The sequence below is a fragment of the Artemia sp. Qi Xiang Cuo genome, chromosome 19 (genome assembly GCF_049724085.1).
Source record: "Artemia sp. Qi Xiang Cuo chromosome 19, ASM4972408v1, whole genome shotgun sequence".
Taxonomy (NCBI): Eukaryota; Metazoa; Arthropoda; class Branchiopoda; order Anostraca; family Artemiidae; genus Artemia; species Artemia sp. Qi Xiang Cuo.
Window position 1 is genome coordinate 28,285,824 of NC_142812.1, and position 144,179 is coordinate 28,430,002.

Consider the following 144,179-nt stretch of genomic DNA (forward strand, 5'->3'; position numbering starts at 1 on the left):
ACACTATATCTGATACACCCAGATTAGAAACGAATGCTCAATTCAATCAGTTTCCTGTTGTCAATACAAGACAAGCTCCCAACAATCTTTCAGCTATGTAATGTTCAAACTGTCATAACTTGGTTATTTTTTTGCAAAAAAAAATTTGGGATCAGCACCAATGCATCAAGATAATCTGATCTTCTCTAAAACATAGCCAAATTATTAAATTAAAATTTCAGCAAATAATTATATTGACAAAATTATGTTCCAAGTGTTGAGAACTCTTGTCTGATGTATGGGAATACCAGGCTGACTAAAAGTGTTCCTTCAGCCAAATTCAAACATAGATATTGGCATCTATTAAGAGATTCATTTCTTTTGAGAATGTTTTGTAATAACCTTGTCAGAATTTTTGACAGACAGCAACAGTCCCCACTGAAATATAGGTGACTCTGTTGAAACTTCACTGAACATGTAAAACAGATGAGAAACAATTGGTTTCAAAATTCAATTGTTCTTGGACAAAAATATAGTTGTCAAATTTATGGGTACTTTCTCAACAGCAAGAGATTTTGATGATTATTATTTCTAATAATATTTCACATGGAACAACATTAAAAAAAGTTTTTTTTTAATTGTAATTTTATTAATTTAATGCTAGAATTTTCCATCATCTGAGAAACTGCTGCTTAGGCTCATACCATGTTCATAATTTTAAGCATTTGACTTGGTTGATCACAACACCCTAATTCATTTATCACTAAATGACTTTGAATTAGACCCTCTCTTAATAAATTTTGTATATGTTCAAAAATATTCTCTCTGAGTCCTTCCCTACTTAGCTTGGAATTCCGCAAGGAACCTTGTTAGGACCACTCTTATATCTAGTATTGATTAATGAAATTAGTAAGAGATTCCCTCAATCTTGTGGTATGCTGTGTCTTCTGTGTTAACCAGTTTTCTTGCATTCTTGACCTAGTGAAAAGCTTCCTGCCAAGAGATTTCAGTACAATTATCAGATATAAATATTAGATACTTGTTAATTAAACAAAACACACTTAAGAATTACGCTTAGGTTAGATTTCAGAAAACTGGTTTCATAGCCACAAAGACAAGTGATGGGTGATAGAATGCATTGGACTTGTATAATTTGGGCTATGTATTTGTACATTAGGGGAGGGGGTGGCTATGTTAGGTTTGGTTAGGGGCGCTGTCCAAATACCTCACCTCCACCCCTAATGGGCAAATATATAGCCCAAATTATATTATTACATAAAGTAAAGGTTATATGAAGGTTATGTTTCATTAGGCTAAACCTGATTTCACTTCTTGGGTGTGTTTTGTTTAATTAACAAGTACAAAATATTATTTGAAATGAATTAAAAATGTGGATAACGATGGGAAGCAACATGATAATCTGATTAATCAAAACATGCTATTTTTATAAAGAATAGTTCATGTTCTATTATTTTATTATTCACATATGCATGTATAAACTTCATTGTTTTAGTGCTTTGTTTGTTATATATCCCAGTGCTTTACATGGGAAGACCAGGGAGGAGGTAGGTTGCAGTGTTAGAAAAATAACCATAATATTAGGAAAGGTCATAAAATAAAGAATCTAATGATACTACTTATTTTTTATTGTCATGTTTTCTTTAGATGTTGTCAACCACAGCAAATGTACTGAAAAGTTCACTGTGTTAGTGTTAGCATATTACATTCAAATAGACAGTGGTTTCTTTTTTTGTATTGTAGCATCTCCAATACGGGAATAAGGGTGTGATGCAAGTAGTGGTAGGGATTTAATAAGAGGAAGCCTACAGCTTAGGTTGCTTGAACCTGTATAGATTCAATGTTAGATTTTAGAGTGAAATTTAATGGTGGGGATATCTTTTGTGCATTGTTTGCCACAAGGGCCTCTGATAATCTCCATTGAAAGAAATCTTATAGGGGAATTGGTCTGCTACTTGGCTTGTCAGTATTTAAGAAATATATACTGGAGATATTTCTTTGTACCCTTTTTTAAATATTAGATGATGAATAGTATCTATTTCTTCCTTATATTGTTAGGCGAAATCAAGGAACTCATGACTTAACATTGAATCCGAATAAGTTATAATATTTTTCAAAGTAGGACTAGGTAGAAAATTACTTAGAATATTTACCAGTGCCATATTTATGGCACTTGTTACAGCTGACATAATATATAAATCATCAAAAAGCTATTCTCTGGTTGTAATATTAAGGGAGGGAAAATATGGTGTACATTACACCTTTTTACTGGATTTTGACCCATCAACAAAAATAGGGAAATGCTCTTTATACACAATCTTATTGAAGCTCAGCAAATTTTCAGGTTATAATGGAGGATATATCAAAACAAGAAATTGGTATTTATTATTGGGGGTATCCAGTTCCCAGGGGGGGGGGGGGGCAGGTCTTGGAGTGTGGGGTAATGGACCCAGCAGGAGCTGGGAATTTTATTTGAACCTCTGCAAAGTCATTATCTAGGCCTTCAAACATCTGTTGTAGATGTCAGACATCTGAATTGTAGCTGTTAGTCAGTGATCCAAGGCTTGCTATTGTTCAAAAAAAGGGAAGGTTTGGTTCACATCAGCTGCAGTTGGTTTGAGGGCGGATTCTAGGATAATCAGGGGCGCTTACAACGAATATTGGGGGTGCACAAGTTAGCACGCATGTAGAACATGGTCATTTTAGCCTATAAAGTCAAATTTGGCCTATAACGATGTCATACCGCTCTTGATTTTTTTTTACATGGTAAAATAAACTGAAAACTTCATAAACTTGACATATTCTGAATCCTAAGAAAAAGTACTTTCACCTGGTATTTTTAGTTTTTCCCCAAAACTTTTATTTCTTTAGTTAACCCCTATTTAATTTTGAAAACAAGGGTTTTTTATATACTTTTTCTTAGTTTTTTTTGGTTTTTCTGAAATTTTTGCCTACATAAGTATATCAAACTGCACATCATTCGAACCATCAGAATGTCCTTTACATGTTGTTAATAAAAACAAAGTCGAGACTTGAATCTGAAAGAATATACAAGCGTTTGAACACGAAAATCTCCCCCCCCCCCAAAAAAAAAAAAAAATTTCTGAATAGTGGCGTTTTAATCTAAATATTTTCAACAAAACCAATAATTTTTATTTCACCAAACGATAGATAGCTCTTTTTTGAATCAAATAATTTATTTACATTCTATACAACTAATATTTTTAACCAGGAAAAAAAAAACAAGAGATGCCTTGTTCTGCGAAAACTATGACATAAAAGGAAAGGATTTGGGATATTTATCTGATCTAGCTAAAGATAAGGATTCCAGCAACAAGGATTTTAGGGTGTTTCAGTTGTCTTGCGTGAGACACACCATGTTGGTACAACTATTTCTGAAACATGTAAACAGATAGGAGATGCGTTGGACAGCATTGCTCTGCTTTTCTCAAAGCACAACGAGTCCAGATCTACCATAAGGAATCATAGCCTCTGGATCAACTATTTAGATCCTATCTGTACCAGAAACGACTATCTTTATGCTGAAAGAGCAGCAGACTAGGGATCACACTTAAACACCACAAATTAGATGATTCCGATTTTCTTCGCACCCAGAAACCATAAATACGCCATAGTTGTGCTTAACTACCTAAAAGAAATGCTACACCTGCCTGAAAAAGTACTAAAAGTTCACAGAGAGTTTGTAAGTGGCAATTTTGTTGTTGGAAAAACAACCATACCGTTTTGCAACATTGCATGCAATCTGGTTTCAGAGTCGACTGTGAATCTTGACATCAAAGGTCATCAAAGAGTTTCTGGTATCTTTGGTGTGACAACAAAAGAAAATGCCAGGGATTGATATCTGGCTAATCTCCCCTTTCTCACAACAGCCACCAAAACGCTGAAAGCAAACCTGAATATGGATGACGAGGCAATGAAGCATCACGAAAATACCACTGCGTTTACAAATCTGACAGTAAAAGGTAAAAATCGGGTTATGGACTTGGTAGAGTTGCTCGAAAACCCAATCAAGACGACGAGAACAGAGGTGTACAACTTTATGACAGGGGATAGAGCTCCAGAAGCTGTAGCAAATAGTCTGCTGAACTTCCGAGACATTGGCTTCGAAGCCATGAGCTCATATGTCGACAGGACATCCACGAAAGTAAAAGTTGGCATAGTAAAAACTTTTGCCTCTGTTGCCAAAAAAGAAAAAAAGAAAGAGCCACAAAAAAATATTTTGGGGAAAGTGAGCTGCTTAAACGAGCTCTACGTCTTGCAAATTCAACACAAACTTCGTCCCTCTGTGAGCTGCTGAATTACGAGCTACAGCCATATCCAGCCTCACTTGCAGTATTATCATCAAGTCGTAGTGAGCCTCAGCTACGTACTGCTACAAAGTCAAACAGCCTTGAACTACATTCTGCAACAGTCTGACTTGCAGTCATTGCGAAAAATTATTCCACATACGCTTTTTGAAGACTCTCCTTGATCTGACTATATAGTTGATTCATGAGTGTTATAAGGTGTTATCGACCAGAACACAATGAGACCCTAGAAGATTTTGGAATAAGAGTTTACGATGGGATTCTTTGGAACATACCCAAAGCTTGTCAGTCTATCCATTTGGTTGGTGACAGTTATGACGGTCTTGGTGACGATAGAACCCATGATGACTACTCGTTCAACCTCAAAGAAGCATCTGGCTGTCAAGAAAGCAAAGGAGATCCCAAAGGAAATATTTCCAGCGCGTTCACTTCCTCCAGCAAAGTTGCAACACTCTGGGACGGGATTCTCAGTAGTCGCTCAGCCAAAGGTTGATTCTTGAAAGTTCTTTTCGAGGTCTTGGAGTACAATTTTTCGACCCGTCTGATGGTTCATCTCGCTGGAGGTTTCGAGAGTCGACATAGAGCTGTTACCGTTACGTCCTATGGAATCTCTGTTGATGACGATATCTCGTCTTGCCATGAGGAGGCAGACGCCCGGGTATTATACCACACAGCAGTTGCCGCAAGACGAAAGAGCACACTTGTGATAATACAAGCCAACGATTCTGATATCTTCTTACTACCTGCACACTACTTTCAGTATCTTGCTATTCTCAACCTCACGCAACTTTTGATTAAGTTTCCTTCGTGCTACATTCCTATGCATACGACAGCACAAAAACTAGGAGTAACATTTTGCAATGCCTTGCAGCTTGTCCACAGATTGGGTGGATGTGACACCACAAGCTTTCTTTATGGAATTGGGAAGGTTCGCTTTTTTCGAGCTGTGAAGTCTTCGGAACTTTGTTGGGGTCTTTGGGTGATGAAGTTCGAGCCGTTGCAGAGAAGCCATCATCTGCACAAAGTGATGGTTTAGTCAATGTCTGTAAGCAGCTTGTGGTTACAGTGTATGGCAGAAGTGCGACTAACTTCAATAGTCTGAATGATCTTTGAGCACTTTGTACTCAAGATTGGAGGATTTGCAGCGTTTACCACCAACTGATATCTCGTTCCTGCTTCATTGGTAAAGGTGCATTTTCCAGTCACTGATTTGGATCCAAAGCCACAAGCCCTGTATTGATTTACCTCAGGCTACCGATATGGCCCGGAGAATTGAAGATCATGAACTAAAGTCAGATCTAGTTTCTGCAATGACGCATGGGCTAGCATCGCTTTCTTTTTGCAACTGTGACAAGACGAAGTGCGGCTCGTACTGCAAATATTCCAAAATAGGTTTCAGTGACAGCGCATGTAAGCGTGGAGCTGACCCCCAAAAATGCCTACTTTCCGATGTGAATCAGAACAGGTCCCAAGACAAAGATGAAGAAGAAAAAGAGATTTGAGCCACCGTTTCATGTTCAGTTTTAAATATTTGATTTTTTATTTGTTTTGATATTAAACTGCTAATGTAGTCGTCTAAACCTTACTTTCAGCTACTCATGACATTTACCGTCTACTACATCAGTGGCCATTGACACAATCTAACCGATTGGATCATTGGCCCCTGCTATGCTGGGAATTAAAGAAAATGGTATTTTAAATCAGCCTTAGTCATCTCTGCACCACACGTTCACACGGCTTCGCCACCTTGAGGCTCGTATATGAGCCTACGTAAGCCAGATTGTATCTACTACTACAGAAAAAATAAATAGTTGCTCAAGAATGAAGATTTTTTGGAAAAGAGGCACATGGTTTGACTCGTAATGACGAGCAGAATTCAAATTAAGCATAAAGAATGTGCCAAATTCGCGCATGCGATCGCAGAACGAGGCATCTATTTTTTTTTCCCTGGTTAAAACTATTACTTGTTAGAATGTAAATAAATGATTTGATTCAAAAAAGAGCGGTCTATCGTTTGATCAGATAAAAATTACGGGTTTTCTTGAAAATATTTCGAGTAAAACGCCACTATTCAGAAAATTTTCTTTTTTTGAGGGGGGGATTTTCTTGTTCAAACGCTTGTATATTCTTGCAGATTCAAGTCTCGACTTTGTTTTTATTAACAACATGTAAAGGACATTCGAATGATGTGCAGTTTTATTCGTTTTCATTTTTTTTAACAGTTAAAAAAATAAAAAAAAACTTTATCATTGTAGGCCAATTTCTGAAATCTATGACGTTATTTAAAAAAAAAAAATAGTTGCTCAGGAATTAAGATTTAAAAAAAAGAGGTACATAGTTTGACTCGTAATAACGAGCAGAATTCAAATAAAGCATAAACAAATATACTTATGCAAGCAAAAAATTCAGAAAAATCAAAAAAACTAAGAAAAAGTATATTTAAAAACCTTGTTTTCAAAATTAAATATGGGTTAACAAAAAAAATAAAGGTTGTGTGGAAAAACTAAAAATACCAGGTGAAAGTGCTTGTTCTTAGGATTCAGAATATGTCAAGTTTATAAAGTTTTCAGTTTATTTTATTGTGTAAATAAAATCAAGAGCGGTATGACGTCGTTATTGGCCAAATTTGACTTTATAGGTTTGCACCCCGATATTCGTTATCAGCGCCCTCGATTACCCTATAATCCACCCTCAAATCAACTGCAGCAAATGTGAGCTACCCTTTGAAATATAACGGTCCCTGGATCACTGACTATGTGTTAGGTGAAAAATGCTTTCAGGAATGGACCCATTGGATACAATTTTAGATGAGAGGCTTTTTGCACTAAATTGTGGTCCACTCTATGGATTTGCTAGCTAAAAGATGAACTCAATGTTTATTTTAACACTGATTACAAATATGCTAATTGCCACCCTAACAAATGCACTCTAGCTGACCTAACGAGGCCATTTTTTGGCCTAGCTTTAGAGTATAAACAGAACTTTGCTGATTTTGTTGGTTTGCATTGTTTTCTTTTGTGGTTATTTCTTTCCAACACCTGGTTTATAAAGCCTATAAAGCCAGTCTAAATAAAACACAATTGTAAAAGTTTTCAACAAAGCCAGGGCATATTGGGAAGTGTAGCAATTAGTCTTAACGAATTTGGAGTCAGCATTAAAAGGCACACCTGGTGGTATGTTTTTCCTTTAGCTAGCTTTTAAAACCCAAAATTTACTGTTCCTGCTATCTCGGTAAGTAGCTGAGTTAGGTAAATAAAATTTTCAGAAGCAGATTCAGAGTATTGATGGTGGGCCAGGAAGGTCTTTTGAAATATCTGCCACCATCACTTCCCTCTCCAAAGGGTACTAACTTTTTATAACCTTATACAATGGGCCACTTGTATTGTTAAAGTGAAAACTTTCAGAAATAGATCTAGAGCACAAACTAGGCACAAGGGAAGCATTGTAAGGTAAAATATAAATTACTACTACTACTACTACTATTGCTAACAACTCACCGCAGCACCAAGCCGCCTGAGACCAGATTTGTAAAATTTTATAGATGTGCAAACCTATTTCTTGAATTTGGAAAAAAAAATATGGATTTGATCTAAAATTCTTCTATGATCATAGTAATAGTGTTTTCAGAACATAGAGCCGAAGAAAAAGAGAACAAAAACCCGAAATTAAGGAAAAACATTTTTTTTTGTTGAAGTTTAGATGGGTCATCTAAACTTCACTACCTGTCTTCTATGCAATTTTCTAAACCAGAGAAATAATGAAAAGATAGAGATAGTACCTTCACAAAAGCTTCCCAGGGTATATTTTTTGTCCTAGATTCATTCCTGAAAGTTTCATTTTACCAACTAAACTACTTTCCAAGACAGCAAAAAGTTCCTCATCCAGAATTTTATCTAATAATTCGACTTGAAATCCTCGTTAGATCAATTGCTATGGTCTAAGCAGGATTGTGAATAAGTAGTGGTTTGTGTCAACTGACTTTAATTGCAAGTTAAAATTCATTTCATTGATTGACTAAAACATTATTTCGTATTGATAACCTTCCATATAACATATAACTTCTGAATTAATGTTTCACATGACACTTCTGAAAGTATGTCATAACACACGTCCATATTTTGGAAATTGGAGGGTGGGACTCCCTGACACTCATTGTTTGCAAGGGTTTGTGCACCTTTATCCCTAACTCAGCTTGTCTGTCACAATGAAAAAAGAGACAAGTGATCTTCCTAACTTTTCAGGTGAGTCAGAAAACGAAAAGTACACTGCCACCTGATATTGCATGACAAAGTATACTGTATCTCAGTAACAGTAGGAGATGGACAAATCCTAATTATACTAATAAGTTGCTCGTTCTGATTTTATTAAGGCTGAATGTGCAACTTTCTTTTTTTTTTACTAAAATGGTACTATGTCTATTTTAATTACTGCAGTCATGCTGCATCCATGCTTGTTTTCCAGTGTGTACCCTCAATAAAATGTGGAAGTAAGAAGTTTGAAGGTACCAGTTTTGGCGCTATCCCTTGATCCGACTTGAACAATTTGTAGATAAAAAAAACATTCTGCTGAGTAATTTGCTCCAACCACAAATTTCGGGTTAAACAATTTTGAGAAACTAAACTGTATCCTTCAAAGCTTGGAGTATATTTTTGTTCCACCAGACATTCAGACAGAGAGGGCGGACTAGATTCATTCTCTCTTTCAAGATCTCAAGGGTTTTATAATTTCCTGTAATTTCTTTTATTTTCTATGTAGCTTGCTTTGTTTTAGTCTATTTTTTGTATTCTTGTCTTTTCAAAATTATACCCCCTCCCCAAAAAATAAGTCGTTAAATAAATGCCTTCTCTTTGCAGGGCCATCGCGTATGGGGGGACGCCCCTCCTTAGTGTTTTTGAGCACTCGGTAAAAAAATGAGTTGTTCCACCACTCCACCCAAAAAAAATTTCATTAAATAAAAACTGCGAAAATAGTGACATGTCATCTACAGAAATCTCGAACTTGGTCGGACAACGCAGCAGTTTTCCCGACTCCTGCTGTGATTTTACAGATGGTGCGACAGCTTTCCATTTGGTTAAATAAAGAGCATCGAAAGATTAAATACAGAGTAAATAAAGAACATTTGGTTAAATAAAGAGCATAGTGGCATGAGATTTACCGAAATCTCAATCTCAGTCGGTAAATGCTGTGGTTTGCCACCTTGTGCAGTGATTTTACATATCGTATTCAAACGAATATTATGCTAATAATTGATGAAAACAGTCGGTAGAAATGGCAAGCCAGTCGGTAAAATTCTCCCCCTCCCCTCTAAATATTTTGGCTAGTGACGACTCTGTCTCCTTGTTCTGCTTTTTGAATAACCTCATACTATTAGTACCATGAAAAATTGTTACAAAGAGACACAGATCATGGAGAAACATGAGGATATAGATGTCTCAAGCCTATGCTTGTTTTTGTGATAAAAACATGGGCAAAAATAGTGTAACAATATCACTACCTCTCTGGGTTTGGGTGTCTTCAGGGCGTGAGAAGCCTGGAAAAAAAAAATTAGGTTGCTTGAGAGAGCCACTGAAAACAGCAACTGGCTGTGGCAGTATCAAGTTTCTTAGGAACGATCTTATATAAGTTTTGTCTGAAAGATAACATCTTATCAGTTTTGGATTAAAAGAGCTTGTTGCCATTATTTTTATTTACAGATCTTATCATTTAACTTCATGTATCTTTTTTCCAGGTCTTACTCTGTCAATGATTTCTACTTTGGAATATATTTTGGACCCCTCAAAATTATCCTGTGATCTTGTTTCTTTATCTCCAGGTAATGCTTTTGCATCATTTGCTCTCAAAACCTAATAATTCAGTTACTTTTTATTATGTATTATTATACCAACTAAGCATGCTCATTTAACTTATGATGTCATTTTTTTTACTACAGATAGCCTAATGGAAATATTTGCATTTTTCTTAAAAACATGTCGCTCGTATTTTTCTTTTTCTGGAGTAAACCATTTTTTCTGGAGTTAACCATAGATCTGTTATTTAAATACCCACTAGATAATTAAGGAAAATCATCTTTGACAGGGAAAAACTGGCAGTTTTCCCAGGAAACAAACTAGTAGGAAAGTCTCTGGAAAGAAACCAGGAAACTTCACCCTGCACAAGCTTGATCCTGTGAAAATTCTCCTTAAGTTGTTTAACATATTCTGTATTTATTTTTTACAATATAGTCATTGATTGAAAAAAAGCTTAGCCGGTGGAATAGAAGAAAAGCACGTAGATCCTGTTGTTGCTTTTCAAGTTGTTGCTTTTCACTTGGAAGTTACTAAGTCTATGATAAGACCTGATATATTTAATACTATAATGTTAATCTGCTCATAGGACAAAATATGATTGACAAATATAGACGAAATATGATTGACTGTCGGAATCTTAATGCAATTCCGTCAAATTTAATTGTGAACATTTTATTGTAAAATCGTCTAATCAGTTTTGCACCTTTTTCAGATGATGCTTGTGAATTCATACTTTTATTCCTTCAGAGTGCTCAAACCTATAGAGACATGAATGATCCTACAAGTCTGATAACCATCAGAGATCGACTACTTCCCAAGAAAAGTGCTTCACTCCGTTTGCTTGCTCTGAAAGTAGCAGCTTTCTTCAAGTGGAATATACTTTCGGAAAATTTTCGAGAACGGTAATTTTTGTTCTTCTTGTGCACTTAGTTTTAGGTAAATCGTATCCAAAAATGATCTTGCTTTATTTCGCATACACCGTGCATAGAAATAAACTATTTTTATCTGTATTAAGGATCGCTCAATGCCTCCTGCCTCTGGGAAATGCTCTGAAAACCCGTTACTTTATAATTATCAGCATTTGGATTTATAAATTTCCCTTATCCTAAGTAGTGGCCATCCCTCAATACAAAGAGCTTGTTGATTATTTTAAGGGTGCTGCTCTCTACGCAAGTAGAATGTGTGTATGTTTTTTTCTGAGCAATTGAACTTTTACTTATTATGTTTTCCCCAGAAAACATCCAAAAAAGCATGGGGTTTCCTGAGACAGCATCATGGGAGGTCACATATCAGTGCAAAGATACAGGGTACAAGCTCATGAATGCTCTGCATCATTTAGCTGTCAATAAAGCAATCTATTCAGTTGCCCGGAAAGATGAAGGCCCATTCCAAGTATCACTTTTCCAACAAGCTTATATTTTTAAAGACAAAGTCACTAAAATAGAAATAATATCAGTCACTCAATAGAAGGTTCTGGGTCAACATCCTGAATTCATTTTCAAAGAAAAAGCTATTACTAGAATTAATGGAATATCTTGCTCTGAGAATTCATTTTTAAACTTATTGCTTAGTACTTGTTCCAGCAAGGTTTCTATATACAACTATGATTGTTTGTAGTGAGAATTTGATGAAATAAAAGAATTTATAAAAATATTTCCAAAGTAGATGTACTTGCTTGCCTCTCAAAGGACATGAATTGAGTTGAAATATTTGTTTCTTTGAAACATACGCACAAAATTAAAATAGTCAATTCAGCAATGGTTTTATCTTTAGCCAGAATAGGCTGTGATAACATGGCTATTGAAATAAAATGATTTGGTTTATAGATATACCTGAACTTTATTTTGCCTTTTTCGCTAATAGGTAATCTCAAGCTGAAAGTAACTTCATGGATTCGCTCTTTTTACCAAGCTGAAAATAAAAATGAAGCAATCTCTTTTCCGTAAACCATCTCTTTGTCGTTGTTCATGGGCGCCCATAAGCTGAATTCCGGGGGGGGGGGCAAACCTGGTCTAATTGGCACTTTTAAGTTCTATAATAGAAATCTCAGAACAAAAATATAAAGCTAAGGTAGCATCATGCAGCCAGGGGGGCGGGCGCCCCCTGCCCCACTTATGGGCGCCCGTGTCGTTGTTATTTGTCTGGTTTCAAATGTAATATACTAGGTTATGCCTTTGTAGCTGCTAGACTTTATGTTTTGTATTGAGTAAGCATGGGTAGTCTATTATACTGTCCTAACGCTTTTTGGAATATTTTTCATCATGGATCTAACACTTCCAAACAAAGCGAGTACGCAATATTTTAGAAATGAAGAAAGAAGGATTTCACGAGCTTAAAGATGGCCAGATTAGTTTGAGGAAAGGCAGAAGCAAGACGAAAACTGATTAGAGGAAGATGTCGATCTCAGAAGCATAGTATGATTAGAAAGCAGTGGTCACCTAGACCTCTTACAAAAAAAGGACCAAGAGCTTTTGATGCCTTTTATCCAAAATGTGGTATAAAAATTCCTCAAAAGAATGAGGGGGTGGTCACATGGGCGCCCATATGGGGGGCTGGGGGGGGCTCTTGCCCCCCCTGGCTGAATGAGGCTGCCTTATTTTTATATTTTTTGCCGTGAGATTTATATTATATAGCATTAAAAGTAGCAATTAGACGAAGTTTGCCCCCCCCCCCCCTCCCTGGAATTCAGCTTTTGGGCGCCCATGGGTGGTCATCCGATGGAGCAAATGGAATCCAGGCAATAATACAAAATTGGGCTCGAGTTTGGGTACAATTGATTAAAGCGACCATTTTTTCAAAGATGGTTTAGATCCTAAGTAGTTGGAACACTGGACGGCGTTGTTAGTAGTACCCCTTTTTAAAGAAAGAAACCCAGTGAATCATGGGAGTCATAGGCAAATATTGTTAGGGAATGCAATAGGCAAACTATCTTCTAAGATTGTACGTAGTAGGTTAGTTCAGGATTAGAAGGAGGAAAATATTAGTGGATTTCAGGAAGACTTCGAGCGAAAATTATTCTGGGGTAGACCAGAAATGGAAAGCATACGGAAAAGAGGAGAGCAGCGTTTTTTCTTTCTAAACCTTACAGGGGGGTTTGATGGAATTGATTGGGCTTACTGATAAAAAGTCTCTTAGGTATACGGCTGCATAGAGTTCTTGTAACGACTACAATTAAGACAGTTATGGTGGTGAGGGTTGTTAGACGTATATCAAGGGTAAGAGCAGGATAAAGAGAGAAACGGGGGAACAATTTGTCTCCTTTGCTTTTCTCCCTATATACAGTATATTCTTATTGATGGTATTGAGGAATATTTAAAGCCGAAAAAGGCACCTAGTATCAGGCTGCTTACAATAAACCTGGTTTCATTACTGCTTGCACTTGACAAATGTCTACTTGTTGGCAGTAAGGAGAACCTTTAGAAGTGCCTAGACCTAGAATATGAGTATTTTTGAGAAAAAGCAGTTAACTATGGATGTGGAGAAATCAGTAGGTATGGTATTTAGGACTATTGGGAAAACAAGAAGACTAAAATTTAGTTATGAAGGAGATTAAAGAAAAATAGTAGATGACTTTAATTATTTGGGAATTAAATGAATGACTGGATGTACAATTGAAGAGGCAGATTGGGGAATGATACTTGAAGGAAATAGATTAATCGGAATGTTCCTTAGAAGTAGTACCAAAGATTCTAAAGCCTAACGGATATTGTGTTTTCCCAGGGGATGTTTTTCATCTTCTATAGGTGTGTATTCATGTTAGATAGAGGTACTTGTTTTGCTTATCTCATCCATTAGCTCGTGACATTAAAAATAGGGATTATAATATTTGAAAGTTTTGCCCGCATAAGCTCTGTTGATTGGCTAGAAATGACAATTTGAAACTAAATTTGTAGTTTTAGCTAAGCACCGAATTTTACATGTGAACGGTCGTTGCCTAGACATTGGATTCTGGCTAGACACGTGTCTAGACATGGGATTCTAGCTAGCCACGCTTGTGAACGCCGCTTAAGAGAATTCTGAGCGAAGGTTGATTTGAGCATTACATTACGGTCCAGAACTTTGGGGGAGTGATGAAGAACTATATCTAAACGCTTTAGGGCATTAGAGACTTATGAGAATACCTAGGTTTTGGGAGAAGAAAATATACTTATACAGACTTTAGTGCTTATACAGGGGCGTGTGTTGAAATTTTACCGGTTTTGGACTCTGTTCGAGATGATATATCCACTGTTATTTTAGAAGATATTATTAAGACTCTCCCACAGAGGACAAGTAGGGACCACACCCGTCGTAGAAATAACTGGGAATCTTCCCAGTTATTTCTTTTACACATTTGTTATGTAAACATAGTTATTTCTTTTAAACAGAGAGACCGATGAAGGAAGAGGACTACGAATTCTTAAAATCTGCCACCGAGGATGAAATAGTTAAGACCATGGAAAAAATGAAGGGTCATTCAGCTCCTGATTTAGACGGAATCCCAATGCAAGTATGGAACCAACCATGACCCAACATGCATCTAAACCAACCCAGTCTTTCTTATCGGTTGCAAGTGACATCAGTACGTTTTTCAACAAAACCTCCAGTCTTGATGCAAAATATAATCTGCAGTTCTAAAGAGCCCTTGGACTCCAGATATCTCCAACATTTTTCCAGTATATAAAATACAGAAGCTGAAGTTTCAGTTAATTTGGTTCGCTCGTTTCAGTTGGTTGTCTTACTCTCCGTCTGAGGACGCTGCTTTTTGCAGATTTTGCGTTCTGTTCTCGTCAGAGACAGCTGGCAAAAGCTGCCACCAGCGCTTGGGGAATCTATTCACCAAACCATTCAGGAACTGGAAGGATGCGATAGTGCTTCACAGCTCACCAACAAGCAGAGTTTCATAGAAACTGCATTGTATCGGCTGAAAACTTCTTTTCTGTCTCGGAGAAAAGGCAGGACAATATCGTGCACCAACTAGACGCGGCGAGGAAAGCGCACGGTTCAAGAAAATTGCCAGAAGTCATTTTCGTCTATTATTGACGAAGCTCAGCGTTTTGCCAGCGACTTACGACTGAAGATGACTCTTCCAAGGACGAGAGGTGGCCGGAGTATGCATTCAGACGATCCAGACCTTCTCAACCACTATTGAACCTCTCTCTTTATTCCTTTCCTGGACCACTTCACTTCCGAGCTGAAACAACGATTTGTGCTTCACCAGAAACTGCTGTCAAATCTCAGCGTCCTTTCTCCTGCCAAAATTGTTTCTGTCGATCTGAAGGCATTAAACCTGGAGTCATTGGTTGAAATGTATGGCGATATTCTTCCCGAGCCAGACCGTCTGAAGCAATAAATTGAGCTATGGCGCATCAAGTAGGAGAATGTTCCGGTATCAGAGACGCCTACTTGTGCTGTGTCTTCGCTTCAGGCATGTGACGCCACCTTTTTTCCAAATGTTTTTCTTCTTCTGGCTGTTCTTGCGACGTTACCTGTTAGCACTGCTACTCCGGAAAGAAGTTTCTCAACCCTTAGAAGGCTCAAAACCTGGCTGAGAAATTCAACAGGAGAAGAAAGATTGAGTGGCTTAGCCCTCCTTGCAGTCCATAGGGACGTTGACATCTGCCCTGACAAGGTCATCGACATTTTTGCAGGGAAGAGAAATCGTCGCCTGGATTTAGTTTTATCGATATTCGCCCTTACTTTTAGCTAAAAAAAAACAAACTACAAAATTTAGAGACTCCTATTTTGCTTCTTTTTGCGTAAACTGTCTTTGCTGTCTCAAAAAAAAAAAAAAAAAAATTAGCTTGTAGCATTTAAATGTATGTAAATACTTATATTGTTTTTGCGTTACTAAAAAAAAAAAAAAAAAAAAAAGCCCCTTAGCCTAAAGATACGAAAGCATGCCTAGTGGATGCGTCCTCGTTTGCAAGGGGTGGACTAACAGTCTCGAGCTAACGTACTGTTGCTCGAGGATGTTAGACAAAGTCTACGGGAAAAAAAAATCGGGTAAACCCCCCCCCCCCCCGAACAAAAATCCTGGATACGGCCCTGATATTATATATATATATATATATATATATATATATATATATATATATATATATATATATATATATATATATATATTCTGTTCAAGGAGGAGAGGATCCTTGCCCCTTTATTTCCAGGTATGTTAAAATAGACCTTGGTATTTTAGGATTCCAAATTATCTTCAGAGAATTTTGGTACTTGATCTACTGGAGTTGGTTCGAGGAGAAGTCTCCAATCCTAACGAACATGTATCAATCCCTCTCGAAACTTTACCACCGGAAACAGTGCTAGCCGTCAGTCTCTACCATCGCTGGATCCTGAATAATACCACACAGCAAGATGTCATACCAAAACCAAGGAATACTACTCTTATTACTGGGTAAGATGACGTGGTAATTAAGGGCTCCTTTCCGGCGACGAAAGATAGCCTATCGGGAATTATCCTTAATTGGATCTTCTTGAAGTATAAGCAAAATTTTGTCTTAATTAATAGGAATCGATTATTCTCAAAGATTAATTTAAATCAACCGGAATAACCGTTGGGATAGGTTATCCGACTTCATATTAAATCATATTACATCTCTTCTTACTTTTTTAATTACATTGTTCCAATGGTCTAGCACGGGATTCTTAAGCATCTTCTATGTTTGTACCGCTTTGAATCTAATGACATAATGTTACTCCCCATTTATAATAGTCCACAAGGTTTTTGCAGTAAATCCTGCACATTTACCTTATAAGTTTAATGTATTGGAAGCGCTTCCAAAATGCGTTCCTGAAGTTTTTTTTCTATTCCATTCGTAAGTATCCATACGCCCCTCCCCTTCTGGTAGGGATCCTGTATCTTGTGTTTTTTTTTTCTGTTTCTGTTCATCCCACCGTGTCTTTATTCAACTCGTATATATTGAAGTGAGTAACTTTCATCAAATTTTGCTTCGGAAAAAAATATTATTTATTAAATGACAGGAAAATACTTCTATGAATATATGAAGATTTTTCAACTTTGTGCTCCTCAACTCTTTGTTTTCTGTTCTAGTTAAATTATCTTGTTGGGGTAATGGAGGACTGCATTTTTAGAAGTTTAGAGTGGACTCGGTCAAATTGGTGTATGAGACCATTTTCTCGCTATCAGTAGCTACAAATTTTTGTGATTTTTTCATCGTTTTCCTTATTTTCTCGAAATAAGGAAACGATATTTCTGTTATAATGCCCGGAAATATAAAAATTGCTTATGTAAAATGTGACTAATGAGGCACATGTATTTAAAATGTGTTCTATTACTTATTTTTATTGCTTATTAGGGGGGCCAAAATTAATCTTAATGGTATAGCTTTGTATATTTTAATGATGATGAACTTGAATAATCTCTGAACTTTCACATTAAAGTTTTCAAATGATTATATTCATTCTTTAGTGGAATTTTGTTTCCCCAGGGATGTTTTTCATTGATTATAGGTTTTTTTTTTATGTAAGATAGAGGCACGTGGCAAAATAAAGAAAATATTTAAAACAGCCAACCACCATAGATTTTTGTTAGTTCTTAGTTGCTATTTTAGTGAAATTATGGTCTGTTTGAATGTGTAGTCTCCTGTTTTCTATTGGACTTAATGGGTAGTAGAACTACCTCTCCCCCCCACTCTCGTTGACAGTTAATCTTTTGTTCTTTTATGGCTTTAGTTATGCTTTGTATTTAATTTTGTCCTGATTAGTAATTATCAACCTTTTTTTAATTAGTGCTAAAGCAGAATGGGGTTTACGTTAAGTAGCATTGTTAAATTGGATAAATGATATTGGATCGTGTAAGTATACTTTACTTTCAGAAGTGATTTCAAATGAACATATGGATACATAATTTTAGGGGTGTGAGATTGTCTCACAGCTTGGCTCAGTTGCCACGTCAGAAAGATTAATTAGGCTATGTCCTACAAATTTGTTTTCTTTTTCATTTTTTAAGGTATTTAGAGCAGGAAAATTATGAAGCTGTGACTAAATCTTTTTTATTCGTCTGAGAAAAGATGTAATGTCTGTAGACTTTGAGTGAAAGATCTTAAGCCGAACTGGCCAGCGATGACAAAAAAACAAACGAAGAGAGAAATCTCAGTGAAAAAAAAGCAAACTGATCCACTTAGTGAAAAGATGCTATTATAGAGTTACTTCAGTGAGAACACCAGAGTAACTGAGGAAAAATAAAAAAATCTGGAAATTATTTTAATTATTCTGCTGCGAAATAATCCTTTTGGTGGCTATTATTGAAGCAAATCGTTTTGGTCTAGCAGGTAAAATGATCCCCTGGTGATTATTTAAAATCTTAACTCCCTTATTGACTGTTGATTCACTCCTTAGAAGATTATAATAAATTGGGTCAATATTTAAATTACCCGCGTCCCCATTTACCAAAAGGTTAGCAAACATATGTATTTTTATTCTATGGCTTCTCTCGCCCATTGAGTGTACCCCTTATCATTTGAAATAGCTAAGGCCTCATCAAATTTTACAAAGTGATCTGGTGGAAACCAAATATGTTCTGCTAAGGCTAAATTCCGGAGGATTGCTTAATTGTAGGGTTTTTTCTATTGAATTTCGATGTTCAATATATCTTTCAAAAAATTGTTGGTGAGTCCTACCAATATAGAACTTCTCACAAGAACACGGAATTTTATACACCCCACTTACTAAATTTCCCCGGGTTAAATCCTTACCAGAACTAAAGAAACTACCCATTGGCCTCAATGTTTCCAATCGTTTGGCCAATGGGTAGTTTCTTTAGTTCTCATTTCCTTCCACATTGCAAGAGGTGGCTAGATTTGAGTATGAACTGTTCGGTTTCCACATTCTTTCTAGGTAACTTAACACCTACTTGCTAGAATGTAAATATGGAAGTTCCTGAATGAGGAAGTTCAAATGAAAGAGGAAAACGTTGAATCGTAAAAACATTATTTGACATAATTTAAAATGTTGTACTTGGTCGTTAACTTGGTATTTGTTTGCCATTGCATGGCTGCTCCTCTCATTTCGAAACGTGTAGTGTCTGGTATATTGTCTGTCGGTTTTTAATAAAAAGTTGTTGTTTTTTTTAGACCTGCAACCGGCAGCAGTGTTGTTAATTTAGGTGCATTTACACAAATGATGGATTTAACGCAAAAACAATTGGCTCAAAAAGTAGACGAATCATTTACTGTTTTGGAGAAGCTTCTTAAATGTCAAACTGCGTCAATCCCCTCAGTGGATGCTTTTGTACCCCCGGACCCTAGTGGGAGAGACTTCATATTTTACTTTGATAAATCAGAGATGATTCATTTGGCTGAGTATCGGATTCAGGTCAGCGTTGCTTCCAGTTACTTTTCTTTTCTTTTTTAGAAACACCTAATAAGACAGGATATTTTTTTTAATTATTTTGAGAAATGTTTCTACAAAGAAAAAGTATTTAAAGGAAAGTAAAGATTCATGTCAAAACACAAAGAGCAAAAACAAAGTCACACAACAAGTCAGTGCTACAAAAGAAAAAGTGAAAGCTAAATCAAACAAAAATTAGGATGGGTCGTATAATTGTGTAGTAGTCAATCTGGACTTGTCCCAGTTAAAGATAGGAATGGGGCCACAATTAGTGATAAGGAAAGAATTAAAGAGAGATGGGTAGAACATTTTGAGAATCTGCTAAACCGAGATAGAGTTGCAGGAAAAGATATAGAGGAAAGCGAAAAGATGAGGTTAGCAGTTGGTTTCGTATTAAATCAGGAGTTAAGAAGGGATGTGTTCTATCTCCCTTTATATGGTTCATTTTGATGGATTTTGTCTTAAGAAGCACAGGAAAGGCAATGGGAAACCACGGAATCAAATGGGAGAAAAAACTCTCCTGAACTTAGATTATGCTGATGATTTAAGCATCCTAGATGAAAGTCTGAGCAAAATGAATGAACCTTTAGAGGTTTTGCGAGTACAGGGTGCTAGAATAGGTTTAAAATAACTGTTAAGAAGACTACGTCACTAAGGCTAGGAATAAGTGAAGATGAAAAGGTGACGTTGGGTAACGAAAAGATTGATCAAGTGAACAGCTTCACTTAGCTTGGTAGTACTATTAGTAAAGACAATGGGAGCAGTGAAGATGTTAAAAGTAGAATAGCCAAGGCTTGGGGTGTTTTTTCACAGTTAAAAAAAAGTTTTGAAGAATAGGAAGATAATTCTGCAAACCAAGATTAGACTATTGGAAGCTACAGTGACGACAGTCGTCATATATGGCTGTGAAGCATGGGCGCTCCGAAAAACGGATGAAGATTTGCTAGATGTTTTCCACAGAAATTGCCTACGGATTGTTCGGGGTACCCGGCTTAATGACCGTATTTCAAACAGTAGACTGTACGAAAAGTGTGGTTCAATCCCGCTTTCTAGGGTTATAATGAGGGAAAGGTTGAGATGGCTAGGGCATGTTCTGTGGATGAAGATGACAGATTGCCAAAGATTGTTCTTTTCTGCCAACTGTCTAGGGCCGAACGGAAAACAGGTCGTCCATGGTTGGGGTGGGGGGATGTCGTAAAGAAAGATATAAATGAAATGGAAACTTCCTGGGAAGGTGTAAAGAGGATGGCTTTGAATAGATTGGGGTAGAGGAGGAGAGTGCGTAGCTGTGTTGGTCTCAGGTGACTTGGTGCTGCGATGAGTTGTTAGTAGTAGGAGTAATAGCATAATTCTAACTTATCATGGATAGAAATTACGTTACATAAGAAAGAAAGTACTACCCTCCTAAACCGCCTAAAGGCGAGTGTATCATCTTTGCTTTACTGAAAACTATATAGAATGTTCCTCTGCTGTTTGGTTTGTCATAAGATAAAAAAAAAATCTGGAAAGAAACAAGTAATTTCTTAGAATAAATACATCTATCATTTTCAGACTAATTTTTTATTTTAAAAGCACATGCTTGTTCGTCACTATTTTTCAATTTGGGTCAGTTTAATTCAAAAGTATAAAAACTTTATGCCTAAAGTTTCCAAATGTCAGTTGTTATTTTTGAAACCATCTATACAGTTTGCTGAACCAATCTTTTGAACTAGCCAAACAATACAAGATTCCCCCAAAGGATGTTTTATGCATTAGATAAAGAATGGATTTTAAAAGGAGAAAATAACAATGAAAATGTGTCGTATACTAGACTAATAAAACAAAATGGATTGTTTCAAACATACAAATTCATAAATAAAAAACAATTTCTGGAAGTTTGGTTAGTATTTAATTTGTTGCTGGCATAATGGAAAAAGAAATGTTGCTCAAGGTACACTTTGCTTTCAGTAAAACTTTTGAACTAAACATTATTTTCAGTAAAGCACAGGTGGCACTACGGGGTCTGAGAGGGTGGATAAGGGTTCAAGGATTCAATATTTCAATATGTCGTGAGAGATCTTGCATATCAATATGACAAAGAAGAGAAGGTAATATACCGTCCAATATACATTCGTTTGAAAGAATGAACTTAGACACAACGATAAGATGTGTGGGAGCTCCACTCTGTAGGAATATTGTGGGTGCAAACAGAAAATGAAAGACATATATTTAACTGCACAGGGAGGGACGGAGATTAAAAACTATCATCCCAAGATAAAGATTGTTCAATTGGCCTCGGCTCCTTTAAAGAAGTAGAAAACTGCAACCCAAAATTATCCATTTTTTAAATTGGAGATCCCCCTCCACTCCTGGAATTTTATTTCAGGGTTTCAATTTCTTATGACAATAGGTATAAAAAAAAGCATATAGGTAGGCCTTTATATCGAAATGGGCTGTTATGATAAGATAATCAGTCTAAGACATATTCTGGAGCACAGATTTAAGCACGTGCAAGAAATAATTCAAGTGCTCTTTAGCATGATTTGACTTGGTGACATGAGACGCCATGTCGGAAGATGGAATTAAGTTGGTAAACGGTTGGAACCTCGTTGTAATTAAGAGTTGTCCAGGAGTAATGATAAGCCCTTCCCTGTCAGTAACCGACCTGGACCATGCCGATAGATGATATATGTTGGTCTCCATAATAGTCTGCAATAAACAATGGTGATGAGAACAAGTAGTATCGGAGACAAAAGTTTGGCTCGATGGAGATCCCATTGAAGATGCTGGTCATTATCTTAATAACTATTTTTTCCTGGGTGATTTAAGATACAATATAGAACGTGATGAAAGAGAATGGGTTTAAGTCTACAATAGATTCGATCCTCATTGTTAATTAGTGGTATCAATGAGTACTAATAAGCAATTCTATACTTAACCGACTTATATTAACCACATGACACTGGCCTACTTGCAGACTCCAAGAGGCACAGTCCGTGCCTGATGAACTATCCAATAAGGGCAAATGTGTCAGCCCCCATATAAGTCAACCAAAACAGAACCAACAGAACAAGTGGCTTTGGAGACGCACCCGTCCTGTTCCATGGAACTACCATTAAAGGTGTCACTCATTCAAATATCTAGAATCTGGTGGATCATTATAGTAGTGCTAATGATGAAATCAAAGCTCCGGTTTCTTCAGCTTGGGCTGTTTCTCTCCGTCTTAGGAAACCTTATGGATTAAGAACCAAGTCACTATAAATACGAAACTTCGAATATTTGACGCAATAATGGTGTACTACTCTATGGCTGTTATAACCATCGGAAACCCATAATATGTGATTGAAAACCTTTTCTGTGAAAAGGTTTTTCTTTTTCAAATGTTGTTAAAACTAATCTCTGGTTGTTTTTTTTTGTGTGTGTGTTTTTTTTTTTCATTTGCTTGACGTAGTTTGATTATGTTAATTTTGAATATTGGTAAAAAATGTTCAAGTGTTTCTGCTCAAGAACGAAAATATTGAATTGTAATTGAAATCCTAAGCAAAAACTGTACGTTTTTTCCATCTTCTCGATTAGCTGTAATTTTGGGCAATGATTTTTTACTAATGTTTTTGCTAGAAGAAAAATTGGCATGCATTTGGAGGAGGATTTTTAACCTTGTTGTTTAAGATCTTTACATGGGTTCTACTCTTCTACTGGACTGAAGCCATTCGGACCAATCGTCTGAGTACTCTCGACGATAGACGAATCTTATTCCATCTTTCACTAGAAGCATCTTTTTGTGATCTGTTTCGTGTCTATAACTGTTGATGTGGTTAAAACAAATGTTATAAAAGGAGCTCTGTAGTGCCTGTGAATAAACTTAAGTTTGTATTCTTAAAAGTAATTTGCTTTTATTAATATATATTTTTTCTTTCTAATAAAATCTGCAGACTATCTTATCAACAAAAATCATTTTTTTTTCATTATTCATGAGGGGCTTCGGAAGGTTCATGTTTCCTCTTTATGCCAGCAATCAGACAGTACAATCATAGAGAGATGAATCACCTAGGCAACTAAGGGATAGCCCATGGTCGATGTGCAAACTAGTGAAGCAAGCAAAGGCATGGGACAGCGGAATAGCCTTGCCAAAAGGCGTAAGACTGTTGCGTGGTTGGTATAATCCTGGACTTTTAAAAAAATTTATTGATAAGGAAATGACCAAAAAAATTGAAAAGGCTGAGAATGTCTTCGAGTTTGGTAAGTAGGTATCTACAGCCAAGGACAGTTTTCACAAGAAATATTAGACAGTTGCCCTTTACAGTCTAGAAGCTAGGAACCTTCAAAGTTTCCTACTTTAGGGATTCCTCTATTTTGAATTTTTTATTTTACGGGACAGAAAAGGACCAGTAGTCTGAAATTACTTTGGAAAAGTCTCAACACCTTACTAAAACTCGCAGCTGTGGGTCTGATCTTTCTTTTTCACCAAGTTAGGACTCCGTTGGTTTTCGTACTGATTGAGGACTGAGATCATTTTTACTGGATTGTTCAGGAGAATTCTTAACACATCCTCGTTAAGGAGGGGGGGTGCGATCCAAAGCCACCCCACCCCCACCTTTTCATATGTGCACATGCCTGTGAATCCGAATGAGTATATTATTTTTCCTTTTAAATATTTCTTTTAAATATTTGCCATATCCAACTCTATTTTGCAGCTCTACTATGACCTTGACTCATATTGCATTATCACCTATGATTGTGCAATCCGCCCACACATACCTTTATCATATAACTTTATTTTTCAGCTCTACTAGGACCTTGGCTCATATTGCATTATCCCTTATGATAAAGGTATATGTGTGCCATCTGCCCACATATACCTTTATCATATAACTTTATTTTTCAGCTCTACTATGACCTTGGCTCATATTGCATTATCCCTTATGATAAAGGTATGTGTGTGCAATCCGCCCACATATACCTTTATTATATAACTTTATTTTGCAGCTCTACTATGACCTTGGCTCATATTACATTATTCCCTATGATAAAGGTAAATGTGTGCCATCCGTCCACATATACCTTTATCATGTAACTTTATTTTGCAGCTCTACTATGACCTTGGCTCATATTGCATTTTCAAGAGAAAACAGCAAGAAGCTGCTGGGTACTTCCGGTCAGCCGCTAACATTTATTCTCAAGTAGACTCATCTACATTCACCTTCTGTAAAGTTCAACAAATGAAGTTAGAAGGCTATTTGGCCGCGTGTGAAGTGGTTACAGAATCTTCAAGACGTCGGAATGTTTCTTTAACAGAAAGACTTCACGAATCCATCAAAAACAATTTTGAAGTAATGTTACATTTATTATTAATGTAGAAAAACAAACTTAGTCTCTTTTTACTTGAGGAGTCTGACCATGGGACTGAAATTTAGCTATATTTGTTGACAGACATGTATTTTGTTATTAATGCCATAAATAGTCATGTTCGTTATTTGCAGTTGTCGAAGTCGAGGGAAGATACGAATAGCCCGTCTTATGGTTGCTAATGAACTTACGAAGACGGTTCTTTTGCTAGTGTATATATATATATATATATATATATATATATATATATATATATATATATATATATATATATATATATATATATATATATATATATATATATATATATATATATATATATATATATATATATATATATATATATATATATATATATATATATATATATATATATATATATAACAAAAATTGCAAAACATAAATTTTATTTCATTGTAACACGCTTGTGACGGCCGAAGATCTGACCTTCCGACCGTGACAAATGAAGGAGTTGATATCAGGCCATGTTTGTGTGTGCTAGGAGGTCAGGGTCCGTCATTAGTAGGGGTCGAAGCAGGTAAAATGGGCTTCTTATAAGCTAAAGAGCCAGCTCTAATGCTATTATATATGTATAAGCAAGGGTGTATGCGTGTTTGTAAACACAAATAAACTAAACTGATCAAGGTATAAACATAATAATATATGCTCCATAGTTGTGGAATCATTACAATGTGCTTAGGTAAAAAATTGATCTGAAAAGTAAAAAAAAAAAAAATACATCGGTGATACAATGATAATAAGCGTATGGTGGCCGATCGCCCAAGCTGACCGACCGTAACTAGCAAATTGAACAGATGAAGGTGACGGCAGGCTATCATAGGAAGCGAAATCGCGCTGCCTAAGTAAAGAACGATGTTTGCACAATGTTTTTTTTTTTTTTCATACCTGGGCACTTCGTATCGAAGGAGTTGTCATAGAAACTTCGAAAAGGGCTCATTCAATTGGAAATTGGAGTGGCTTGTGCCCTTTTTAATAGTCGAAAGTGATTGGAGGGCCACTAGCCCCCCCCCACGCCCATAATTCCCCCAAACACATCCAATCAAAATTTTGAGATAGCCATTTTGTTCAGCGTAGTTGATTTCTAGACAGAAAATATGTTTTGAGGAGGACACGCATATAAGAACGATGTTGGCACAATGTATCATTCATAATTTTCTTTTCCTTTAAACCAGATCAGTTCGTATCAAAGGAGTTGTCGTAGAAACTTCGAAAAGGGCTCATTCAATTGTAAATTGGAGTGGTTGGTGTTCTTTTTAGTAGTCGAGAGCGATTGAAAGGCAACTGACACCCCTTCCACGCCCACCATTTCCCCAAACCCATCCAATCAAAATTTTGAGATTGCCATTTTGTTCAGCGTACTTGATTTTCAAATAGAAATTAGGTCTTTGAGGATGACACCCCCCCCCCCCAGCCCTCAGGGCAAGGGTTGTAAGTTATGCCCTGGGGGCATATAATGTTTTTATAGAACGCTTTGTCGTAGAAACTTGAAAAAGGGCTCATTCGAGCCCTTTTAGTTATGCCCTGGGGGCATATAAGGTGTTTATTGAAAGCGTTGTCGTGGAAACTTCAAAAGGGCTCATTTGATTGGAAATTGAAAGGGCTAGTGCCTTTTTTAATAGTTGAAAGTTCGGGAAATTATGTCTTAGAGGATACCACCCTCACAGCCCTTAGGTTAAAGGTTTTAATTTATGCCCTGGGGCTATATAAGGTGTTTATAGAAAGTGTTGTCTTAGAAACTCAAAAAGGCAAATGAAACTCAGAGAGGAGAGAAAGTAACAAAATGAAAAATAAAATCAAAAAGGGTGAAAAAACGAGGATTTTGTCAGCCAGCGAACCATGAAGATGACAAAATATAAGCAAATATTTCGACAAGGACCTCCGCCAAGTCGTCCTCAGTGCTAAACAAAAAACAAAAAAAAACGAAAATCTAACCTTTCGAAGTTTACTATACAAAGACAGAACAGACACTCAAGTTCTGTCTTTGTATAGTAAACTTCGAAAGGTTAGATTTTCGTTTTTTTTTTTTTTTTTTTTTTTTTTTATCAATTAGGACCAATTTGCGGGTGTCCGTTTAGAAATATTTTCGTATATTTTTTCATCTTCATTGTTCGCTGGCTGACAAAATCCTCGTTTTTTCACCCTTTTTGATTTTATTTTTCATTTTGTTACTTTCTCTACTCTCTGAGTTTCATTTGTCATGTATAGCCAGTGTGGTCTAAGAATGTATTTAACTCAAAAAGGGCTCATTCGATTGGAAATCGAAAGGCCTAGTTCCCTTATTAATAGTCGAAAGTGATTGGAAGGCTTGAAGATCGATATGGGTATAATGTATGATTTTTTTTTTTTTTTTTTTTTTTTTTTTTTTTTTTTTTTTTTTAGACCAGGGCACTTCGTATGGAAGGATTTGTCCTAGAAACTTCGAAAAAAGCTCATTTGATTGAAAATAGAAAGGGCTGATGCCCCTTTTAATAGTCGAAAATGATTGGAGGGCAACTAATCCCCCTCCCACGCCCACCCTCCCATTTGCCATTATATTTTAAAAACAAATGTTGCAATAAGATTAAATCAATATGCACTGTGCTATTGTTAATTCCCAACAAGGCATTTCAGCAGTATCCCAAGAACGACAGAGGATATTAAGTTCAAACAGTTGGGACTTCTTCTGCTCTTCAAATTTAACCAAATCAAAATAGCGTGAGTGTATCCAAGCTATCAAAGAATAGTAAAGTAAAGAAAAGTAAGCAGATTTTTTTGCGAATGGTATCAAGTTTTCCATTTCAGGTCAACTAGAGGGGGTATGAAACAAAATTAAACGCTACTATTTGTGTTCAGATTTTAAAAGGGTGTATGTTGTTAAAAATTGCTGAAAATTTTTCTCCAGCATACAAATAGCAGACCAAACTATAATGTCTTAAAAAACGAAAAGATTTAAAGTATTATTTTCTTCTTCCCTAAAAAGACTATGTCAATATAAAACGAAAAGAAATTAATTTTAAAAAAACTTTTTCCACAAAATAAGTTTTTCAAAGAAAAAAAAAAGAACTCCAATTAACAAAAAATGAGCAAAAATAAAATCAAATAATCTACAAAGCGTGAAACTACCGCAAATCAGCATCGATAAATAAATGAAACCCAAAACGAACAGAAATTACAATAAATAACCTAGTCAAACTCAAAACGAGCAGAAATTAACATGAGTTGGGCTCAAAACCCCTATGCCTTCCCAAGGCCAGATCATAATTTGCACTTTACTGAAAAAAATAAAATGAATGTACATTGTCAGTTTAATATACATTTACTGATGTTTAGTAATCAAAATGTTAATATTATTTGATTTATTAAAGTTATAAAAGCAAGAACATTTATATTTTAAGCTGACAGAGGAATGTGACATATAGCCGGAAAAGCTGGCCGTTTTGCTAAGATATATAAAATAAAGTGTTTATGTGTTTGTGCTTCTGTGTTGACAATCAAAAAAAGTAACCTTGAGAAAGAAAGATTTTAGAGAATTATATTAGAATCCTGAAAATGGACATATATTCTAAAGATCAGGGGGGGGGAGCAGCAAATTTGACTGAAGGGTGTTATGTTCATGTCTGCAAGAGCCGAAGGCCCGAGCTTCCAAACATAATGAACGAAGCGTCATGAGGGAAGTGACAGAAAGGGAGAACCATTGCAAGGGCATGTTTGAGGTCCGGGGTACTGACAGTAGCGATTGGAGGGAGGCGAAAAATAGCATGTGAAGGAGGATTTATCAAATGCCTCAGTTATTTCTTGTGAGCTGGTTACAAAATCTCTGAATGTCGTTAAGTTGGGTTAATAAAACTCTGGAAAGTGTATACTGGCCAAATTAGCTTTAGCATCAAAATAATGTACTTTTACATTTATTTTAAATGCAGGATTCCTTACTTTCGAATTTAACCTACAAAAGTCAGGCTTAGATCACCTATTTATTCAGTTTGTCATCCACCAGGACTTGATCAAAAACCTTAGTATAAGGACTCATCTTACTACAATGTATTTATGATTTTGAGCAAATATTTGAAGGTGACAATCAGCGACATCATACGAAAAATTATCAACTACTGATGCATAAAAGAATTTTGAATTGGGGAATGTTAAGGTACTATTTTTTTATGTATTTACTTAAATAATGTTTTCGTAAAATGTTTGCTCGTGCGCATAAGTTAAAACCTTCTATATAAGTTAAGATATCACTTTTTCTGATTATTGTTTTTTCTTTTGGGCGAAAACATTTATAATACGGAAACGATTTAATTGCTTAGAAATATATAGTGAAGAAGCCCGGTGTATCCTCCTCCCTTTACAATTCCTCCCTGGAAAATTCTCCCCCATTTAAAATGGAGCAGCCAAAGGAAAATTAAGACAAATGAAAGAAATGAAGAAACAATTAATGGATTCTGGACTTTTCTAACTATATTCAAAAATACTTGCAGAATATAAGGTGTAGAATTGAATAGCTGGTAAAGAACATTAATTAAGGGGGGACTGGGGACAATAGTAATCAAAACTCTAAAAAAGGAATTTTGATAACACATATAAAGTTCATTAAGTTTACTGTTACACATCAAACAATAAAAGCCTGAAGAAACATGTCTGATTGCCCAAAAATAGGGAAAACACCCCCAAAAAGGCAAGCGATCTTTTTGAAAATCACACCACTAGATTCAGTGTTTTAAAGAACCCTAATGGGGAGTTTTCAAGCTCCTGTCTCCTAGAGCCGTCCTAGCCGAGTGGTTAGCGTGCTAGACTTGAAACTGTTTGCTCGAGAGGACAGTGATTTGATTCCTGGTATCGCTGGTTAGTTGGTTTGAACGGGGGTCAGTGGTGTGACTCTATATATATATATCTCTATCTATATATCTCATCTATATATCTCTATATATATATATATATATATATATATATATATATATATATATATATATATATATATATATATATATATATATATATATATATATATATATTGTGTGTGCTAGGAGGTCAGGGTCCGTCATTAGTAGGGGTCGAAGCAGGTAAAATGGGCTTCTTATAAGCTAAAGAGCCAGCTCTAAAGCTATTATATATGTATAAGCAAGGGTGTATGCGTGTTTGTAAACACAAATAAACTAAACTGATCAAGGTATAAACATAATAATATATGCTCAATAGTTGTGGAATCATTACAATGTACTTAGGTAAAAAATAGATCTGAAAAGTAAAAAAAAAAAAATACATCGGTGATACAATGATAATAAGCGTATGGTGGCCGATCGCCCAAGCTGACCGACCGTAACTAGCAAATTGAACAGATAAAGGTAACGGCAGGCTATCATAGGCAGCGAAATCGCGCTGCCTAAGTAAAGAACGATGTTGGCACAATGTTTTTTTTTTTTTTTTCATACCTGGGCACTTCGTATCGAAGGAGTTGTCGTAGAAACTTCGAAAAGGGCTCATTCGATTGGAAATTGCAGTGGCTAGTGCCCTTTTTAATAGTCGAAAGTGATTGTAGGGCAACTAGCCCCCCCCCACTCCCATAATTCCCCCAAACACATCCAATCAAAATTTTGAGATAGCCATTTTGTTCAGCGTAGTTGATTTCTAGACAGAAAATATGTTTTGAGGAGGACACGCATATAAGAACGATGTTGGCACAATGTATTATTTATTATTTTTTTTCCTTTAGAGCAGGGCACTTCGTAATGAAGAAGTTGTCGTAGAAACTTTGAAAAGGACTCATTCAATCGGAAATTGGAGTGGCTTGTGCCCCTTATAATAGTCGAAAGTTATTGGAAGGCGACTAACACCCCTTCCACGCCCACCATTTCCCGAAACACATCCAATCAAAATGTTGAGATAGCCATTTTGTTCAGTGTAGTTGATTTCCAGATAGAAATTAGGTCTTTGAGGATGACCCCCCCCCCCCCACAGCCCTCAGGGCAAGGGTTGTAAGTTATGCCCTGGGGGCATATAAGGTTTTTATAGAACGCGTTGTCGTAGAAACTTCAAAAAGGGCTCATTCGAGCCCTTTTAGTTATGCCCTGGGGGCATATAAGGTGTTTATTGAAAGCGTTGTCGTGGAAACTTCAAAAGGGCTCATTTGATTGGAAATTGAAAGAGCTAGTGCCTTTTTTAATAGTTGAAAGTTCGGGAAATTATGTTTTAGAGGATACCACCCTCACAACCCTTAGGGTAAGGGTTGTAATTTATGCCCTGGGGTTATATAAGATGTTTATAGAACGCGTTGTCGTAGAAACTCAAAAAGGGCTCATTCGATTGGAAATCGAAAAGCCTAGTTCCCTTTTTAATAGTCGAAAGTTATTGGAAGGCTTGAAGATCGATATGGGTATAATGTATGATTTTTTTTTTTGTTTGTTTTTTTTTTGTTTTTTGTTTTTTTAGACCAGGGCACTTCGTATGGACGGATATGTCGTAGAAACTTCGAAAAAAGCTCGTTCGATTGAGAAATTGAAAGGGCTAATGTCCTTTTTAATAGTCGAAAATGGTTGGAGGGCAACTAATCCCCCTCCCACGCCCACCCACCCAATTGCCAATATATTTAAAAACTAAATGTTCCCATAAGATTAAATAAATATGCACTGTGCAAATGTTAATTACCAACAAGGCATTTCAGCAGTATCACAAGAACGACAGAGGGTATCATGTTCAAACTGTTGGGACTTCTTCTGCTATTAAAATTTAACCAAATCAAAATACCGTAAGTTTATCCAAGCTATCAAAGAATAGTAAAGTAAAGAAAAGTAAGCAGATTTTTTTGCGAATGGTATCAAGTTTTCCATTTCAGGTCAACTAGAGGGGGTATGAAACAAAATTAAACGCTACTATTTGTGTTCAGATTTTAAAAGGGTGTATGTTGTTAAAAATTGCTGAAAATTTTTCTCCTGCATACAAATAGCAGAACAAACTATAATGTCTTAAAAAACGAAAAGATTTAAAGTATTATTTTCTTCTTCCCTAAAAACACTATGTCAATATAAAACGAACAGAAATTAATTTAAAAAAAAACTTTTTCCACAAAATAAGTTTTTCAAAGAAAAAAAAAGAACTCCATTAAACAAAAAATGAGCAAAAATAAAATCAAATAATCTACAAAGCGTGAAACTACCGCAAATCAGCATCGATAAATAAATGAAACTCAAAACGAACAGAAGTTACAATAAATAACCGAGTGAAACTCAAAACTAGCAGAAATTAACATAAGTTGTGCTCAAAACCCCTATGCATTCCCATGGCCAGAACCTAATTTGCACTTTACTGAAAAAAAATACAAGTGAATGTGCATTGTCAGTTTAATATACATATACTGATGTTTAGTAATCAAAATGTTAATATTATTTGATTTATTAAAGTTATAAAAGCAAGAACATTTATATTTTAAGCTGACAGAGGAATGTGACATATAGCCGGAAAAGCTGGCCGTTTTGCTAAGATATATAAAATAAAGTGTTTATGTGTTTGTGCTTCTGTGTTGACAATCAAAAAAGTAAACTTGAGAAAGAAAGATTTTAGAGAATTATATTAGAATCCTGAAAATGGACATATATTCTAAAGATCAGGGGGGGGGGGGGGAAGCAGCAAATTTGACTGAATGGTGTTATGTTAATGTCTGCAATAGCCGAAGGCCCGAGCTTCCAATCATAATGAACGAAGCGTCATGAGGGAAGTGACAGAAAGGGAGAACCATTGCAAGGGCATGTTTGAGGTCCGGGGTACTGACAGTAGCGATTGGAGGGAGGCGAAAAATAGCATGTGAAGGAGGATTTATCAAATGCCTCAGTTATTTCTTGTGAGCTGGTTACAAAATCTCTGAATGTCGTTAAGTTGGGTTAATAAAACTCTGGAAAGTGTATACTGGCCAAATTAGCTTTAGCATCAAAATAATGTACTTTTACATTTATTTTAAATGCAGGATTCCTTACTTTCGAATTTAACCTACAAAAGTCAGGCTTAGATCACCTATTTGTTCAGTTTGTCATCCACCGGGACTTGATCAAAAACCTTAGTATAAGGACTCATCTTACTACAATGTATTTATGATTTTGAGCAAATATTGGAAGATGACAATCAGCGACATCATACGAAAAATTATCAACTACTGATGCATAAAAGAATTTTGAATTGGGGAATGTTAAGGTACTTTTTTTTTTATGTATTTACTTAAATAATGTTTTTGTAAAATGTTTGCTCGTGCGCAAAAGTTAAAACCTTCTATATAAGTTAAGATATCACTTTTTCTGATTATTGTTTTTTCTTTTGGGCGAAAACATTTATAATACGGAAACGATTTAATTGCTTAGAAATATATAGTGAAGAAGCCCGGTGTATCCTCCTCCCTTTACAATTCCTCCCTGGAAAATTCTCCCCCCATTTAAAATGGAGTAGCCAAAGGAAAATTAAGGCAAATGAAAGAAATGAAGAAACAATTAATGGATTCTGGACTTTTCTAACTATATTCAAAAATACTTGCAGAATATAAGGTGTAGAATTGAATAGCTGGTAAAGAACATTAATTAAGGGGGGACTGGGGACAATAGTAATCAAAACTCTAAAAAAGGAATTTTGATAACACATATAAAGTTCATTAAGTTTACTGTTACACATCAAACAATAAAATCCTGAAGAAACATGTCTGATTGCCCAAAAATAGGGAAAACACCCCCAAAAAGGCAAGCGATCTTTTTGAAAATCACACCACTAGATTCAGTGTTTTAAAGAACCCTAATGGGGAGTTTTCAAGCTCCTGTCTCCTAGAGCCGTCCTAGCCGAGTGGTTAGCGCGCTAGACTTGAAACTGTTTGCTCGAGAGGACAGTGATTTGATTCCTGGTATCGCTGGTTAGTTGGTTTGAACGGGGGTCAGTGGTGTGACTCTGTAAGCTCATCCAGAGTCTACCAGCTCAAAATTAGTACCTGGAGAAATCTGCGGAAGATAAACAGGAAGGGTGTGCGAAAGCACATGATGGCTGGCTCAAAAACCTTCCACAAACTTAACCTTCCACAAATCTTAGAACAAACTTCCACAAGAGCAGGGTTCAGAACAATCAGACATCAATGCTGCAGCATGAAGACCTTCCCAAAAAATTAAATGCTGAGTGTATAATTGAAGCCAGCTTGAAGCTTACGTTGTGGGTCGTCTTGGAAGACATTCCCATTACAAAAATGGACATGATAAAGCACATGATGGCTGGCCCCCATTGCACTTCCTGGCTAAAAGGCTATTAAACGAAGATCAGCACCGCCAGTAGGGATAGTTAAAGCCCAGTGCCGTATTCTTTAACTTTTTTTATCTACAAAAATTTAGAACTTTTCTTAGATAGCCAATTAATTTAAAAGTATCAACAAATTTACATTGAGCATACCAGTTGCGGAGGGATTGAGGCTGCACGGTTGTATTATCGTTCCTGAAGAGTCCCGTAGTTCATACAAGTAAAGGTACTTCAGACGGGAAAACTTTCTGATATACGCCTACTGGACGATACCCAGTACTTTTTTGTGAACTGAGCTTGAAGACTTTTAGAAAACTGTCTTTACTGAAACTATTGCTGGCTTATTCGAAAAAGGAGCTCTGTCAATTTTGAATTTGATTGTTTCTGTCTAAGGGTTTGACTTCTTCTTATTCAAATTAAATTAGAAACAAAAGGTCCCTTAAAGGTACTTCAAACGGGAAAACCTTCTGATATACGCCTAGTCGACGCGTTCTCGATTACAAGAGGTAAACTTTTATCACGTAGTATAGTTGTCAGTAGGGGCGTCACGAATAAAAAGGAGGGGAGATGCCTCTTCACCAGTGTTTTCAGTGAGTTGAACAACAAATCTTAGTCGGCAAAACAGTGGCGCGAAGTGCCATTATTTTACCGCCTCATTTTTTTATTTTTTTTATTCAGGGGCTAATAGAAATATGTGACCTAAAATCGATTAAATAAGATCAGTATCTTGCTAGTCGTTAAAGTACCAAAAATGAATTAATTCTTATAACAGTGTCACCAAATTAGTCTGTGAAAGCAACCAGCCGGTTGGTAAGACCCATTGCCCCCCCCCCCCCAAAAAAAAAAAATATGTTGGCTATTGACGCCTCTGATCGATACCAGACCATGTCCACGGGAATTAATTACTCATACTTCTTAGTCCCAGCCTGTTATAACCGTGCACTTAAATCATGCGGCAACTTTTCTATAGTTGCCATTAATTTCATATTTTCAAATTATTTTCTTTAATCTTTATCTTGCTCTGCTACGATAACTCAACCCCAAAAACTCAATCTTCGCTCGATCTGGAATGACCTTCCTGATCAAATTATCCCTAAAATTTTCTCTGTTGTCTTCTTCAAAAGAAGATTCAATAGACATCTAAAACCCTCGATAAAAGACTAGCGGGAAATCAGATATTTAATTATACCTGGTACCGCAAATTTAAGAATGAAAAAAAGATTAAAATAATTAATAATTACCACGTGCTCGAGAGTTCTGTTTATTCCCTTGAGCACTTTCCCCTTCCCCCATCTTTATAAGTCGCCTGCGTCAATTCGAAAGATGTCATTTGACATTTTGAAAACCTTCGATTTATTATTCATATTCTTTATTGATTGGTCACATAAGTTTCCTTTTATCTTATATAGTTCTCTAGATGTTTCTGAGTCTTTAATATATATATATATATTTTTCAAGTAGGCTATATCGTCTCTCTCACTCCACATAAATAGACGGGAAAAGGGGCTTATGGTGTTAAGTGATTGCAGTAGGATAATTTAACTCTTTACATAATGCAATAATATATATAAAAAAAGAAAAGTCTGGGACGGATTTGAATCATAAGTCCAGATTTATATCCAACGTATTTCCTGCCTTGTTTCTTAGGAAAATAAATTTTTAGCGAATTTTGTCCTCGCACACGTTTTGAGGGGTCTGTTGGGGTAACATTCCCTCCCCCCTCTTATTCTTGATATTTTTTGCCGGTTATTGCTATTTCTCGCATATAAAAAGCTCTGTTTGCCCATGTGTAGTTTGGATAAACACCAGCTTGTTTCAATACATCTGCCCCCCCCCTAAAGTCTTATGCCTACTTCCTTAAGATTATGTTGCTGCTACTTGCTTAGCTTATTTTTCAGTTTTTAATACTTTTTTTTGTCCAGGATACCTTAGAAATTCTACGAGAGGATAATAAGGCTCGCCAAATTCCTATTTTTATGCGCGACTTACTAGAATACGACATGGTAGGAGCAGCATCTAGTGGAACCTTATTTGACGCTGGGGCTCTAATTGCAAATGTGCGTCTTCTCAACGTTGTGCGACGAGTCATAGAGGGCATGCCGATGCTCGAAAACCTCAAAAGCCTCGTTATAGATGGAATTAGTGACGGGGCAAGAGTGTTACTTAAGGTAATTTTTTCCATGATTTTTGGTGCTAGATCTCACGGTGCAACTGATATGCCGTTAGATGTGTTATTTGGCTATAAATATTAATACTTTGTTTTTATTGGTGTCAGAAGATTTTTATGGAATTCTTTCAAGCAAGCTGTTTCTTGTCAAAGTATGATGTTGGAAAAAGCTGTTTTTCAGCCAGATCGAAGAATTGCATGGAAAAGAATAATTTAGTACTTTGAGGACTTTGAGTATTTAGTACTTTGAAGAAACACTGAAATAGGAAACTTTCTTATAATGTTTCTGAAGTAGAAATATCTCTTAACCGAATGATGTATGGCTGTTATTATGATGTTATTGAACCTGAAGTATTTATTTGTTAATAAATGAAATGCTCGGAAAATCGGGCCAGAAATTAAAAGGCTAAATAGAAAGAATACAAAGCATGGAGTAAAATAGTTGGGAAATTACAGGGCTAGTCCAGACACTTGAACTAACATTTCTTCTTTTTTTAATCTCTTTTTCTTTAGTTTTGGAAAATAAATATTATGACTGTTGTTTGCCAAGATGTGGATTTAAAGTCTTCTTTGCATTAAGAAATTCACAAGGCTGCATAAAGAAACTGTAATAAGTACAGAATGAATAGAATTTAAAAAAGAATTAAATAAAATTAATGACACCAGATAAAGCCAGTCCCAGCTAATTAAAACACTAATGCTCCTTAAATCTCCGAAGCTTTTCCATTTTGTTAGTGTAGTTCATCTTGCTACGAATTTGAAATTTCTCATGTCGTTTCATCTTAGCAAATTGACTGACGTTAAAATTTACAGACATGGCATATTGTCGGATTGTTAGTAATGATGTGAGCAATCATAAAAATAAAGCTTCCTGGAGGAATTTTGGTGATATAAGAAAGACCGTATTGATTCAAAATTCTATTTTTCACGACTGCGGTTGTGCTTCACTTCCCAAGCTATGCGCTAGATTAGTCCTTATACTATTGCATACTCGTCACAGTATTAAGTCGGCTGACACTATACACCAGGGAACACTCCTCCTTCATTGAACCACCTTTACTGCAAAAGCTTCTCCATCTCCCTCGGATATTGGCATAGACTTTGAGTTCGTTTTATAATATTGTTCAAGTTTAATCTTGGATGTCAGGTCTGCAGCAGTCGTGCTATTTAGTATGTTCTTTAGTTACTAGATGTGCTTGTGCTTATTCCTTGCTTGTGCATGGGCTATTATTATTTGCTTATGCTTGCTTATTTTGTAGGTGCTTGGGTCTAAATAAATTGATTATCTGAACATCTTGCTTCCAATTTCTGCGTGGTGTCAGAATAGATGGAGTCATGCCACCATCAGTAAACTGGGAGACGGGAAATCTTGAAGTCGAATGGACAAAGTTTGAAGAGCATGAAAGACTGGTGCTTATCGGCCCACTAGCTGAAAAAACAAAACAAAAAAACAGAAAATACAGTGTGCTTACATCCTAATATGGATTGATGAAAAGGATAGAGACATATTAGACCCTATAATTTCCAGAAAACGAGAAGGACAAAGTAGAGGCATGTCTGAAAAAATTAAGAGGCCATTGTGCACCGAAAAAGAACAAAGTTTTTGCAAGATATATATTCCAAAACAGAAATCAGTAACAGGGAGAGACATTAGATAGTTATATTACAGATCTAAAACTATTAGCAAAACCATGTGAATACATAGAAAGTGAAGAAATGATCAGAGACAAAATTGTGTGTGGTATTTTGAACTCCATAACACATGAAAAACTCCTTGCTGAAAGAGATTCCTTAACACTAGAAAAGACTGTAAATATGTGTAAGATATATGAAACAACCCAACTGAAAAACATTTGAAGAAAAATCTGACGAAAACCAAATACAAATTAAAAAAGAAATAAATGCAATCACAGGAAGAAATTTCAAAACTAGCGAAGCCAGCTCATCAGGGCACCGATTCTATAAACAAAGGATATGAACAGCAACTGCTTCAACTGTGGATAAAAATTTGCAAAAGGTCTTATGAATATATGCTCAGCAAAAGGTCAAACATGCGCAAAGTGCAAAAAGTTCAATCATTTTGCCAAAGTTTGTCGTAGAAAACGATGAATGCAATTACCGCAGCAGAAATTCCCACGAGCAATGAAGAAAACTTATTATATGAAATAACCAAAGAAGAAAACAGAGATGAAATTTTTGCTTCACTATTACTAAATGCACAGATAAGCCTTGGATTTAAAATTGATACAGGAATGCAAGTTAACATCATTCCCGCCATGCCTTGCTAAAAATGAATCCAGTGCCACAGATTCAACCAACTACACAAAACCTCACAAGTTACAATGGATCATGAATCCCAACCATTGGTAGCTACTCCCTATTGTGTAAATACAAGTCGGAAGTCCAAATGCACAAATTTTATGTAATAGAAAATAATTCCGTACCCATTCTAGGGTTGTGGACCTTGAAAGAAATGAAACTAATCAAAATGATTTTGAACATAGAAAAAAAAACAGAGTTGAAAAGCTACTAAACAAATACCAAGATTTATTCAATGGGATTGGACAAATGGAAGGTACCTGTGAAATACTCCTTAAAGATGGGGCTATACCAACAGTACACCCTGAAAGAAAAATCCCAATTGCTGTGAGAAATAAACTAAAAGAAGAACTAGAATGATTAGAACAGCATGATACAGAAGGTTGATCAACCAACAGAGTGGGTAAGTTCAATGGTAGCGGTTGAAAATGGACGATATAGATGGAAAAGTTATCCTCTTGGCCTCATATCCTCTCAGGATGAGTTTCAGAAAAAAATGAAAGAGATTTTGGATGGTCTAGGAGGAGTAAAAAATTTAGTAAACGACATCCTGATTTACGTCATTACACCTGAAGATCACTGTAAGAGACTAGAACTAATATTAGAAAGAGCTGTACAAAAAAGAATACGTTTTAATAAAAACAAATGTGAATTTGCTGTTAATTCTGTGTGCTATTTTGGTCACATAATCAGCTACACTGAAATACAACCGGACCCCCAAAAAATAAGAGCTATTACTGAAATGCCATCACCCTAAACCAAAGAAGAATTACAAACCCTGCTCGGAATGCAAAACTTCCTTTCAAGATATATACCCAATCTTGCCACAAAAAATCGCCCTTTGAGAGACCTGCTAAAAGATGAAATATTCGTTTGGGAGCAACACCATGAAACAAGCTTGAAAGAAATTAAACAGACAATCATATAAAACCTTACGTACTTCAATAAAACCAGTGATGTAATCCAGTTGGAAGTCGACGCCTCTAAACATGGACTAGGGGCAAAAATCTCGTATGGTGGAAATTTATTTGGGTATGCTTCGAAGTCTCTAAACAAATCAGAACAAAATTTTTCACAACTCGAGAAAGAACTGTTTGCAATAATGTTTGGAGTCAAATATTTTTACCATTACATCTATGGCCCGAGGATAGATGTCCTCATCGATCTCAGAACCCTTGAAAATATTCTAACGAAGCCTCTACACAAGGCACCTCCAAGAATCTAACGCCTGATGATGTGCATTCAGCCATATGATCTAAGAATCCATTATAGACCGGGCAAAGACATTCCCATTGCTGATACCCTGTCAAGACTACATCTACCAGATACGAACCAAAAACTACACGAAGATATAGAAGTATATGTGCTCTCAATTATTCAAACCATCTCAGCAACACCAGAAAGACTACAAAAAATCAAATATGAAACCTCAATAGATCCTAAACTCCAACAGCTAAAAGCAACCATCTCTGAAACATGGCCACTAGAAAGGAAACAATGCCATACATCAATCTTTCCATTTTGAAATGTTAAAAATTAACTTTCGACCAATGAAGGAATTATTTTAAAAGATGAACGAATTATTATCCTTGAAAAAATCAAACAAGACACCCTGTATAAACTTTATTTGTCCCACTTTGGTTTAGATCATTTTTTGGCCTGAAATGAATAAAGGCATAGAAACATTGGTACAAAACTGTAAAGTTTGCTCAAAAATGACGATCGCAATCAAAAAGCGCTTATGATTTGCTCTGAAATCCCATCACTACTTTGGGAACACCTAGCATATGACTTGTTTCAATGGGAAGGACATGAATTCATCGTGACTGTAGATTACTATAGCAGATGTTTTGAGGTAGATAGATTACATTCCACGACATCTGTGGCCATAATCACTAAGCTCAAAGGACAATTCGCAAGACATGGAATCCCCTCAGTACTAACCACCGACGATGGTCCTCAATTCAGTGCCTCCGACTTTAAAATTTTTACAGAGCAGTGGGCAATCCAGCACAAAACCTCAAGCCCATATTATCCCAAATCCAATGGACTTGTCGAAAAATGTGTACAAACCTGCAAACGGATTATGAAAAAAACAAAACTAGGAAAACAAGACCCTTACATTTGAACATTGGAATATAGAAATGCTCCCATTGATTGGTTTGCTGCACCTGCAGAATTATTAATGAGCCGGCAATTACGGTCAATACTCTCTGTAAACTCTAATTAGTTACAAATGAAAATCATCAACCATACATATTTTGAACAAAAACGAGCAATTGAACAAGACCGACGAAAATCGTATTACGATCGTACAGCAAAACCCCTACCTCAATTACACATAGTTGCAGAAGTAAGCAATCAAAAGACTCCTGATGCTAGGTGGACTAAGGGGAAAGTGGTTGATGTTAGCCATTCACCTAGATCATATCTTGTAGAGAATGAAAACGGTTCAGTTATCCGACGTAACAGAATCAGTGTCTAGAAACGTGTGGAACATTCCCATAGATCAAATACAGACGAGATAAGTGATGAAGCAGATAGTACAACTACAGATGATGGTGCTGAAGAAAAAGGTGTCCCAACAGCTTCCACCCCCACCACTACAAATATGAGAACTCGCTCGGGACGATCAGTTATCAAACCCCAAAGACTTGATTTGTAAAACCAAAACAGATCTATAAATTTTCCAAAAGGAAGAAGATGCAGCAGTTGTGCAATGTAGCATGTTATTTAGTTACTAGATGAGCTTGTGCTTATTCCTTGTTTATGCATGCGCTATTATTATTTGCTTATGCTTGCTTATTTTGTAGGTGCTTGGGTCTAAGTAAATCTCTAGATAAGCTATTAGTTGAACTGTGCGCTGGAGCTACGTCAACAAACTTCTCTTCATTATTATTATTTATGCTCAATGATGATGACATTCCAGTAAAGATCAAAATTGTACTTTGTATTAACTATTCATATTATTCAGACCCAGCAGCGGTGAGGATTTTTGTTCACGATTAAACTAGATGTATTTTACTGGCCTTAACTAACCTAGCCTTGTTTTCAGCATTTTGAAGATGCTTCAGTGGCTTTCCAACAGCCAGAAAAGCTCCGTGTTCGATCTTTTCTGCATAGAATTTGTAGTGGCTCAGGAGTAACCTCCAAAGCTTTGCAAAGAGCATTGATGGATTCCAAATTAAATACTATGTACAGCTCTGAAGAACTAACAGAAATTACTGGAGGACGTTTTTCACCCTCTGACCCCCCGGTGGAAGCTGAGTACCCTGACGTAGCAACTGAGGTAATTAATATAACCCTAGATGGTTTTGTCGTGTGATCATGTTAAATCATAAGATAATATAGAGATTCAAAGTGCCAAAGTCTATTTAGACTAGTGGTATCTTCTTGATTAGCCCTAATTAATAACAATTGTCCTTTACTTTATTGTTCAATTCATGCTTTAAAAATGCTTAAGGGATAAACGTTACGCTGGGTTATGGCTGTTTTTGCTTGGTATGAAGCAATAGTATAAAGGAATGGCTTCGATCAAGTTGTGCAGCTACAATAGAAAAAAAAAATAGTCCTTTCCACTTCGGAATTTTGTTTTTCTATTATATTATCTTTCTTTATAATCATTCCCTTTTTTTCTTTATTACGACAATGATATTCTAATGAACAGTTACCGACAAAAAAAGGAGACATAACTTTTGACTCACTTCGTTTCGTAATTTTTTTTTTTTTTTTTTTTTTTTAAATCGAATAAAGTTTTGGTCAAAGAGATGTATAAAACGTTTATTTTTAAAAATTTGTCTGCTGCGAGTCAAGATTCAATAGATTTGCATTTCAGAGTCCAAAATAAGAAAAAAACCTAACAAAAAAGACAAATAAAGCAGCAACAGGAAAAATAAACCATAACTTAAGAAGAATTTAAAATAATTGGCTTCAAAATCATAAGACGTTTCAAAGCAAGATTCATATAAGACTGGCTAACGAATACATTAGCACCTAACAATACCGAGCAAATCATTCGTTGAACAAATTAGCAATAGTTCATGGTTTTGGCTACAAACTTTAAACCAAAAAATCCAGGAAGGATAGTGGGTTATTCTGTTTAAATTACCATCTTAGAATTTGACGAGCTTTGGGCTTTTCTGTTTCTTCTTAGACGAATTTATTCTCCATTTTTGAAATATTAGTTAAAAAAAAAACTTTCCACAAAATAAGTTTTTGAAAGAAAAGTAAAGAACTCCATTAAACCAAAAATGAGCAAAAATAAAATCCAATAATCTACCACACGTGAAACTACCACAAGTCAGCCACAAACTACGACAAAAAAATTTAATGTTTTTACTTTTATAACTTTAATAAATCAAATAATATTAACATTTTGATTACTAAATATCAGTATATGTATACTAAACTGACAATGCACATTCATTTGTATTTTTTTCAGTAAAGTACAAATACCTCAAAAGCCTCGTTAAACCTTATTTTACCCCAGGGTATAACTTACAACCCTTGCCCTGAGGGCTGTGGGGGGGGTCATCCTCAAAGACCTAATTTTCAGAACTTCCAACTACGTTGAACAAAATGGCTATCTCAAAATTTGGATTAGATGTGCTCGGGGAAAAGGTGGGCGAGAGAGGGGCGGTTAGTTGCCCTCCAATCACATTCGAATATTAAAAACGGCTCTAACCCTTTGAATTTCCAATCGAATGAGTATATTTGAAGTTTCTACGACAACTTCCTATAAAAACCTTTTATGCCCCCAGAGCATTACTTACAACCCTTGCCCTGAGGGCTGTGGGGGAGTGTCCTCCTCAAAAACATAATCTCTATTCACTTTTGACTATTGAAAAGAGGACAAACCATTCTGATTTTCAATTGAATGAACCCTTTTTCAAGTTTCTATGAACAATTCTTCGATACGAAGTGCCCTGCTCTAAAGGAAAAAATTAATGAATAATAGATTGTGTAAACATCGCTCTTATATGCCCAAAGTGCATAACTTAAAACCCTTGTCCTGAGGGTTGTGAGGGAGTGTCCTCCTCAAAAACATATTTTCTATCTGGAAATCAACTACGCTGAACAAAATGCCTATCTCAAAATTTGATTGGATGTGTTTGGGGAAATGGTGGGCGTGGAAGGGGTCGTTAGTTCCCTTCCAATAACTTTCGAATATTAAAAACGGCACTAGCACTTTGAATTTCCAATCGAATGAGCCTTTTTTGAAGTTTCTACGACAACGCCTTCTATAAAACCTTAGATACCCCCAGGGCATAACTTAAAACCCTTGCCGTGAGGGCTGTGGGGGAGTGTCCTCCTCAAAAACGTAATTTCTATTACGTTTTATGATTACGTACAAAACTTAATCAACTACGCTGAACAAAATGGCTATTTTAAAATTTTGATAGGATGTGTTTGGGGAAATGGTGGGCGTGGAAGGGGTGTTAGTTGCCTTCCAATCACTTTGGACTATTAAAAAGGGCACTAGCCATTTTAATTTCCAATCGAATGAGCCCTTTTTGAAGTTTCTACGACAACGCGTTCTATAAAAACCAACGCTTTCTATAAAACCTTATATGCCCCCAGGGAATAACTTACAACCCTTGCCCTGAGGGCTGTAGGGGGGTTGTCATCCTCAAAGACCTAATTTCCAGAACTTTCACCTACGTTGAACAAAATGACTATCTCAAAATTTTGATTGGATGTGTTTGGGGAAAAGGTGGGTGTGAGAGGGGTGTTAGTTGCCCTCCAATCACTTTCGACTATTAAAAAGGGCACTAGCCCTTTGAATTTTCCAATCGAATGAGACTTTAAAAGTTTCTATGACAACACTTTCTATAAAAACCTTATATGCCCCCAGGGAAGAACTTAAAACCCTTGCCCTGAGGGCTATGGGGGAGTGTCCTCCTCAAAAACATAATTTCCATCTGGATATCTTCTACGCTGAACAAAATGGCTATCTCAAAATTTTGATTGGATGTGTTTCGGGAAATGGTGGGCGTGGAAGGGGTGTTAGTTGCCTTCAAATCACTTTTGATTATTACAAAGGGCACAAGCCACTCCAATTTCCAATTGAATTAGCCCTTTTCGAAGTTTCTACGACAACTTCTTCGATACGAAGTGCCCTGGTCTAAAAGAAAAAATAATAAATAATACATTGTGTCAACATCGTTCTTATATGCCCACAGGACATAAATTAAAACCCTGGATGTGGAAGGGGTGTTAGTTGCCTTCCAATCAGTTTCGACTGTTAAAAACAGCACTAGCCATTCCAATTTCCAATCGAATGAGCCCGTTTCGAAGTTTTTACGACAACTCCTTCGATACGAAGTGCCCTGGTATGGAAAAAAAATAATAATACATTTTGCCAACATCGTCCTTTACTTAGGCAGCGTGATTGCGCTGCCTATGATTGGTTGAGGGATAGCTCTAGTCTCCTTGATGATGTTTTCCTAGGCTTTTGAAATGGTCCAGAAACTTCTTGCGGACACTGTCTCCTTGAGGTAGCGAAGAAAGCAAATATTGAATGGGGTATTACTACTACTACTAACAGCTCACTGCTGCACCAAACCGACTGAGGCCAACACAAGTACGCACGCTCCTCCTTCTTACCATTCTGTTCAAAGCCCCCTTTTCCCACCCTCATAAGAAGTTACCATTTTCCTTAAATCTTTCCTTACGACGTCCTCCCATCCCATTCGGGGACAACCCGGTTTTTCGTTTGGCCCTTGACGGTTGGCCTGTAAGGACATCTTTAGCAATCTGTCATCCTTCATGTGCAGAACATGTCCTAGCCATCTCGTCATTTCTCATTATAGCCGTAGAAAGCGGAATTGAACCACTTTTTTTATATAGCTTACTATTTGAGATACAGTCAGTCATTCGGGTACCTAAAACAATCCGTTAGCAATTACTCTGGAAAACATCTAGCATCTCCTCTTCTATTATTCGGAATACCCATGCTTCAGAACCATACTTGACCACTGTCATTACTTTACCTCACAATAGTCTAATCTTGGTTCGCAGACTTATCCTCCTTTTCTTCCAAACTTTTTTCAATTATGGAAAAAAATTCTGGACCTAAGGTCTGAGAATTCTTGAGTTGTAATTGAGGTCTCTCGGTGGGTCCGTCTTTTGTGTCTCCCTGTTTTTCAAGGTTAATATATCCTTATTCCTACAATGTTACCAAGTTTCTTCTTGCACCCCTAGAAAATTTTGACCGTATAAATAGGTATATTCAATTTTGAAACCTGTTTATTAAAAAAAATCATTCCAATTCATTTCTCATTGTCTACGTTTTATTTAGGAATAATTTTAACTTTTATTAGCTAAAGAGGAATAGGCAAACTTTTCTTGTTTTATTAAGGGACGAATCCTTCCCTGCCCAACAAAGTTAGGGATGATAAAAAATTGTTACAGTAGTAAGTTCTTACAATTCCTTGATTTGATTGGATAGTAAAGAAATCATTCTTTAATAAAACAAGAAAAGTTTGCCTATTTGTTTTTATTTAACTAAACTTAACATAATTCCCTTCCCTGCCCAACAAAGTTAGGAATGATAAAAAATTGTTACAGTAGTAAGTTCTTATAATTCCTTGATTTGGTTGGATTGTAAAGAAATCATTCTTTAATAAAACAAGAAAAGTTTGCCTATTTGTTTTTATTTAACTAAACTTAACATAATTCCCTGATAAAATGTAAAAAGTAAAGAATGAAGTGGAATGAGGCTTTCTTAATAAAACCCGCCTTTAATTGATCAAGAATTTCAGAAGTGGGTGTTTTCAGGTTGGATCGTCTGGCTCTTGGTTTGTGTTCTAAGGTAAAAAAAAAAGAGGATTAGAGGAGGTATGTTTCAAAGTCATGTTTCAGTTTCTTAGGGATGATAGTCAATGGGTAATCTCTTGTAGAGGTAATTTATCACACTTGGAGAAAGAAAGCGATATTTGCGAAGAGTTAGAATGAAGATTGGCCATTATAGTTTTCCAATGAGAGGGGACTAGGAGCAAAAATTTTATGGGAAAGTTCAAAGGGTTAAGGGAATATAGAAATGAACTTTTTGGAGCTGGTGAGGGGGACGAGCTATGGATGCAAAAATTATCTGGGAACGGGTGTTTTATTGGTATTAGGAATTTGGAGTGTTTTATTCGTATGGGTATAGGTGTTTCTTTTTTTTGTGATCGTTTTGTTTAATTGTTTCACTTAATTGGTTTTGTATTTTGAATTCTTTTCCATTCCCTTTTGTCCTTTTTTGTGGCTACGGATCTGTGGTTTTTTTTTTTTTTTTTTTTTTCAAATATACTATACTGTAGCATAATTAGACACATATTGTGGATTTCCTGGGTTCTTTGGCTCAAAGTTTGTAGCCATTTTAATTGAGACAAAGTTTCGCACCTTTTGCCGCTTTTTTTAGTATTTTAGACCGTCATGCATTTCTGTATTTTATGAATTGGTTTATCTCATTTTAAGTTTTGTAAATAAAAATATGTCTTTTTAGCCAGGAAAAGCTGAAGCTTTACAGCGGCTAATATCCTCATATGATCTTGTAGTGATAAGAGAACTTATATCTACCATTGGAAGGTTGGGTCAAGGCAAACAAGTCTGGGCTTTTAGTATGCGTTGGGAGATACCGATACCTTTTCAGTCAACTATTATGGGTCTGCCCAAAGGATTTCTCCAAGATTTTGCATACATCTGCCTTGCCAAATCACGAGAATTGACAAACCAAGAGGTAAACATTTCTATTCCCCTTTTTTTACCTGTAATTATAAATAAGTGTCTCTTGACTTTTTTCTAACTTTTTAGTTTGGATTGTCCAAATGTTTCCAAGAGCCTTTACTTGTGGTATAGCCAGAAACCAGAGATTTCCCCTCCCCCTAGTGAAACACGAGAAGTGTTTTGAATACACACGTTAATTATGTTTATAGATATACTACTACTACTAACAACTCATCGCAGTACCAACCCTCTTGAGGCCAAAAGAGCTACGCACGATCCTAATCCATCACAATCTATTCAAAGCCTCCCTCTTTACACCATCCCAGGAAGTTCCCATTTTCTTTAAATCTTTCTTTATGACATCTTCCCACCATAGACGAGGACGACCTGCTTTCCGTTTAGCCATAGACGGTTGGCCGAAAAGGACAACATTTCTATAATGAAATCCCCCTAAGTGAGCTAACCCCCTCCCAAATGATGGGAAAGTTTCCCACCCGATCAAGCCGTTCTCGAAAGCTATGCAATATGTAGATCTAGCCTCTGAAGATTGATCAGGGCAAACAAGTTAGGATGTTTTGCATGAGTTGGGAGATGCCAAAATCTCTTCTGTCAACTATTATACATTTACTTAAAGGGTTTCTTCAATATTTTTCACATCACACTTGTTATTTGTTATAGTATTTATATATGGCATAAGTTGTCGAATATTATTTCAATTTGGGTAAATAAAATAATAATTTATATAATGAGGAAAAGTGGAAATGATCTAAAATGGAATTTTTTATACGCCTGAGACCGACAAAGCTGCATACGCTCCTCATCCACCCCACTTCAATTCAGAGCTTCGATTTTTGTTGGGGGGGGGGGACTTTTTAACGCCTTAAAACTCAATTATGTGGAATTGTTCTACTTGTTATGACTCTGGCAATTTTTGTTGGAGGAGGGGGGGGGGTCAAACCCTGTACTCCCCCCCTCCCAGAGATACGGCCTTGTCTCCTCTTGGGAAGCTCTAATTTTCTTTAAATGCATCCTTTTGACATATTCCTGCTCCATTCGTAGACGACCTGCATCACGTTTGGCCCCAGGTGGATAATTCAAAAGCATAATCTTTGACAATCTGTAAAAGCTATAGAAAATCAATTAACGGATGGAGTTGTAACTTCCTAAAATGCTTCCAAGGAAGACTATAAATCTCTTTTTTAAGACTATAAAGTTCTTTTGGAGCCTCTTCTTCATTCGTCAATTGTCGTTGTTTCTGATGCTACTGCTGTTTAAGTCTGCTAGTAATGTTGAGCTATGTGAGGAGGACACATTTTTGAGTATTCCCTCCGCATCCCAGCTTCTGTAAAACTTTTTTGGGAGGGTACTTCCCACCTTATTGTATCACTTTCGTAATCTGAAGTCGGTTTTGCTTATAATTGATTTTTTTTTTACAACTTTCCAAAAAATAAGTTTTCTAAAGAAAAGTAAAGTTCATATGAAACTTGAGATAAGAAGAAATACAAACCTACCATAACTGAAATACAAAACAACCAGAAATTGCTATTAAAGAATCAATGAAACCAAAGGAACAGAAATTAAATAAACAATCACAGAAAAAAAACAGGTAACTAATATAACTGAATAAATAAATCTCAAAACGAGTAAAGCTAATATTGAATATGCAAATCAAGCTTAAAACGAACAAAACATTTTGCTATTGAGGCATAAATGAAACCCAAAACGAACAGAAATTAAATAAACAATCATAAGAAACAAACAAACACTAGTTCCTAATATAAATGAGTAAATAAATCTTAAAACGAGTGAAACTTAAATTGAATATCTAAATCTAACTTGAAACAAAAAAAAATCTACAAAGAAGAGTTTGGGTTTTGCCTCCTTCTTTCACTGTGAAATTCTAAAACCTACTGCGTCATTGGCGCTTTACTGAACACTATAGAGTCTTGAACAGTCTTGAAAAGTACAAATAAAATCAAACTGATTGTTTGATATATAATGCTATTAATTTTTGAAAGATCATCAGTTCAAGATTTATTTCACTGTAATTTTATTTTCATTTTCAATGCTGCAATAACTGGAAAAAAAAATATTTGTAATATAATTCGTTTTCAGTGAAGCACCAATGACGTTCTAGGCTTTAGACTTTTACAGTTGGGGAAGGGGGGAATCCAAAATCTTGTTTGTTGTGAAGCTATATTTGTTTTCAACAGTCTTGGAAATAACTAATAAAATTAAATTAAATATCTGATATATAATGATATTATTTGTTGAAAGCTCATGAGTTTAAAATTTAATTATACAGTAATTTTTATGTTTATTTTCAATGTTGTAATAAGTACAAAAAAAATATATTTGTAAAATAATTCGCTTTCAGCAAAGCGCCAATGATGCAGTAGGTTTTAGACTTTTAAAGTGAAACAAGGAGGCTAAACCCAAACTCTTCTTTGTAGAGATTTTTGTTCGTTTCAAGCTGGATTGGCATATTCAATCTAAGTTTCACTCGTTTTAAGACTCATTTACTCATTTAGATTAGTAGCTATTGTTTGTTTGTTTGCTATGATTGTTTATTTAATTTCTGTTCGTTTCGGGTTTTATTAATTCCTCAATAGCAAAATGTTTATGTTCGTTTTAAGCTTAATTTGCATATTCAACATAAGCTCTACTAGTTTTGAGATTTATTTTTTCAGTTATATTAGTACCTGTTCTATTTTTTTTTTTTTTTTATATTATTGCTATTTATTTAATTTCAGTTCGTTTTTGGTTTCATTTATTCTTCAATAGTAATTTCTGGTTGTTTTGAGTTGTAGTTATTGTAGGTTTCTATTTCTTCTTATCTTAAGTTTCATTTGGCCTTTACTTTTCCTTAGAAGACTTCTTTTTGGAATTTTTTTTTAATTAGTTTATGCTCGTTTTCGATTTCAAAAGTTTCAAGTTTTTAAAAATTTTCAGTTTCAAAATATTTTTTTTTATTCCAAAATAAATTAACAGTTTTGCTAAGAACTGATAAATTAAACTGAATATTGGATATATAATTATATTAATTGCTGAAAGCTCACCAGCTCAAAATTGTGTTTTACCCACACTGGATTTAAAGCTTTGACGCATCTAGGCTCGAGCGTGTTTGTCGCTCCGTTTTTGCCAGATTTTCGGGGAAATCTCGAAAACTTCGGGAGTAGTGAAAGCCGCAGAGCCTAGTCGGCCTATTGGTAAATCCTGGTCTGGTTTCACTACAATTTTCATTTTATTTTCAATGTTGTAATAAGAACAAAAGAAAATATTTGTAATATAATTTCTTTTAGTAAAGAGTCAAATACGCAGTAGGCCTTATATTTTACCGTTAGAGAAACAGGCAGTAACTATACTATTGTTTGTAGTGAAGACACCATTCAGTAGAAGTGCATAACCCCTACTCCGTGAAAACAACCGCGGTCTAACAACCAATTTTAATCCAATTCTCATTTGTGTTTGAATTCTGTTCTCCCAATTATTATAATAAAAAAAGGTAAGCTAATTTTGCAGAACTTTGTGGCCCCTGAAGTAAGAGAATGATAATTCTAAGTAAGAGGATTGGCTATTTAAGTAAGAGGATAGTACTTTTACCGTTTGGGAAACGGGCATTATCCATGCTCTTGTTTGTAGTGAAGACACCATTTATTAGAAGTATATAACCCGTACTCCCTGAAGACGACCGCCGTCTAACAACCAATCCTTTATCCAATTCTCACTGGTCTTTGAATTCTGTTCTCCCAATTACTATTATCAGAAAAAAAAAAGTTAACTGATTTTGCAGAACTTTGTAGCCACTGAAGTAAGAGAATGATAATTCTAAGTAAGAGAATTGGTTATTTAAGTAACAAGATGGTACTTTTACCGTTTGGGAAACGGGCAGTAGTCATGCTCTTGTTTGTAGTGAAGTCACCATTCATTAGAAGTAAATAACTCCAATTCTTTCGGAAGAATTGGGAAAAAAAACTTTTGGAAAGCTTTTTTTATTAATTTTTGTTCGTTTTTTTGTATTTCAAAAAGTTTCAAGTTTAAAAAAAAAACTCATTATTTCAAAATAAGATTTTTTTTCAACATCAAACTTTCATCAAAGTATCAAAACTAGTATCAAAGTAACAACATCAAAGTATAAAAACTAGTATCAAAGTAACAACATCAAAGTATCAAAGTAAAGAAAGGATCAAAGATAACAAGGTATCAAAGTAACAATAAGCAACTTGCACAAGTTACAGCCTTTGCACCGTAAATCGAAGTTGCCACGTAAATAATTAAATCCAAGTATCAAAGTAAACAAAGTTTCAAAGTAACAATAATTAAGTTCCGTGACTCAGAGTCATTTCCCCTGGGCTGGGGGGGGTCAACCCCGGAAGCATAGTTATTTGGACTTTGATCTATTTTGAGCAAAATGGCTATTTCAAAATTTTGATCGGGTGGCCTATGAGAAAGGGAGGTGTGGGCTAGTTGGCCATTGTTCATTTTGAATCTTAAAAAAGAGCTAGAACAGAAAAGGAAGAAAAAGACAGTCAGGTAAGTTGCTGTGGGGTCAAACGCCATCATATACTCACCAGCCTTGACATCAATCGAAGATAAGAAATGGATTCTCTGACTGTATAATATTTGGCGACAATTTTCTATTAATCAGGAGATTGTTTCAAATGATAGTATTCATTTTTACAGGGTCCAGCACTAAGAGTATGGCTAAGTCCGGGGAAAAAATTGAATTAACAATAAACAAAAATAAGATAGCAAATAAGGCATACACACAGCCAGAAGACGAAATTTCTCAGATGAAGTGCTGTTTCACCACTAAAGCAATAGATAAATTGTATTAAAACCAAATTTCGGCCCATTCTAACTCGCTTGAGCAATCAAGCAGCAGTCATATATGAAAAATAGAACAATTATAGCATTCAAAAATAGAGTGGTTCAATTTTTACCCCTTTACTACAACTAAGATTCGCATGTAGGAATTTATTTAAGGTGGAGGAGGGTATTGGCCCTTAGCTACCCCCTGGGTTTCTGTCTGCTACACCTTATTCTTTTAACAAAGAAAATCTTGCATAAAATGTTTTGGTATTGAACACCTGAGCTAAAAATTAGCCAAACTCATAATCATGGCCGTATCCAGTTTTTTTTTTGGGGGGGGGGGGGGTGTTCACAAAAGGATATTTTATCGGGAGGGGGGTACAAAAGAAAGACTTTAAAAACGCATCAAAATTTTGTTATATTCATTTTTGTTGCGTTTTTACGAGTTGAGCAAACATTTCGGGGGGAGGGGTGTCAACCCCCTACCTCCCCCCCCCCTGGATACAACCTTGCTCATAATTGTTAATTTTTCAAGATGATTTTAATCTCAGATATGTAATTAGACACCTTGTGCTTGGTAAGGTTCTTTTTTTTCTTTTTTTCTTTTTGTCCAGTTCTGTGCTAGGTACATTTTTCTGCTAATTCAATAATAAATGTCAAATTCTGTTATAACCTTATGCAATAAGAAGAAATGTGCACCACTGTTGGGCTTTGAGAATCAATCAACTTGGAATCAGTCTTAAATATAATGAAACAACAAAACAGTAAATCACCACCACCAAAAGACGCAACGAGGTATAGTTTAAAGCCCAATTTTATTGTTAGTACACGTGATGCGAAAAATTTACATCTTCTTGCTGTGAAAATTGATTGCTACTCGAATATTCATAGCCGTCAAATAAAGTTCTTTAAAATGAACTATGACCGTTAGAAAGATACTGAGATAGGAAAAAAAAAGGTTCTGAAAGATATTATTTTCTTATAACAAGAATGATAATTCTAAGTAAGAGAATTGATTATTTAAGTAAGAAGATGGTACTTTTACCGTTTGGGAAACGGGCAGTAGCCATGCTCTTGTTTGTAGTGAAGTCACCATTCATTAGAGGTAAATAACTCCAATTCTTTCGGGAAGAATTGGGAAAAAAAACTTTTGGAAAGTTTCTTTCATTAATTTTTGTTCGTTTTTTTATTTCAAAAAGTTTTGTTATTTGCTGTGTTCTTTAAAATGAACTATGACCGTTAGAAAGATACTGAGATAGGAAAAAAAAGGTTCTGAAAGATATTATTTTCTGATGATAAGTATGAAAAAGATATTTCTGACTTCGGTATTGACTCTTTTAAATGTTTATATCTATTTTTGATATTTTAGGAATATGTACAAGCCCAATCTTTTATATCAGCCATAGATGAAGAAGTTCGGCAATTACTAGTTCAGCAAAATCTCCCAGCTCCATCTACAGGTTTCCCAACAGCATCTAAGCTGCTTCTTATGCTTCAATGGGAATCGTATTTGATTGACTGCATTCGGGCATTAAAAGAATGGCCTCGCAGGAAAGGTAGTCGTAATATCGTTCTTCGATTCTGTTCCTAAATTATTACTTCAAATTTTTGGTTGTTTACATTAATCAAATGACCATCATTTCCATCTCTCTTTGTGAAAAATTAATATCTCTCTCCCTCTTTCTCCATCTTTCTCTTTCTTTCACCTTGTCCTGCTTTTAACTTGTATGCTTGTAAGAAAGCCTAGAAGCAATAATAAAAACTGTCCAATAAAAAACGTATAAACTATATATTTATTGAATCATTTCTATTCTTTAGCAAGAATTTAGCCTTCCTCAGTTATTTCTATCTGCAGTTTAAAGATTTTGGATAGTTAGAAAATGTTATATCTCAAATATTCCGGTCGTATACTCATTGAGGGCCCTCGTTGTCAATGCTTGTAATAAACTGATAATAAAATGCCAAAAATAAAAGAACAGTAAAAAGCTAAAGCTAGCATAACTAAAATTTGCTAAATTCAACAGAAACGTAAAAGTAAAAGTTATATTAATAGAAACTGGGGTAAAAGCGAATTTTCTGAACATGACATTTTCGTTTCAAGTCAAAAAATGTATAACTTTGCTGAAAAATGCTTAAGTGACAATATGATTGAAAAATCATTGGAAATATTGTTTTTACAAGTTTACAGGATAGTGAAGAACAAAGGAAGGATGACTTCAGCGTTTTTCACTGTTAGTTATTTCTAGTTGATTGATCAAGTATGGTTTTAAGTCGTTCAGTGTTTTTAGAGAGATTATTCTGACGTCAACAGCTTCATCACTTCTATTTAAATTACTAAGAAATTTGAAAAAACCTGTTTTGGATAAGAAATTTTTTTTGAATAGATTAAGAATCAAAAAGTCAACTGGAAAGTGTGTTAGATCATTTAGATAAGCAAGCTTAGTTTAGGGTCACAGGGCACAAATTTCAGACGTAAAAGGTAAGGTAAAGGATATGGCACTAGACCCTCTAAAGTCCAAACCGGCGGTGCTATTCTCCGTTTCAAGGCCCTTCAGCCAGGAAGCGCAATGGGAGGGGGGCAGTCACCCTATGCTTTCCAACACCTTGCTTTCCTGTTTACCTTCCCCAGATTTCTCCAGGTACCCATTTAGGACTGGGTCAACTCGAGCTGAGCTTTCATAGTCGCACCACTTGCCCCGGTACAAACCAAATGACTAGCCACACCGGGAATCGAACCCCCGCCCTTCGGACAAAGGATTCCAAATCTAGCGCGCCGACCATTCAGGTGGGACGGCTCAGACATAAGCACCTTTCGGATTGCTGCACCCCAATTGACATTGCAGTGAGGAGCAAGATTAGACGGATTTTAGGATTAAACCTTAATAAGAATAAGCCTTATTTTTTCATCTCTAACAAGCCTTGTTTTTCTTTAGAAGACGAACGACAGCTTATCAAAAACTGCAAATTTTGTCTCTCTACGTTAAATGCTGAATTTTCAAACATTCAAAATGTTTTGCCCAGATCTGAAGTCATTGAGCATCTGACAGCATTACTTCTTGCTTGTGGAGAATGGGATTTCTTAATTCCACTTACAAATGCCAGTAGATTTTTGGCAGCCTCTCTTGAATATCCTGCAACACTGGCTGCTGTAAGCTTAGAAATGACCAAGAATAGAGAGAGGCCTAATCGAATAATAGCCAATGCTTTGTGGGAATTAGGTAACATATTTTTTTTGTGTTTTTATTGTATTTTTACTGTGTTGTATTAAGTTTCATTTCTATTTTGTTTTTTAATTTGTTCGTCTGTGAGTTTTGTTCTTGATTGCCATTTCCTTTCTTTATATATTATTTAGCTTAACTGGTATGAGTTTCTCATGAATTCTAATGAAAAATAATTGTTAGAAATTATTTTTTCTAATACAATAACTGCTTTATTCTATTTAAAAATTAAGTCTGTTTTATTAAAATTCTTTTGTTTCACACAAGCCACAGGACTAGATAACATGTTTTTTGGGAAAGGCACATTTGTATTGCAGCATATATTTGCTCGCTATAGCCAGTCGATTTTGAGCAATTTCTAAAGTTTGATTTATTTTAATGTTATGTAAGTTTAGCTTAAACATTTCAAAATAATTCAGGAAAAAGAATTTGATCAACAATTGCACTCTTTGACTGAGTCAAGCTCAAAATTGAGCAGCTCTGCTCGTGTGTTGTTGGTTGAGCTGTAACACCAGTGTTTTAGCCTAAATCTTCGGGTAAAATTTTCAAAATCTACGTTACCATACTACTACTAACAACAACTCACCGCAGCACCAAGCCGCCTGAGGCCAACACAGCTACGCACGCTCCTCCTCCATCCCAATCTATTCAAAGCTTCCCTCTTTACATTCTCCCACGAAGTACTCATTTCCTTTAAATCTTTCTTTATAACGTCCTCCCACCCCAGACGAGGACGACCTACTTTCCGTTTAGCCCTAGACGGTTGGCCGAAAAGAACAATCTTCGGCAATCTGCCATCCTTCATCCGCACAACGTGCCCTAGCCACCTCAACCTTTCTTTCATTATAGCCCTAGAGAGCGGTATTGAACGACATTTTTCGTATAGCCTATTGGTTGAAATACGGTTGGTCAGCCCGAACAATCCTTAAGCAATTTCTCTGGAAAACATCTAGCAAATCTTCATCTGCTTTTCTGAGCGTCCATGCTTCAGAGCCATATTTGATTACTGTCATTACTGTAGCTTCCAATATTCTAATCTTGGTTTGCATACTTATCCTCCTGTTCTTCCAAACTTTTTTTTTAACTGTAAAAAAACACCCTGAGCCTTGGCTATTCTACTTTTAACATCTTCACTGCTCCCACCGTCTCTACTAACAATACTACCAAGGTAAGTGAAGCTGCCCACCTGATCGAATCTTTCGTCGCTCAGCTTCATCTTTTCATCTTCATTTATTCCTAACCTTAGCGACTTAGTCTACTTAACATTAATTTTTAAACCCTTTCCAGCACCCTGAACTCGTAAAACCTCTAAACGTTCATTTATTTTGCTAAAAATTTCATCTAGGATGCTTAAATCAGCAGCATAATCTAAATCCAGGAGACTTTTTCCTCCCATTTGATTCCGTGGTCCCCCATTGCCTTTCCTGTGCTCCTTAAGACAAAGTCCATCAAAATAATCCATATAAAGGGGGATAGAACACAACCCTGATTAACTCCTGATTTAATGCAAAACCAGCTGCTAACCTCATTTCCTACATTAACCGCAGCAGTGTTATTCTCGTAGATAGCCCTAATCACTTTAATATATTTGTCTGGGATACCATACAAGGATAAAACCTTTACTAAAGCTTCTTTATCAACAGAATTGAACGCTTGCTCATAATCTATAAAGCTGAGGACCAAAGGTGTTTGACAACTCAGGCACTTCTCAATTATTAACGTGAGAGTGAAAATTTGGTCGACACATCCTCTACCTTTTCTAAAACCGCACTGTTCTTCTCTTAAAACTTTGTCTACTGCATCTCTAAGTCTTAAAAGTATCATATTACTAAGTAATTTGCTACCTACAGAAACCAGAATAATGTCTCTATAATTACCACACTCACTCTTTATCACCTTTCATATGAAGTGGCTTAATTAAGGTTTTCCTAAAATCGTTAGGTACTTCCCCTTTTTCAAAAATCATATTCATAATCTTCAGTAACTTATTTCTAACCTCAGAGCCACCATATTTAACAAACTCATTTACCAACCTATCAACACCTGGAGCCTTACTATTTTTTAATCCTTTTAGTACTGTTGCTAATTCTTCCTCACAAAACAGATCTTCCTTCACATCCAAGGTATCACAAACTTTTTCATTTTCCCCTATATCTTATCCTGCAACTCTATCTCAGTTTAGCAAATTTTCAAAATGTTCTGCCCATCTCTCTTTAATTCTTTCCTTATCGCTAATTGTGGCCCTATTCCTATCCTTAACTGGCCAAGTCTGGATTGACTACTACCTCTCAATTTATTAACATGCCAGTACAATATTTTACTATTATGCCGTCTAGCTGCATCTTCCAGATCCTCGGCAATTTTATCCATGACCTCCACTTCACACATCCTTAGTCTAAATTTTAATGTTTTCTCCACTTTCTTTTCATTCCTTTCGTTTTCATATGACATATTAGTCATATAATTCTTGTACAAGTCCTTTTTCCTTTCTATTAAACATAAAGCTTTTTCACTTATATTCTTAGCTGCTGTCCTAGTTTTCTTCCCTACGACACCTTCAGCAACTTCAAATTATTTTTCTAAAATTATTCCAACCATCTTCCACATTATCAAATTTGAAACTCTTAAACTTAGTATTCAACTGTTCCTGGAAAGTTTATCTCAAATTCTGATCCTGGAGTCTGCCAGCATCATAACTTCCTGGGAGGTAATTACCCTTCCGAAATTTTAGCTTTAAATTAACCCTTGACTCTACTAGATGATGATCTTTATTTTTAACATCAATAACAGCACTCCTATATACCCTAGTATCTTGTATTGATCCTGCCAGTCTTCGGTTTACTATAGCATAATCAATAAGCTTTGCTGTCTTACCATTACGTGAATACCATGTTAACTTATGAGCCATTTTATGACCAAACATCGTATTAGTTACAACTAGATTGGTATACCCACCAAATTGCCAAAGTCTGTATCCATTACTGTTTTCTTTTCCTATACCAAATTTACCTAGGCTAGGATACCATCTATCCCTATTTCTACCGACCCGGCGTTAAAATATCTTAATAAAAACACCATATTGCTACCTGGGACCCTGTCTATTTGCTCCTGTAACTGTAAGTAAAATTCATCTGAGTCACTAGTATCTCCGTCGGTTCTACAGGGGCATATACTACTATAACTGATACCCTGAACGTTACCATAGCTTGTAAAAATGGGCATACAAGGTGAAAACTATTTTAGTTTTTTTTTTCAATATTATTGATCGACTGTAGCTACATAGTAGGGAAAAAATGATGCCCCTCCCCCCCCCCAAAAAAAAAAATGTAACATTTGCTTAGTTTAAGGGACTCTCTCCAATTTGAAATTTTCTTTTGTTCTTCATAGCCCACGAAACAAAAAAACTACCCACTCTTATTTATCCTAGAGCTCTGATTGTATATGCTTATATGTGTTTATGTACAATCATTCTTTCGGTGTGAACGTTTGTACGTATGTTTTATCTCTGGTGGTCGTACTAGAAAATTTTAATTGACTGTCAACATGAAAAAAAAAATTGATGCATATTCCAGTCTATATTTGTCTTATGTCGATCAAATGTTATTTTTCTATTTTAGCCTTGGTAAAGTTATGTCAAAGTACGCTAGCTATTTAAATTTTGATTAGCTTTATTGACAAATACAATAGCTCCAATTAAGTTCATTATCAAATAATGAAGAATAATTTTGAAATCTTATTTCATGCTTACATCCACAATTTAAATATGTTCCATATTAAGTGATACACCTCTTCTTGTGTTGAAGTGGAAAGATAATGCCTAATTAACTGTACTTTTCAATTGAATGTGGTCTAATGAACCTGAAAGATCAATAAGTGTTCAAATAATTGGCCTTTATATATCCATGACAGCTATAAGTGTAAAAAAAAGTCTCACAAAATAGCTCATGCTTTCACTATTTTCTTTTTAAAAAGGTGAATTAGTTCAAGATATTTTATGTAAGCTCTTCTGTCTTTTGGGAATTTATATTTACCGTTTAGCATTCTTTATAGATATAAATGTTACATATTGGAGATAGCAAAGATTAAAGAAATAAGGTCCATATAAATTGCTTTTAAGAAATTGGCAATTGGAATCGTTGCAATAAAAAAGGCTTGATAAAAGGTGAACATATGGGTAAAGGCTTTGTTGGCAATTTAATCAAGAAGTAAAAATACTGGAATGACCTTTACCTATTGCAAGTTGAAGAGATTGTAACTAAATCAAATAACTTAAAATAGACGGTAAAGTCTATAATTACTGTTACACTGCCTTCAATGCACTGTTGGTCCAGGTTTGGAAGCTCTGGCCTGTCGCTGGAAAATCTTACGAGTAGCGGTTTTTTCAAGCAAATATTTTTGATTGTAATTAATGGAGATTCAGGTATTGTGCGTTCGACCTTTTTTAATTTCGTACTCCAAAATATTAACTACCTTATGTAGCTTTTTGTAAATTGCTCGCTGTTCAGCATACACTGTAATGATTGACGAATATAACCATTATGATGTAGTTTCTTCTATTTATATTCGTTTCCCTTTTTGGCTCAACACTATTTGACAGGTCTTTCCTCTGTTTCTTCATGAAAAGGAGTCAATTTCTGGATATTTATCAAAAGGTATTTTATTGCGCTTTGTCACTGGTGAATATTTAAAAAGAAATAGTAATTTATGAAAGTTTATAAAAGCAAATTTATGCTGAAATATCCTTAGGAAAGCAAATTCAGACTAGAACTAATGATTTCTATTTAAGCCCTATATAAAATTCCAATAAACAATTTTATGTATCATAATACAGTTTTTTCAATAATTTATTTTGATTCTGTTTTAACCCTTCGTCTTTTTAAATTAAAACTAGTCAGTAAAGAGGTTGCTGCATACACTGCAGAATGAACATTTTTCTTGTAGAATATGTTCACTAGAAAAGGGAAAAAATTAAGGAACTTAAAATGTCCATAGCCAAATTATTGATAATGATTTATGTCTGAAATTCTGAAGAATGTTAATTGTAAAAATACAACTAATGAACAGCAGAATCTTGTGTGCTTCTGTTAGTTTAATATCAATGTGCTAATATGCAGTTTTATTCTCGGGCTTTTTTTTAATATGATCATGCTGGGCCCTATCCGATTCAATGACTGGCTTAAAAATGACCAACTAATAATTGAACTCTAGGTGTTTTATTAGGATTGTTCTTTGCTTTTTTTATTACTAGAAAAGTAGGTTGTAATTTGAGCCGTGAAAATACCAAATCGGTTCTGTGCATTAATCAAGTAATCGGAAAAATTTCAAAAGAAAATATATTGTCAAGTCCGATTTTAGTTCACCAGCTGTCTGGCGTTCAAAAAAATGTCCGCGATTTCTTTTCTCTTTTTCCTTAATATTCAACTAGAACTTTCTATTTCAGTCTCAGCTGCTTTCGCTAAAGCACCTCTCCTTAGTGGACAGAAGCGTAGTAACACTGGTGCTGTGGCTACAGAGAGTGCATCTTTTAAAATGAATCACCTTTCAAATTTTTGCTTACACCTTTGTGAACCAGTAACACTGTCAGTGATGATATCTTGTTTGTGTCAGCTGTTTAATATTGTACGAGATGAAGTTGGCAATGAAATACTGGTTGAGTACCCTGGGTTCTGGCCACCAAATGTGCCTAAGTAAGTGGTAACTGTTCATCCAAATCACTTGAACTACCTTAGTTAAAGGGAACTTAGAATGATTAATAATTTGCATTTACACACACTCAAACATAATCTAATCAAATTTAAAATTTAACAATAATTTGAAATAAATAGCTATCGGTGGTTTTGTAAGTGCTCAAATATATGCATAATTGACTGTATATGCAGCTTAACATGTTATTGGTCCCTTTAGAGAGGCTAGTATTCAACAGGATTTATCATTACGTTTCTTTTTACAGTCCTTCTGGCTACTATTCGATAGCTGTCTTTGAATTGTTGTATTCTTTGGTCGATAGAGCTCTAAAACTTCATCCAAGAAATCACACATGGCTAAAAATAATCGGAGATCTAAATTTCAGTAAGTTTTTTTGTTTTTTCCTTCTTTTTTTTAACACTAACAGTAGAGTAATTTTTTCTGAATCCAGCATTGATAAAAAAGGGTCTTTTTAAGGCATGAATAGCTATTTTTGTGGCATTTTATCTACATTTAGCACAACAGGCAGGTAAGCAGCGGGAGATTTGGTTTTGTTTTTCCCTCCAAAATCTCTAATATTTTTTTTTGCATTTTTATATAATTCACTTATTTTTGGTATTTTTCTTTAAATCTTTGTTCCATTTCTTTTACTTTTTTTCCTCAAAAAATTAATTTATCACTAAATTGATTGTGAAAACCAATAATGTGGAACTATACCTGGATTTTTCCATCTTAGGTTTGGACTAAAAAAAAAATTTGACCTACTGTAAAGCCATATCAGAGTGTCGAGTAGTTCTTTGAGGACAATAGAAAGAAAACAAATTATGTGAAATTCTAGGAGCTCTCTGGTGTTTTCTCCCAGTAAACCTACCAACAAACTAATGAACTTAATTGTTAGAAAAGACTTGAGTAGGCTTGCGATATTTGATTATATTAAGAGTATATAGACTTCCTTAAAACCTGACAATAGACTAGGTATGCTATGTTTTCGAATAGAAACTTGATTAAGCGAATTGTATCTTCTTTTTATTTATTGATAGCGCCACTGTTTTTGTTTTAGAACGCTATTCTTAACCTCTACAAACCTGATGTGGTGTCTGGAAGCTATTGCTAGAGCGAAGCTAGAGCCACCACGCAAAAAGTCGTAGGCCAGCTGGGCGTGTTCTGTGTAAAGCAACTGCCTTCCTCGCATATCAAAGGCACAAGAGATACCAGAGTCTGAGGCTCCATTTGTTTGCCTTTGTAGGGCCCAGCAGTAGGATATACTTTACGTGAATATTATTACGGAACACAGTTTTTGAAAAATGTAGTGCTTACGTTTTTCTAAAAAAGAAGTTGTACTATTTCACTGAATTTTGGGTCAGAAGAAAATTCGGTGATATTTTGGATTTTTTAAAGATAACACGTCCAAGGTTATAATTTCTCAACCCAGTGTCACCTTATTGCTGCTTATGGACAATCGAGGCAAACCAAAGCTTTTTTCATAAGAAAAAAAGTATAAGCTCAATTCTTGCCAGCAAAAAGTCGGAAGCCGGCAACACAGAAATTTTTTTACGTTGGGAAGAGGCTACTTCTCTTATTGCATCTCAAGATAAAACACAAAATGCTGAGCAAGAAAACAATAACAATCCCATGTCGAACCAATGTCAAGTTAGTCAAAAAAGCCAAACAAACATAGGAGAAATGACACCCTTCGATCACAATTGACGACAGTTCTAAATTTATTTCATAAAAAGTCAACAAGGAAGACATAATCATTTACTAGTTTAACAGTTTTAAGATATTGGAATGGAAGTTGATATTGCTAAATAGCTTCATTTTAAATTAACTGATTTGTAGTACCGTATTCGACAGCATCCACGTAGCTTGCCTTCAGGAAACGAAATCACCTTGTCTGTAGCGACTATCCGTTTTCAGGTTGTATGTCTTTGGAAAAAATATGTCAGCCAGAAGAATAGGTGGGGAGTTTGCCCTCCTTGCCAAAAAGAACATTGTTTTAGCATAAATTTTACCTCGAAAACATGAATCGACTCAAAGTTTCATCCTTTTAGAACTAATGATAGCAACTACATCGGAGCTATTAGCTTTTTGTATTCGTACCTTTAAACTTAGGGCTGAGTGGAAAAACGAAAGTAGATAATAAATACCTTAGATGTGATAGCTGGAATCTTAATAGATTGATGAGATAAAAATGGGACTATTGACAGATATGGTGCACCATATTCTTTCTTCTTCTTTTTGATGGTCATCAGAAATCTCATTTGACTTGAGAACTAAGCAAATAAAGTAGAAAGATAAAATTTAGAACATGTATTATAGGATAACATTCCTAAAAGAAGTTAATAACAATGTTGCCAGAAGACAATTTTGAAGAATAGATGGCGTTCAATAATAATTTCAGTTTTATAGTAGAATTTGAGTATGAACTTATCAAAGGACCCTAAGCACCCACAATATAATACTAAATACGGATAGCCAGTCAGCGTACCACCTATGCCATCAGCGTGGTGGCATTTCATCGGCCTATCTGTATTTAGTATTATATTTTTGCAGTGCTTTCTTATTTCGGTGTGCTATGCTAATTTGTATGCTCTGCACAATCCTAACATATCAAAGGTATCTAGGAACAGCTAAGGGTAGTAAGTTGGAACTTTCAAAATATAATTTTATATACTATAAATACATAAATTTATGTTTAAAGGATAACGTTCCTAACATTCGCCAAAATAACATTCCTGCACTTTCTAGTTAAATTTCTAACCGGGAGATTTTTGTTCAGTTTGCTATCTAGATTACTCAAAACTATCCAAAATGCTGATAGAAAGTAATCAAGTCTTTTTAGGAAGAAAAGCTTCAAGAAATAGCTGAAAGACTATTTGATAGAATTTGGACATGCAATAGTATTTTAAGTTGAAGCATGATCATGATGAATCATAACTTAGCACGGTATTGTAAAATAAAAACAAAATTATGCAAAACATATACGATGTGAATATTTTGCCTACCAGTATGTCAACATGTTACCCTTTTTCATATTTTTCGAAAAGCACTGTCAGCTGTAGTTTTTAGTAGGTGAAGATCTGTGTATCCGCGTTAGAAAAAATTGTGTTGTCTAGACAAAAGGTTGCCTCTAGGATATCAAAGAAATTTGATACCTCATGGCAACTTTGGAAATTATTTGAAATGAACGAAGCATTTTCGTATATAGCAAAGTTCACGTCATCTTACGCACTTTCTATAGCATTGATCAATTAAAAAACAAGAGGCATCAGATCAAAAATACCAGACAGCAACCCAAAAAATTGGGATCTAGTATTCAGGATCCACTTTTCCTGAATTATTTCCAGGAAGTCTAGAAGAGATACGGAGTTCTGTTCTCCGGTTCTTTGAGAGATAATGCAATATTCTTCAGGAGTAGGACATGAAGCTGTTTTGAAAATAAGTTTACTTTCTTAGTTATGGTATTTTTGTCACCATGTACATCATGAGCATTTATTTATTATTTTTTTTACTACTGGAAATTTTACAATTTTTGCTGACATTTTTCTGTCCCTTTTTATGATTCCCATACCAAGTGAAAATTTCGAGTGAGCATTTCTTACTACTTCTGAGCTACGGCCCACTGGTGACAGGAAAAAAAGAGAAAAACAGCTGTGGAAGCAGCAGTTGCTCCACAATACAATTTGAGAGGTTACTATTAAAGTAAATTAAGCAGTGAAAATTAATTTTCTAGATATAAACAATACAAGTTAAAGATTAAGATAGAACGGCTTTCTTTTAGTCTGCACTCGGCAAAATTGTTGAATTATTGTTAGGTAAATCTGCTATAAGAAGTGCGATAACTATCTGACTGAAAATTTGAAAACACCAAATAAACAAAGAGCAAAATAAAGTTCTGAAACAGCAATTCTGAAAAAAACGCGTATTTTTTAGCTCTACAGTAGCTGTCGTAACACCTCGGCAAATTCATGAATTTTAATTCGGGCTGAAAGCATCAAAAGGTATTTTATGCTACTCTATATTTACGCTAAACTCTATTTCGTATCTGAGACCAAAATTTTTTGTTATCTCGTGACACCTACACTTTCAAATTTGATTTAGTGTACTGTAGCACCGAACCCTCCAATATTTGGAGAAAGGAAATGCATACACCATTGGTGTGAATAATGGAACGCCATTTGTTTCATATATGAGGCTAAAATCATCGTGTTAAACTGGGGATATCAGTACTTTGAAAATGATGAGTTAGACTTGGTGCACTTCAATACTAACCCCTTCAATATTATAATAGGGGAAGTAAGAACAATTGTATTACTTATGCTGCAGCCCTATCTGGCTGAGAGTCTGTTCAAGATTAAAATTACTCTCCCAGAGATAAATTGATTTTATAATGGTCAAATGACGGCTGTCCAACCATTCTTTGCGCTAATTCTGATTCGTATTGCAACCTGTTTTATTTTGAATTCCTAGGTACTCGAATTGCGTTCGATTAAACAAAGGTTAGTCAACTAACAAGTCTACTTTTGCAAATAGAACGGAAAGTTTGGCAGAAATTTCGAAGTTACTATAGCGTCAGCCGTACAAAAAGTTACGGAACAGACCATCAGGCTCAGGTAGGTGAGGTATGTAATAGTCAAAACAATGAAGAAGACCGAAATCAACCCTTTGGCAAGCATGCATGAGCGGTCGAGTTCGAATTTGCTGCCAGAAATTCTTTGTAGATATCTACCAACGAAGGATTCTTAATAGTAGTTTCGTATTCAACTTTTTAGTTAACTAATAAGCTGTTCGTCAAAGAAAAACTTTTGAAGTTAACTAAGAATTACTAAAAAAAAAAAAAAAAAAACAGGCAAAATCTACTAGTTAGTTAACTAATAAAGTAAAACAAACGAGGCTTTGTTAGTCTTCAATCGCTAGATACTATTTCATTGTTTGCGTAATCGCTTTTACCTCGTAACTATATTCGAACAAATGGTATTATGACAAGGCTGTACCCAGGATATTTTTTCGGGAGGGGGGGGGTGTTTACTCAAAAAAAATTTTGGGGGAGGGGGCACTTTACACGAAAAACCTCAAAAAACACATACAAAATTTGTTTATATCCATTTTTGTTACGTTTTTACGAGTCAGACAAACATTTTTTTTTTGGGGGGGGGGGGCTCAAACCTCCTAACTCCCTCCCTCACCCCCCCCCTCCCCCCTCTGGATACGGCCTTGGATTATGATTGTCCTATTATTCCTCTTCTTCTTTTTTCAGCTCAGGATCGGTATAATATGGCAATGCGATGGTACATAGAAGCGTGTACTAGCTCAAGTGATTGTTTCAGCGTACCTGTTCCGAAGACAGTTATGGACGAGGCACTTCTTAGGAGAATGATTAAAGCATGTCAAAAAATGCAAAAATCTACTGAAGTAAGTGAATTTTTGAGTGGCAACAGTGCCTACCTAGTCACAGGGGTTGATTCTACCTAGTCACAGGGGCTGAAATTCTAGCATCAATGCTTTCCTATGTTAAAACGCGAATTATTGTATATACCATTGTTGTGCTAAATTAGAAGCGGTGAGCCAAGAAGTTGAGATTTTTATTTCGTTTGCTAACGATTGGAGGAAATTAATGAATAGTCAATGAACTAATTACAGTTATATAAGACAAGTTCAATTTTTCATGAGTAACTTCCAGTGAAAAAAAATTCACAAGACAGAAATAAATTAGGGATGAGGGGTATCCCCCCTCCAAATATTCTTTGTGATGTGGGTCTAAACGAAGTCAAGCTAAGTTTCTTGTGAGTAGATTTCAATGACAGGACCGAAAACTAAGAGGCATACGGGATATCCACCTGTTCCAAGTATTCCTAGGAATGTGGGCTGAAACGCTTGTATATGGTCATCTAAATGTTTTCCCTTATTTTCTGTAATCAACAGTTCTTGTGTCCGAACGCCTGCAGCCGGTTTAGATGTTTTATCTATGCAACATCAACTTTGTTGATTTCAGCCTCCCCCCCTCGCTCCGCCCAGCAGTGTAGGTGTCAGTCTCAATGGAATCTAATTTACTGCAGGTGGGATTGAATGACATTTTTATTGAAGCATTTAACTTCGTCGCATATAGTCAATCAAACAACGAGTAGCTATATCCTTAGACAATCGTCCTCAGCATTTCGAAACACCTGTATGTCAGATTCATGCCTGATCACTGCTATTGCTGAGGCCTTTGTTGTTGTTGTTTGGGGTTTGACGCGTTCGACCAATCGGTCATATGCGTTCGTATCACTCGATTATTCTGTGCCTTCTGTAATCACTAGCTTGCTTGGGTGTCACTTTAGTCAATATTCATTGAGCCATGTCAGGTATCACTTATTGTGCTATTGGTAGGGGGTCATTCACATGTAGCAAATGCTTGCGTTGAAAAACAAGAATCAGAGTAATTCAGCACTGCTTTGTCATAAAACAATTAAAATACAATTGCAACACAATTAAATAAATAATGCCAATATACATCATTCCTGTCACATACGCCAACTAAAAAAAAAAAAAAAAAAAAAAAAAAAAAAAAAAAAAGCTGATATAACATAGATAAAAGGAAAAAATATAAAAATTGTGATGACTATAAAATGAACTAATATAAGGGTGTAAAAAAAAAAAAAAAAAAAAAAAAACAAACAGTAGTCTTAACAAATCTACCTAAAAGGTTTGTGCTTAGTTGTCTAGCCCAAGGAGGAGACGTGTAATGTCCCAGAACATAGCGCATTGTGAATGCTTTAAATGCCCTCTCACAGCAATTCCTTAGTATTTTCCTCTCCTTTTCATATTTTTTACAGTTGAATATGATGTTACGTATGTCTTCGTACACTCCACATGTGTCGCAGTTGGGGGAAGGGGTCATTTCCAATGGAAGAGTGTTGATTTAGTCCTTGCATGGCCACATCTAAGACGAAAGAGACAAGTTGAAAGGATGCGAGATGAGAGGTACATTTCTTTTGATGGCTGCTTGTAATTATGAAGACCCAAGACCTGGGTGTGGACAGAACAGAGGCAAGCCTTCTCTACCTCTAAAATTTTTCATTTGATTTAAGATTGGAGTTCAAGACTCGTAATAGGGGTTTAAGCGAACAAATCCAGATAGATGGCTTCTTTGCAGCCTAGTCTGCTATTTCATTTATCTTTGCACCACACTGTGCTGGCACCCATATAGATAAGACTGATATACCTTTTCTTGTAAGTTGTGTAGTCAGATTTTCTATCTCCATGGCAACATTTCTTGCTTGGTGTTGCTGGTGTGAAAGGTAGTCCAGAGCTGACAGTGAATCAGTGCAGACAATATACTTCCGATTTTTGGTCTCTGTTTGGCTTGCTATGGCTTGAAGAGAAAACTTAAGTGCCATAAGTTCTGTAGAGAATATTGTCTTGTAGGGGGGTAAACGGTAGGAAAGAGACAGGCCCTGGGAGGGTATAACTACTGCACAGCTGCATTTTGTTTCTGTCTTAGAGCCATCTGTGTAAATTTGGATGTAGTCCTGGTATTCTGCCAACTTTCCCTGGAATATGATTTTCCTCACAGCTTGGGGGAGGTCCTCCTTTTTTTCAATGCTGATCTTAGGAATAATCAATTCCCCAATTCCTTTGGAGGCGCTGGGAGAATCATCATCCAAATTAACCGTCAGCCTGCCATTCTCTATGAACTCTTCCATGCCAGGAAGGCAAAGGAATCTCTGAAAAGAGGGCATATCTTTTGGTTTGCAGCAGACACCAGGGTTGCTGTGGCCAAAGATTCTTTTGTAGATAATGTGGTTCTTGACTCTTATATTCTTTGCAAAACATCTTGCAAGGGGATATATTTTCTGAAGTGAAGGGACTGGATCCTGCTTTCAGAGTACATAGCTGCAATAAGAGTTGATTTTAGGCAGCCAAGGGCTCTTCATGAGATTGCATGGAGGGTAGTGTCAAGTTTCTTGAGGAGACATTTCTTGGCAGATCCATATATAAATGATCCATAGTCTATCTTGGATATCACCACTGACTTGACGATAGTTGAAGCAAAGACTGTGGGGGCTCCTCTTCTTCCAAGACAGAGAGCATTAATGAAGTTTTGACTTTGTTTGAGACTGCCAATCAGCTCATCCAGATGGGGTTTCCATGTCAGTTTTTGGTCAAATACAATTCCCAGAAAGCGTGCATGTTCTGCAACCACAATCCCATGTCTATTCAGTTTCACCAGTGGTTTGAAAGTATCCAGGTTATGCATTTTGTGGAAAAACACACTAACTGACTTTTGGCTTGAGAAGATCATATTATTACTTTTTGCCCAAATTGATAGCATATCTACAGCTTTTTGAGAGGCTGACTGTAAGCATACAGGGTCTCTCACCACAACTGCAACAGCAATATCATCAGCATACAGAAAGAGCTCTGCTCCAAGAACATTTTCCAGGCTTATATCCTGACAAACTGAGAAGAGAAGTGGACTTAGAACAGCCCCTTGAGGAAGTCAAGTGTCAAAGGCTTTCCTCTTCAATTCTGAGAAGGAGCCCCCCAGGGAGGCCTAGACCTCCCTACGCATCAAAAATTGGTGGATCCAATTTACCAGTAGGTCTGGTAAGCCCATTACAGATAGCTTTCTGATTAGTTGCTTCACATCTACTCTATCAAATGCTGATTCCATTTCTAAAAATATTACATGTACTGCTTTTCCTTTTTTGAAGTTTTGTTTGATCAGATTCTCTAGTCTAACTGAGGCATCTGTGGTGCTCCTTCCAGGGAGAAATCCGAGCTTTTCAATTTGAATGTGGTCTGATAATGGGGTTTAAATCCTTTGTTTTATTACCCTCTCAATTAGTTTTGTAACACAAGAGGTGAGTGATATGGGGCGGTATGAATCAACCAGCCTAGGGTCTTTTCCTGCCTTTAGAAGTGGGATCACTGATGCCTTATTCCATTCAGATGGTATTGATGACTCTATGACAGATATTTAAATAACTCTGTCAGTAGCTCAACAAATATATCTGGCAAATTTTTCAACATTAAATTGTGAATTCCATCAGGGCCAGTTGCACCAGGCTGGAGCTTTGAAATGGTGTCTTTAACTTCCTGAAAGCTGAAGTGAGAAAGTGGTACAGTACCGTTTTTAGACCGAGTTGATGGTATGTGAGCTGTGATGGTTTATCTACTTTAAGAAGTTTTTTTAAGAACAGATTTAGTTTTCCATTAGTAGAAAATTCTGTAATCCTTCCTATCTTTATTTCTGCAGGGATGAGTGTTCTCCTTTTTTTACCTGAAAAAACCTGAAAATTTCTCCATAGCTCTTGAACGGTGTTGTGGCCAAATTTCTCTTCAATGAGCCTTCTCCATCCATCTTGTGTCTCGGTCTTTTGTTCCTTTTTGAATTCTGCTATCCTGTGCTTGAAAACTATTTTATTTCCAAGTGCGATGGGTGTAGAGGAGTGCTAATGCGCTTTTTTCTTCTCAATATAGTATGTAGTGCCGTTACTTGTCCGTAGGGGAGCGCTCTTTCTTATCGTTGGATGAGGTTTCATTTAATCAAATATACCTCATAAATAAGCTATTATGGATGAATCACTCTTATTGGATTATGATTAAACTAACTCGTCACTCGTCTTAATTTCTGAAACATTTTGGTTTAAGTTGTGTTTCCAGGAGTTCGAGAGTTTGTCTTGGAATTTCCAGAATTTCACTGGTTGGAACCTGACTTTACTGGGTTAATCTCTAGTGTTAATGATAGAACCTTGTGGTCAGAGTCAAAGTCACAGTGTTTCTGAATTTCTACACTATTTACAATATCTGATGATATGAAAGTAAGGTCAATGGTTGAGTACTTGCCTGTCTGAGGGTTCAGCCGTGTATTTAGGTCTTTGGGGGTGACAAGGGACAACTTATTTATGGGTTCCAGGATGTAATCGGTTAGAGCGGCTGCAATTAGATCTTCTGGTGATACAGTATCCCACATTCTGTGGTGCAGGTTAAAGTCACCACTAATTATTTTCACAGGGCCACATGCATTCACAATCAGTTTGAATTGATTCAGGGAGAATTTATTTGTCTTTGGGGCATAACAGTTAGCAATACTAATCCACTTGTTGCTTCCCAGTACCCTTGTTTTATGTCAATTATACCTACCTCCATTTTCCCTTGTGGACTGGGGTCATGTATTCTAAAAGCTAGGTCATTTTTCACAAATGACAGTAGGCCACCACCTGTTTTGTGGACTCTGTCCCAACGGGCAATATTGTACCCCTTGAAATCATGGACAATAATCTCCTGTTTTAAGAAAGTTTCTTGAAGTAGGAAAATATCAGGAGCATGCCTGACTAAAATATTTTGGAGTTCTTTTCTTTTGGCTTGGTTGAATCCCAGGATATTTAGTTGGAACACTGAAAGGGAGCTAGTCATTTGTGTGTGAGAGAGCTAACCTGGGTCTTTGCAGCTTATTACTACTAACTTCTGGGCTAGGTATAGCCTCTTTTCCTTTACGTTTTCTTTCAGGGGCCCTTGGGCTGCTGGTTTGGGGTGGGTTGTTACTGGTTGTAGGGCTTGATTCAACTCTGTTTAGGTTTTCAGCAATGTTGGACAGGCGGCTAAGGACTGCATTTTGAAGATTAGCTGGCATCGTCTGAGATATTAGTTTGCAAAGTGATGTTATTATCTCAGCCAGATAAGAGATCTGCTTTGCAGCACTGTCAAAGACGGTGATATATTTCTTGCTCAGATCCTCAACTGGATGGTCGTTGGGTGTTAAAGAGGGGAAGCAATTATTACGGGCCATAGGGACTTGTTTGGTTTGGTTTGGAACTCCCTTCTTCGGGACCTTTGCAGCAGTCATCATGGGGGTATTATTAGTAAAGGAATGGGTTACATTTGCTTTCTTCTCCGTGAATACTGGGCATTCTCTTCTCTAGCATTAGCAGCATGGTTGCCTCTGAACTTAGGGCACTTGAGTATCCGATCTTGCTTAATTGTTTCAAATTGGAGGCATTCATTATGAGTGTGTTGCCTACTACATCGTAGGCGTTTTCTGCCTCTGCAGCAATTTGAAACCATGCGGCGAAAATCTTGGGAATTGAAAAACTATATTGCCCAAGGGATAAACTGCTTAACTAAATACCTTGCGCCCCAAACAGAGACTTTCAGAGGGAACTGAACATCCTGATTGAAGGTGCAAACCAGGGAGCTAACTGAAGGGCTTGGGTTTTTAAAGGCTAATGCTACATGTTCTATTCTATTATTAACTTGGACCTCCTTGACAAAGTCATCCAGATGGGTGACCTCCTCAGATGGGATAAATACAATTCCTTTTCTATTTCTTAGCAAAGCAGGGTTGGAACTAGGACAAAGCAAAAACTTTACATTACAACCATTTACTGCTATATCTGAAATTGAAAGTATAGCAGTAGCTACTGATTGGTTTGCAGCTATTATTATAATGGAGCCATCTGGTCCAAGTCTTTCTAACATTGAACCATAATGGCCCCTGCACTCATAATTATGAAGATGTTCAAAAAGTTTTTTGGCAATGACTGTTCTACTACCTAATGTCAACAACCTAGTGGTTTCATTTGGACCTTCAACACCTAAAGCCAAAATCCTAGCACTAGAATTATTTTGGTCATGGGTGACAGGAGTAGGCTTACTCCTAATTGTCCTGTAATTCATCCCCCCCAGAAAAAACCAATGGGTTAAAAATAACCATGCAAAACAACAATATGTAATCACAAAAGAATTAAAAAGTAAAATAAATAAAAAAAATAGGCTACAAGCAGAGGGGCGGAGCCCTCAGTCAATAATAAATAAGCAAGCAATATAATTCAAAAGTAGGCGCATTACTAAGTTTAAAAGCAGGGTAAAAATGGGTTACTAAGCACTCTCAGCACTTTGATAGTTGCAGTACGCCGGAATGTGGGAAAATTTACATAAAGCACAATAACAGTCAAAGCAAGCCACAGGCCAAAATGCACAACAAAATGAGTGTACAGGAGTCAAGGACCCCAAGGGCAGAGCCCCTTGTGATTTAATCAACAAACCGTGGCACAGAGCTATCCCTACTTGGAAAATAGTAATTTTGAATATTTTTGGTTTATTTCAATTTTAATTCGTCTTTTCTTCCCGCTGAGGCCTTTAGCATCCTAGTATTAGGGAAAATATGGATTTTCCTTACTAGTAATGCTACCTAGGTTACTGAAACTATCCTCCCGAAATTCTTATCAATAATTCTCTACGTAATCTCCCACTTTAGAGTCTCAAAAACTCTAAAAATTCATTCTGTTGGCCCATATCGTTACCTTGGACTTAAAAAATATACATAACCTAAAACTAAAACTATAAAAATTTACTTTTCCATCTGATAGGTTGTCCTGCCATAGCCTTTCATTTGTTTCTTAAGACAAACTCCCATCAAAATTTGTGGGGAAGGAGACCCGTCGGTCAAACAAATTCTAACTAAGCATATATGGATGCTGGGTGAGGCGCTCCTGTGTAGTCCCACAACAAGCAAGTTAACAAGTGTAAGTATGCGATTGAGAATCAAAGATAGTATTGCCTATCGCCTGATTTCACATCAAACTATCTACTAGCATCGCTTCCTTTCTTGTCTTTGGCAATATTAGTTTCGCATATAGCACTAATCACTTTAATATATTTATCTAGTTTGCCATATAAGGATAAAGGTTTCACTAAAGATCCTTTGTTTATTGAATCAAATATCTATTTGTCCATCATGTAAGAATCTATAAAGGCCGAAAGAGATTGGATGATTCAGATACTACTCAATTATTAAGCCAATCGTCTAATTCTGTTCAACTCTCTTGCTTTCCTAAAACTTCACTGTTCTTCTTATTGAGATTTGTCGATGTAATTGGATCCGTACTAAAGTTAAGCTGATGATTCTGTAATTTCTTAATAAACTTTCCACCTTTATTGTAAAGAGGTTTAATTTAACTTTCCCCAAAATCAAAAACGTATCAAAAGTAAATTTTCGTAATTAATTTTCAGCATCTTGTTTCTCGAACCACATTCCAAAAACACACTTGCTGCACTATTTTGACCTCCAACTTTTTGAGTTTTCAGTGTTTTTAAATATCTTCATTATATTTTGCGCTATATCCTATGACTTTATCGTGGTTTAACAGTGCAGCAAAATGTTATTTCCATCACTTTTAATCACTTTCTTTTTCAATAATCGAGGCACCGTTCCTATCTTTGACTGATGCTAATCCGAACTCTATACTTTCTCCTACATTTCTCTACTTTTCAACGCAATATATTACTATTACTCTGCCTTGTTGTATCTCCCAGATCTATCTCTAGATCTTGGATTCCAGTACCCCTCATTTCATATGTTGTAACTTCAAATTTGTTGGTTTTTTTTCTCTGGTTTTCCTACTTTCCTCTTTTCCTCATATGTTCTACCTCTCAAAAACCTCTTATGCAGAATCAAACTAAATCGTACTGAACCGAAACCTTTTTGGTAATTTTCCTTGATAATTTTCTAAATTTTCCTCCCAAAAAATAATGTGCTACTTCACAAAAAAAAGCCACAGTTTTTCCTAAAATCAAATTTTTAATCTCTATAGGCTGTCGTTTTAACTCAATTTTGGGGTGTGAGTGTAACTCAACACTGTTCAACTCAGTCCTCATTCAATTCAAAACCCATATACCTCAACTTAACGTGTTACCAGTTACACGCCCAATGGGGGTTGAGTTGCATGGGGTAAATGAGGGTTGAAATGAAGGGGGTTGGTATTTACGAAGTTTGAGTTAAACGGGGCTGAGTTGAATAAGGTTCACTTGCATGGGAACCTAGTTTTAAAGTCTCTAGGATAGGGAGTTCTATTCAAGGGTTTGGAAGAAAAGACGAGCTGTGATTCTTAAAATGACAGACAGATTATTTTGCTAAATTCAGTTTATTGTTTAAAGACCCAAAATCGAAATTAACAGCTGAAATGACAATTTCTTATAAATTTATTGTTTAAAAACAAAGTCAATTTAAGAACCTATTAGTCAAATTATATCCATAAGATTAATTGTTTGATCTTTGTAGGCTGCCATTTTATGCCAATTTCTGGAGCCTCCAGATTATGCAGTTGCCTTTAAGTGTTTGCAGGAAAAGACGAGTTGTGACGGTATGGATTCACTGTATCCGTGCATCTGGGATATGGCTATATTGGAATTTCTCACTGCTCAGCACACGAGGAGAGGCGAGCCTAAAAAAGAAGACACGGTCAGTTCACAATGTTCACAATGAAAACAATGTTCACAAAGTTCACAATGAAAACTTCACAGTTGGTTCACAATTAATTGCTCACGCTTTATTCATCGATTTCTGACAACTAATTTCATAATAACGTGGTACAAATATAACACAAATGCTTAAAGCACTAACCCCTTTTAAATGCATTGCAAACAAACAAGCTAAAATAAAAGTGTGGCTTGAGAAATTTACCATCATATAAGAAGAACAAAGAAGCCAAAAATGGTTGGTTGGTACAAATCTAAAAGTTAAAAAACAAATGATGATAAAAGAAAGGTAAAAAATCTTAATGAAGACTGTGACAAAGTATACCAACCAGAATATTTTGATTTTTGCATAGGCGAATCTTTCTAAACAGAAAGGTATAATGTAAAAAAAAAAGGAAAGCCGCATTTTAAGAGAAACTAAATATGACAGAAAAACTTTAAGGACAAGATGTGGCAGTGTACAAGATACGACAAAATGAAATTTAAGAAAGAGCAATATTGCTCTGTATTCTAAACAGCTGTACTAGGTATCATAATAACAAAATTGCGATTCGATACGAGTCTATCTAAACAAAGCTTCTTTTTCATAAAGTACTGAAAAGAGCACGTTGACGGAATTCCTTGGTGCGGTAAAAGTGTTCAAAATAGGGAAAAATTTACTGTCAGAACGAGCAATTGCTTCTTGTCTCTGTCCTATATTTTACTGTTGTTTGCTACTGAATAAAGAAAAGAGAGAAAGTGTATTTTAAATTTTATTTAAAACAATAGGCTACAAATTCTTATGCAGCTTTTTTTTTCTTACAACATTCAAAGAAATTAAACATGACCAAATTTTCAAAAATTCGATTTTTTTCGATGTCAGTGCAATTGTACCAATCAGTGTAATTGCTATAGTCTAACATGTCCATATTCTCTACTGGTGGTTCCTTCCTTTTGAATCCATTCGTTTCCAATTGAAAATTAACTGGCTAAATCAGGTTTTCAGTGTGAGGTAATTAATTTGTTTTTTTTTGTCAAGTGCAAATGACACTCCAGATTTTCAGGGAATTGGAGCGGTGGTAACGACAAGCTTGTTTATGGTATAATCATTTGATATAAAACATTACAGCAATCCATTCACTGTTATTTTTTTCAAAAAAAACTTCTTTTCCTCGCAGTTCTCTTCCTTTTAAATCCTTTCCTTTCAAATATATACCAAATCATTTACCTGAATAGTACATTCAATATAAGCAATTTACTTAATGTTCAGTAAAGCGGAATGGCTCTCTACCCGTTGAGGATTGTGAGGGGTGGCAACAGTTTCCTTTTTTGTATGTTTTTTTTTCTAATTCACTTATTTCAGCTTATTGCTGGAAAATGGAATGGGTCAAACCTCTATGGTTTATACGAAAAACGTGAACCTCAGGTTGGATGGACGAATATGACATTAAATTGTGGAAAGCTGCGCATAATTAATGCCTCGGACCAAAAAGGATGTTTTTGTTAGTAATTAATTAAAAAAACTTTACCGAAAAAATAAGTTTTTCAAAGCCATTTTTAACTTAAGCTAAGCAGATACAATTACCTTTTGTAATTTAAACCCAAAACGACCAGAAATTATTATTAAAGAATAAAGGAAACCCAAAACGAATAGAAATTAAATAAACAATCAATGCAAACAAACATACAATAGATATTAATGTAAATGAATGAATAAATCTTAAAATGAGTGAAGCTTAAATTAAAATATGCAAATTAAGCTTGAAACAAACAAAAATCACCACAAACAAGAGTTTGGGTGTGACCTCCTTCTCTCACTGTAAAAGTCTAAGACCTACTGCGTTATTGGCGCTTTACTGTAAACCAATTTTGTGACAAATATTTTCTTTTGTACTTATCTCTGAAAATAAACATTAAAATAAACGTAACATTTTGAACCTATGAGCTTTCTGCAATTAATATCATAATACATCAAATATTCATTTTAACTTATAAGCACTTTTTAAAGTTGTTAAAGAAGAATATGGTTTTCTTACAAACAAGGGACTGGATACTTCCTCCTTTTCTATCTGTAAATAAAAACCAAAAGACTACTGCGTCATTGGCGCTTAACTGCAAACGGATTATATTACAAATACTTTCTTTTCCAGTTCTTACAGCATTGAAAATAAAAATACAATTACAGCGAAATAAATTCTTGGCTTGATGGATTTTTCAACAATTAATATCATTATACATCAAATATTCAATTTGATGTTGTTAATACTTTCCAAGACTGTTCAAGACGCATATAGTTTTCAGTAAAGCGCCAATGACGCAGTAGGTTTTAGACTTTTACGGTGAGTGAAGGAGGTCACACCCAAGCTCTTGTTTGTGGTGATTTTTGTTTGCTTCAAGCTTAATTTTGTATATTCGATTCAAGTTCCACTCGTCTTAAGATTCATTTATTAATTTACATTAATATCTATTGTATGTTGTTTGCATTGATTTTTTATTTAATTTCTATTCGTTTTAAGTTTCATTTGTACTTCAATAGGAAAATATTTTTTTCGTCTTAAGCTTTATTTTCATATTCAATCCAAGTATTACTCGCTTTAAGATCTATTTATTCACTTATATCATTACTTGTTGTATGTTTTTGCTATGATTATTTATTTAATTTCTGTTCGTTTTGGGTTTCATTTATTCTTTAATAGTAATTTCTGGTCGTTTTAAGTTTGAATTTTAAAAAGAATTTATATCTGCTGAGCTTAAGTTTAAAATGGCCTTCACTTTTCTTTGAAAAAATTATTTTTTCGTAAATTTTTTTTTAATTAATTTGTGTTTGTTTTTTATTGAAAAAAGTTTAAATTGTTTAAAAATTTCTTATTTCAAAATGAAACTTAAAAAAAAAAAAATATTCATCAAAGTATCAATACTGATATCAGAATAACAATATCAAAGTGAAAAAATGGGTTTGTGTCAACCTCGGAGTTTTTATTATGTGATGTTTGAACTATTGCTATCTCAGAATTTTATCGGAATGGGTTTGGGGAAAAAGGGCGTGGGGGGACTAGATTAAGCTTCGGTCTCTTTTGACTCTTTAAAAGTGAACTACAACTTTCTATTTTTAACCAAATGAGCCATCTCTGAAGTTTATACGAGTATCCCTTCTATAAGAACCATATATATCCCCAGAGTATAACTTACAACGCCTGTCCCTCGGCCCTGGGAGGTTGTGTTGACCCTGGAGTTTCAATATCTGATGGTTGAACTATTTTTAACAAAATCTTTACCTGAATTTTTATCGGATGGGTAAAATCCATCCGATACGCCCAAAGGCGTGGAGGGCAGGAGGGGCTAGTTGCCCTCCGATCTTTTTCACTCTGAGAAAATGAACTACAACTTTTAATTTCCATTCAAATGAACCCTCTCTTAATTTTATACGAGCACACCTTCCAAAAAAACCATAATTGCCCCAGAGCAATATTTACACCCCCTTCCCCAGCCCGGGGTGGGGGGGGTTGTTGCGACACCGGCGTTTTTCTTATCGTAAAGCAGTTTTGTTATAAGATTTTTGAACTATTTTTAACAAAATGACTGCTTCAAATTTTTTATCAGATCTATTTGGGGGAAAAGGGCTTGGGGGGCCAGTTGCCCTCTGATCACTTTTGACTCTTAAAAAGAGCTGGATTTCAATATCAAATCAAATGAGTCCTCTCTGAAGTTTATGCGAGCATTCCTTTCATACGAACAATATATGCCCCAGAGCATAACTTCCAACGCCTGTCCCCGGGCCCTGGGGGGTTGTGACGACACCTGAGTTTTTGTTATCTCACTTTTGAGAAATTTTTAACTTAATGCCTATCTCATTGGATGCATTTTTATTGGATGCATTTGGGGAAAAGGGGCATGGGGGGCTAGTTGCCCCCCAATATCATTTGACTCGAAAAAACTTAACTAGAACTTTCAATTTCCAATCAAATGAGACATCTCTGAATTTTTTACGAGCATTCCTTCAATAAGAACCATTTATTCCCAAAGGGCATAACTCACAACACCTGCCCTCGGGCCCTGGGGGCTGTGTTGACCCCTGACTTTTCGTTATATGGTCTTTGAACTATTTTTAAAAAAAAGCTATCCCAAAGTTCTTATCGGGTGGGTTTGAGGAAGAAAGGGCGTGGAGGGGGGGGGGGCTAGGTGCCCTCCAATCTCTTTTGACTCTTAAAAAGTCAACTAGAACTTTCAATTTCCAATCAATTGATACCTCATTGAAGTTAATACGAGCATCCCTTCCATAAGACCCATATATGCCCCCAGGGGATAACTTATAACGCCTGCCGTCGGGCCCTGGTGGGTTGTGTCAACACCGGAATTTTTATTATATAATCTCTGAACTATTTTTAACAAAATAGCTATCTTAAAATTTTTATTGGGTGCATTTGGAAAAATAGGGTTTGCGGGGGGGGGGAAGCTGGCTACCCTCCAATATCTTTTGACGCTTAAAAAGTAAACTAGAACTTTCAATTTCCAATCAAATGAGCCCTCTCTGAAGTTTATACGACAATGTTGTCTATAAAAAAAACATTGTATACCCCCAAGGCATAACTTACAACCCTTGCCCTGAGGGATCTGGGGGAGTTGTCATCCTCAAAGACCTAATTTCCAGAACTTAAAACTACGTTTAATAAAATGGCTATCTCAAGATTTTGATTGGATGTGTCTGGGTAAAAGGTGCGCGTGAGAGGGGGCTGACTTGCCCTCACATTAGTTTCGACTTTTAAAAAAGGCACAAGCCGTTTGAATTGCAAAGCAAACGATCCTGTGCTGTAGTATTTAAAACAGCGCTTTCTCTCAAAGCCAAAAATGATCCTAGGGTAAATATTACAATCCATGCCCTGAGGGTTGTGGAGGAGTGTCCTCCTGAAAAACATATTTTCTATCTTGAGATAAACTACGCTGAACAAAATGGCTATCTCAAAATTTTTATTAGATGTGTTTGGGGGAGGATGGGCGTAGGGGGGGGCAGTTGCCCTCCAATTACTTTCGGCTATTAAAAAGGGCACTAGCCCTTTGAATTTCTAATCGAATGAGACTTTTTTGAAGTTTCTACGACAACGCCTTCTATAAAAACCTTATATGCCCCCAGGGCATAACTTAAAACCCTTGCCCTCAGGGTTGTGGGGGAGTGTCCTCCTCAAAAACATATTTTCTATCTGGAAATCAACTACGCTGAACAACATGCCTATCTTAAAATTTTGATTGGATGTGTTTGGGGGAATGATGGGTGTAGGGGGGGCAGTTGCCCTCCAATCACTTTCGGCTATTAAAAAGGGCACTAGTCCTTTGAATTTCTAATCGAATGAGCATTTTTTGAAGTTTCCACGACAACGCCTTCTATAAAAACCGTATATGCCCCCAGGGCATAAATTACCCTTGCCCTGAGGGTTGTTGGGGAGTCTCCTCCTCAAAAAAATGTTTTCTATCTAGAAATCAACTACGCTGAACAAAATGACTATCTCAAAATTTTGATTGGATGTGTTTGAGGAAAGGGTAGGCGTGGGAGGGGGTTAGTTGCCCTCCAATCACTTTTCGACTATTATAAAAGGCACGAGCCCTTTGAATTTCCAATCGAATGAGCCTGTTTTGAAGTTTCTACGACAACGTCTTCTATAAAAACCTTATATGCCCCCAGGGCATAACTTAAAACCCTTGCTCTGGGAAATCAACTACGCTGACCAAAATGGCTATCTCAAAATTTGTGTTGGATGTGTTTGGGGGGATGATGGGGGGGGCTAGTTGCCCTCCAATCATTTTGGACTATTAAAGAGGGCACTAGAACTCTCAATTTCTAATCGAATGAGCCCCCTTTGAAGTTTCTACGACGAACCCTTCCGTATGAAGTGCCTCTGGGAAAAAAAAATAAATAATAATAAAACATTGGAGCCGTATGGCCTTTACTATAGGCAACGCTACAGCGTTCCCTCTGATTAATTAAAAAAAACTTTTTACACAAAATAAGTTTTTCAAAGGAAAGTAAAGAACTTCACTTAACAAAAAATGAGCAAAAATAAAATCAAATAATCTACCAAGCGTGAAACTACCACAAATCAGCATCGATAAATAAATGAAACCCAAAACGAACAGAAATTACTCGGTTAATTATTGTATTTTCTGTTTGTTTTGGGTTTCATTTATTTATCGATGCTGATTTGTAGTAGTTTCATGCTTGGTAGATTATTTGATTTTATTTTTGCTCGTTTTTTGTTAAATGGAGTTCTTTATTTTTCTTTGAAAAACTTATTTTGTGGAAAAAGTTTTTTTAATTAATTTTTCTTCATTTTATATTGACATAGTCTTTTCAGGGAAAAAGAAAATACTACTTTAAATCTTTTCGTTTTTTAAGACTTTACAATTTGGCCTTCTATTTATATGCTGGAGAAAAATTTTCTGCAATTTTTAGCAACATACACCCTTTTAAAAATCTGGACACAAATAGTAGGGTTTAATTTAGTTTCATACCTCCTCTAGTTGCCCTGAAATGGAAAACTTGAAACCATTTGCAAAAAATCTGTTTACTTTCTTTAATAGCTAGGATACACTTACGCTATTTTGATTTAGTTAACTTTTAAGAGCAGAAGTAGCCCCGAAAGTTTGAACATAATACCCTCAGTCGTTCTTGGGATACTGCTGAGAGTCCTTATTGGGAATTAGCATTATCACAGTTCATTTTGATTTAATCTTAAGGCAACATTTAGTTTTTAAACATAATGGGCAAATGGGAGGGTGGGTGTGGAGGGTGGGAATGGAAGGGGGATTAGTTGCCCTCCAATCACTTTTGACTATTAAAAAGGGCGTCAGCCCTTTTTATTTTCAATTGAATAAGCCCTTTTCAAAGTTCCCACGACAACTCCTTTGATACGAAGTGCCCTGGTCTAAACAACAATAAATAATACATTATACCCACATCGATCTTTACTATAAAAATGTCAAGCCTTTCAATCACTTTCGACTATTAAAAAGGGCACTATGCCTTTCGATTTCCAATCGAATGAGCCTTTTTGGAAACGAAAACGCTTTCTATAAACACCTTATATACCCCCAGGGTATACATTACAACCCATACCTTAAGGTCTGTTAGGGTGGTTGTCATCCTCTAAGACCGAATTTCCAGAACTTCCAACTACGTTAAACAAAATGGCTATCTCAAAATTTTGAATGGATGTGTTTGGGAAAATGGTGGGCGTGAGGGGGGCGTTAGTCGCTATCCAATCACTTTGAACTATTAAAAAGGGTACTAGCCCTTTCAATTTCCAATCAAATGAGCTGTTTTGAAGTTTCTACGACAAAACTTTCAATAAAAATCTTATATGCCCCCAGGGCATAACTTACAACCCTTGCCCTGAATGCTAGGGGGGGGTATCATTCTCAAAGACCTAATTTGAAGAACTTTCTACTCCGTTGAATAAAATGGCTATCTCAAAATTTGATTTGATATCTTTGGAGGAATGATGGGCGTGAGAGGGGGGTTAGTTACCCTCCAATCACTTTCGACTATCAAGAAGGTCACTAGCCTTCTGAAATTCGAATTGAATGAGCCCCTTTTGAAGTTTTACGACAACTCTGTCTATAAAAACCTTATATGCCCCCAGGGCAGAACTTACAACCCTTGCCCTTGGGGCTCTGGGGGGTTTGTCATCCTTAAATACATAATTTCCAGAATTTTCAACTGCGTTGAACAAAATGGCTTTTTCTAAACTTGGATTAAATGTTTTTGGGGAAATGGTTGCTCTCCACTCACTTTCGACTATTAAAAAGGGCAATTTCAGTTTCCAATCAAATGAGCCCTTTTTGAAATTTCTATAACAACTTTCTATATAAACTTTTTATGCCCCCAGGGCATAACTTACAACCCTTCCACTGAGGGCTATGAGGGGATTATCATCCTAAAAAACCTAATTTCCAGAACTTTCAACTACGTTGAACAAAATGGATATCTCAAAATTTTGATTGGATATTTTTGGGAAAACGGTGGGCGTGAGATAGGCATTAATCGCTTTCCAGTCACCCTAAACTAGAGAAAAAGGCGTTAGCCCTTTCAATTTCAGGTTGAGTCATCCCTTTTGAATTTTTAAAGCTTTCAATAAGAACCTCATACGCCCCAAGGGCATAACTTACAGCCCTTGCCCTCAGGGCTCTGGGGGGGGGCGGTTGTCATCCTTAAAGACCTAATTTCCGAAATATTCAACTACGTCGAATAAAATGGTTATCTAAAGTATTGATGGGATGTGTTTGGAGAAAAGACGGGCGTGAGAGGGGGGTTTGTTGTCCTCAAATCACTTTCGACTATTAAAAAGAGCACTAGCCCTTTGAATTTCCAATCGAATGAGCCCTTTTTCAAGTTTCTACGACAAAGATTTCAATAAAAACCTTATATGCCCCCAGGGCATAATTTATAACCCTTGCCCTGAAGACTGTGGGGGGAGTGTCCTGTTAAAAGATGTAATTTCCTGAACTTTGAACTGCGTGGAACAAAATGGCTATCTCAAAATCTTTATTGGATGTGTTTGAAGAAATGGTGGGCGTGGAAGGGTTGTTAGTTGCTTTCCAGTCACTTTCGACTATTAAAAAGGGCACTAGCCATTTCAATTTCCAATCGAATGAACCCTTTTTGAAGTTTCTACTACAACGCGTTACATAAAAACCTTATATGCTTCTGGGTATAATTTGCAACTCTTGCCCTTAGGGCTGTGGGGGTGTTGTCATCCTCAAATACCTAATTTCCAGAACTTAAAACTACGTTGAATAAAATGGCTACCTCAAAGTTTTGATTAGGTGTGTTTGGGGAAAAGGTGGGCGTGAGAGGCTGGTTAGTTGCCCTCCAATCATTTTTACTATTGAAAAGGGTACTAGCCCTTTGAATTTCCAATCGAATGAGCCTTTTTTGAAGTTTCTACGACAACGATTTCAATAAAAAACTTTATATGCCCCCAGGGTATAACTTACAACCCTTGCACTGAGGGCTCTGAGGGGGTTATCATCCTAAAAGATCTAATTTCCAGAACTTCCAACTACGTTGAACAAAATAGATATCTCAAAATTTTGATTGGATGTGTTTGGGAAAATGGTGGGCGTGAGAGGGGCGTTAGTCGCTATGCAATCACTTTCAACTATTAAAAGAGGTACTAGCCCTTTCAATATCTAATTGAATGAGTCCTTTTGAAGTTTCTATGACAACGCTCTCAATAAAAACTTTATATGCCCCCAGGGCATAACTTACAACCCTTGCCCTGGGGGCTATGGGGGGAGGGTTTTCATCCTTAAAGAGCTAATTTCTAAAACTTTCAACAACGTTGAGTAAAATGGCTATCTAAAAATGTTGATTGGGTGTGTTTGGGGAAAAAGTGGGCGTGAGAGGGGGGTTAGTTGCCCTCAAATAACTTTTGATTATTAAAAAGGGTGCTAGCTCTTTGAATTTCAAATCGAATGAGCCCTTTTTCAAGTTTCTACGACAAAGATTTCAATAAAAACCTGATATACCCCGAGGGCATAACTTATAATTCTTGCCCTGAGGGTTGTGGGGGAGTGTCCTCCTCAAATAAATATTTTCTATTTGGAAATCCACTACGCTAAACACAATAGCTATTTCAAATGTTTATTGGCTGTGGTTGTGGGACTGAGGGGCGTGGGGGGGGGGGGCTAGTTGCCCTCCAATCACTTTGGACTATTAAAAAGGGCACTATCCCTTTGAATTTCCAATCGAATGAGCCTTTTTTGAAGTTTCTACGACAACGCCTATCAAAAACCGTATATGCCCCTATGGCATAACTTAAAATCTTGCCCCGAGGTTGTGGGGGAGTGTCCTCCTCAAAAAGATATTTTCTATCTGGAAATCAACTACGCTGAACAAAATGGCTATCTCAAAATTTTGATTGGATGTGTTTGGGGGAAGGATGGGCGTTGGGGGGGGGGGGGGCTAGTTGCCCTCCAATCACTTTCGACTATTAAAAAGGGCACTAGCCACTCCAATTTCCAATCGAATGAGCCCTTTTCGAACTTTCTACGACAACTCCTTCGGTGCAAAGTGCCCGTATATGGAGAAAAAGAAACATTGTGCCCACATCGTTCTTTACTTAGCGCTGTCTATGATTGACCCAGAGCCTACAGTATGTGAGTTTAAGGGGATTTTTATAGTCTGTGTCGGAGAGGACTATCTGAAATTATGCACCTAAGCTCTCGTTCCATTGAGCCATGTTTCTGCCCTTTTTAAATCGAATTTGAACTGAAATGGAAAAGTGTTAAGATGTCTTAATATTTTCTAATTTTTTCCTTCTATTTTTAACGAAGTTTTTATTGGAGTTTTATAGTCTGTGTCGGAGAGGACTATCTGAAATTATGCACCTAAGCTCTCGTTCCATTGAGCCATGTTTCTGCACTTTTTAAATCGAATTTGAACTGAAATGGAAAAGTGTTAAGATGTCGTACAGTTACCTGGCCGAATCGCCAAGGAAATTGGAGCCATCATTTGTTCCTTTCTAAGTAGTGATATTAGAAAATTAACCTGCGGCAAGAAAATCTACTTTTGAACCAAGAAACAGGGATATTTTTTAAAGCTGATCAATAGTCCTTGATGAGCTGATCAAGTTATATGAGATCCTTTCTTTCGTACCAAATACTCATTAATGCGATGCACCATTTTAAAAGTTTGAGGGATTGGCAACTTCAGGAGAGTGCTACATATTAGGAACTAGAAATATAGTTCAAACTTTAAGACAAGGGAGGGACTTTTAAGCAAAAATTGATTGTTATGTCTGGTTTATCTATTATTCGCTTCTGAAGCTTTGAGGATAAAACAGATTTGCTCACATTTTTCACAGTCATCTTCTTGGTTAAGGGGTTCGAGATCCTGCAAATTAGTTTACCTGTTTTCTTGTCCCAGCCGGATTTAGCCTCGATGGGGTAGGTTTGAGGAGTGCAGCCATACCCCCTCCAGTGAAAACCGACGAGGTTTACGAGTTGATACCCTATACATCCTTTTTATAGGAAATAGATAGGAAATAAAGAAAATCAAAGTGTTTCATCAATAGTTTGTTAGAGTACCATCATCTTTGTGGGTGAAAGGTTAAAAAACTACTCACAATTACTGCATCTCTATTGGTTTTCAATACACTTGAGGGTAAGAAGAATCACTGTCACCTAGAATTAAGTGCTTACGCAAACGATTATAAATAATAACTAAACTCACTGATCGAGTCCCTGAATTATTAGTAATTTATTTATAATCGTTTCTACAGAAAATAATCGACGGTATAAAAACAAAAACAAAGAATTGTGTTAAATACTAATGCCAATCTGTTTACATTTTATTTGTTTTGATAGATTTTGATTTTCGATATTATTAGTCTCAGGTTCATGATCATCATTTTGAGAAGTCCATAAATACTACCTTTGGTGAAAACCAAACACTATTTCACTTCGAGTCTTAGACTTCAATATTTTTATTGAGAGGATTTATTTTTTATTACAATTATTATTGTGTTTTAATTAATTTATGTTTATGTCTTTTTGTAAAATTGTTTGTTGTGTTTATCCTTCTTTTTTACATTTTTAATTTAATAGCTATTAAATAGGATTTGTGGTTGAAAATGTTGATATATTTGCATCGAAGACCTTTCTCCTTACTTTGGTTCATTGGAATTTACCTCTTATTCTACCAATCTCAAAGTGTTTGTATAGTCGAGCCAAAAATAAAGAACACTGGTGACATTTGCCACACTTCCAACACCCTTAGCCACTCCTACGCTCTTCATACGTTTTGTTTGTAAGCATTGTAAAAAGTGTTGTTAAAGCTAGAATATTGTTCTCTAGCCATATTGTAAGCTTAACTTCTTATTCTCATAGTTTTCTAGTTCGAAAACTATTTGATAAAATTCGAGTTTCCCTTCTAATAATAAAAATAAACGGTATGGGCGTGGGTTTTGGGGGATTGTAATATGATTTCCCGCAAACTGCTGTGCGTATATGCAGGACGCCTTTTGGATGGCCTCCTGCCACCCATATCTCCTCAAGGACCCCACTTTTAGCTCTAGCTCTCCAGGTACATAGATTGAAGTTCCCTGCTTAACTTTGCAAGTGTGACATGTTCACCATTTGTGGAATCTCGACTTACCATTTGAGTGTCGCATTTGAATACTAGTCACAAAACTGAAATCAGTAACCATGGAAATCCTTAAATACGCGCTTTTTTATTACTATTATCATTCTGGATATTTATATTGTAATACTATCCTCATATTAGTAACTAATAAGCTGAAAAATCCACATAAACCATTTTTTAATCAATTACCTTTTATGAAATGTGTTCTTAGTGTGTTTTGGTTTAAGACTTTCAATCTTTGGTTTTAAAGATGTTTAAGAATTAATATTTAACTATTAAAGACTGTTTTTAATAATCTGTGACGACTATGAATGAACAAAACATCCAAGATGGGCCATAAAATTGCACATGTACGAGGTAGACCCTCTACTCACACAGATTGAAAATCCTTGTACGACTCTGTTTTGAAAAAGGGATGAAGTGTCCACCTTTTTACTAAAATGCATCTATGAAGTCTTACAGTCATGATTAAGTCAAACATCCGAGGTGGGTCATAACATCGCATTTATGCGAGGTGGGCCCAAGGGCTTTGCTGCGGGCCCTCTACCCACACAGATTGAAAATCCTTGTATGACTCTGTTTTAAAGAAGGTGTAAAGGGTTCGCCTTTCTATTAAAATGTATCTATGAATTTTCTGTTTTATGATGGATATTTGCATGATTCGAAACCATTTCTTTGGAGCTGTTCTTGTCATATAACCCGTAGAGGTACATGTTTTTATCTTTCGGCCGTTCTGGCTAAAACGGCTATCTTGAAATTTTGGTGGGACGAATTGTAGTACTTCCAAGGCGCATGGGGGTCCACGGGGTGGTGGAGGATTTTACACTTAGCTCCGATTTGTTTTGGCGTTTAAAAAGGGTACTTGAAGTCAGAACTTGTGATCGATTTTCCCCTTCTCTACCTTTCTGTTGCCATTCGTCCAATATGATAGATACAAGGGAAAAATAAATATGCAATAGAAGACTGACACGTTGCTCTTTGCTAATTCGATACTATTGTGGTAAATATGACGCAGAGAAGTATTCTTAGGTTATTCTTTTCTGAATTTAATTTTTTATGTCTAGAAAATATGATTTCTGGGTGACTTCGTCTTGCTATTCAAGGGGATTAGGAACACGGGACTCCGTACTGCAACTAAATTCCTTGGCTATTTATCTCTTATTAAAGTGTTCTGATAAAGTCTGATTAAAGCGTGTATATTTCGGCTGTGGCAAACCAAAAGGCGGTAAGTGACATTTTGTAAATTTTACAGGAGACGCGAAAAACGTTTTAAACAAATAACCCAATTTAAAACTAGGAAAATAAGTTGCTGGAAATCATTTCTTAACGTGAGCAGACGTAATTTTTCGTGCTGAATCACGTGCTGCTTTCAAAAATCGAACTTTCCATTTACTTTTGGCACTTTTGTCACTTACCTCCTTTTGTCGCGTTTTTCGGCAGACCAAAAGGAGGTATGTGCAATTTTGCCGTTTAAATTTAAATGCGGAAAAAATTGAACTTTCGACAATGTTTTCAGCTATTAAACTTTTTTGCCGACACTTTTTTTCTTACTCACTGAGTAGATCAAGTTGAAAACTACCCTCTCTGATGCCACCCACGCCTGTGGAACGCAGAAAGCAGGGGTCAAAATCCTGCAGAAACTTCTCCTATATATCGCATTCTCAGAGCCATAACTTCAACTATTTTAATGTAAAAAGAACGTATAAAAGGATTGTTCGGTTATTTGGACACTAACCAGAAAACAGGAACAACATTCGACTTCAATTAAACTTTTAGGAACTCAAAAAAGCAAACATCATTATAGTCCATCTTGTTCTTCGCATCCCTCAAAAGTAAGATCAGCTAATGCTTTGTCTTTCGTTGGTATGTTTTTCCAGAATTCTTTGGATCTCTGGTCTCTCATGCGTGGTACCAGCTTTGTCATGATTACTCCCCTCGGTTGTTTCATAGACTTTGGGAATCCTTTACCAAGTTCTTTCTTTGCTGCAACCGTAAGGATATCGTAAGAGACAAGCTCCTGATCAAAATCCTCACTATAAAACATAGAGGATTCACCTTTTTTTTAACACAACTTCAACTATTTTCTGTAGCAGCAGTGGTTAGTTATCTTTCTTCTTTTTGGAAGACTTTTCGTTTTTCCACTCGCGAAAGTCACTAATGCAAAGCTCCCTGACGCGAGTATTTTCCCTGGAATCTTCCATTAGCTTCTTCAAAGCCCCAAAGTCCTCAACATTTCTGTTCTTCCTAATTTTAGCCTCGATAAGTCCATGGAGTCCATTGGCAGACATATGAGTATGAGCTTTCGTCAAATATTTGATGGTGATCTTGGCGGGTGCCCAGGGTTCGTTCGAAATCCTCACTAGCATAGAAAACAGAATGTAATTTTTGTTTTGTCCACTACAGTTGTCGGCATAAAATATGAATTCATCTATGTCCCTATGCTCGTCAATAAGTGCATGATAAGCTGAAGCAACTGCGTCTGTACTTCTTCCGCAAGTTGCCTCGTGCCAGGTAATACAATAGGCTGGAAGAGGAGCCGACCCCGTGGTTCGGCTTTTTGCAGGCACAGACGTTTCGTTGAAACATACCAGGCGGCTCATGAAAAAAGACTCCTTAACAGCAGGCATTATTGGGAGTATTAGAACTTTTTGCATATCAACAGTGAAAACTAAAGTTATTGGTACAAAGCTATCCTTCACGTCTCTATGGAGCTGAATTCGTTCCTTTTCAGCCATCTGCCGATGAAACTGATACTCCTGTTTTTTATAAATCTGTTGCGGAACCATCGCTATCCTTCAACTTAAAAACATCGCAATACTCACACACGCCTGACTTTGGCATTTTGTTGGAGATTTTCATCGCTGTAAACACCTCTTCGTAAATGCGCTACGACCAATTCTCTTCTAGGCATTGCTCCCAAAAATTTTCCCACATATCTTTAACTGAAGGTTTTTTTATATATACCTAGCATATGGTACATTGTATCGGCGGTTATAGAGTGACACAAGGCTTATAGGACTCGATGTGCATCCTTAAAGACTCTTTATCCACTTCTTTGCGCTGGTTACCACCCCTTCTTTCTTTTGGAAATTATGATACACCGTCTCGAAGAATTCCTTCAACAACAACTTCGAGAACCTGGGTATGCTTAAAGCCAAAGGTGGTTAAAAATGTTTTTTGACACACAGGGATCATATTTTGTCCATCATTGGTAGGTAACCTGTACAGAAGTGTTACTTTTTGTTTTTCATCCCTTCAGGGTTTTCCTTTCTCCGGTTCGGTTGCATTGTCCTAATGAACGATCTCATATAGGCTGTGCGCTCGGCATAGCCAAGAGCTGTTTAACTTTCGTATACTAAACGCCGCTGCTCGAGAGTTAGTGACTTGCAAGATCTTTTGCATTTGTGGATGTCACAACCTATCTCAATCAAAGGTTTTTTGGCACTTTTTTCACAGGTTTTGAAAATTCATAGTGGCAACCCTGTATATTGGCTAATTTTTTAGAGGAACAGTAAAGTGTCCGGTTTTGGCTGATTTGGACACTTTTGTCCCTAAAAGTTTTGGCAACCCTGACAAAAACCCTAAAATTCACTCTGGAACGACTAGGCTATGAAGCCTGCAGCCGCTGCTGTGAAAAAATTCTTATCAGAAGTACAAGCTTTCCTAAACAAACACGTAGCTCTTACCTTTTTGGGGCCGTTTTCAGAGCTTCAGTCAAAAGGCCCTTTTCTCTGTTCATTGTGCAATCATAGTCTAGTTTTCTTCTTTTCTTTAGACAGTAATGAAAGTGGCGAAAAAATCCCGGTGTGGACGACCAAAAGACGCTAAGTGACAACTTAAAAACTTGTTTTACTGGTATCCACGGCAGCCCAAAAGGAGATAAGTGCAGAACTTGCCCGTCGGTGAACTTAACTCCTTTTGGCCTGCAAGACAGCCCGAGAAATGCACATAACGACTTTTTAACGGATCAAAAAGCTTTGAATATCCCGGGAACGAAAGGAGATACATACATTCTGAATAGATCAATCGATCGAGCGTGTTCTGTTTGGTGGGGATAGGGATAAAACTCATTTTTCGAGAACATGTCACTTACCGCCTTTTGGTTTGCCACAGCCGATTTACTCTCAAAGCCTTATTTTTCAACCAAATGGTCCATACAACTAAAGAAACAATGCCCTTGTTTTTCCTTAGAACTCTGGGGAAGTCCTTAAATACTTTTTTTATAGATAGGGGGTTTTATTAGTCTTAGCAAAAGAAAGTTCTTTTTTTCATTAAATCAGCTTTGCTTGGAGAGTATCTCGGTCCAATTTAAATTTTGGCCCTATGATTTTATTACGTCATTTATATTTTCTTTCTAGGTTTCTCAAGCTGGTTTGTTAGAGCTGAATTCTAATAATAACGAAGAAATTCAAAAGGAAGCGATATGTCAAAGGAAATCTCGTTTTTTAAGGGCTTTAGCAAGGGAATATATCGTGCTATGAACTGTCACTCAAAAAGATTTTTATAACTCGACTTTTTTCTGATTATTATATGTTTACGTTTTATCATTGTTATACAAGCCGAAGAAAAAATGGGGAAAGATTTTTCCTTGTTCTAATCTTATTAAACATAGGAAACATATTTTTACCATCTCTTCTTAATGGAAATGAAAGGCCAAGATTGTTCCTCTGTTGGAAATATAGTTATACTTGCATTCAGTTTAAAAGAAGTTTCCACTAATAAAAGGCCTAGAATATACGATGCTATGGTTTTGGTGCATGAACAGGGAGAACGGTCTTGGATGCCTATCCTTGTTTCTGAGAAGACGTTATCCTGCGATTTCCTCCATGTTCTCCTCACAATGCTCCTGTTTTAGGGTGTCTTTGCGAACTGATTCCCCTCCCCCATCAAAAATGAGGTTTTTCTTAAGTGTTGACCATGGTTATAATATCTTTGTCTAATGAGAAGCCCATCTGCCAATTCTATTTTCTCCGCGAAGTAAAAGACAAAAAGTAGAGATAAGTGTTATGCAATATCAACTTGAATTGTAATATTTTTTTTATTATAAATATTCAAAATTTAGTTGTTCAGAATGGATAGAGACTTTTTGTACTGACAACACATTCAAGTCTATTTTAATATGAAATCGGCTAAATTGTGGTCTTACGGTGTGCTGTGATGCGGCGTCTTGTTTTCCTGATTTCCAGTTTATAACTGTATTTGTACATAATCACACTCTTTTGTAAATAAATTAAAAAAAGAAAAATGTATGACTTACCAAGCATCACCCCAAGCCAGCAGCCAAATGGAGAACAAACTAAAACAAAACACCAAAAACAGTGAAGGGAAGCCGTGGGGAAACCCTACCAAGAGAATGAGTCAGCGTGAAGACCATAGCTGAAATTAAAAAAATTAAAATTAAAATGATCATAGGGTTAGTAAAAGAGTTTTTAATTGCCCACGCAGTGTACCAACAGAAAGGCTAATATTAAGACCCAACCCATGCACATTCCAAAATTTGGTTATGCATTGCCTGAGTGAGAACCTCGATCTCTCAGTGCACTCTCGGGGTTCAACATACATAGAAGATCCCCTCGTTCCATAATCATGCTCACATTGGTTAAATAGATCCATAGCATGAAATTTTTTCGGTAGAATTTTAGCAGAATACTTAACACAAAACATCAATCCATGAAAAGATAATAATTCCACTGGTAATATATTAAGGAAAGAGTATACACTTTTAATTGGCGATTTTGATGGTAGGGATCATGGGGAGGGGATGAAAGTTTTCAGGATACGCAGTACTTTATTTTGCTGCCTTTGAAGTGGTTTTATATGAGTTTTAAATGTATTCAGAAAAATCAGGGGACAATAACTCAGGTAAGAATGGACTAGGGCAAAATATACCGATCTCATTGCATGAAAAGGTAGAATAAACTTCAAATGCCGCAATATTCCAACATTCCTTCCCAAATTGATCCGCAATTTAGCAATGTGTTCCTTCCAACTCATATTCTGATCAACTAGCACACCTAAATATCTCATACTAGAAACACGCTCTAAATAAGTAGATTCATCAATGGGTAGTCTACTAAGTTCAGATAATGACTGTTCAGTACGAGAGAAAATCATGAACTTGGTTTTTGACATATTAACAGATAATTTATTTGCACTAAACCAAGTTTTTATCCTCTCGAAAGCTGCCACCATATTCTTCTTAAGCGACATTTCATCAGCGCCGCGCACTTTGCAGGTCGTATCGTCAGTGAATAGGACATTTAGCCCGAGATCTTCCAGCGCCCTGTTGATGTCGTTAACATAGATAAGAAAGAGTGCGCCCAGTTAAAAATGATTCAATACGAGAATTTGCAGGTCCGCGTATACCATATTTTCCAGTTTACGAAGCAAAATTGCGTGACAAATAGTATCGAACGCTTTTTTCTTCTATAAATATAGTAGCCGGAATTTCTTTTTTATCCAAAGTGTCGTGTATAAACTGTGTGACTGTCAGAATCGCATGTTCAGAGCTATGACCCTTCCTAAACCCAAACTGAAGGTTATTAAAACATCCCCTCTTATTAAAAAACTTCACTATGCGGTTGTAAAGACATCGTTCAATTACTTTTGCGAATGAAAATAGGATCGAGATTGGCCTGTAGTTTGTTGGATCACGTCATCACCCTTATGCAGGGCTAAAACACGTGCAGACTTTAAGCAAGTTGGGAAACGTCTACTTGAAAAACATAAGTTGATAACATGAACCAAAAATTCTGTAACATCAGGCATTATCCGTTTTTATAGGTTTGTCGAAGAGCCATCCGTACCTTCCGACAACCCATTCTTCAGTTGGTATATAACTCGCAGTAATTCCTCCGCTGACACGCATTAGGAAAAGAGAGCAATTCGATGGAGGAGACACGGAAGTAGAATATCCTGAATCGGGTAAACTTCGAGTTGGTGCCTCAAGCGATGTTACAGGACCAATATTTAGGAAGTGCTCATTTAGGACACCAACAACATTTTGCTATCCTTTAACAATTTTTTTGTCTTTTGGTGAAAATATCTCTTCCGGAAGGTTTTTTGTTTTCTTTTTTCCAAGGCATTCATTAATAATCAACCAAGTCTGTTTTGGGGACCCTTTAGCATTTTGAAATTCATGAAGAAAGTATGACTGCTTCGCTTGTCGCAGTAACTTTGTCAGACAATTTCTGTACTGCAGAAATTTGGCCTGATTTTCGTGTGTAGGATCTGCCATGAATTTCCTGAAGATGTTATTTTTGGTATGGATGGAGGACAGAACAGCAGCTGCAATCCATGGTTTCTTTGGTTTAATATAACGCCTAGCTTGCCGGCTTGATAAAGGACATGCCTTATTAAGTACTATTTCGAATTGGTTGATGAAGTACTTAGTAGCTTTGTCCACGTCGTCACATTCAAAGCAGGGAGACCGGTCGACTTGGGACATTAAACTTTTCAGTTTATCAATCGAAGCAGCGTCCAGTCTTCTTGACCTCAAAGAAGAGGGTTTAGGGGGGGGGGGGTTAAGGTCGCACAGGATCATAAAAAGGTCAGAAGAATCTTCAACAATAAAGTTGTAACCCAGTGTTTCGAAATTTGTGAAAATATTGTCAATTAACGACGCTGACGACTCCGTGATTCTCGTCGGGATCCGGCATGTTGGAAGCAAACCCGCGGACATACAAATCGTTACAAAATCAATGGCAACATTATTCGAAAGTATTGAATTCACTTCCCTATGTACATTACTAATATCAATATTAAAATCACCCAACATCATTAACTTACATTTTCTTTGGGTCATCAGCGAGTTAAGTTCATCGAACTTTTCTACAAATTGTTTAGCAGCCAAACTCGGCGGCCTATATAGGGCGCAACATAACACTTTCGAAGGACTTAGATCTAGCTCAATACCAAAAGATTCAAATGACATTTCTTCATTAAGGTAATCATAATCATTCACTTCTCTTACAGGTATACTATCATTTGCAAAAAAAAACCCAAACCTCCTCTCTGTCTACCTATTCTATTTTTAAATAACGACTTATACCTATTTATATGAGCTAGCTCAGAAGATTACTCATTCAAAAATGTTTCACATGCACCAAAAACATCAATCTTATGGCCGGGAAGCAATAGTGAGATGTTTTCTAAACTACGCATAAGTCCACAACAATTTAGAAATGCTTTTCTCAGACACTTCTTTGTTGGTTTAATCATAATCATTCCAAGAGAAAGGTATTTGTTCGTAGGTAAATTATTGATAAAATAATCATAAGTGTTTTCATCCTGTCTATCAATGCATGAAAGAATCTGTGATAAATTCAAGGGTCTCCCCTCCAATTCACTAAACCTATCGTGAGTTCCACCAAAGCGACCACCATTCAAATTAGAAAATAATTACTCACCCGTATTCTCCACTTGACGGCGGGCCGGGGTGACGCAATGGAAAATACGTTCGTGTAGAATTTCTGCAACAAAAGATATACGGCAAGAAAACTGAACCAATTTTAATGAATTTAGGCCTAGGTGCTCAGAGATAGATGAGCAGGGATTTGGAAATAAGCAAAAAAATACGGAAAAAAGAAAGCATATAGGAACGAAAAGAGCAAAAAGAAAGGAAACAAAAATAAAGAAGAACACAGACAACGAGATAAATACACTTCTTTTTAAGTAGGACACTTTACTTATCGATCTTCACATCCTTAAGCAGCATAGACTATGTACTGAATCAAAAAACACAATCAATCTGACAAATCATTATATAGAGATATATACAACTAATATTAGCATTCGTCATGTGTTACCCATTGGCCAGTAATATCGTTTCTAGTTTGCAGCAATAGTCTGGCACCGGATTGTTTCACTCACGTGAACTTGGATATTTGCTGAGCTTTAAGATCGTGTGCCTTGGCCAAAAGCTCATTACGTATGGCATTTAGTGAAGGAGGCAGATCAGTACATATTCTCATACCGCTTCCTTTAAGTTTGCCTAGATTGCCCAATAGTATTTGCAAGTCCAAATTATTCGCAGAAGAAATAAGAAGAGGCGATACTCCAGCTTGTTTGTTTTTTTCTAACTGTAATGGGGCTAACACTTTGTGTGGTACACTTTTTTAAGAGGAATATCTCTTTCAATCTCTAATTTCTCTTTGAATAAAGTCTCAATATTTTTGCTGAGAGATTGGCCTGATTTCTCTTTTGGCCGGCCATGAATAATTAAATTCAGCTGACGATCTTTAACTTCGTGTTCAAACAACCTTTTTTGAGTTTCATACGCTCAGCTTGATGGCTTTCGATAGAAGATCGTAGTTCTACTATTTCAGCATCTTTATCTGCTAGGCTTTGCCTAAGTCATTGTATGTCGGACATAACCGCATCGAGCTTGGAAGACAATCCAGCCTGGTTCGCTTTGATCGAAGATTGATCATTAGAAATTGAAATCAGGCGTTCCTTCAAGTCCTTAATTTCTTTCTCAAACGATGATTGGGTTACCGCCATTGTTAAGTAATTTTGCTGTAATAGCTGCTCAGGAGAAAATCTAGCTTGGAAAAACATTAGACGAAGATTTACAAGCAAGGGGGTCAATATTATACCCCCACTTTCAAAAAAAAGGCAGCTGTAATTTAACTTCAATTGGTAATATTCCTTAAGCTTGTAGTCAACACGCCAGAAAACCAGTTCAAACAAGGTAACTTGGCAAATAGCAGCACTTAACTGAAGCAGTCGATACAGAAATTTAAAAAATGAAAGAGCCAGGTACTTGCCTGAAGTATAGAGTAAAGATAGTCACTTTCGGCTCCTTGGAAAACTTAGCAACAGGGAAGACAGCTGAAAGGGTTTTAAATTACAAGCCAGCGAAGCAGCTGTACTGGCAAGAATAGTTTTTCGAGAAAATCGTGGTTAATCAACAAAGTACTGCAACTCATCGAGCAAAGACGGAAGGCAAATCTTCTTGGGAACATGGCCACTTATCGAAGATTCAGTGGAGTGTGGAACAGACTTATCCATCGGGCCTGAAACTAGTTTGTTGTGAGGAAAGCTGATGATATTGAACTAGCAGTAACAAAGAATGTCCTAGATTCATTTTGGAGAATGACCGAGAGTTTCTTACTCTTAACAAAGGGTAACCGAGATGTCACAGGAAACAAAGTTCCATCATTTGGATCTGTCTTATCCAGGATGGGACGCTTCCTTTCTAATGAAGGCTCTTGCCTTGAACATATATGGTTCGTTTCTGTTTGCTCCTCAACATTAGCGGATCTGCGCCTCCTATTAGTTGTCGCAGCCAACTTAGCTTTCAAAGACTCGAAGAGGATGCTTCTGCAGACGAGTGTTTGACCCCGTATAAGTTGATAATGCAGTTAAACACCTCGGGAACAACAAAGCTGCTGGTATCTACAGTTTAAGCTATTTTCTATAATCTGGCAAACTGAGAACAACTGGTTTTATTTCAAGCTTTTCGACAGTTGAGCAGAACTTCACAATTCGATAAATAGTGGGAAAGGACACAGAGTTCTAACAATAAGCATTTATTGCCTTCGTAGCCTATCGTGTTGTGTCTGAATCAGTCGACCTACAAGCCTTGTGACTGACTTAAGAACCGAGCTACTTCCCGGAAAAATAGTACTTTTTGTTTAAAGCTCTGCACAAGAGGACGGAGAGCTGCGTTCAAGTGAACTTATGTTGCAGACCCTTCTTCCAGATCATGACAGGACTTTGCCATGGATATGCAGTGGCTCCAGAGTTCTTCAATATTATCATAGACTAAGTTGTGACAATCCCTACTTCGCAGCTCAGATTTAGGTTCTAGTTTGGGAATCGTGTCATCTTGGGGGAAGAGATCTCGCAGGGGGCCGAAGAGACGATCGACTTGGCGAAACACACCCCCCCCCACTATGGACAAAAACGGATAGAGACGTCTCTCTCTGTGCCGAGAAGGGTCTCTCAAGAGATATAATTGAAATAAGTTAAATAGTGTTCTATAACATAATTATTTAGCATTCAGTGGCCAAAATGTGTTACAAGTAGCTAGAAAGACAATTGTGTCTTCCTGTCTTGATTGAAGAAAAAAGTTCCTAGAACTCAGTACTTTTTTCTTCCAGAATAGTAATAATTAATTTGTATATATTAATATCTTATACAGTAAGAAGTGCGATAAGAGATCAAAATGAACACCAAAAATTAAAGACAAAGACTATAAACCTATTTCCTACATTTCGTTTCCTACTATTTCCTACATAGTTCGATTTCTAATTTCGAATCTTTTAATGCCTGTTGTTTTGGTGGTTTTATTCAGCTTTCTGTTCTGGTTGAGTGCATCTATTGGTTTTGGGGCCGAAACATTTGTACACAAAACTTGACTGTCACTGTCTTGGAAGAAAAAAGTACTTATTGTTGGCGAGATTCCATTTTTGCTTACATATCTTTTTTTGTATTACTATTTCGGGAATGAAAATGCTTATGCTTAGGAATCTTCATTACAATAAAAATAATTTTTATGACCCACTGCGCAAAAGCTTAGGAAAAGTGGAACAAAAATTAACGCAAAGAATGAGGGAGCATACCGGCTTAATTTTACTCCTTAAATTTTAGGAAGCAGTCATTAATGATCAAATAACCATCGTAAACTGTAAGTAGCTCCTTCGAAAACAAGGTTATGTTTCAAGTAAAATCCTCATTGAAGTATTAATAGTATAAATAAAAAAAATGCTAAATTTGTGGGGATTAAATTGCAATTGAGATTTGTAAATCAAGCAATGTAAACGACCGTAAACCAGTAAACGATTTTGAATTTCCAATGTAAATTCTATGTAAGGATTTCATTTTCTTAGTTATACTGATTTTGGCTTTTTGCATTTCGTTTTAAGTATGTAAACCTTTATAGTTAGAAATTTTTCCTGCAATCTCAATAATTTATTTATGATCCGTTTATGTATAGAAATTTTATCATCAACGTAAGAAAAAGAAGAATCTGTCAAAGATTTGACGTTGAAATTTAAAATTGGGTTCCCTTTAACTTGTTTTAAAGCCAACCATCTACCTTTTTTTCAGGTCCTTCTGATGCTCAGATTTTTTAAATTGTTTATCTGTTATCTTTTTTCTCATAAGTTGACATTTTATTTTTAAAATGACATTTTCTGTTTATCACCATTGATGACCAATTTTATGGAATGCTTAAAATAACATTACTAACAAATTACCACAAAGCAATTTTTTTTTTACTAAGATCAAATATCATCTTCTGAAAAGTTCCACTTCGTTTACATCTGATATGTATGTTATAATAAAAATATGTTTATGGGTTTTTCTTCTGAAAAGACTTTCTAGACTTTGTAAAACTGCCCATCCCTCCCTTTTAACGCAATTTTTTGTGATTAATATCTTGTAAACGCTTGAAAGTTTTTTATTTTGTCGGAGATTTATAACGGTATGAGGCAAAGGGGAAAATGAAGTTTGCTCTGAAAGTCCACAATTTATGGCTTAAAAGAGGAATATTTTGCCAAATCCTGAGATAATTCCTGAGTATTAAACGCATTACTGTATTTTTGAAACCTAAGAATAGCTGCCCAGCTAAAGTAAAAACTCTTTTGGGTCATATAGTCAAATAAAATACTTTGCAGAACATCTTTGTCTATCTGCAAAGATCTCTGAATTCAATGTTTGCTATAGACGGTAGTCTATCTGTTATTATTCTCTTTCTACTTTGTCGTTTCAAGAAGATGGGTCTATACCTTCCGTTCCCCGTGCATACATCCCGATTCCTTTGAATTCAATTAAGGTGCTTTGCGTCGTTCACCTTAAAGACCAAGATTTCGAGTGGCAGAATCATGCTGCATCGCTAAAACAATTTTGTTGTTCAATAGTTTTCTTGAAACCCAAAATTGCGGAAGCCAGTTAAGATGAAAAACTAAGCAGAAGTTTTAACTTGTCATGCACAACATTCCAGAATCATCCCCTTTCATGACGAAGCCCTTATTTTTTTAATCAAATTTGATGAAAAATATATGATTCCTGACCAGAAAACACGCTGATTTTGAATATGCTGATAAAAACTTCTTAAAATGAGTAGGCAAATATCTGTTCAAAGCGAGATTCTGTGGTCTGGCTGGGCAAAGCAACCTGATCAAATGCTGGCTGAATCGACCTAGAAGCCCCGCTGAGCAAGTCACTTTTTTCTAAAAGAAAAATTCGTTTATTCAGAATATAAAACTTCGATAAAAAAAATGCTAATTACAGCTCTATCATTGATAATACTCAGCAAATCAATTTTTCCGTTTATTGATGTCCAGCATCATGCTACATCTGTAGCAAATTGAGAACGATTTTGACTTAACTTGCTTTAGAAAACATATCTCTCATCTTGAGCGTTGAGAAACAAAGCGAGGCCACTGCTTACTCTGGACACTAAGACGGATTTCCTTTGGATTCGTGGCATCACAAATTCCTCGTTTTTTTTGTCAACAGCCAGCTGGAAAGTACTTCCATTTTTCCTCTTCAACTGTGGTATAGACATGAGTCCTCTCACGACCCTTCGTTGAAACGTAGGCAGTATCAATTCTCGTTTGGGATACAGGAGATTGCCAAAACATGGGCATTGCAGAGTGTCAAATCAACAAAACCCCCAAAAAAGCTAGTGCCTCCATTTCAGCGACTTTCTATCTTTTCCATAGGCTACCCTTTTTTGGTGATAAAGGTTTACATCCCCCATATAGTCATTCTGATCTTTTGCTACTTGAGGGGATGAGATAATGGAGGTAGACTTAGGCTTAGACTTAGATTTAGGTTCTAGTTTGGGAATCGTGTCATCTTGGGGGAAGAGATCTCGCAGGGGGCCGAAGAGACGATCGACTTGGCGAAACACACCCCCCCCCCCACTATGGACAAAAACGGATAGAGACGTCTCTCTCTGTGCCGAGAAGGGTCTCTCAAGAGATATAATTGAAATAAGTTAAATAGTGTTCTATAACATAATTTGTTAGCATTCAGTGGCCAAAATGTGTTACAATTAGCTAGAAAGACAATTGTGTCTTCCTGTCTTGATTGAAGAAAAAAGTTCCTAGAACTCAGCACTTTTTTCTTCCAGAATAGTAATAATTAATTTGTATATATTAATATCTTATACAGTAAGAAGTGCGATAAGAGATCAAAATGAACACCAAAAATTAAAGACAAAGACTATAAACCTATTTCCTACATTTCGTTTCCTACTATTTCCTACATAGTTCGATTTCTAATTTCGAATCTTTTAATGCCTGTTGTTTTGGTGGTTTTATTCAGCTTTCTGTTCTGGTTGAGTGCATCTATTGGTTTTGGGGCCGAAACATTTGTACACAAAACTTGACTGTCACTGTCTTGGAAGAAAAAAGTACTTATTGTTGGCGAGATTCCATTTTTGCTTACATATCTTTTTTTGTATTACTATTTCGGGAATGAAAATGCTTATGCTTAGGAATCTTCATTACAATAAAAATAATTTTTATGACCCACTGCGCAAAAGCTTAGGAAAAGTGGAACAAAAATTAACGCAAAGAATGAGGGATCATACCGGCTTAGTTTTACTCCTTAAATTTTAGGAAGCAGTCATTAATGATCAAATAACCATCGTAAACTGTAAGTAGCTCCTTCGAAAACAAGGTTATGTTTCAAGTAAAATCCTCATTGAAGTATTAATAGTATAAATAACAAAAATGCTAAAATTGTGGGGCTTAAATTGCAAATGAGAATTGTAAATCACGCCATGTACACGACCGTAAACCAGTAAACGATTTTGAATTTCCAATGTAAATTCTATGTAAGGATTTCATTTTCTTAGTTATACTGATTTTGGCTTTTTGCATTTCGTTTTAAGTATGTAAACCTTTATAGTTAGAAATTTTTCCTGCAATCTCAATAATTTATTTATGATCCGTTTATGTATAGAAATTTTATCATCAACGTAAGAAAAAGAAGAATCTGTCAAAGATTTGACGTTGAAATTTAAAATTGGGTTCCCTTTAACTTGTTTTAAAGCCAACCATCTACCTTTTTTTCAGGTCCTTCTGATGCTCAGATTTTTTAAATTGTTTATCTGTTATCTTTTTTCTCATAATTTGACCTTTTATTTTTAAAATGACCTTTTCTGTTTATCACCATTGATGACCAATTTTATGGAATGCTTAAAATAACATTACTAACAAATTACCACAAAGCAATTTTTTTTTTACTAAGATCAAATATCATCTTCTGAAAAGTTCCACTTCGTTTACATCTGATATGTATGTTATAATAAAAATATGTTTATGGGTTTTTCTTCTGAAAAGACTTTCTAGACTTTGTAAAACTGCCCATCCCTCCCTTTTAACGCAATTTTTTGTGATTAATATCTTGTAAACGCTTGAAAGTTTTTTATTTTGTCGGAGATTTATAACGGTATGAGGCAAAGGGGAAAATGAAGTTTGCTCTGAAAGTCCACAATTTATGGCTTAAAAGAGGAATATTTTGCCAAATCCTGAGATAATTCCTGAGTATTAAACGCATTACTGTATTTTTGAAACCTAAGAATAGCTGCCCAGCTAAAGTAAAAACTCTTTTGGGTCATATAGTCAAATAAAATACTTTGCAGAACATCTTTGTCTATCTGCAAAGATCTCTGAATTCAATGTTTGCTATAGACGGTTGTCTATCTGTTATTATTCTCTTTCTACTTTGTCGTTTCAAGAAGATGGGTCTATACCTTCCGTTCCCCGTGCATACATCCCGATTCCTTTGAATTCAATTAAGGTGCTTTGCGTCGTTCACCTTAAAGACCAAGATTTCGAGTGGCAGAATCATGCTGCATCGCTAAAACAATTTTGTTGTTCAATAGTTTTCTTGAAACCCAAAATTGCGGAAACCAGTTAAGATGAAAAACTAAGCAGAAGTTTTAACTTGTCATGCACAACATTCCAGAATCATCCCCTTTCATGACGAAGCCCTTATTTTTTTAATCAAATTTGATGAAAAATATATGATTCCTGACCAGAAAACACGCTGATTTTGAATATGCTGATAAAAACTTCTTAAAATGAGTAGGCAAATATCTGTTCAAAGCGAGATTCTGTGGTCTGGCTGGGCAAAGCAACCTGATCAAATGCTGGCTGAATCGACCTAGAAGCCCCGCTGAGCAAGTCACTTTTTTCTAAAAGAAAAATTCGTTTATTCAGAATATAAAACTTCGATAAAAAAAATGCTAATTACAGCTCTATCATTGATAATACTCAGCAAATCAATTTTTCCGTTTATTGATGTCCAGCATCATGCTACATCTGTAGCAAATTGAGAACGATTTTGACTTAACTTGCTTTAGAAAACATATCTCTCATCTTGAGCGTTGAGAAACAAAGCGAGGCCACTGCTTACTCTGGACACTAAGACGGATTTCCTTTGGATTCGTGGCATCACAAATTCCTCGTTTTTTTTGTCAACAGCCAGCTGGAAAGTACTTCCATTTTTCCTCTTCAACTGTGGTATAGACATGAGTCCTCTCACGACCCTTCGTTGAAACGTAGGCAGTATCAATTCTCGTTTGGGATACAGGAGATTGCCAAAACATGGGCATTGCAGAGTGTCAAATCAACAAAACCCCCAAAAAGCTAGTGCCTCCATTTCAGCGACTTTCTATCTTTTCCATAGGCTACCCTTTTTTGGTGATAAAGGTTTACATCCCCCATATAGTCATTCTGATCTTTTGCTACTTGAGGGGATGAGATAATGGAGGTAGACCCATCATAATTTTTTCTCCTTATAGAGGCTACCTCTGTACCATGGTAATTGGAGGCAAACAAAACAGTCTTGGAATCCATCCATTTATGGACAACTATGGATCCTCAATGGTTTTTTTTTCGATGTTCCCTCTATCTATAGTCCTGCCGGGTACAAAGATAGAAAGCCCCCTCCTATTTGAGCGAATAGGGCAACATTTCAGGGCTCCCGATACTATGTATATATTATGAGTATATATACATGATATATATAAATTGTGTATAGTCTTGGAAAAGATCTATAGATGTCACAACAATAATTGCTCGCAAAACGGGGTTAGCTCCCAAAATATCACTTACAGCTCTTTTTTGTCAACATTCATTAATCCTACGAAACGTGAGAGGTACCGAAATTAGCCAATTTCATTTAAACAATCAGTTAGTTGGCTAGTTGAAAAATTAGTATGGCCCACGAAATACTAAAAAAATTGTCTTGGGTAGAGTTACCTTTTGTCCCTAGAGCTCAAAGGGTGACAGGCGAGGCCGTACCCAGGATGTTTTTTCGAAGGGGGTTTTACTAAAAAAAAGTTCGGGGGGGGGGGGGTACACAATAAAACTCAAAAACGCATACAAAATTTGTTTATATCCATTTTTGTTACGTTTTTACAAGTCTGACAAGCTTTTTTTTTGAGGAGGGGGATCTGCCCCCCCCCCCCTTGGTATGGCCTTGGTGACAGGGTTTTACAACCTCTTGATTTAATTACTACTGTAGTTCTTAAAATAACAAGGAATATATTTTGAAAAGAAGAAATGTTTTTAAGCATTGAAGACCAAAATCAAGTATAAAAGAAACATAGTGAATATAGTGGGGCGATAGATCTTACCTTTTCTGAGGGGCTCGGATCTAGATGTTGTTTTTCCGTCCGTCAAAGCTGAACAAAAAATAGTACATTGACAACCGTGTCAAATTTTTCATATCAAACAATTTATAAATTTAAAATTGTCTCTTAGCAAGTAAGAAATTTTGCTAAAAATATCCTACTTTGAATCTACGGGAAGCTTGGGATAATCTTTATTACTCGCCTAAGATGGGAATTGGTAACGCCAAAAGCTACTCTTGTACTAAACGGACTTTTTTATATAGCCTAGTGCTAGTTTGGTTAGGCCTAATGCTAATGAAATAAAGTAGCCTAGGATGAATAGCCTACATAATAGTTTAGAAACAAATTTGGGCTACATATTTGCACATTAGGGGGGGGGGCAAAACATACCACACATTAAATACGTAATCTAACTTAGGTACCTTCTCCTCCCCCCTAAACCCCAAAAAGCAACAATTTAAATACAGTTCTTGCCTTTGTTTATATCCCAGAAGGCAGTGTAAACCTGTTTTTCATCACGCATCTTGGTCTATTTTGTGACTGGTATGCATTGCCATCTATAAAAGTCAGTTTAGCACAAGAGTACCCACCAAAAACAGCAGCCCTCTAAAGGGCACCCTAGCCTATAATAAATAGTGGTAGCCTAGGCTATCATTCCAATTCCCTATTTGATGCTTTTTTCCAAGTAGTCTATAATGTTAGCTACTCAGTCAATGTGTTCAAACTACCCTGTAATAACCCAAATATAGCCCTAGACCTTTTCCCAAACTAAAAGATAGCAGTGGTGTGCCTAGGCCTAATGAACTTCTTGCTTTATATTATGCAACCTGTTCTAGGCTATTAATCAGACTAGGCCTTGGGAAACCTAAGTTATTCTAATGAGTAGTGATTACTTTTTTGTCCAATCAAGCCAAGGAAAGATAAACATTTATAGGCTAGCCTATTTGCTTAGCAGGCTTAGTAAATCCCTATCATTCCTTAACTTGATTTGACAGGGATGAAGTAATTCCCTAATAAACAAGAAACAATTTTTTCTTAATAAAACAGAAAGACCAAGCTATTGATTGGAATGCCACATTTATAATAATATATGTCTGTATTAATTATTCCCATAGTTTGACTTCTATAAGGTCATGGAAAACATTTAACAAGCTTGAACCCATCTTGGAAACTTGACTCACCATGTTACTGTCATTTTCTTGTCCCCCCAGGATGGCAAATGTCACCTCCAAGTGTTTCACTAGAGTTGATACCCTTGCAAAAGACAAATTACCTGCCAATCCAAATTCAGACACTTTTTCATGAGAAAATGACCAGTTTGTATCCAGATTCTCTCCAAACTTACACTGATGACTTGGTTAAAGGCAGCAAATATAGATCTGCATCTGTTATCCCAAGTTATTCACTGAATATAAAAACCAAACTTCCTGATAATACTTCCATCCTCACTGCAGAGCTATTGGCAATAAAAGAGGCTTTAAAGGTCATCAATATTAACCCACCGGCTTCCAAAAGACTAGTATTGCTCTCAGACTCCAAAGGTGCCCTTCAGCTCATTGATAATATCCATTGGAGTGCTAAGGATACAGACCTGAGGACAATCAGAGATCAATTAATCAGTCTCCAAAATAGCCTTATTGAAGTCAAGTTCCAGAATATCCCCAGCCACCAAGGCATCAAATATAATGAGGTAGCAGACCAGCTAGTTAGTAGCTCCTTGAATAATCCAATTAATCCCAATTTGAAGGCTCAGAGACATACTCAGAAGAATAGCTCCTTCAAAAACAAAAATGCCCATTCCATTCTCATTTCCATCATGGGCTGATAACATTCTTTATTATAGAATCAAAACCAACTCTTTGATCCTGAGGGAAGAGGAGTGTATTTTGCATAAATGAACCAATCCATATTGCAGATTTTGCAACTCATTTCCAGAATCCTTGAACCCCCTGATTTTGAATGTCAATGCATCCAGAAGGAAGTAATCAACATTAGGAGAATCTTCAGTAAGGCAAAGCTCCAGCCTGACATGAATATGTTGCTGCTCTCAAACCTACCAGCTAGCACTGAAAGACATCTACATAAAGCTGTTAAGACATCTGCTGTTAAATAGAAGAAGAAGAAGACATAACAATATCTGCAAGTAGTTCAAATTTAAAAGTAGCATAATCTAAGGAAGCATTTTCAATTTGCATGATAGTCAATATTTGAGCCTGCCATTGAATTTAGCCTGCCTTTGTTTACCACACAGCAACCTTATAAGAAAATCAAAATATATTTTCTTGTGATTATTATCGCTTCTAATCAGCAGTTGTACCAAACCTATCCGGCTCAAGTCATCCTCAGGGCTATACTGTGGTAGTTATCCTTGCCATAGTATAGTGCAGACGGTTTGATATCATCTATTTTCCATTATTGTTTTATCTTTATATTTGTGTTTAAAGCTTTTTCCAATAGGCAATGCTTAGGAGTCCTCAAAAAAAAACGTCCCCCCAGATCCCAAATCAAATTCCATAGTGAAAGATACCCATCCTGGCTGGTCAAGCACATTATCTGAAAGTTCCAATGACAGCTCAAATTCGGAGAATAGGACAATGATAACTGTAGGTCCAAATGTAACCATAAATGATGATAATGGGTTTCAAGAGGTCCTCTCTAGAAGCTCTAAAAAAGGAAAAAAATATCCCCAATCAAAAGCATTTCCCCTCTTCCTGCCCAAGATCCTCCCTCCAAAAACTTAGGAATTTACCTTAAAATTACTCCCACTACCCCCTTTGAAATAAAAATGATCACTGCAATAAGAGTTGCAATTTTTAAACTGCTAAAATCAATGTTCTCTCTTAACATTAACTGTGATGGATCTCTGCTAATAGCTGTAGAAGATCAGAAATCAGCGGATACAATAATTAACCTTAAATCCCTTCTGAATATCCCCATTATTGCGTCTAATTGGAACCCATAAAAATCACCAACAAAAATTGTAGTTTTTAATGTTCCCCCAGAGATATCTACTCAGGAGTTAAAAGAAGGCCTCTCAGATAGGGCCGGAAATACAATCCCAGTTGAGGATGTTACCCAAATTGGAAAACCTAACTCTACTGGCATAAAAACTAGTAGATCCTTCTTATTCACACTAAAGTATAAAATTGATATCCCAGAAAAATTATTCCTATTTGGGCAAATCAAACCACACAAGGAATACAAACCTAAGCCTATTCAGTGTCAGAAGTGTTTCAAACTGGGACACACGACAAACAAATGCAATGAAATTCTCCAAGAGTGTAGTAATTGTAAATCTTTCCATCCTAAAGAGCTGACAACTTGCAACAACACCCAGCCTACATGCATCAACTGCAAAGGCCCACATGAATCTACAAATAAATCACTATGCCCTGCATACAAGAAAAGAGCTCTAACACTCCAAATGTCAACAGAGAAGGCCATCCCATACCCCTTTGCAGCAATGGAAGCAAATGCTGTCCAACAATACCAAATAAAGCCTGTAATGAAACCAACCAAAACCCCCAAGTCAAATACCCCAAATGCATCAAGCACCCCATACGCAACAATATCTTCTAAGCCCCCTAGCTCAAATCCCTATCAGAAGGACTCACCAAGCCAGCAAGCCTCATTTTCTGGTGAGATGAGGCAAGCCTGGCCCTCCCTCCCAAGAAGAAACAAACCAGAAACACTACCAGGAATCAATCCCTCAACCAACAAACAGGATGCACTACCAAAAATGCAATCCCCAAATATATGCTTATTCATTCTAAACTGTAATGCAGTTCAGGCCATGAACATACATCAACTACAGAAAACAAAAATTATTGCAGAATTGGCAAAAATCTACATCCCAGATGATATGCTCATTCAAGCAAAAAAAGATCTTGCTTTACTTTTAACAAAGCTGAACATTGATACACAGTCATATGAAGAATAAATCAACAACACAACATTTATCAATACTCCAATGGAATGTAAGATCACTCACAGAAAATAAGCTAAATGAACTAATATCATTTATGAATAATAATTCCATTAATATTGCTTGCCTCCATGAAACTCATTTAACCCAAAAACAACAAATTAAGTCTCTGTGATACACTATCCTGAGAAATGATAGATATTCAGAGAGAAAAGGAGGTGGTGTAGCTTTATTAATTAATAATAATATAAAATTTTGTGGCATCAATTTTCCAGATTTTGAAAATGATGTTGATGTAATTGGTATAAGTGTTTGGCTGAATAATTTAAAAACCTACATAATAAGCTTTTATAACCCTAATGGCCAAACTACAGATGCCAAGGATTTCTCTAATTATATAACTAATTCTAATATGTTAAATAATATCATTATTTGTGGTGATTTCAATGCCCACAGCCTTTTGTGGGGGAATAAACCAGCAAATAAAGCTGGTAAATTTATTGAGGATATGACTTCAAATAATAATGAATTAGCTGTTGCTACCCCTCCAAACCTGAATACATATTTTAACCCCAAAAGTGGCAAATTCTCCACAATTGATCTACGAATTGTGTCTTTAAATTTGTTGAACAAAATTTACATAAATTAAATTGATAGTCTATGTACAGACCACTTTGCTATAGTTTGCTCCCTTAATGAACCTGCTGAAACTTCATCTCATACCTCCAAATATATCAACACCAAAGCAAATTGGTCTATTTTCCAAAATAAGCTAAATGATGAAATTACAAGTTTCACCCAAAGTTCATGCATTTCTAACACAACAGTTGACACACATGCAGAAGCCTTGACATCTTTACTAATAAATACAGCTAATCATGCTATCCCCAGGACAACACCTAAGAGAACATTCCCTAAACAAATTCCTAAAGCATGGTGGACAAATGAGTGCCTAAATAAATGGAGGATAAAAAAGGTAGCTCGGACAGAATTCATAAAAAAACCAACACCTACCACATATTTAAAAAAATTACAAGCAGAATCTAATCTAAAAAGGACTATAATAGATGCTAAATATAAATACTGGAATAATTTTGCAAATAATCTCTCCAGAGAAACGCATGAGCCAATTATACATAAAGTCATAAGCCACATATGTGGGAAAAAGACTTCTCCCAACCCACTCCTGTATGAGCTTTTACATAATAATACCCATTATGTCAACGATATTGAAAAGGCTAACCTATTTGCAACTCTTTTTGTTAATAAGCTAACATCAAATGCTCAGAGCAAACTGTCCACAATTCCTATGAACCCTAATTACCAACCACACCCAGGATCTAAGTACATAACTAATCCATTTTCAATCCAGGAATTGAATAATGCAATACATCATATTAGGTCCAAAACTAGCAGCAGCTATGACAATATACACCCCACATGGATAATGAATCTCACACCTTCATACAAAAAAGAACTGCTAAATTGTTATAATCATGCTTGGGCATCTTCTAGGTTCCCCAATATATGGATATGTTTGTCCCTCCTACCAATCCTAAAGAAAAATAAACCAAAAGATAACCCTGAGTCTTATAGGCCCATAAAGATTACACCTGTGATGGGGAAAATAATAGAGAAAAGAATTTATCACAGACTCCTCTGGTTTGTTGAGAAAAATAACATGATTCCACACACTCAAACTGGATTCAGGAAATACCACTCCTCAACACATGCTTTCATTTTGCTAACAAATGCAATAAATGAATCTTTCTCAAAAAATAATATCCTAGTGGCAGCTTTCCTAGATTTTGAAGGAGCATATGACAATGTGAACCACCAAATCCTTTTATTTAAACTTGCAAACCTTAGAGTACCTCCTAAGCTAGTATCCTTTATTAAATCCTTCATAGAAGTGCGAAGTTTCATTGTTTGTGTTGGTTCAGCCTCTTCACCCCAAAAGACAATATCCAAAGGCCTACCTCAGGGAGGAATCCTCAGTTGCCTCCTATTTGCCCTATATCTCTGGGACATGAACCTACCCCACATGAATCTACAATATGCTGATGATCTGGTGCTATGGTCATCTGGCAACACCTTTCAGATAGCACAGTCAAATCTGCAAAAGTCACTTTTCCAGTTTGAAAAATTCTCTCAACATTCAGATTTACCCATTGCACCCACCAAGTAAAAAATAATCCAATTTCACCGGAAGCGAAACCGTGTTCATGCAAAACTAACTAAATAAAACAACTATTCCAGAAGATAATAATATTAATTACCTAGGTCTCATGCTTGACCAAAAACTTAATTTCCACCTCCACATTTCAAACACAATAAAAAAATGCTATAGAAAAGCAAATATACTAAAAAGACTTCTTTCCACACCCTGGGGTTGTAAGGAGAAAACCTTACTCCAGTTTTATCAATCACATATAAGACCCCATATTGACTATGGGCTCATTGTCTATGGTGCATGTGAAAAGACCCAGATGCAAAAAATTGAAACAACACAAAATGATATAATACGTCTCATATTTGGTCTTAGGAAACCCACAAGCACCAAGTTTCTGCTTATGGAGAGTGGATTAACAACAATAAGGGAGAGACGTAGCTTTCTCTTGATAAAACATCTTACAAAAATTGAATCAAATAGCTCACACACATTACATAATTGGTTAAGAAATCCAGCCATGTATAGAGGTATTGCAGATGAGTATGCCAATATTCAAAAGAAGTTCCCTGTACCAGCAAAGTCTATTGCACCTACTTTCCCCCAATCCCCTCCATGGAATTGGTCATCTCCCATAATAAATACTGAATTTTCAAAATTGAATAAAGATTTAACCCCCATTGCTTTTGTTCAGAAAAAATTTGCAGAACTCAATACAATTACCTATAAAAATCACTTCCAAATATTTGTTGATGGGTCAAAAATGAATTAGAAGGTTGCAAGTGGTGTTTTCCTTCCTCACCTGAAAATTGCAATGGGCAAGAGATTATTTAATAATTTATCTATAATGTCTGTTGAGTTAAATGCCATAATCATGGCATTAGAACACCTTAAGCAAAACCAATCTTTGATTGAAAATTCGAATAATATTATCATCTATTCCGACTCTTTATCAAGCCTTGAGTTGCTGGCCTCAGCTCCTCAATATAAGTTGGACATTGACACTAATCATTGTCTCAGTATTATTGATAATCTTGCTTCAAGTGGCATAAAAACTTACTTTCAGTACATTCCTAGCCACTCTGGCATAAGTGGTAATCATCAGGTTGATGAAATAGCAAAAAATGCTATAAATATTGACTAGCCAAGTGGGAGACCAATCCCAATTAGAGATATTTACCGATGGAGGCTATCAGATATTAATTTTAATAAGATTAATCCTATCCTGTCCCCCTTTCCCAATAAGTATCTTTCTAAAATTTATCATAGAATTCGTTCTGGAACAAATGGACTAAATTTCCTTGCATTCTCATATAAGCTTTCTAATTCAAGTGGTTCAATTCCCCTGTCCCCTCTTTGCAGGCATTGTAATATGAATAATGAAACATTTGACCATTGCCTATTTGAATGTAATATGCTGACGTCTGCACAACATACCTTGCTTTCTAAACTGTTAAAATACTTCAAACACCACAAAATCCCACTATCAGCCAAGAGCCTAGCCAACTATTCCTGCACACAGAGCATAGAAATCGACATCTATCATCTTATATTTGAACTCCTAGAGTCGAAAGATCTGCTGAAAGATATCTGAATATATCTAATAAATATGAGGCAATCAAGCCAGTAGCTCTGTAGCCCACAGAGTGAGGCAAAAGGAAAAGGGCTAAATGCTTTTACTGAAAAGCCCACCTGCTGTTAAATAGAAGAAGAAGTTCACCTAGATGGTAGCAAGACTTTTTCCTGACCCATCATCCCCTGTAGATTGAAAATCATTGTGAAGCCAAAAGGAGACCAAAGTGGACTCCAGAAGGCTTGGCATTTGAAGAAGAATTAGGGCTATAGCTTATAGCCCACTATTAGGGGGAATTAAAATGCATTGTCAGAGTATCAAACATTATGATTAGAAAGGGTATTGATTTGAGAATTGAATGATGCTACTCTCTTTTGTTCTAGTTTTGTCTTCAGAAAAGCTGTTGTTCTCTAGTTTGTTTTTGAAGTCTTCTTAAGCCTAGCTTACAATCTAGCCTAGGTCTTGGTTATTTTTTTTCTGCTTGCCAATATTTATTAGCCTAAATTTTCTGGCCTACCTTCACAGGCAGAGCCAAATAATCTTTGTACAGCTGTAAAAATATTTTATGTAAACCACAATTTTACTTATCTTTGCACAATGCAACATAGTCTATATGCTGATGGGTTTTATGTAGCCTACTGCATGCTGTGCAGTAATAGGCTAATAAATTATAATGATAAAATTCTAGTTTAGCTACTTTTTGTCTCTTGGAAAGGGGTCAGGTTAGGAAAATGAAACGTTCAGGGATGAATCTACAGACTAAAGTATGTCCAAAGAAGGTATTTCATAGTGCCTATCTCCACCCCGTCTCCCTCTAGAGAGCAGTTACCTTTGATTAACTTTAAAAATCCTTGTGCTATGAAAGTGTAATCTTGCAAAACAGATCATCTGTTTATTTCACAGATCTTCTGTTCCATTTCCCTAAGCTAACCCATTTCCAAGATAGCAAAAAGTAGCTAAACTAGAATTTTACTTATTCTAATTGCTATAAGCTAAAAAAGGGAAGATTTTTTATTAATCTTTAGTACATTTTATAAATCTGACCTTCAACTAAAGTGAACATACCACTTGATGCCTATTTATGATCATTATGATCGTTCTGAATATAATAATCACTTTACTTAGAACTTCAATTTTGAGCCCATTTTGGATCCTCATAGATGATACTTTTCCCCTTATTTTTGACTATATAAAAGGGTTAAAACTACAATCCTTACTTCATTATATATAGAATAATTGCAGTTAACATATTTAAAATAGCAGCTTCAGTATAGTTTACCCCCACCCCCCTCATATGCCAATATATAGCCTGAATGATATATTTCCCATGCGTTTTCTGCTTCTTCATTTTGTTGCTGTTGGTTCAATTTATGGGTATACCAGTTTAAACAAGAGTAATGCCAACAGTGGTATCTAGAATAAGAGAAAATGGTATCATCTTTGAGGGTCTGTAAATGGCTTAGAATTGGATTGGATTTGGATGGCTTAGAATTTGGAGTAAAGCAATTATTATATTCGGAAAGAGTATAAAAAAGGCATCAAGTGTTCACCATATGTGTTGGTCAGTAACATAAACTACCCAAAATTTACCCAACCTTCTACATATGCATCTTACAAGCCTCATGATACTTACCTAATTCCTCCTTCTATCTATATTCTTATACCAATATAAGTAACTCACTCAACACATTTCTCCTAACTGAACACTCATCTTTAAAGAAATCTTCAGGTCTTTTGCCCTATAGTAACCCTTCTCTAGGGGTTTAGTTCCAGTATTTTTCACTGGGAGGGGCAAGAGGGATCCATATACAGATTCTCCAAATTATTGGGGTGGAGGATAATTGCCCCCCCCCCAAAAAAAACAATGCTCCTGACCCTCTCCCAACCTGACTACACTATATGATTCAACAGACCTAAAGATCTACCAACATCCCTGTTGCCTGCTGACATTGGGTTTCTGTCAAGATTTTCATGTTTTTTTGTTGTTTTTTTTCCTTTTTCTTGGTGGAAAAGGGTGAATCAGTTCTTCATCCCAATCATCTTTTCTCCATTCCTATTATCAGCTGTCATACTCTTACCAATTATCTTATCTCTTTTTTTGTTTCCCTGTAAGTTTTTTCTTTAAATTCTATCCAGTGTCCAAAGTTATTTATGTAATGGAAAATATGTACAATAAAGGACAGAAAAAAAATGACAATGGAAACAAAACATATTATTTGAATAATAATGCAAAATAAACTCCAAAACAAACACAGGAAACTACTGCAATTATTCCAATTATAACTACTGCAGCTATTAGAAAATAAAATAAATGAAAATTATCATTTAATAGAAAATTCAGCAGCAGGAATAGATTTCAAGGTCCTAATGACCTTGGTTAAACTCTGTAACAAGTATTCAATGCATTTCCAATTCCATAATTCTTTTTACCAGCAAATTAATGGTTTACTGATGGGTGCAACCCTCTCTGGGTTACTGGTGAATACTTATGTAGAATATATTGAAAATTGGGCATTAAAATCATATTTCTTGAAACATATCTTTTGGTGACATTACATAAATTACATAATTTCACTTTGGAATTATGGGGAAAATGAACTTAGGTTTTTTTTTTAGATCACCTTAATGTATATGATAGAAATATACAGTTTACCTTAGAAATTGAAATTGCAAATAAAATCACATTCCTAGCTGTGTTATTTATTCCTAGCTTAGATACACTCAATTTTACTATTTACAGAAAACCAACACAAAACAATAGATATTTACATTTTAAATCAAACCATCCCTCAAAAGTTAAACAAGCTGTTATAATCTCTCTTATTGATTGTGCCCTAAACATTTTGTTCTGATTCCCACATCATAGCAGAACTAAATTTTATCTGTCATACTTTTTGGAAATGGATACCCTATTTTATTTATTAATAATACAATTAACCATAGACTGAAAAGGCACTCCCATAAAATCAATGGTAGTTTACCGTGTGAGAATCCAGATAAGCCCTCAAACATAATTTACATCCCAAAAATCACTATAAATCTTAAAAAAGTTTGCACATAAAATGATCTGTATGCAGTATTTACCAGTAATTTCAAAATCATAAATTTACTAAATTCTGATAAAGGTAAAACCCCAGTTACTTGCCAAAGAGGGGTCTATCAAATACCATGTGACTGTGGAAAATACTATGTAGGTAGAACACACCAGAATCAGAGGCAACGCTGTAATGTTGCCTATAGTAATGGCCATATGGTTTCAATGTTGTTTTTTTTTGTTTTTTTTTCCAGAGGCACATCATGTAGAAGGGGTTGTCACATAAACTTCAAGGAGGTCTCATTTGATTGGAAATTGAAAGCTCTAGTTCACTTTTTAATAGTCAAAAGACATCAGATGGTAACCTGCCCCCCCCCCCCCATGCCCTTTTTTTCCAAATAAATCTGATAAAAATTTTGAAATAACCATTTTGTTAAAAAATAGCTCAAAGATTATAAAACAAAACTCTGGTGTCAACACAACCACCCAGGGGCAGGCATTGTAAGTTATGCCCTGGGGTAATATATGGTTCTTATTGAAGGGATGCTTGTATAAACTTCAAAGAAGGCTCATTTGTTTGAAAATTGAAAGTTGTAGCTCACTTTTTAAATAGTCAAAAGAGATTTGAGTGCCCCCCTCTCCATGCCCTTTTTTCTGCAAACCTATCCTATAAGAACTTTGAGATAGCCATTTTTTTTAAATAGTTCAAAGACCATACAACAAAGACTCCAGGGTCAACACAACCCCTAGGGTAGGCATTGTAAGTTATACCCTGGGGGAATATAAGGCTCTTATGCAAGGGATGCTTGTAAAAACTTCATAGAGGACTCATTTGATTGGAAATTGAAAGTTCTAGTTAATTTTTTAGAGTCAAAAGAAATTAGAGGGCAACTACCCCTATTGATGCCCCTTTTCCCCCAAATGCATCTGATAAAAATTTTGAGATAGCCATTTTTTTTAAAATAGTTCAAAAGTCAGATAACAAAAAGTCAGGTGTCAACACAGCCCCCCAGGGCCCGAGGCAGGCGTTGTAAGTTGTGCCCTGGGGAATATATGGTTCCTATGAAAGGGATAATTGTTTATTTACAGACCTATGGAAATATACAATTTCCATTTCCTTCTTTTTCCAGACCTATCTGATGAAAATTTTAAATCATTTTGTTAAAAATAGTTCAAAGGTCTGATAAGAAAAATCTCAGTGTCAAACAACTCCCCAGGGCCTGGGGGAAGGCGTTCTAAGTTATGTCCTGAAGGCATGTATGGTTCTTATGAAAAGAATGTCTGTATAAACTTCATAGAGGGCTCATTTGATTGGAAATTGAAAGTTCTTAATCACTTTTTAAGAGTCAAGAGATTGAAGGGCAACTAACCCCCCCCTGCCCTTTTCCCCCAAACCCATCCACTACAAATTTTGAGATAGCCATTTTTACAGAAACAGTTCAAAATTAGATAACAAAAACTCCACATCAACACAACCCCCAGGGCCTGGGGGTAGGCATTGTAAGTGTTGTCCTGAGGCCATATATGGTTCTTATGAAAGGGATGCTTGTATAAACGTTGGAGAGGGCTTATTTGATTGGAAATTGAAAGTTCTAGTTCACTTTTAAGAGTCAAAAGATATCCAAGGGTAACTAGCCCCCCCCCCCCACATATTCTTTTTTCCCCCAAACCCATCCAATAAAAATTTTGAGGTAGCCATTCCATTAAAAATAGTTCAAAGTTCAGATAAGAAAAGCTCCTGTATCAAAGTAACCCCCCAGGGCCCAGGGGCAGGCATTGTAAGAGTAAAAAAAGTAATGCTCTGGGGGCATATATGGCTTATGGAAGGGATGCTTTTATAAACTTTGGAGAGGGCACATTGGATTAGAAATTGAAAGTTCTCAATCACTTTTAAGAGTCAAAAGAGATCAGAGGGAAACTAGCCCCCCCCCCCTCCATGCCCTATATTTCTCAAACCCATCCACTAAGAACTTTGAGTGAGCCATTTTTTTTTAAATGGTTCAAAGATCATACAGGCTAACGTAAACTTTGGGGTCAACACAATTTTCCAGGGCCCAGATTAGGCATTGTAAGTTATGCCCAGTGGTCATATATAGCTGTTATGGAAGGGATACTTGTATATACTTCAGAGAGGGTTCATTTGGTTGGAAATTGAAAGTTATAGTTCAGTTTTTGAGAGTCAAAAGAGATCAGAGGACAACTATCCCACAGGCCCCTATTACCCCAAATGCATCCGATAAAAATTTTGATATAACCATTTTGTTAAAAAATAGTTCAAAGGTCAGATAACAAAAACTCTGGTGTCAACACAACCTCCCAGGGCCCAGGGGCAAGCGTTATAATTATGCCCTGGTGGCATATATGGTTTTTATGGAAGGGATGCTTGCATAAACTTGAGAAGAGCTCATTTTAATGGAAATTGAAAGTTCTAGTTCAATTTTTAAGAGTCAAAAGAGATTAGAGGGCAACTAGCCCCACCCCATGCTCTTTTTTCTGCAAACCCATCCAATACAATTTTAAGATAGTCATTTTTTTTAAATAGTTCAAAGGCCAGATAACAAAAACTCCTGTGTCGACGCAACCCCCCAGGGGCAGGTGTTGTAAGTTATTTCCTGGGGCTGTATATGGTTTATATGAAAGGTATGCTTGTGTAAACTTCAGAGAGGGCTCATTTGATTGGAAATCAAAAGTTCTAGTTAACTTTATCAGAGTCAAAAGTGATCAGAGGGCAACTAGCAACCCCCCTCCCCATGCCCGTTTTTCCCAAATGCATCCGATAAAGATTTTGATATAGTCTTTTTGTTAAAAATAGTTAAATGATCACATAACAAAAATTCTGGTGTCAAAACAATTCCCCAGGGCCCAGGGGCAGGCGTTTTAAGTTAAGCCCTGGGGGCATGTATGGCTCTTATGGAAGGAATGCTTGTATAAACATCAGAGGGCTCATTTGATTGGAAATTGAATGTTTTAGTTCGCTTAGTCAAAAGCTATTGAAGGGTAACCAGCCCCCCACCCCCTGCCCTTTTTTCCCAAATGCATCCTAAAATTTTTTTTGAGAAAGCTGTTTTGTTAAAATTGTTCAAAGATCATATGAAAAAAACTCTGGTGTCAATACAAACCCCCTGGGCCTGGGGAAAGGCGTTGTAAGTTATGCCCTGGGGTAATATATGGATCTTATGGAAGAGATGCTTGTATAATCTTCAGAGAGGGCTCATTTGATTGGAAATTAAAAGTTCTAGTTCAGTTTTCTGAGTCAAAAGAAATTGGAGGGTAACTACTCCCTACCCTTGCCCTTTTTTACCCAAATGCATCCAATACAAATTTTGACATAAGTATTTTTTTTTTAATAGTTCAAAAGTCAGATACGGTAACAAAAATTCAGGGGTCACACAACCCTCCAGGGCCCGGGGGCATGCATTGTAAGTTATCCCTTGGGGCATGTATGGTTCTTATGAAAGGGATAATTGTATAAACTTCATAAAGGGCTCATTTGATTGGAAATTTAAAGTTCAAGTTCAATTTTTAAGAGTCAAAAGAGATCCAAGGGCAACTAGCCCCCCCCCCCCTCCATGCTTTCTTTTTCCAAAACCATGTAATGAAAATTTTGAGTCATTTTGTAAAAAATAATTCAAAGGTCAGATAAGAAAAATATCAAAAACAGTAAGAATTCCAAATAGGGATAGGTCCTTTTATTAGACAGTGAAACGAAAATATAAAACAAAGACTCAAAATATTTTGATGACACAGTCGGTCCTCATCATCAGTAGAGTTACTAACTTATCAAAATTAAAACAAACTGCTTTTATACTAAACAAAATAATCACTTCCGGGTCAAAGCAAGTTACCGGTCCATTGACTTAAAAAGTTCACTAACTGTTCTTGAATTTTTTAATGCTGCGTTGAGTAAAGGTGGCACAAGTTTCTTCGAAATTGTAGGTCAAAGCAGGTTACCGGTCCATTGACTTAGAAAGTTCACTAACAGTATACTGCGTTGAATATTCTTCTAATTAAAAATGAAATAATGCTGAATTTACAGGTGCTAAATTTTTATTTTATTCTTCTAATAGCAAGTGAAATGTTGCTGATTCTGAAGTTGAATTTGTTTTAATTTTGATAAGTTGGTAACTCTACTGATGATGATGACCGATTGTGTCATCGAAATATTTAGAGTCTTTGTTTCATATTTTCGTTTCACTGTCTAATAAAAGGACCTATCCCTATTTGGAATTCTTATTGTTTTCGTCATAGAAAAGGCAGTGTGGTCATGGAGAATAATAGTAAAGAAAAATATCAGTGTCAATACAACCCCCAAGGGCCCAGGGGTAGGCGTTCTAAGTTATGCCCTGAAGGCATGTATGGTTCTTATGAAAGGGATGCTCGTATAAACTTCATAGAGGGCTCATTTGATAGGAAATGGAAAGTTCTAGTGCACTTTTTAAGAGTAAATTGATTGAAGGGCAACTAGCCCCCACTCCCACGCCCTTTTCTCCCCAAACCCATCCACTACAAATTTTGAGATAGCCATTTCTTAAAAAAGTTCAAAATTAGATAACAAAAACTCCCATGTCAGCACAACCCCCAGGGCTAGGGGTAGGCATTGTAAGTGTTGTCCTGAGGGCGTATATAGTTCTTATGAAAGGGATGCTTATATGAACTTCAGAGAGGGCTGATTTGATTGGAAATTGAAAGTTCTAGTTAAATTTTTAAGATTCAAAAGAGATCGGAGGGCAACTAACCCCACTCCATGCTCTTTTTTCTGCAAGCCCATCCAATACAAATTTTAAGATAGCTTTTTTTTTAAATAGTTCAAAGGTCAGATAACAAAAACTCTAGTGCTACACTACCCCCCAGGACCAGGGGGCAGGTGTTGTAAGCTATTTCCTGGGGCCGTATATGGTTCTTATGAAAGGATTGCTTGTATAAACTTAAGAGAGGGCTCATTTAATTGGAAACCAAAAGTTTTAGTTCACTTTCTCAGAATCAAAAGTGATTGGAGGGCTTTGTAAGTTATGCCCTGGGGCAATATATGGTTCTTATGGAAGGGATGTTCGTATAAACTTTAAAGAGGGCTCATTTGATTGGAAGTTGAAAGTTCTAGTTCACTTTTAAGAGTCAAAAGAGATTGGAGGACACCTAGTCCCCCTCCACGCCTTTTTTTGTCAAACCCATCCTATAAGAACTTTGAGATAGCCGTTTTTTTTAAGTAGTTATAAAACCATACAACAAAAACTCCAGGGTCAACATAACCCTCCAGGGCCCGGGGTAGGCGTTGTAAGTTATGCTCTGGGGGAATATATGGTTCTTATGGAAGGGATGCTTGTAAAAGCTACAGAGAGGGCTCATTTGATTGGAAATTGAATGTTCTAGTTCACTTAGTCAAAAGATATTGAAGGGTAACCAGCCCCCCACCCCCTGCCTTTTTTTCCCCAAATGGACCCCAAAAAAATTTGAGATAGCTGTTTTGTTAAAATAGTTCAAAGATCATATAACAAAAACTCTGATGAAAGGGTGAAAGGGTTGCTTGTATAAACTTAAGAGGGCTCATTTGATTGGAAATCAAAAGTTTTAGTTCACTTTCTCAGAGTCAAAAGTGATTGGAGGGCTTTGTAAGTTATGCCCTGGGGCAATATATTTTTCTTATGGAAGGGATGATTGTATAAACTTCAAAGAGAGCTCATTTGATTGGAAATTGAAAGTTCTAGTTCAGTTTTTTAGAGTCAAAAGCGATTACAGGGCAACTACCGCCGCCCATGCCCCTTTTTCCCCTAATGCATCCAATAACAATTTTTAGATAGCCATTTTTATAAAAATAGTTCACAAGTCAGATAACAAAAACTCAGGTGTCAACACAACCCCCCAGAGCCTGGGGCAAGTGTTGTAAGTTATGCCCTGGGGTATATATGGAAATTATGAAAGGGATAATTGTATAAACTTCAGAGAGGGCTCATTTGATTGGAAATTGAAAGTTCAAGTTCACTTTTTAAGAGTCAAAGAAATCCAAGTGCAACTCGCCCCCCCCCCCCCATGCCATGTTTTTCAAACCCATCTGATTGAAATTTAGAGTCATTTTGTTAAAAATAGTTCAAATGTCAGATAAGAAAAATCTCAGTGTCAATACAACCCCCCCAGGGCCCGGGGGTAGGCTTCTAAATTATGGCCTGAAGGTATGTATGGTTCTTATGAAAGGGATGCTTTTATAAGCTTCATAGAGGGCTCATTTGATTGGAAAATGAAAGTTTTAGTTCACTTTTCAAGAGTAAAGAGATTGATGGGCAACTAGCCCCCCACCCCACGCCATTTTTTCCTCAAACCCATCCACTGCAAATTTAAGATAGCCATTTTTTTTAAGTTCAAAATTAGATACCAAAAACTCCAAGTCAGCACAACCCCCAGGGTCCGGGGGGGTAGGCGTTGTAAGTGTCGTTCTTGGGGTGTATGTGGTTTTTATGAAAAGGATGTTTGTATAAACTTCAGAGAAGGCTCATTTGATCAGAAATTGAAAGTTCTAGTTTACTTTTTAAGAGTCAAAAGATATCCGAGGGCAGCTAGCCCCTCCCCCACATACTCTTATGTCCCCAAACCCATCTGATAAAAATTTTGAGATAGTCATTCCATTAAAAATAGTTCAAAAGTCAGATAAGAAAAGCTCCTGTGTCAACCCAACCCCCCAGGTCCCAGGGGCAGGCATTGTAAGTAATACTCTGGGGGCATATATGGTTCTTATGGAAGGGAAGCTTGTATAAACTTTGGAGAGGGCATATTTTATTGGAAATTGAAAGTTCTCAATCACTTTTTAAGAGTCAATAGAGATCGGAGGGCAACCATCCCCCTCCCTCCACGCCCTATATTCCTCAACCCATCCATTAAGAACTTTGATAGAGCCATTTTTTCAAGATGGTTCAAAGATAATATAATGAAAAGTCCGGGGTTGACACACTCCTTCAGGGCCTGGGATAGGCGTTGTAAGTTATGCCCAGAGGGCATATATGGCTGTTATGGAAGGGATATATTATGTATATACTTCAGAGATGGCTCATTTGATTGGAAATTGAAAGTTATAGTTCAGTTTATAAGAGTCAAAAGAGATCAGAGGGCAACTATCCCTCCCATGCCCCTTTTCCCCCAAATGCTAAAAATAGTTAAAAGGTCAGATAACAAAACCCCAGTGTCAACACAACCTCCCAGGGCCTGGGGGCAGGCGTTATAAGTTATGCCCTGGTGGCATGTATGGTTCTTATGGAAGGAATGGTTCTTATGGAAGGGATAAAATAGTTTCAAACATTAGATATTAAACTCAGGGTTCGACACAACCCCCAGGGCCCGAGGACAGGCGTTGTAAGTTATGCTCTGGGAGCATATATGGTTCTTATAGAAGGGATGCTCGTATAAACTTCAGAAAGGGCTGATTTGATTGAAAATGGAAAGTTTTAGTTCACTTTTAAAGAGTCAAAAGAGATTAGAGGGCAATTAGCTCTCCCTCCCCATGCCCTTTTCTCCCCAAACCCTTTCCGATAAAAAATTTGAGATAGTCATTTTATTAAAAATAGCCCTAATTCAAACGTCAGATAATAAAAACTCCGAGGTTGACACAAACCCATTTTTTTACTTTGATATTGTTACTTTGACACTAGTTTTGATACTTTGATGAATATCTGATTTTGAAAAAAAAGTTTGATTTTGAAATAAGGAATTTTCAACTTTAATTGCAAACTTTTTGCAATCAAAAACGAATAAAAATTAATTAAAAAAAACTCCAAAAAAGAAGATTTTCAAAGAAAAGTAAAGTCCATTTTAAAATTAAGATAGTCATATTTTATAATTATATCTTTAAGATAATTTAAAAATAAAAACAAATACCTGATAAAATTCAAACTGAAAACGACCAGAAACTATTATCAAAGAATAAATAAAAACCAAAACGAACAGAAACTAAATAATCAATTATAGCAAAAAAATATACAACAGGTACTAACATAAATGAATAAATAAATCCTAAAACGAGTAAAGCTTAAATTGAATAGGCAAATCAAGCTCAAAATGAAAAAAATATTTTGCTATTGAAGTATAAATGAAATCCAAAACGAACAGAAATTAAACAAACAATCAATGCAAACAAACATACAATAGATACTTATGTAAATGAGTAAATAAATCTAACGAAAAATAAAGGCCATATTAAACTTTAGATCAGAAGAAATATAAAGTTACAAAAACTCAAACTCAAAACAACCAGAAATTACTATAATAGAAAAATGAAACCCAAAACGAATAGAAATTAAATAAACAATCATAGCAAACAAACAAACAATAGTTACTAATATAAATGAGTAAATAAATCTTAAAACGAGTGAAACTTAAATTGAATGTGCAAATCAAGCTTGAAACAAACAAAAGTCATTACAAATAAGTGTTTGGGTATCGCCTCCTTCTCTCACTGTAAAAGTCTAAAAATTGCTACATCATGACGCTTTACTGAAAATTATATGTGGCTTGAACAGTCTAGGAAAGCATAAACAAAATCAAATTGAATATTTTATATATAATGCAATTAATTGTTGAAAGATCCATCAGTTCAAGATTTTATTCCATTGTAATTTTATTTTCATTTTCAATGCTGTAAGAACTGGAAAAGAAAGTAGTTTTAATATAACTCGTTCTCAGTGAAGCACCAATGACGCAGTAGGCTTTAGGTTTTTACAGTTAAGGAAGGGGGACAATTTTAGGGGTCTTGAACAATTTTAGAAAGAACTAATAAGATTAAACTGAATATTTGATGTGTAATGATACTAATTGCTGAAAGCTCATCAGTTCAAAATTTTACTGTAATTTTGATGTTTATTTTCAATATTAAGTACAAGAGAAATTTTTTTTATACAATTCGTTTTCAGTAAAGCGCCAATGATGCAGTAGGTTTTAGAATTTTATTTAGATTGCAAGGCACCAGGATAGGTTGATAAGACAAACAATAAAGAATATATTTACCTCTTTTAAGACCTGAAAGCTATGAGGTGCAACAGACGAACTTTAACAAATTTAAAATAACAACTGAAGGTTAGAAATCAAGAGCATGTAATATGGCTGTAGATGAAGTACAGAATTCCCGCCAAAATCACTAGATGAAGATTTCAATTGTTTATTGGCTGTTTTTATGTATTAATTCCAAAATACGGTAAGCTCTATCAAGCTTGTCAAACTAAACAATTATAACTAAATTTACAGACTCTGTAATTACGTGAGATTATAAATCCATAAGTTCAATGGGGTGGTCAATCATCATCTTAATAAGAGATGGCTTGAGTGGGTAATGTCAGAACAGGGCAAATAGCTCTTTATATCTGCATTGTACCATCCACAATAAAGAATTCAACTTAGTTGGCCACCAGACTAATATTTTTTAAGCCAATGCTTGTTTTGTGTATTGTTGCTAATAAATCCGTGCTTAATTCTCTACCATTTTACCTGTCCTGCTTCAATTTCCTTTTTTTTTCTTCAGTTTGACAAAAAAAAAGTATGTTCTTAGCTTTGTGTGCACAGAACTACAAGCACTGCCCATATAACGTTTGTAGTTACCTTTTGGTTGGTGGCCCATAGAGACCCGTTTAAGAGCTGATACCATGTCCCATCCAGCTGCTAACGTATATGTTTTGTTAAATTGTACAATGTATCAGAGGCAATGTTTTAATATTATTTTTTTTTCCAGGGGCACTTCATATGGAAGGGGTCGTCGTAGAAATTTCAAAGGGGGCTCATTCGATTGGAAATTGAGAGTTCTAGTGCCCTTTTTAATAGTCGAAAGTGATTGGAGGGCAACTAGCCCCCCCCCCCACGCCCATTATACCCCCAAACACATCCAATCAAAATTTTGAGGAGGACACTCCCCTACAACCCTCACGGCAAGGGTTTTAAGTTTTGCCCCGGGGCATATAAGGTTTGTGTAGAAGGCGCTGTTGTAGTAACTTCAAAAAAGCTCATTCGATTGGAAATTCAAAGGGCTAGTGCCCTTTTTAATAATCGAAGGTAATTGGAGGGCAACTAGCCCCCCCCACGCCCATCATTCCCCCATACACATCCAATCAAAATTTTGAGATAGCCGTTTTTTTAAGTGTAGTTGATTTCCAGATAGAAAATATGTTTTTGAGGAAAACATTCCCACACAACCCTCAGGGCAAGGGTTTTAAGTTATGCCCTGTGGACAAATAAGGTTTTTATAGAAGGCGTTGTCTTAGAAACTTCAAAGGGGGCTCATTCGATTGGAAATCGAGAGTTCTAGTGCCCTTTTTAATAGTCGACAGTGATTGGAGGGCAACCAGTCCCTCCACGCCCATCATTCCCCTAAATACATCCAAACAAAATTTTGATATAGCCATTTTGTTCTGCGTAGTCGATTTCCAGATAGAGGCGTTATCGTAGAAACTTCAAAAAATACTCATTCGATTGGAAATTCAAAGGGCTAGTGCCCTTTTTAATAGTCGAAAGTGATTGGAGGGCAACTAGCCCCCCCCCCTCCCACGCCCATCATTCCCCTCCCCCTGCCCCACGCCCATCATTCCCCCTAACACCTCCAATCAAAATTTTGAGACAGACAATTTGTTCAGCGTTGTTGATTTCCAAATAGAAAAAATGTTTTTTAGGAGGACTATCCCCCACAGCCCTTAGGGCCCGGGGATTAAGTTATGCCCTGGGGGTCTCTAAGGCTTTTATAGAAGGTGTTGTTGTAGAAACTTAAAAAAAGACTCATTTGATTTGAAATTCAAAGGGCTAGTGCCCTTTTTAATAGTCGAAAGTGATCGGAGGGCAACTAGCCCCCCCTCCCCACGCAAATAATTTCCCCAAACACATCCAATCAAAATTTGTAGATAGCCATTTTGTTCAGCCTAGTTCATTTCCACATAGAAAATATGTTTTTGAGGAGGAAACTCCCCCACAACTCTCATGGTAAGGATTTTAAGTTATGCCCTGGGGCCATATAAGGTTTTTATAGAACGTGTTGTAGTAGAAACTTCAAAAAGGGCTCATTCCACTGTAAATTCAAAGGGCTAGTGCCCTCTTTAATAGTCGAAAGTGATTGGAGGGCAAATAACCCCCCTCTCACGCCCACCTTTTCCCCAAACACATCCAATAAAAATTTTGAGATAGCCATTTTATTAAACGTAGTTTTAAGTTCTGGAAATTAGGTCTTTGAGGATGAAAACTCCCCCACAGCCCTCAGGGGAAGGGTTGTAAGTTATGCCCTGGGGGCATATAAGGTTTTGTATAACCAACGTTGTCGTAGAAACTTCAGAAAGGGCTCATTCGATTGGAAGTTTAAATGTATGATCCCTTTTTAATAGTCGAAGTGATTCTAAGGTAACTGACACCCCTTCCACGCCCACCATTTCCCCAAACACATCTAACCAAAATTTTGAAATAGCCATTTTGTTCAACGTAGTTGAAAGTTCTGGAAATTATATTTTTGAGCAGGACACTCCCCCCACAGTCTTCAGGGCAAGGGTTATAAGTTATGCCCTGGGGGCAAATATGGTTCTTATGGAAGAAATGCTCATATAAACTTCAGAGAGGGCTCATTTGATTGGAAATTGAAAGTTCTATATCCCTTTTTAAGAGTCAAAAGATATTGGGGGGTAACCAGCTTCCTCCCCCCAAACCCATTTTTCCCAAATCCACCAAATAACAATTTTGAGATAGCCAGTTTATTAAAAAAGGTCAAAGATCAGATAAAAAAAATTTCGGGGTTGATACAATCCCCCTGGGCTTTGGGGCAAGTTTTGTAAGTTATGCCCTGGGGGCATATATGGGTCTTAAGGAAGGGATGCCGTATTAACTTCAAAGAGGGCTCATTTGATTCGAAATTGAAAGTTCTAGTTCACTTTTTAAGAGTCAGAAGAGATTGGAGAGCACCCATCCCCCTCTCCCCCCCCTCAACGCGCTTTTTTCCTCAAACCCATCCACTAAGAACTTTGAGATAGCTTTTTTTTAAATAGACCAAAGACGATATAACGAAAACTCAGGGGTCAAGACAGCCCCCCAGGGTCCGAGGGCAGGTGTTGTAAGTTATGCCCTGCGGGAATATATGGTTCTTATTGAAGGGATGCTCGTCAAAGATTCAGCGATGGCTCATTTGATTGTAAATTGAAAGTTCTAGTTCAGTTTTCTAGAGTCAAAAGAGATTGGAGGTCAACTAGCCCCCCCCCCCCTCCACGCCCCCTTGTCCCCAAATGCATCTAATACAAATTTTGAGATAAACATTAAGTTAAAAATTGGTCAAAAGTCAGATAACAAAACTCAGGTGTCATCACAACCCTCCCAGGGCTCGGGGGCAGGCGTTGTAAGCTATGCCCTGGGGCATGTATTGTTTGTATGAAAGGGATGCTCGTATAAACTTGAGAGAGGGCTCATTTGATTGAAAATTGAAAGTTCTAGTTCTCTTTTTAGGAGTCAAGAGAGTTAAACTAGTCCCCCCCCCCCCACGCTGTTCAAAAATAGATAACAAAAACTCCCCCCAGAGCCTGGGGGATAGGCGTTGTAAGTGTTGTCCTGGGGGCGTATATGGTTCTTATGAAAGGGATGCTCGTATATACTTCAGAGGGGGCTCATTTGATTGGAAATTGAAAGTTCTAGTTCAATTTTTAAGAGTCGAAAGATGTCCGTGGGCAGCTATCCCCCCACACACCCTTTTTTCCCCAAGCCCATCCGATAAAATTTTTGTAATAGCCATTTCATTAAAAATAGTTCAAAGGTCAGATAAGAAAAATTCCTGTGTCGACGGAACCCGCCAGGGCCCGGAGGCAGGAGTTATGAGTTATGCTCTAGGGGCATAGTTCTTATGTAAGGGATGCTCGCATAAAACTCGGTTTGGGCTCATTTGATTGGAAATTGAAAGTTCTTGTTCAATTTTTAAGAATCAAAAGAGTTAGCAGGGCAAATACCCCTACCCCCCCCCCTCCACGTCTTAACTGCATTAGATAAAAATTTTGAGATAGACATTTTGTTTAAAATAGTTCAATGTTCTTATAAAAAAAAACTCCAGTATTGACACAGCCCCCCAGGGCCCGAGGGTGGCGTTGTAAGTTATGGCATGGGGGGCATATATGGCTGTTATGGAAGGGATGCTCGTATAAACTTCATAGACGGCTCATTTGATTGGAAATTGAAAGTTGTAATTCACTTTTTAAGAGTCAAAAGTGATTGGAGGGCAGCTAGCCTCCCCCTACACTCCATTTTGTTTCCCCAGAGGCACTTCATATAGAAGGGGTGGTCGTATGAACTTCAAAAGGGGCTCATTTGATTGGAAATTGAAAGTTCTAGTGTCCTTTTTAATAGTCAAAAGTGATCAGCGTGGAACTGGCCCCCCAAGCCCTTTTTCCCCAAATACATCTGATACAAAATTTGAGGTCACCATTTTGTTAAAAAATAATTGAAAGATCATATAACAAAAGTCCTTTACGTATGGTACTTTCATTAAAAATAGTTCAACGGTCAGATAAGAAAAACTCCTGTGTCAACACACCCCCCCCCTTCCCCCAGGGCCGGAGTTGGCGGTGTAAGTATTGTTCTGAGGGCAGAAATGGTTCTAATGGAAGGTATGCTTGTATAAACTTCAGAGAGGGTTCATTTGAATGGAAATTAAAAGTTGTAGTTCATTTTCTCAAAGTGAAAAAAGATCGAAGGGCAACTAGCCCCGCCCGCCCTCCACGCCTTTGGGTGTATCGGATGGATAAACCCATCCGATAAAAATTTCAGGTGACCATTTTATTAAAAATAGTTCAACCATCAGATATTAAAACTCCAGGGTTGACACAACCCCCCCCCCCAGGGCCCAGGGATAGGCGTTGTGAGTTATACTCTGGGGATATATATGGTTCTCATAGAAGGGATGCTCGTATAAACTTCAGAGAGGGCTCATTTGATTGAAAATAGAAAGTTCTAGTTCACTTTTAAAGAGTAAAAAGATACCGAAGCTTAATCTACTCCCCCCATGCCCTTTTTCCCCAAACCCATCTGATAAAATTTTGAGATAGTAATTTTGTTAAAAATAGTTCAAACATCAGACAATAAAAACTCCAAGGTTGACACAAACCCATTTTTTACTTTGATATTGTTACTTTGATATCAGTTTTGATACTTTGATGAATATTTGATTTTTTGGATATTTTTAAAGTTTGATTTTGAAATAAGGAATATTTAAAAACTTGAATTTTTGCAATCAAAAACGAACAAAAATAATTAAAAAAAAACTTTCCGAAAAATAAGTTTTTCAAAGAATAGTACAGGCCATTTTAAACTTAAGCTCAGCAGACACAAATACCTTTTAAAGTTCAAACTCAATACTAACAGAAATTACTGTTAAGTACTAAATAATAAACTCAAATAACAGACAATAAAAAAACAATCATAGCAAAAACATAAAACAAGTAATAATATACATGAATAAATAGATCTTTAAGTGAGTAATGCTTAGATTGAGTATGAAAATCAAGCTTAAGACGAAAAAAACATTTTCCTATTGAAGTACAAATGAAACTTAAAAAGAACAGAAATTAAATGAACAATCAATGCAAACAAACATACAATAGATATTAATGTAAATTAATAAATAAATCTTAAAACGAGGGAAACTTAAATTGAATATGCAAATCAAGCTTGAAACGAACAAAAACCACCACAAACAAGAGTTTGGGTATGACCTCCTTCTCTCACTGTAAAGTCTAAAACCTACTGCGTCATTGGCACTTTACTGAAAACCAATTTTATGACAAATATTTTCTTTTATACTTAATATTGAAAAAAAACATTAAAATTATATTAAAATTTTGAACAAATGAGCTTTCAGCAATTAAAATCATCATACATCAAATATTCAGTTTAATTTACTAGGTCTTTTTAAACTTGTTAAAGACAAATATAGCTTCACTACAAACAAGTGTTTGGATACTGCCTCCTTTCCTAACTGTAAATAAAAACCAAAAGCATACTGCGTCATTGGCAATTAACTGAAAACGGATTTTATTATAAATATTTACTTTTCCAGTTCTTACAGCATTGAAAATAAAAATAAAGTGAAATAAATTCTTGAACTGATGGATCTTTTAACAATTAATATCATTATACATCGAATATTCAGTTTGATGTTGTTTATACTTTCCAAGACTGTTCAAGACGCATATAGTTTTCAGTAAAGCGTATCTGCTGCTGAGCTTAAGTTTAAAATGGCCTTTACTTTTCTTTGAAAAGCTTATTTTTCGGAAAGTGTTTTTAATTAATCTTATATAACAGTCAAACATGCGGATTAACTCAAAAATTATTACGTCATTCTCATCTTACTCTACTTGACTGATATATCTGCAGTTCAAATCATCTCAGTAAACAGATACAGACTGGCGCAGTCAACATCATCAAAGTGGAAGAAAACCTGAGGTTTTTTTTTTTTAAAGTTATCATTATGGAAACAACGAACAGAACTTTCTCCTGCTAGATGACTGTGTAAGTAAGGACTAAGATGTATCTGATATTGGAGACATATCTGTACTCACAAAACTGAAGCAAGCAATTGCCACCCACTTAGATTTGCTTGCAATGTCTCTCAATGTGTACTTTTCTAGTTAGTACACTAGCAGAACTGAAGCAAGCAATTTCTATGCACTTAGATGAGCTTGCAAAGTCTTTCAGCACATATTTCCCTACAAGCTATACGAGAATTACATCCAGCCTGGGTGATAAAACTGTTCGTGTTTTGTGTTGACACAGCAGATTTTAATAACAATGCCTCAATGAAATCATAGAATTGAAGCAGAACCTGGATCAACTGCAACTCTTTGGAACAATATTTCTCTTATCATTCCACCAACTTAGATGAGTTCGCAAGGTCTCTCGATGGATACTTTTCTAGTTAGTCCACTCATGGAACTGAAGCAAGCCATTGCTATGCACTTAGATGAGCTTGCAAAGTCTCTCGACGGATATTTCCATACAAGAGAGTCATATCCAGCCTGGGTGACACAACTGCTCATTTGTAGTATTGACACAGCAAATGTCAATAACATTGCCCCAATGAAATCATTAAATTTCAGCAGAACCAGGTTCAACTGCAGCTCTTCAGAAGAGCATCGCTCTTAACGTTCTGTGTCGACAAATGGTAACATACCCTACTATTGCTGTGAAAGCTCTGGTGTGCGTCACACCATTTGTTACACATAGTTTTCTGAGCAATCCTCATCGAGGACGCTGGACATAGCCTTAAAACAAAGAAAAGGTACAGACTTTGTTGTGAAAATGACAGGAGAGTGGACAAAGATAGAGCTGCACATTCCCAAACTGGTGTCTGAAAGACAACAACAATGGAGAAGCTGCACTGATTTGTAGTACGGTAAGTACTAAGTATTCATTCTAATGTTTTTGGGTGAAAATGTCTATTTTGTGTATGTATATACCTATGTTTTAATTTTTAAGTAATCATGTTTTATTTTTCTAATTAAGAAGGGTTTGATGAAAGCACATATGAAACTGATGAAGGTCAGTACTTTCAGAAAGGTTAAGAACCACTCGTCTAGAGCTTCTTGTTCTTTTTTTTTGAGGAGCTCTACTACATTAAAATTAGACATTCCAACACCAAACAAATCTACCAAAAATTTTTTTTTTTTTTTTTTTTTTTTTTTTTTTTTTTTAGGAATTTATGTGCAATGAAAAAGATCAAATAGGTTTTTCCTTCATTTGCTTTGAAACTGTTATCTCACGTGATATTTTTTCTATCTACTTAATATTGATTTTTTTTTTTTTTTTTGTAGATAGGTATGGCTCAGTGCTTTGAAGTAGAAAAACCGGAGTCAAGCCAAAATGAAGAAGAGATGAAAAATACTTATTACAGGCTACAAAAGGTATGTTTTATTACGTGGTTGGCCTTAAAAATTCAACAAAATCGATTTTCCTAGCAGACCTATCGACTGTGTCCCCATCCTGGATAGTCATTAAAACTTTGGAGAGGGCTCATTCCATCACAAAATAAAAGTACTTCCTAACTTTTAGTTGCCGAAAACTGCTGGAAGGCAGCCTGAGACCAATTTAGATTTTGAGTAGAAGGGTTGAAAGGTCCCAAGAGGGTGCCTTTAGGGGTGAAATGACGTTTGTAGTCCGAGAGCCTGAAATAATTCAAATAGAACATTTAAGCCAAAGGCAGCATAAATACATTTTAATATAAAGTTGGCTGTGTCATACTGGGGTGTTACAAGGCCCTTCAATTCCTGAGAGCAAAGCAGATTGGGAAATAAAAATTTGTTCATCCAATTTTGGGAAGTCTGTGTCCCAACTTAAAAGTCTGTTTCTTCATCAAGGTCCACTTGTCCAGGACCTTAGCCATTCGGAAAAATTAGCTATTTTTCAGGCCTCATTTTTGGGCATACTTTTTTTTTATTTTTTGTTTTTTCTTCTTTTTTTGGTCCTCCGGGTCCAATGATCAACATAAATAAGTTTCTAGTCGAACCGAAAAGTAATTTCTGGACCAATTTTCTGGGGCATATGCCCCAATCCATTTTTTTTTTTTTTTGCAAAGCAGGTCCACTCGGCCCAGGGCCTTACAAACGTAAGTTTTACAGTGTTGAAAAAATGGCTCTCTTTTGAGCCCCATATTTGTGTCAGCAAAGAATCGTTTTAAAATTTTTCTTAATTGGGTCTCCCTGTCCCAAGTACTTATAAAAATAAGTTTTAAACCAGTCGAAAAAATATATTTTTTGGTCAATTTTCGTGGGACCTGTTTTTTTTTTTTTTTTTCTTCTTCTTTTTTTTGTACGCTATTACAGGCGAACATTTTTTTTTTATTTTATATGGAACCGGTTGGTCCAAGGACTTAGGGACCTGATCAACCTGATCAGAAAAAGTTTTTTTGGCTCCATCCCTGGGGAGCCTATGATCTCAACCAAGATCATTTTCTGAAAATGTTCCGATAGCATGGGGGCTATATGAGTGCATGGGGCAAAAAGGGCGCGGGAAAAAAATTGCCATCCAAATGCTAATGCTTCATTATAAGAGGACTAGAACTTTCAGTTTCCAGTCGAAGGAACCCTGTCCTGAGTTCCATATGGCTTGGTAGGAAGAAGAAAATGTATGGGAGGCACTTTGCCTTTTATGAATAAATGAAACAAAAAATAATAGAATTATAAATGAATAATCAATTCAAACTAAAAACACTGAAAAATTACTACAAATTAAAAAATGAAATTAAAACAGAAAAGAAATTATAATAAATAATCAAGTCAAAGTAGAAAGAAAACAGATATTGCCGTCAATAATTATATGACTATTGACCTCTCAAACGTCTTACAGGTGAATATATCAAAGAATCAAAGTGTACTGATAAGTGAAACATTTGTATTATTTGGTCAAATTATGATACTTCTGAATAAAAAAGCTAATCTGTTTTAAATTCAGGAAGTAGAAAAGACTGGCCACAACTAGAACACAAAATGTGCCATTGCCTCAATCTCAAACACCTTCATTCTGTGATTTTTGGAGATTTTTACTTTTCCAAATCATTCAACAGAAAGTCTACCCTTGAAAAGCTTAAAAACTTTGTTTTAGCTCTCATTCAAAATATAGAAACAATTAGATTCACACCTTAGTTTTGGGAAAGATTGTAGTATCCTTCTAATTAGTCTATTTATATTATAATTAGGTCTTAATGCTCCGAATCCTTTGAAATGGCAATGTTGGTTTATCTCCTTTATGCGTCATTATAATTAAACTAAAGTTGTTTCATTTTATTCGGTAGTTTATATAGCTACTTTAGATTGCTTAGTATTAAGTGCACAATATATACTATAATGTTTTTAGGCATCAATATAAAATGAATTGGAGGTAATAGGCTTGAGATTGTCTGTTAAGGATTTCAACTCTTGTTGATAGAAGAGCATCGGTAAGTGCTGTAAGCCATGTTGTGACCAAGATGGGCCCTGGATTGCACCAAGTCATCATTTAACTGTAGGTCCTAGGGACTTCGTGCTGTCTGGCTCTAAGCTGGCTTAAGCGCTTCGGTGTATACCTGAAAAGATGTGTTTGTCCTCCCCCTGCATTGGTTCTGGGACCATCGATTTTCATGAGGCCAAAATAGTTTCAAGGATTTAAAGAGCATTAAAATTGCAACTTGGATTGTTACAATGTTAAAAAATAACTATCGTATCCACTTTTTGATTGACGGATTCAGACGCTTTGAACTTGACTTATTGGTAGTTTCAGAAACCCATGTCCAAGGAATAGGAAGCATGAAATTATGTGATATAAAATTTATTTACTCAGGCAGGAAGGATGGTGTACATAGACAGAGAGTAGGGTTCATGTCGAATAAAGAAGCTGCTAAGTCCTGTTTAAGTTGGAAAGGTATTAATAATGGAATGCTAATCGCTCATTTTATGACAACAAATTGCAGGGTATCAGCCATAGTAGTATAAGCCACTGTAGAACCTACTGACGGAGATGGTAGTGACTCTGATGAATTTTACTTACAGTTACAGGAACAAATAGACAGGGTCCCAGGTAGAAATATGGGGTTGTTTTTGGAGACTTTTATTCCCAGGTCGGTAGAAATAGGGATAGATGGTTTTCTAGCCTAGGTAAATTTGGTGCAGGAAAAGAAAACAGTAGTAGCTACGAGGCTGACAGAACTGACAGAGCTGGCTACTTTTCTGATTATGAACGCTGTCACAGAGGTAACTGCAAGTGGCATTCCTTCCTATTTTCCTGCTTGTTTCGTCTTCGTCAGTACCTACCAGGAAACGAAGTAGGTATTACGTGGTGACTTATGGGTTGTGAGTAAAACCTCAGTACTTCCTCACTGAACTGCTCTAGTACTGTAAGAATACTTTAGTACTAAACTACTTACAAAAAATTATTACTTAGGCAAAATTTGGGAAGAATACTTGATACATATACTTAAGTGAAAATTTCCTGAGGTACTTGCTGCTAGTACTTAAATAAAAAGTAAAAGTACTTGGACCAACACTGAGCTAGATGGTATAATAGTAATTTATTGTACTGGCATGTTAATAAGTTGAGAGGGAGTAGTCAATCTGGACATGTCCCTGTTAACTATAGAAATGGGACCCCAATTAGTGATAAGGAAAGAGTTCGAGAGAGATGGACAGAACATTTTGAGAATGTGCTAAACCGGGATAGAGTTACAGGAAAAGATATAGAGGAAAATGAAAAGGTTAGTAACACCTTGGCTGTGAAGGAAAATTTATTTTGTGAGGAAGAAATAGTGACAGTACTAAAAGGATTAAAGAAATATAATGCCTCCGGTGCTGATAGTGTGGTAAATGAGTTTCTTAAATATGGTGGCTATGAGGTTAGAAATAAGTTACTGAAGATTACGAATATCATTTTTGAAAAGGGGGAAGTACCTAGCGATTTCAGAAAAACCCTATATAAACACCTGTATAAGAAAGGTGATAAGAGTGAGTGTGGTAATTATAGAGGCATTAGCCTGGTTTCTTTAGGTAGCAAATTACATTGTATGAGGATACTTTTTAGACTTAGAGATGCTATAGACAAAGTTTTAAGAGACGGACAGTGCGGTTTTAGGAGGGGTCGAGGGTGTGTCAACCAAATTTTCACTCTAAGGTTATTAATTGAGGAGTGCCTTAGTCGTCAAACACCTTTAGTCCTCACTTTTGTAGATTATGAGCAAGCGTACGATTCAGCTGATAGAAGAGCTTTAACAAAGGTTTTATCCTTATGGCTTATACGGTATACCAGACAAATGCGTCAGAGTGATTAGTGCCATGTACGAGAATAACACTGCTGGGGTTAAGGTAGGAAATGAGGTTAGTAGCTGGTCTCGTATTACGTCAGGACCAAGCAGCCTGAGGCCAACACAGTTACGCACGCTCCGCCACCATCCCAACCTATTAAAATGCTCCCTCTTTACACCCTCCCAGGAAGTTCCCATTTCACTTAAATCCTTCTTTACGACTTCTGCCCACCCACGGAATCAGATTATGCTGATGATTTAAGCATCCTAGATGAAAGTGTGATTACAATGAATAAATTGTTAGAGTTTTTGCGAGTTCAGGATACTAGATTAGGTTTGAAAATTAATGTTAAGAAGACTAAGTCTCTTGCTAGGAATAAGTGAAGATAAAAAGGTAGCGTTGGGTGACGAAAAGATCGATCAAGTGGACAGCTTCACCTACCTTGGTAGTATTATTAGTGAAGACGATGGGTGCCGTGAAGATATTAAAAGTAGAATACCCAAGGCTTGGGGTGTTTATTCACAGTTGAAAAAGTTTGGAAGAATAGGAAGATAAGTGTTGCAAACCATGAGTAGAATATTGGAAGCTACAGTGATGACAGTGGTCAAATATGATTTGAAACATTGACCTCCAAAAAACGCCAAAGATTCTCCTTTTCGGCCAACTGTCTAGGGCTAAACGGAAAACAGTTCGTCCTCGGTCGGGTGGGCGGAAGTCGTAAAGAAGGATTTAAGTGAAACGGGAACTTCCTGGGAGGGTGTAAAGAGGGAGCATTTTAATAGGTTGGGATGGTGGTGGAGCGTGCGTAACTGTGTTGGCCTCAGGCGGCATGGTGCTGCGGTGATTTGTTGTTGTTAGTAGTAGTAGTAGTAGCAGTATTAAGTCAAGAGAGTTTAAGCTTTGTTTTAAAGAAAAGGGGGTTAGTTTTTAAAAGTGTTGCGGTTTTTCTGAAAATATGATTTTTACTATTTCATGGCATGGTAGCTAGGGATCTATAAACATAATAGGAGATGCCATAAGTTGTGTCCACAAAGAAAATATGCATAGACATCTCTCGCAATCTCACTGTTCAGAGCTTCGCTCTTTACTCCCTTCTATGAAGGCTCTACCTCTTTTCAGTATTTCGCTATAACTTACTGTCTCCCTATTGAAGGGTTTCTTGCTTTGGTCCTAGTTTGATTGCCAAAGGAAACAAAAAAGAAAAGCCTAGTTGTCCATATCCAGAACGCTTTCACAACCAGTTCCAAACTATCTTTGGTATTTTGATTTTAAGCAGTATAATTATATAAATATACTGATATAATATCATATTTTTTTAAACTGCTGTCTTAAATTGTTTCAGATTGCGCAAGCATTTGTAAGTGAGCCACTTCAAAAGGCCGAGGGAAAAACAGGCACAGTAACTAGCGCAAACAAATGCCTAGTTGACCGAGGGAAAAAGCTACTGAAGGAATTAGAAACTCTGATGAATCACGGTAAGTTCTATTACTTCCCTAAATAAAAAGATAGACATTTGTATGCTGTATATCTCTAGCTATAGTGCATAATACATTATATATCTAGCTCAAAGAACGCTTAACATCATTTCATATAATGTATGCTAAAGTGAGGCCAAATTATAATTGTGTACCTATGCACTCTTAATTTATGCAAACCTGCTTTTATTTTAAACATAAAACTGTTCCTACTGAAGGCGAAAGACCTTGTTTTCGTGCTTTTTTGAAATTATTGAAACTTGTACCTTATGTTTCGAGCACGACTGCACATGCCAAATTCAAAAGTTACTCTGTATATGTATATTAATTTTAAAAAAATTCCACAAAACAAGTTTTTCAAAGAAAAGTAAAGAGTTACATTAAGCCAAAAATGATTAGAAATAAATTCAGTTAACCTACCAAGCGTAAAACTACCACAAATAGCCATCAGTAAATTAATAAAACTCATAACGAACAGAAATTACAGTAAGTAGCCTAGTCAAACTCAAAACGAGCAAAAATTCACATGAGCAGGGCTGACAACCCTCATGCCTTCTCAAGACCAGAATGTAATTTGTGCTTTACTTTTAAAGTAAAAAAGTGAAAACATGTAAAATGTATTTTGTTTTCAGTAAAGTGCAAAATATCTTCTTGTCTTGAGAAAGCAAGGGGATTGTCAGCCCTACTCATGTTAACTGCTGCTTGTTTTGAGTTTAACTTGGTTATTTATGGCAGTTTTACGCTTGGGAAATTATTTAAATTTATTTCTGCTCATTTTTGACTTAATGGGGCTCTTCTCTTTTTCGAAAAATTTGTTTTGTGGAAAAGTTTCTTTTTTAGTTTCTGTTGGTTTTTTATTGACATATTCGTTTTCAAGAAAATAATTTTATATCTTTTTTTTCTATAAGCATCCATGGTTTGGCTTGCTTTATGTATGTTGGTGAAAATTTTTCAACAATTTTTAATCTGGACACAAATAATATTGTTTAATTTCATTTTAGACCTCCTTAAGTTGACCTGAAAAATTAAACTTAATTTCACTCCCAAAACATTCTATCTATGCTCTTTGACAACCTGGATACACTTACACTCTTTTGGTTTAGTTGAATTACAAGAACAGAAGTAGTTGACGTAGTAGCCCTGAAAGTTTCAACTTAATACCCTTAGTAATGTTCGAGATATTGCTGAGGTTTCTTATTGGCAACTATACACACAGTGCTTTTTGATTTAGTTTTAAAGCATTATTCTAAACTATAATGGGTGAATTGCCTAATTATGGGGGATTAACATACCCAATATCCCTAGAGACATAGTTGCTGGATTGTTCTACTATGCTCAACAAAATGACTGTCTCAAAATGTTGACTGAATGCATTTGGAAAATGAATAGATTTGGGAGAAATGCTGCTTGCCCTCCAATCTCTTTTCACTCTTAAAAGGGACACTAGAACTTTTAATTTTTAACCGAATTAGCTCCTTTAAAAGTTTCAATGATATATTATAGAACGGTACTGCCTATGATATTGCTTATGTGCCCTTTTTGAAAACCTGCATGCACATTGTTTTTTTGTTTAACTGAAACTCCTCCTTAACGTTCTCTAAAAGTTTTACCTTAATACCCTTAGCGTCATGAGTTACAGTAACTATAGTGGTACATACATCGTGCCTTCGGGCTTGTTCAAAATCCGCCACAACTTACCCTTAAAGGTCTAAATTAACAATGTAAGCCGTTCTTGAGATATTGCTTTGTCACCTTTTTGAAAATCTATATGCTCATATATAGTTTTGATTTAGTTCAACATCCGCCTAAATATCATAGGCGGCGCAATAGCGCTGCCTAAGTAAAGAATGATGTTGGCACAAAATATTATTTATTTATTTTTTTGGTTTGTGTCTTTTAGACTAGGGCACTTCATATAGAAGGAGTTGTCGTAGTAACTTCGAAAAGGGCTCATTCGGTTGGAAATTGGAAGGGCTAGTGCCCTTTTAAATGGCCGAAAGTGATTGGAAGGCAAGTAATACCCCTTCCACACCCGCTATTTCACCAAACATATCAAATCAAAGTCTCGAAATAGCAATTTTGTTAAACGCATGTGAATTATTTGGAAATCATATCTTTGAGGAGGACACTCCCCCCACAGCCCTCAGGATAAGGGTTGTAAGCTATGCCCTGGGGGCATATAAGGTTTTTATAGAAAGCGTCGTCATTGAAACTTCAGAAAGGTCTCATTCGATTGAAAACTCAAAGGGCTAGGGCCCTTTTAATGGTCGAAAGTGATTGGAGGGTGACTAACCCCCCTCTCACGTTTACCATTTCCCAAACACATCCAATCAAAATTTTGAGATAGACATTTTGTTAAACGAAGTTGAAAGTTCTGGAAATTAAGTCTTTGAGGATGACACCCCCCCCCCCCCAAAGCCCTAAGTGCAAGGGTTTTAAGTTATGCCCTGAGGGCATATAAGGTTTCAAACAGTTCGTGGTAACGAACTGTAAGTAAGAAGCGACCCGGCTCTATAGTAACCGAAACTCTAAAAAACGGATTTTAATGCTGATTTTAAATATATAAGTTTCATCAAGTTTAGTCCTACCCATCAAAAGCTGCGCGCCTGAGACAATTTGGCTGATTTTCGAAAAAAGGGGGAAAGCCCCCTAAAAGTTATAGAACCTTAATGAAAATCACACCATCAGATTCAGCGAACCAGAGGACCCTACTGTAGCGGTTTCAAGCTCCTATCTGCCAAAATGTGGAATTTTTTATATTTTGCCAGAAGAAAGATCACGGATGCGTGTTTATTTATTTTTTTTTTTTTTCAGGGGTATCGACCCAGTTGTCCTAGAATATCGTGGGAGGGCTCATTGGAACGGAAATTAAAAGTTCTAGTGCCCTTTTTAAGTGATCAGGGCACCTAGGCCCCCTCCCACGCTCATTTTTTTCCCAAATTCCCCCGATCAAAATTTTGAGATAGCCATTTTGTTCAGCATGGTCGAAAATATGATAACTATGTCTTTTAGGATGACTTAATCCCCCAAAATCCCCGGGGGGAGGGCTGAAAGTTATGAACTTTACCAAATGTTAACATATAGTATTGGTTATTGGGAAGTATACAGACGTTTTCAGGGGGATTTTTTCTGGTAGTGGGGGAGGATTGGTGGGGGGATATGTGGGAGGATATTTACATGGAGGAAGTTTTCATTATTTAAAAAAAGATCAGAAATTTATAAAAAAAACAATTTTTTCAACTGAAAGTAAGGAGCGACATCAAAACTTAAAACGAACAAAAAATTTTACGTATATGATTGGGTTCGCCCCCTAGTCAATACCTCGCTCTTTAAGCCAAATATTTTTTTGTATTTTCATAAGAGCTATTTATTCTAATTAACGGCCTTTGTGATTAAGGGGTCATTTTTAAAGAATTGGAACAAAATTCGAACTCTAGCGTAAAGAGCGAGGTATTGACTAGGGGGTGAACCCCCTAATATACGCATTAAAAATATATGAATATAGAAGTTCGTTACGTAAGTTAATTCGTAAGTTACGTATATTTATTACTAATAAAAACGTTCGTAAATAAAATTAAACAACGTTCGAGAAAGCCATTTAACCAAATAAAAGTAAAATTAATAGGCAAATTTTGTGTTGATTATTCATGTACGGTGAGCCAAAATCAAAACCTGCATTTATTCAAAAACGTTCAAAAAGTTTTTTTTTTACTGAAAGTAAGGAGCAACGTTAAAACTTAAAACGAACAGAAATTATTCCATATATGAAAGGGGCTGTCCCCTCTTCAACGCCTCGCTCTTTACGCTAAAGTTTGACTTTCCCACAACTCTCCCTACTTTCAGTTAAAAAGAACTTGTTTTTTTTTTATTTAATTTTATAGAAAGCGATGTCGTAAAAACTTCAAAAAGGGCTCATTCGATTGGAAATTGAAAGGGCTAGTGCCCTTTTTAACAGTTGAAAGTGATTGGAGGGCAACTAACCCCCCTCTCATGCCCATTCTTTCCCCAAACGCATGGAATCAAAATTTTGAGATCGACATTTTGTTCAATGAAGTTGAAAGTTCTGGAAATTAGGTCTTTGAGGATGACAACCCCCCTCTCCCCAGCCCTCAGTGCAAGGGTTGTAAGTTATGTCCTGGAGGCATATAAGGTTTTTATAGAAAGAGATCATATATCTTTGATGGGAGGGCAGCTAAAAAGGGAATGGGAGGGAAACTGTTTGACCTCTGACCACTTTTTAACATCCTCCTCAACATGCCCTGAAAGTTTAAACTTAATACCTTCAAAAGTTCTTGTGATATCAGATACACCTTTTTGATAAACAGGATATGCATAGTATTCTTAGATTTAGTTTAACATGTTCCTCAACATTCCCTTAAGTTTCACCTTAATACCTATGGTCTTTTCGAACACACCTAGAATAAAACATCCCCGCTTTCCCTTTATGATTAATCTAAAAAAGCTTCTTCCAAGAAATAGGTTTTCCAAAGAAAAGTGAAGAACTCCATTAAGCAAAAAATGATAAAAAACAAAATCAAATAATCCATACAATACGAAGATACCCCAGATCACCATCGATACATTAATAAAGTCCAAAACAAGAAGATTATACAATAGTTAACCGAGTCAAACTCAAAACGAGCAGAAAATAACTCAAGTTGGGCGCAAAACCCCTCTGCCTTCCCAAGGCCAGAACAAAATTTCCACTTTACTAAAAAAATATAAATTATTTTACTTTTATAACTTTAATAAATCAAATAATTTTAACAATTTGATTACTAAATATCAGTATATGTATATTACACTGCAATGCACATTCATTTGTATTTTTTCAGTAAAGTTCAAATTTTGTTCTGGCCTTGGGAAGGCAAAGAAAAAAACAACAAAAAAAAACACACTGTACCCACATCGTTCTTTACTTAGGTAGCGCTAGCGCGCTGCCTATGATAAATCCTGCATGTAAAAAAGGGCAAATTGTATAATTTAAAATCCTTGCTCTGGGGCTTGCGGGGTGAAATTGCATCCCCGGAGGTGTAGTTACTCGTTTTTTTTTACTGTTCGGAACAAAATCGTTTTTAGCTCTTCAACATCTCCCTCAGAATGCCCTGAAATATTCAAGTTAATACCCTCAGTTGTTCCTTAGATATGGTTGATACGTCGTTCTGAAAGCAAGCACGCGTTCTGAAAGCATTAGGGCGTTCTAATGTGTTCATCATCCTTCTTCAAAGCCGTGGGGGGTTATGTCAACCCCATAGGCATAGTTGTTTGAGCTTTTGACTATTTTGAGCAAGATGTCTATTTCAAAATTTTAATCAAAATTTGTAGGGAGGGTGACTAAAAAGGGTATGGGAGGAGGCGGGCAACCCTCTATCCACTTTTCAAGATCCCCCTCAATATGGTCTGAAGGTTGCACCTTAATACCCTCAGTCGTCTTTTTTTTAGATCCTCCTTTTTAATAAATTTGATGCGCATACTGCGTTTTAATTTAGTATAACATACCCCTCAATATTCTCGAAAGCTTCACCTTAGTGCCCTTAGCCTTGTCAGCCCCGGCATTGTTATTTGACCTTCAGAAAATTTAGAACAAAAGGGGTGTCTAAAAATTTTGATTGGTTGCTTTTGGAGAAAAATGGTGTGGTGTGGGAGGGGGGCTGATTGTCCGCTGATAACTTTTGACTCTTGAAAAGGGAACTAAAACTTTTGATTTCCGATCGAATGAGTCCTCCAAAGCTTATACGACCGTCCCTTCCATAGAAACGTTATATGTTAGCAATGGACAGCTTGCATAACTTACAGCTCTTACCCTGCGAGCTTGTGGGTGTGTGTGTCAGACTTGGAATTATAATACTTTTCCCTTTGGACTGTTTTGAGCAAAATGGCTATCTCAAAATTTTGATTGGAAACATTTAGGGAGGCTGGTTACTTTTCAAAACTTTGGACTCTTAAAAAGGGAACTCGAACTTTCAATTTCTAATCGATTGTTTTCCCTCCAATGTTTGTACGACCAGGACTTCCATGAAAACCTTGTATCTTGGCAATGGGCTACTTGTATATGTTACATCCCTTGCCTCAGGGACTATGGGAGGGGTGTCAACCCCAGAGGCATAGTTATTTCCTCTTTTGGGTATATTTCAACAAAATGGTCATCTAAAATTTTTATCAGATATATTTGGAGAAAGCAAGGCCTAGGGGAGCTGGTTACCCTCTGAGATCACTTTTGACTCGTTAAAAAGGGCGCTAGAACTTCTAATTTTTAATCGAATGAGCCCCTCCGAATTTTGCACGATCACCCCTTCCATAAGAACCTTATATGTTAATAATGAGCAGCTTGCACAACTTACAGCCCTAACCTAAGGGCTAGGGGTGGGTTGT

General features: G+C 36.3%; 2 protein-coding genes across 7 annotated transcripts in view; both read left to right on the forward strand.

Moving 5' to 3' along the window:
- The first annotated feature begins 10,053 nt into the window (after window positions 1-10,053).
- On the forward strand, window positions 10,054-91,837 carry IntS8 (integrator complex subunit 8). 2 transcript variants are annotated; one of them, XM_089104849.1, is made up of 15 exons: window positions 10,054-10,137; window positions 10,824-11,013; window positions 16,287-16,499; window positions 19,198-19,438; window positions 24,520-24,762; window positions 35,950-36,195; window positions 41,569-41,802; window positions 47,002-47,235; window positions 53,404-53,590; window positions 54,968-55,252; window positions 60,693-60,939; window positions 61,203-61,321; window positions 66,195-66,349; window positions 74,982-75,161; window positions 91,652-91,837. In XM_089104849.1, exons 1-15 carry the CDS (start codon window positions 10,068-10,070, stop codon window positions 91,772-91,774), a joined length of 2,967 nt encoding a protein of 988 aa, XP_088960975.1. In that variant the 5' UTR covers window positions 10,054-10,067; the 3' UTR covers window positions 91,775-91,837. The 2 variants fall into 2 exon arrangements, with proteins under 2 accessions (XP_088960975.1, XP_088960976.1); XM_089104850.1 differs by lacking the exon at window positions 54,968-55,252.
- Window positions 91,838-105,008: 13,171 nt separating this feature from the next.
- LOC148940689 (uncharacterized) overlaps window positions 105,009-144,179 on the forward strand; it is a 61,963-nt gene continuing 22,792 nt past the window's right edge. Inside the window, exons 1-3 of one of the 5 annotated variants that reach the window (XM_089105250.1) lie at window positions 105,009-105,028; window positions 132,379-132,468; window positions 137,675-137,807. In XM_089105250.1, coding sequence (XP_088961376.1) covers window positions 132,385-132,468; window positions 137,675-137,807 — 217 coding nt within the window. In that variant the 5' untranslated portion in view covers window positions 105,009-105,028; window positions 132,379-132,384. Of the gene's footprint in view, window positions 105,029-112,579; window positions 112,718-112,764; window positions 112,903-124,618; window positions 124,767-131,307; window positions 131,961-132,378; window positions 132,469-137,674; window positions 137,808-144,179 lie in introns of those variants that run through there. The other 4 variants (XM_089105248.1, XM_089105249.1, XM_089105251.1 and 1 more) reach the window with 4 other exon arrangements.

Bases quoted from the DNA above. Each gene is read 5' to 3' on its own strand.
- IntS8 (XM_089104849.1), top strand. From the start codon at position 10,068: ATGATTTCTACTTTGGAATATATTTTGGACCCCTCAAAATTATCCTGT. The intron at 60,940-61,202 runs GTAAGTGGTAAC...TTCTTTTTACAG, and splicing joins TGGCCACCAAATGTGCCTAA to TCCTTCTGGCTACTATTCGA. The intron at 66,350-74,981 runs GTAAGTGAATTT...TGATCTTTGTAG, and splicing joins AAATGCAAAAATCTACTGAA to GCTGCCATTTTATGCCAATT.